This window comes from Agelaius tricolor, unplaced genomic scaffold (assembly GCF_023055355.1).
Source record: "Agelaius tricolor isolate 1412-34295 unplaced genomic scaffold, bAgeTri1.0.p SCAF_55, whole genome shotgun sequence".
NCBI classification, from domain to species: Eukaryota; Metazoa; Chordata; class Aves; order Passeriformes; family Icteridae; genus Agelaius; species Agelaius tricolor.
In genome coordinates, this window is record NW_027269315.1 from 1,480,646 (window position 1) to 1,615,631 (window position 134,986).

The 134,986-nt window shown below is 55.3% G+C and overlaps 9 protein-coding genes and 2 long non-coding RNA genes across 38 annotated transcripts in view; 8 read left to right on the top strand and 3 right to left on the bottom strand.

Annotated features, from left to right (window-relative positions):
• The first annotated feature begins 3,828 nt into the window (after positions 1 to 3,828).
• ANKRD33 (ankyrin repeat domain 33) lies at positions 3,829 to 10,183 on the top strand. Its single transcript, XM_071456093.1, has 4 exons — positions 3,829 to 4,143; positions 5,698 to 5,827; positions 6,757 to 6,897; positions 8,483 to 10,183. Exons 1-4 carry the CDS (start codon positions 3,829 to 3,831, stop codon positions 9,274 to 9,276), a joined length of 1,380 nt encoding a protein of 459 aa, XP_071312194.1. The 3' UTR covers positions 9,277 to 10,183.
• Positions 10,184 to 17,078: 6,895 nt separating this feature from the next.
• Positions 17,079 to 41,522, top strand: ACVRL1 (activin A receptor like type 1). 2 transcript variants are annotated; one of them, XM_071456088.1, is made up of 10 exons: positions 17,079 to 17,388; positions 26,025 to 26,095; positions 28,398 to 28,622; positions 30,055 to 30,254; positions 30,346 to 30,445; positions 32,889 to 33,035; positions 34,076 to 34,351; positions 35,824 to 36,021; positions 38,661 to 38,791; positions 41,182 to 41,522. In XM_071456088.1, the coding sequence occupies exons 2-10, from the start codon at positions 26,026 to 26,028 to the stop codon at positions 41,314 to 41,316; spliced, it is 1,482 nt and encodes a 493-aa protein (XP_071312189.1). In that variant the 5' UTR covers positions 17,079 to 17,388; position 26,025; the 3' UTR covers positions 41,317 to 41,522. The 2 variants fall into 2 exon arrangements, with proteins under 2 accessions (XP_071312189.1, XP_071312190.1); XM_071456089.1 differs by lacking the exon at positions 17,079 to 17,388 and adding an exon at positions 18,041 to 18,057.
• LOC139604850 (uncharacterized) lies at positions 41,166 to 42,803 on the bottom strand. Its single transcript, XR_011684114.1, has 2 exons — positions 42,398 to 42,803; positions 41,166 to 42,086 (listed from the first exon to the last, which is right to left on the bottom strand). It is a non-coding gene; the product is annotated as an uncharacterized lncRNA (long non-coding RNA).
• A 3,320-nt stretch (positions 42,804 to 46,123) lies between these two features.
• ACVR1B (activin A receptor type 1B) lies at positions 46,124 to 79,326 on the top strand. Of its 10 annotated transcripts, none has more exons than XR_011684094.1 (10): positions 46,124 to 46,311; positions 64,278 to 64,517; positions 65,426 to 65,674; positions 68,095 to 68,325; positions 69,377 to 69,544; positions 71,061 to 71,217; positions 72,860 to 72,984; positions 73,623 to 73,753; positions 74,292 to 78,442; positions 78,527 to 79,326. XR_011684094.1 is itself a non-coding variant. In XM_071456082.1 (9 exons), exons 1-9 carry the CDS (start codon positions 46,188 to 46,190, stop codon positions 74,415 to 74,417), a joined length of 1,551 nt encoding a protein of 516 aa, XP_071312183.1. In that variant the 5' UTR covers positions 46,124 to 46,187; the 3' UTR covers positions 74,418 to 79,326. The 10 variants fall into 10 exon arrangements, 1 of the variants encoding a protein (XP_071312183.1); XR_011684095.1 differs by having other exon boundaries at positions 74,292 to 78,400; positions 78,443 to 79,326; XR_011684096.1 differs by having other exon boundaries at positions 74,292 to 78,400.
• Positions 79,327 to 81,694: 2,368 nt separating this feature from the next.
• On the top strand, positions 81,695 to 87,078 carry TAMALIN (trafficking regulator and scaffold protein tamalin). 5 transcript variants are annotated; one of them, XM_071456142.1, is made up of 8 exons: positions 81,696 to 81,853; positions 84,624 to 84,673; positions 85,304 to 85,358; positions 85,660 to 85,741; positions 85,836 to 85,929; positions 86,000 to 86,066; positions 86,158 to 86,224; positions 86,308 to 87,078. In XM_071456142.1, exons 1-8 carry the CDS (start codon positions 81,716 to 81,718, stop codon positions 86,733 to 86,735), a joined length of 981 nt encoding a protein of 326 aa, XP_071312243.1. In that variant the 5' UTR covers positions 81,696 to 81,715; the 3' UTR covers positions 86,736 to 87,078. The 5 variants fall into 5 exon arrangements, with proteins under 5 accessions (XP_071312245.1, XP_071312243.1, XP_071312244.1 ...); XM_071456141.1 differs by having other exon boundaries at positions 81,697 to 81,853; positions 85,639 to 85,741; XM_071456144.1 differs by lacking the exon at positions 84,624 to 84,673 and having other exon boundaries at positions 81,695 to 81,853.
• A 2,877-nt stretch (positions 87,079 to 89,955) lies between these two features.
• On the top strand, positions 89,956 to 98,181 carry NR4A1 (nuclear receptor subfamily 4 group A member 1). Its single transcript, XM_071456055.1, is given in 8 exon segments — positions 89,956 to 90,398; positions 90,400 to 90,437; positions 93,227 to 94,032; positions 94,256 to 94,385; positions 94,488 to 94,639; positions 95,805 to 96,007; positions 96,551 to 96,729; positions 96,819 to 98,181. Coding segments are annotated over 8 exon segments (2,136 nt in total). The 5' UTR covers positions 89,956 to 90,027; the 3' UTR covers positions 97,076 to 98,181.
• Positions 98,182 to 100,800: 2,619 nt separating this feature from the next.
• On the top strand, positions 100,801 to 104,279 carry ATG101 (autophagy related 101). Of its 3 annotated transcripts, none has more exons than XM_071456156.1 (3): positions 100,801 to 100,950; positions 102,324 to 102,612; positions 103,449 to 104,279. In XM_071456156.1, the coding sequence occupies exons 1-3, from the start codon at positions 100,904 to 100,906 to the stop codon at positions 103,851 to 103,853; spliced, it is 741 nt and encodes a 246-aa protein (XP_071312257.1). In that variant the 5' UTR covers positions 100,801 to 100,903; the 3' UTR covers positions 103,854 to 104,279. The 3 variants fall into 3 exon arrangements, with proteins under 3 accessions (XP_071312257.1, XP_071312259.1, XP_071312260.1); XM_071456158.1 differs by having other exon boundaries at positions 100,848 to 100,950; positions 102,327 to 102,612; XM_071456159.1 differs by lacking the exon at positions 100,801 to 100,950 and adding an exon at positions 101,244 to 101,599.
• A 2,603-nt stretch (positions 104,280 to 106,882) lies between these two features.
• On the bottom strand, positions 106,883 to 125,098 carry FMNL3 (formin like 3). Of its 6 annotated transcripts, none has more exons than XM_071456038.1 (27): positions 124,817 to 125,098; positions 121,878 to 121,961; positions 121,712 to 121,792; positions 121,532 to 121,605; positions 119,986 to 120,069; positions 118,825 to 118,977; positions 118,109 to 118,217; positions 117,952 to 118,028; positions 117,756 to 117,849; positions 117,226 to 117,300; positions 117,035 to 117,145; positions 116,808 to 116,957; positions 116,595 to 116,696; positions 116,263 to 116,512; positions 116,029 to 116,097; positions 115,182 to 115,306; positions 114,105 to 114,307; positions 113,270 to 113,504; positions 113,122 to 113,190; positions 112,929 to 113,009; positions 112,718 to 112,847; positions 111,400 to 111,560; positions 109,937 to 110,038; positions 109,758 to 109,847; positions 109,552 to 109,663; positions 109,356 to 109,455; positions 106,883 to 107,433 (listed from the first exon to the last, which is right to left on the bottom strand). In XM_071456038.1, exons 1-26 carry the CDS (start codon positions 124,961 to 124,963, stop codon positions 109,364 to 109,366), a joined length of 3,060 nt encoding a protein of 1,019 aa, XP_071312139.1. In that variant the 5' UTR covers positions 124,964 to 125,098; the 3' UTR covers positions 106,883 to 107,433; positions 109,356 to 109,363. The 6 variants fall into 6 exon arrangements, with proteins under 6 accessions (XP_071312139.1, XP_071312140.1, XP_071312138.1 ...); XM_071456039.1 differs by having other exon boundaries at positions 116,808 to 116,954; positions 121,532 to 121,608; XM_071456037.1 differs by having other exon boundaries at positions 121,532 to 121,608; positions 124,817 to 125,060.
• On the top strand, positions 110,034 to 112,088 carry LOC139604846 (uncharacterized). Its single transcript, XR_011684111.1, has 2 exons — positions 110,034 to 110,533; positions 110,575 to 112,088. It is a non-coding gene; the product is annotated as an uncharacterized lncRNA (long non-coding RNA).
• Positions 125,099 to 125,268: 170 nt separating the features above from the next.
• Positions 125,269 to 128,826, top strand: TMBIM6 (transmembrane BAX inhibitor motif containing 6). The gene is made up of 10 exons (XM_071456148.1): positions 125,269 to 125,416; positions 126,758 to 126,859; positions 126,950 to 127,058; positions 127,154 to 127,274; positions 127,387 to 127,435; positions 127,549 to 127,646; positions 127,745 to 127,824; positions 127,916 to 128,016; positions 128,106 to 128,178; positions 128,273 to 128,826. Exons 1-10 carry the CDS (start codon positions 125,319 to 125,321, stop codon positions 128,294 to 128,296), a joined length of 855 nt encoding a protein of 284 aa, XP_071312249.1. The 5' UTR covers positions 125,269 to 125,318; the 3' UTR covers positions 128,297 to 128,826.
• A 98-nt stretch (positions 128,827 to 128,924) lies between these two features.
• Positions 128,925 to 134,986, bottom strand: part of NCKAP5L (NCK associated protein 5 like) — an 8,718-nt gene continuing 2,656 nt past the window's right edge. The window contains exons 2-13 of one of the 7 annotated variants that reach the window (XM_071456032.1): positions 134,146 to 134,187; positions 133,903 to 134,012; positions 133,639 to 133,707; positions 133,472 to 133,510; positions 133,269 to 133,388; positions 133,064 to 133,177; positions 130,918 to 132,647; positions 130,691 to 130,844; positions 130,546 to 130,624; positions 130,180 to 130,464; positions 129,931 to 130,070; positions 128,925 to 129,364 (exon numbers count right to left, since the gene is read on the bottom strand). In XM_071456032.1, the coding sequence (XP_071312133.1) occupies positions 129,128 to 129,364; positions 129,931 to 130,070; positions 130,180 to 130,464; positions 130,546 to 130,624; positions 130,691 to 130,844; positions 130,918 to 132,647; positions 133,064 to 133,177; positions 133,269 to 133,388; positions 133,472 to 133,510; positions 133,639 to 133,707; positions 133,903 to 134,012; positions 134,146 to 134,187 (3,119 nt within the window). In that variant the 3' untranslated portion in view covers positions 128,925 to 129,127. Of the gene's footprint in view, positions 129,365 to 129,930; positions 130,071 to 130,179; positions 130,465 to 130,545; positions 130,845 to 130,917; positions 132,648 to 133,063; positions 133,178 to 133,268; positions 133,389 to 133,471; positions 133,511 to 133,638; positions 133,708 to 133,902; positions 134,013 to 134,145; positions 134,188 to 134,683 lie in introns of all 7 variants that reach the window. The other 6 variants (XM_071456036.1, XM_071456033.1, XM_071456035.1 and 3 more) reach the window with 6 other exon arrangements.

Here is a 134,986-nt window from a genome sequence, read left to right on the forward strand (position 1 = left end):
AGGAGTTTTTCTGGGCTTCCAGCTGAGCCTGTGGGGCTGCTCAGGCTGTATAAAAATATAAAAATACAGCCCAGGGCTCTCAGCAGCTCCTCAGCTAAAGACACTAAATCCCGTCCTGATCCTGCTCAGGATGGATGCAGCCATTTAAAGCAACAATTTAATTTAAGATCTCTTGGGTAGCTGAGCCCCACGTCAACGTGCAGGTTGTCACAGCTTTGGTGCCAAAAAGCCACCTCAGGCACAGGGCACAAACCTGGTTTTTCCCTGCAGAGGGGACAGAGGGACATTCCAGGGATGCCCAGGGAGTTTTTCCTCCTGGTTGTGGCCAGGATGCTGCCCAGCTGAGGAGGGAGCCACGGGAAAGAGCTGAACACCCCCAGGGAGGATCCAGGTGAGAGGAATTTCCCTCCATGCTTGGGAACATCTGAGGGGAGGGGAATTTGGAATTTTCCTCCTTTCATGGCACCCATTAATTGATTAATTAATTAATTGATGGCTTCTGCTAAGAAGGGAGAGGGTTTGATGCCAGGATTCTGTGTCCTGGGGGAGCCAGGAGCTGCTGTATTCAGAGATTGAAAATTAAATTTAATGGAATTCAGAGATTAAAAATTAAATTAAATGCTTCATTAATGGCATTCTGATATTAAAAATGAAATTAAATTAAATTCCTCATTAATGGCATTCAGCGATTAAAAATTAAATTAAATTCCTCATTAATGGAATTCAGAGATTGCAAATTACAAACTGTAGTGGAGGAATAAATTCCTCATTCATGGAATTCAGAGATTAAAAATTAAATTAAATTCCTCATTAATGGAATTCAGAGATTGAAAATACAAACTGTAGCAGAAGAATAAATTCCTCATTAATGGAATTCAGAGATTAAAAATTAAATTAAATTAAATTCCTCATTAATGGCATTCAGAGATTAAAAATTAAATTAAATTAAATTCCTCATTAATGGGATTCAGAGATTGCAAATTACAAACTGTAGCGGAGGAATAACTTCCTCATTAATGGAATTCAGAGATTAAAAAATTAAATTAAATTCCTCATTAATGGAATACAGAGATTGCAAATTACAAACTGTAGTGGAGGAATAAATTCCTCATTAATGGAATTCAGAGATTAAAAATTAAATTAAATTAAATTCCTCATTAATGGAATTTCAGAGATTAAAAACGAAATTAAATTAAATTCCTCATTCATGGAATTCAGAGATTGAAAATACAAACTGTAGCAGAAGAATAAATTCCTCATTCATGGAATTCAGAGATAAGAAAAGCTGGCTCAGAAATGCCACGGAATAGGACAGGCATTGCTGGGAAGGAAATGGAGCTAAAATCAGGGTTCAAAGGGTACAAATCAGATCAGATATTTTGGACAAACAGAACCATAAAAGATGCATTTTAGTTGGAGCCACGAGGGGTAATTTTACATAATTAGCTTTAAGGCATCTACACCATGGTGTGGCCAAAGCTGACAGGCCAAGAAATGCTAATAATGTATTGTAATTAAGAAATAATTAGCTTCTAATTGTGATGGCATTAATTGTAACATCTGTATTGTCCCACCCTTCGCATGGCACTGAAAAGGGAATAAAATTTTTTTTAAATACCTCTCAGTGACCCCACCTCTGGCTCAGCAAGGGGTTTAATCCAACAGGGTGTCCCCCTGTTTTTCCCACTGTGCCATGGGGGGCTGCTCCTTTCTGGGGGTGTCACAGCACCCAGACACCCCCATGGAAGAGGGGACAGGGGGCCAGGGATGGACCCTGGGCTGTGCTGGAGGCAGCTGAGGATCCCCAGCAGGATCAGGGACCCCGGAGCCCACCCAGCTCCCACAATCCCCTTGTTGGGGTGTTTGAGGGTCCCCAGGACGAGGGGAGAGATGAGAAAACTCCAAGTTTTCAGAAGGCTGATTTATTATTATATTATATTACATTACATTATATTATATTGTATTAGATTGCATTGTATTACATTACGTTATATTACATTATGTTATATTATATTGCATTATATTAGTTATATTATCATATCATATTTATATTATATTCTATCATATTTATATTATATTACATTACATTATATTATATATTATATAATATATATAATTATATATAATTATATAATAGTATAATAATTATATTGTTATATAATATATAATAATATATATTACACTATAATACAATATTATAATATATAATATTATATAATTATATAATATATAATTATATAAAATATAATTATATGTAAAATATTATATGACATATAAAATATGTATATTATTATATATACTAAATATGTAAATACATATACATATCATATTATATCATATTACATTAAAATTATACACTAAAACTATAGTACAGAAAGAGAAAGGAGACATCAGAGGGCCAGATAAGAATCATAATAAAAACCTGTGACTGACCAGAGAGTCTGACACAGCTGGACTGTGATTGGCCACTAATAAAAACAATTCACATGCTGGCTAAACAATTCTCCAAATCACATTCCAGAGCAGCAAAACGTGGAGCAGCTGAAGCTTCCCAGCTCCTCAGGAGAAAAAATCCTGGCAAAGGGACTTTTCATAAAATATCCTGGTTATTGGGATAATTACCAGTATTGCTGGATGGGGCTTGCCTGAACTTGTCTGGCCCTTGCTGCTTGACCAAAAGGCGGCAGCTGTGGTGATTTCACTTCAGAGACACTTTTGGGTAGCTGGATGTGTGGGGTTTTCACCCCAGAGACACTTTTGGCCAGCTGGATGTTGCAGCTGGGCCCTAGAGACAATTCCAGGCATGCAGGAGCTCAGGTTTCCCTCTGCTGGAGAAGCTTTAAGGGGATGGTGAAGGAAAGGAGTCGGTTCTGCTGGAGGGTTTGGATCCAGAGCTTTATTCTGGCCTCTGAATGCAGCACCAGCTCCCACAGAACTCCCTGAGCCCGTGGTTGCTGCTCCTTTGAACCCGGGGAGAGGGGCAGGGAAGGGGCAGGGAGCCACCAAGCAGGCACAGGAGGGGAGGGACAAAGGGACAAAGGACACCTGGGTGGCCCAATGTCCTCCAGGGGTGGAAAGCATCTTTTGAATTTTGCCAATCACTCAATGCCCTCTGGAATTCCAGGATTGACAGAGAGTGCTGGGAGGGTCTATTTTGACTGTCTGTCAAAATAGACCCAAACCAAAATGGAGCCAAACCAAAATGGAGCCAAACCAAAGTAGAGTCAAACCAAAGTAGAGCCAAAGCAAAATGGATCCAAACCAAAATAGACTCAAACCAAAGTAGAGCCAAACCAAAATGGACCCAAACCAAAATAAACCCAAACCAGAGTAGAGCCAAACCAAAGTAGAGCCAAACCAAAGTAGAGCCAAACCAAAATGGAGCCAAACCAAAATGGAGCCAAACCAAAACAGACCCAACCAAAATAGACCCAACCAAAATAGACCCAAACCAAAATGGACCCAAACCAAAGTAGAGCCAAACCAAAGTAGAGCCAAACCAAAATGGAGCCAAACCAAAATGGACCCCAACCAAAATAGACCCAGACCAAAATGGACCCAAACCAAAATAAGCCCAGACCAAAATTAACCCAAACCAAAATAGACCCAAACCAAAAAAAACCCAAATCAAAATAGACCCAAACCAATGGAGGGGGAGGGAGGGGGAGGGAGAGGTGACTGACACACCTGGGGAAGAAATCTTCAGGGAGAAACCCGAGGTATCTGAGGCAAACCATGGCATCACAGCTGGTGCCACCCCCTCTGTGCCTGCACAGGGCAGTGACAGCCCCGAGTGCCCCCTCGGCCACCCGGGCAGGGCTGGGCCGGATGACAGATGCCTGCAGTGGAGCAGAACCTGCTGCAGCTCCCAGTGCCAGCCTGGATGCCTCTGACCCGGAGCTGCACTATGAGGAGGAGGAGGAAGAGGAAACGTCCTCAGGATCCTCAGAGCCCTCAGACAGCAGCAGCATCTTCTCTGATGACTCAGTGTACCCCTGCTACGAGGCGTCCCCCGAGGCTGGTGGGGATGGGTTCCTCAGCCTCTACCAGTGCTGTGCCAGGAATGATGCCAAGCTGGTGTGGGAGAGGCTGGAGCGTGGGGTGAGCCGGAGTGAGGCCACGGAGCTGGACATCAACGGGAGGGTGAGCACCTGGGCAGGGTGGGGTGGGATCCTGCAGGGCTGGACCAGGGTCCTCAGGGAAATCCTGAAGGCTGGGGGCTGCTAGAGCAGGTGGGGCAGGAGGGTGGGGTGGATCTCCTGAGATTGATCCAAACTGTGGAGCAGAATGTGGATTTTCAGGCAAATCCTGAAGGCTGGGGGTTGCTGAAGCAGGTGGGGCAGGAGGGTGGGATGGGTGGGATGGGTCTCCTGGGATTGATCCAATCCTTGGGGCAGAACGAGGATTTTCCAGGAGCAGGCAAATCCTGAAGGCTGAAGGTTGCTAAAGTAGGTGGGGCAGGAAGGTGGGATGGATCTCCTGGGATTGATCCATACCTTGGAGAAAATGAGGATTCTCCAGGAGCAGGCAAATCCTGAAGCCTGTGGGTTGCTAGAGCAGGTGGGGCAGGAAGGTGGGATGGATCTCTTGGATTGATCCAGTCCTTGGAGCTGAATGAGGATTTTTCCAGGAGCAGGCAAATCCTGAAGGCCAGGGGCTGCTAGAGCAGGTAGGATAGGAAGGTGGGGTGGATCTCTTGGATTGATCCAATCCTTGGAGCTGAATGAGGATTTTTCCAAGAGCAGACAAATCCTCAAGGCTGGGGGTTGCCAAAACAGGTGGGGCAGGAGGGTGGGAGAGGCCTGGGTGGGATGGATCTCCTGGATTGATCCAATCCTTGGAGCTGAATGAAGATTTTCAGGCAAATCCTGAAGGCTGGGGGTTGCTGAAGCAGGTGGGGCAGGAGGGTGGGATGAGTCTCTTGGGATTGATCCAAACCTTGGAGCTGAATGAGGATTTTCCAGGAGCAGGCAAATCCTGGAGGCTGGGGGCTGCTGAAGCAGGATGGAGAGGCCTGGGTGGGATGGATCTCCTGGGATTGATCCAATCCTTGGGGCAGAACGAGGATTTTCCAGGAACAGACAAATCCTGAAGGCCAGGGGCTGCTAGAGCAGGTAGGATAGGAAGGTGGGATGGATCTCTTGGATTGATCCAATCCTCGGAGCTGAATGAGGACTTTCTAGGAGAAGGCAAATCCTGAAGGCCGGGGGCTGCTAGAGCAGGTAGGGCAGGAGGGTGGGATGGATCTCTTGGATTGATCCAATCCTTGGAGCTGAATGAGGATTTTTCCAGAAGACAAATCCTGGAGGCCAGGGGCTGCTAGAGCAGGTAGGATAGGAAGGTGGGATGGATCTCTTGGATTGATCCAATCCTCGGAGCTGAATGAGGATTTTTCCAGGAGCAGGCAAATCCTGAAGGCTGGGGGCTGCTAGAACAGGTAGGATAGGAAGGTGGGATGGATCTCTTGGATTGATCCAGTCCTTGGAGCTGAATGAGGATTTTTCCAGGAGCAGGCAAATCCTGAAGGCTAAAGCAGGTGGGGCAGGAGGATCTCCTGGGATGGATCTCCTGGGATTGATCCAGACCTTGGAGCAGAACCTTGTCTTTCCTCCCATCCTGCTCCAGCCTGGTTTGGGTGGGGGACAGTTTGGAATGGCCGTGGGATGCCCGTGGTGCTGAGTGCTGCTCCCTCTCCAGAACGCGCTGATGGTCGCCTGCTGCAAGGGCTTTGTGGACATCGTGCCCCTGCTGCAGAAGTGTCCCTACATCAACATCAACCAGCAGGACAACGACGGCAACACGGCCCTCATGATGGCTGCCCAGGCAGGTCAGCACTGTGCCCAGCCTTGGCACAGGCAGCACCCTCAGGAAGGGATGGGATCCCCTGTGCTTCCCCCAAAAACCCCAAAAGGGGTTTTTTTCCTGTCGTGAAAGCCGTGCTCCCAAGGGATGTGTGACATCAGCTACATTTGGGGTTCAGCTCTGCTTTAAAAATGATGAGGAAATGGAGATTCCTGCAGTGGTGCTGGGGCGAGTGGCAGAGCTGGGCTGGAGCTGTCCCTTGTGCCCCCGGAGCCACAGGGATTTATTTACCTGGCTAAAGGCTCCGAGCCCAAACCTCCAGCCTGGCTCCCTCCCCTTGATTTATGAGGAGGGGAAGGAGAAGGGTCTCAAAGTGGGGATCACCCTTGATCCCCATTGTATCCTTGCTAGAATCCATCATTTTCTGGGGTTTTTCCCATTTTTGGAGTCTTTCCTGTGTTCTCCACTAAAGCAGCTGGTTCATCATTGGTGTTCCCTCCATGCCCAACCCAAAATAAACACAAAATGGACCCAAACCAAAACAGACCCAAACCAAAATGGACCCAAACAAAATTGGACCCAAACCAAAATGGAGCCAAGCCAAAATGGAGCCAAACCAAAATTAACCCAAACCAAAATGGACCCAAAACAAAACGGACCCAAACCAAATAGACCCAAACCAAAATAAGCCCAAACCAAAACCAAAATGTACCCAAACCAAAATGGACCCAAACCAAAGTAGAGCCAAACCAAAGTAGAGCCAAACCAAAATGGACCCCAACCAAAACACACCCAAACCAAAATAGACCCAAACAGACCCAAACCCTTTCAATCCTGACCCCTCCAATCCCCCACACCTGCACCCCCACGGAATGCAGCTGCTGAATTCTCTGTCCAGCCGTGGTCCCCGGGTAACTGTGGGAACTCTAACACAGCTCCTCTCTGGCTCTTAAGGACACATCACCATTGTCAACTACCTCCTGAATTACTACCCTGCCCTGGAGGTGGACCAGAGGGACCCACGAGGGCTGACGGCGCTGATGAAGGCGGCGGTGCAGGGGCGGGAGGACTGCGTCACCGCCCTGCTCCTGGCAGGTGAGCATCCCCAGAGACCCTGGGGGTGGCAATCACATCTCCTCTGGGACCCCTGGGGGTGGCAATCACATCTCCTCTGTGATGGGACCCTGGGTGTGGCAATCGCATCTCCTCTGGGATCACATCTCCTCCGGGACCCTGCGGGTACCAATCACATCTCTGGAACCCTGGGGGTGCTAATCACATCTCCTCATGGACCCTGTGTCTCGGTTTGGAAAGACAGGTGCCTGCTAAGGAAGGCAGGAGCCTCCCCAGAAATGGAGAATGTAAACCCTCCCCACCCCTCCAAATTACTATAAATTTGAAATTAAGGGGCTCTCAAGCAAAAAATATGGGAGCAGGAAATAACAGTTTGTCTTGGTTTAGAAAGACAGGTGCCTGTTAAGGCAGGAGCCTCCCCTGAAATGGAAAATGTAAACCCCCTCCCTCTGAATTGTTATAAATTTTATATTAAGGGGCTCTCAGGCAAAAATATGGGAGCAGGAAATAACAGTTCTTTAATAGGGAAGAAAAGAAAAGGATAAAATAAACAATGCAGTGAACTAGAACAAAACTGCCAGAGTCAGAACCCAACCTGACACCCTGTGGGTCAGGGTGTTGGTATCAGTCCCATTGGAATTGTGGCTGCAGCCCTCCTGCAGTGTCAGGGGTGGTTCTGCTGGAGCAGGGATCCTGTAGGAAAGGGTGGAATCTTCCTCTGAGGATCCAGTGGAAGAGGCAGCTGCTCCTCTGGGAATCCAGTGGAGAAGCTGTGCTGGTGTTCCAGAATCTCCAGATTCTATCTGGGTAGGAATGTTTGAAATCTCAGATTGTATCCAGGTAGGAATGTTTGAAATCTCAGATTATATTCAGGTAGGAATGTTTGAAATCTCAGATTGTATCCAGGTAGGAATGCTTGGCTCCTCCCTCTGGGCTCTCATCTCCCAATGGGATGCTGTAGTTCTTATCAGCCATGCAGGGACATTCCATAGCTGTTATCAGCAGATGTCCCCCCAGAGGGAGGAGTGATTGTGAGCACTCAGAGAGAGATAAGGAAAAACTGCCCACTGGACAAAAGACAACTGCCATACAGTTGGTAATAGAGTACATCTTGCCTTGCAAGCTGGAAAACCCTGGGTGTGCTAATCACATCTCCTCTGGGACCCTGGGGGTAGCAATCACATCTCTGGGACTCTTGGTGTGGCAATCACATCTCCTCTGGCACCCTTGGTGTGCTAATCACATCTCCTCTGGGACCCTGGGTGTGCCAATCACATCTCTGGCACCCTTGGTGTGCTAATCACATCTCTGGGACTCTTGGTGTGCCAATCACATCTCTGGGACTCTTGGTGTGCCAATCACATCTCTGGGACCCTGGGGGTGGCAATCACATCTCTGGGACTCTTGGTGTGGCAATCACATCTCTGGGACTCTGGGGGTGGCAATCACATCTCTGGGACTCTCGGTGTGCCAATCACATCTCTGGGACTCTGGGGGTGGCAATCATATCTCTGGGACTCTTGGTGTGCCAATCACATCTCTGGGACTCTTGGTGTGGCAATCATGCCTCCTCTGGGGTGCTGAGTGTGCTCTCTGCTGTCCCCAGGAGCTGACCTGCAGGCTGTGGATGCCGTCAAGGGGAAGACAGCCAGGGAATGGGCGACCTTCACCGGCCGCTTCGAGACCACGGTGCGCATCCGGAGCCTCCTGCGCCGCCCGCGCGCCGAGCAGTTCACGGCCCACTACCGGCCCGAGTGGCCAGCGCTGGCCGAGCTGGTGGCCAAAGCCCTGAGCCCCAAATCCAGGAGCAAGAGGCTCTCGGAGAAGATCAGATCCATCTTCACCTTCAACATCCCGCGGAACCCCGAGGAGGACGGCGTGCTGGACCACATGGTGAGGATGACCACGGCCCTGGGCAGCCCCTTCGTGGCCACCGCCTGCCAAACCGTGTGCCCCGACAGCCCGCCCGAGGTGGGCAAGCGCCGGCTCTCGGTGCAGGAGATCCTCGGGCAGCACGTGGTGGATCCAGATGAGGAATCAGAGCTGTCCTCAAGGCCCAGCACGGGGGGATCCTCCTGTAATGGTCAGGTTGTGTCCGAGCTCCGACTGCCGCCGCCGCCGCCACCCAGGCGGTTCCTGAGCTTCCTGCCGCGGTGGCTGCGCCGGGGGAACAGCGTCTTCCCCTGGGAGCCTGTGCCCAAAATCAAGGTCAGCAAAGCTTCTGGGTCGTCCACTGGGGAGAGGAAACCACGTGTGAAGGATAAGCACCTGCTGCAGCCACCACAATGGAGGTACAAGGTGCTGAAGGAGGAGAAGAAAGCGGCCGAGGAGGCCAAGAAAGGGGAGAAGGAGAAGGAGAAGGAGAAGAAGAAGAAGAGGAAGAAGAAAAAGAAAGGCTAAGGAGGGAGGTGGTGGGGTGGGGACAAGGTTCTTGTTGTCCCCTTTTTTGCTGATTTTTCTGGCACGGGGGGGTTTTGTTCCCGGTGATGGGAATGGAATATCCCCAAAGGTTCCCAGGCCCCTGCCTGGCCTCTCGTCCTCTCCACCCCAAGGGTGGCCACCCTAGCATGGGACATGTCGTGCTGGGCACTGATGTCCAGAGACCCTGAAGCTCCAGGAATGCCAGGGAGTGGGACTGTGGCGCAAGTCCTTCCTATTTTTCCTTTTTTTTTTTTTTTCCCTTTTATTTATTTTCTTTTCTTTTTTTTTTTTTTTGCCTCTCTGATTTTCCCAAGCTCTCGATGCATTGGAATGTGGCTGAGCAAATTAAAATGGAAGTGGTTGCCATGTTAACAGGATTGCTTCCATGAATAAAGCTCAGGGCTGCTGTGGGGCTGGCAGGAATTCTCCCCCTCTGCTGCCAGCGTCCCCTGGCTGCTCTGTCCCCTCCTCAGTGACATTCCCCACTCCTGTGTGTCCCTGGCTGGTGGACAGACACACCAAGGCTCAGCACAGGGAGCAGCTCCGTGCTGTGGAAGGAGAACCAGCTGCAGGCACAGGCTGGAAACACTTGGGATGTTCATGGGCTCCATCCCAGCTGCTCCCAAAGCTCCAATGCTGCCAAGCAGCAGCAGCAGCAGGGCGCTGGTTGTAGGAGCAATGGGGTTAGCACAGTCGGGATGGAGATGAGAGATCTCTGAAGCCAGGTGCTGGAACTTGGGGTTTATTGCAAAGGGACAAGAGCAGGGCCCTGCTGGGAGCTGCCAGGCACAGCTGGAGCAGGACTGAGAGAAGAGAGGGGGAGAGAGGATGAGAGGGTGAGAGCATAAAAGCATAAGAGAGTAAAAGGGGTAAGAGAGTAAAAGGCAAGGGCAAGAAGTTCCTGTTACAATACAATAAATCTTCTTCTGTGTTGAATATTCTGATTCTCACTAACCAATCCAGTACAATACACAAATCCCTACAGCATTTCCATACAGCCTATAAGAATCATTACATTACCACACTGTGTTACATTTTAAACCCTACAAACTCCTCTTTGGGCCCCTTCTGCCAAGCCAGCAGGGTCTGCTCTGACCCCTGGACCTGTCTGCAGGCAGAGGGTGTTGTTCCATCAAAAGGGGATCCCCTTCAGCCAGCCACACCATTGTTTTCCTGTTGTTCAGTAACTGAGGGATCTCAAAGCTTGCTTTCATTTCAATCTCGCTTATAGTTTCTATATTCTCCAAATCAATCATATTTACAAGGCTTTCCTGTTTCATCTCCCCCAACACTCCACCTGTCTGTGTGTCTGTCTGTCCATGATCCCTCCTGGCTCACCTAAACTTGCTTTCATTTCAATCTCGCTTATCATTTCCATATTCTCAAAACCTTTTGCCAGACAATCATATTTATAAGGCTTTCCTGCTTCATCTTCCCCAACACTGGTGTTCCCAGGTTTTTCAAGATATTTCAAGATCACCTCAAGCCCAGCTCCACCCCAGGGTGCAGGAACGTGAGGCTGAGCTGCTGGCTCCTACACCATGGGCAGAGCTTGACCCTGGCAGGGCAGCAGGCAGTGCCACAGTGCTCAGAGCAAAAGCCACCCATAAATAAATAATAATAAATAACAAATAAATAATCCTTGGCCAGGTGTGGAACCCCCTCCTGTCGCTGTAGGACACGAAAAAACACAAGCACACACCGCTGCTCTCAAGGTGAAGGAAAAGGGAAGTTTATTTTCTGACTCTAACATTTATAGTTTTCCAAGAGTGACAGTGGATTGGAGGGTGACAGTGCCACCTCTCCAATGGCACTGGTCAAACCAACAGCCCATCAACTCTTTCCTCCTCCATAAAGGAATGCAAAACAATGAGTTATTTACAGAAAGTGTGTGAGAAAGTTCATTACAAGAATGTCAACCTCAGAAGGTTTAGAAAATCTTAAAAAACCAAGGTGACATCCTCCCTGCACCACCCCTTTTTTTGGGGGAACAGGAGTCCACACTCCCCCTTTGAGGCTGCAGCTCTGTCAGAACCCAGGAAATTCCTCTGGCTGCCCTGGATGGCTCAGAGACCTTGGCACAGAGCCCAAGACCCCTGGGCCTTTGATTTAACCCATGGAAAAAACAATTAACAACCTTTCTGTGAAGAATTACAAGTCAAAAGAGTTTAAGTACATTAATAGTTAGTTTGTCATGGGGTGAAAAATAGATTTTTGAGGTTTTTAGAATGGGGGCTCAGGGTCCCAAGATGGAGGAATTTGGGTGTGCCTTGTCCTTTTTCCTTCTTCTTCCTCTCCTGGCCTCCATCTTCTGGGTGGTGTTGGCACTTTTAGATTGGTTTAGAGTAGAAGCTCACTGTCTAACATAGGTGATAGGTACTGGGAATTATTGTAAATAATGTACAGGTAGTTTTTAGTATAAAAACACAACACTGCCACTGAGGCCTCACGTCAAAATGCAGCGCTCTCCTGGGAGTCAGTGTGTGTCACAGAATCCCAGAATGAATCACAGAATCACAGAATCAATCACAGATTCAATCCCAGAATCCCAGAATCACAGAATGAATCACAGAATCAATCACAGAATCACAGAATGATGAGGTTGGAAGAGGTCTCCAAGATCATCGAGTCCAACCTATGCCCTAACACCTCACCCAGACTGTAGCACCAAGTGCCTGTCCAGTATATTTTTAAACACACGTGTCAGCACAGAAAGTCTAAAATCCTCAGCATCCAGAGCTCCAACATCTGCTCTTTGGGCCAGCCCAACCTCAGCCCCCACTTCTCCCTCCAGCTCCACCCCAAGCCCCATCCCTGCCTTTCTGCCTTCTGGATTTTGGCAGAAAAGTGAAATTACACACTTGTAATCAACTGCACAGCCGTGATCTCAGTGCTACCAATCAATTTTGGAATTCTTCTCCACGGCCTCAGGTCAAAATGCAGCGCTCTCCTGGCAGTCAGTGTGTCAGCACAGAAAGTCTAAAATCCTCAGCATCCAGAACTCCAACATCTGCCAGCTGTTTCCCTGGCACGGTGCCCTTCTCCAGCATTTCCAAAGAGGTGGCAGGACCTGATTTTCCTCCCCGCTGTCGTTGCACCCCCAGCCCCGATTTCATCCCGAACCCGCCCGGATCCTCCCGGAGCGCTGGGGGCACCGCGGCGGCGGAGCTTTGAGTCTGGCCAGCCCTATCAGCCGAGATCTCGGAAGTTCAAACAAACAAAAGCACAAAACCAGGATAAAACAGGCAGGACCTTCAGCGGTGACTTTGCCCGTGCTGGAGCCCGGGGGGAAATGGGCAGTTTCCATCTGATAGGAGGAAAACGATGCCTGCAGACTCCTTATCTCCGTGACCATCTTTGCTCCACCAGGCGGCTCGCAGCGATCCGGCCCGGCCGGATTTTGGCCCCTCCCGGGGTTATTCCTGGGTGGAATAACCTGGATGGAATTCCTGTTCTTGCAGCCCTTCCATGGGAGCAGACACAGGGCATCCTGCTTGCAGGCAGCTCTGCAGCAAGGTTGAACATGAGCCAGGAATGTTCCTTGGTGGCCAACAAGGCCAACAGCGTCCTGGCCTGGATCAGGAATGGTGTGGGCAGCATTCTGCCCCTGAAGAATTGTGGGGCCAGCAGGACCAAGGCAGTGATTCTTCCCCCGTACTTGGCACTGGTGAGGCCAAACCTTGGGTGCTGTGTCCAGTTCTTGCCCCTCAGTTTGGGAAGGTCGTTGAGATGCTTGAGCACATCCAGAGGAGGCAACGAGGCTGGTGAGGGGCTTGGGACACAAACCCTGTGAGGAATGTTTGAAGGAACTGGGGGTGTTTAGCCTGGAGAAGAGGAGGCTTAGGGGTGACCTTCTTGCTCCTGAAGGGAGGTTGGAGACAGGTGGGGTTGGGTTCTCCCACCAGGCAGCACTGACAGAAACAGAGGACACGGTCTCCAGCTATGTCAGGGAAGGGATAGGTTGGATATTAGGAGGAAATTTTTCACCAAAAGAATAATAAAGCACTGGAATGCTCTTCCCAGGGAGGTGGTGGAATCACCATCTCTGGATGTGGTTAAAAAAAGCCTGGACAGGCACTTGGTGCTACAGTCTGGGTGAGGTGTGAGGGCACAGGTTGGACTCAATGATTTTGGAGATCTCTTCCAACCTCATGAATCTGTGATTCTGTGATTGATTCTGTGATTGATTCTGTGATTCTGTGATTCTGTGATTGATTCTGTGATTGATTCTGTGATTCTGTGATTCTGGGATTCTGTGATTCATTCTGGGATTCTGTGATTCTGTGACACACTCTGACTCCCAGGAGAGCGCTGCATTTTGACGTGAGGCCTCAGTGGCAGTGTTGTCTTTTTATACTAAAAACTACCTGTACAATATTTACAATAATTCCCAGTACCTATCACCTATGTTAGACAGTGAGCTTCTACTCTAAACCAATCTAAAAGTGCCAACACCACCCAGAAGATGGAGGCCAGGAGGAAGGAGAAAGAAGGACAAGGCACACCCAAATTCCTCCATCTTGGGACCCCGAGCCCCCATTCTAAAAACCTCAAAAATCTATTTTTCACCCTGTGACAAACTAACTATTAATGTACTTAAACTCTTTTGACTTGTAATTCTTCACAGAAAGGTTGTTAATTGTTTTTTCCAAGGGTTAAATCAAAGGCCCAGGGGTCTTGGGCTCTGTGCCAAGGTCTCTGAGCCATCCAGGGCAGCCAGAGGAATTTCCTGGGTTCTGACAGAGCTGCAGCCTCAAAGGGGGAGTGTGGACTCCTGTTCCCCCCAAAAAGGGTGCGGTGCAGGGAGGGGGCTCCTTGGGGTGGCGCTGGAGGGAGAAGTGGGAGGCTGAGATTGGGGCGAGCAGCCCTGAAAGTGGCAAAACGGGAAGCGGAGCTTCCTCTGCCCGGGGTCCCGCGTGCTCCGGGCGAGCGGGAAGTGCCCGGCCCCGGCCGTGGGAACGGCCCCGGTGGCGGTGTCCCAGTGCCGGGGACAGCAGGGACAGCGGGGATGGGCCCTGGGGACACCCGGGGACAATGGGGACAGCGGGGACAGCGGGCATGAGCCCTGGGGGCAGCCGGGACGGCCCCTGGGGACAGCGGGGACGGGCCCTGGGGACAGCGGGGACAGCGGCCATGAGCCCTGAGGACACCCGGGGACAGCGGGGATGGGCCCTGAGGACAGCAGGGACAACGGGGATGGGCCCTGGGGACAGCGGGGACAGCGGGGACAGCGGGGATGGGCCCTGGGGACAGTGGGGACAGCGGCCGTGTGCCCTGGGGACACCCCGGGACAGCGGGGATGGGCCCCAGGGACAGCGGGGATGGGTTCTGGGGACAGCGGGGACAGCAGGGATGTGTCCCAGGGACAGCGGGGACGGGTCCCAGGGACAGCAGGGACAGCAGGGATGTGCCCCGGGGACAGCGGGGATGTGTCCCAGGGACAGTGGGGATGGGCCCTGGGGACAGCAGGGACAGCGGGGATGTGTCCCAGGGACAGCGGGGATGGGCCAGCACAAGGCTCTGAGTGGGACCCCGTGGCCACCGTGCCCTGCTCCGTGCCCTGCACACCCCCCGGCACGCCCTTGTGGGAAATGCTTCTCACTTCCAACATTTAAATCAATTTGTTCCAATATTTACCAAAAATGCAGCCGCAGACTGAATAGAGAAAATTTTACAGATCGGGAGCAGCAGAGGGTTTGCCCCATCATGTGCTCATCCACACAATGGAGGTTTCACCTTTTCACTCTTTAGTTCCCCCAAAGTTTTTTTCCTTTCCTGTCCAGTGGTGGAGTTTAAATCCTTAAATCCTGATTGGAGATCAGCTGTTGCCATAGTAATGAGCTGACCCTCCCAAATATCCCAATCCCAGGCCCCCCAATAGCAACACAAAGGATAAAACATAAATATATAAATATTCATCTAAATATATATTTTTAATATATTTAAATATATATATCTATATAATATATAAAAATCTATAAAACTTCTCTTAAAATATAAATATAAATATAAATATAAATATAAATATAAATATAAATATAAATATAAATATAAATATATATAATATTTGCCTTTTATTTATGAGAGTCAGCCATCCCATTACTCATCTATCACACCCTGATCCTGCATTACACCCCAGGGTAAAATCCTCTCCTGCCCTCCTGATGCCTTTTTGGGCTACCTAAAATCAGACAGCAGACAAAACTAAGGGAATAAAAAATTATTATATTCATAGAAGGCCCTAAAGGCACATTTTGGTACAAAAAAGACAATGGGTCATGGATTTTAATTCTTTTATAAGTTTGGTCCATTTTTGGGTATAGTCCCTGGTGGGGAGGCTTAGTGTGCCTGAAATGTACCTGAAGGCCTTCAAGAAATAAATAAACAAAGAACCAAATAAATAATACATAAATAAATATTAAATTAATAAATAGATAGATAGATAGATAGATAGATAGACAGATTAAAAAAAAAAACGAACAAAAAACTGCTTTTTATTCCCTTTATTTTGTCTGGTCTCAGTTTTTAGGTGTAGTCCCTGAGGGGGACTTAGTCTGCCTGAAATGTACCTGAAGGCCTTCAATAAATAAATAACCAAATTAATAATAAATAAATAATAAATAATAGATAGATGATAGATAGATCGATAGATAGATAGATAGATAGATAGATAGATAGATGAATAATAAATAAATAAAGATAGATAGACAGACAGATAGATAGATAGATAGATAGATAGATAGATAGATAGATAATACATAAATAAATAAATAAATAAATGCTTTTTATTCCCTTTATTTTGTCTGGCCTCAGTTTTTAGGTGTAGTCCCTGAGGGGGACTTAGTCTGCCTGAAATGTACCTGAAGGCCTCCAATAAATAAATAAACAAATAACCAAATAAATACATAATAAATAAATAAATAATAGATAGATAGATAGATAGATAGATAGATGAATAATACATAAATAAATAAATAATACATAAATAAATTTTAAAAATATAGATAGATAATAAATAAATAAATAAATAAATAACTGCTTTTTATTCCCTTTATTTTGTCTGGCCTCAGTTTTTAGGTGTAGTCCCTGAGGGGGACTTAGTCTACCTGAAATGTACTTGAAGGCCTTCAATAAATAAATTTTAAAAACCCCAAATAAATAAATAAATAAATAATAGATAGATAGATAGATAGATAGCTAATACATAAATAAATAAAAAATAATAAATAAATAGATAGATAGATAGATAATACATCAATAAGTAAATAATGAATAAATAAATAGATAGATAAATAATAAATAAATAAATAAATAAATAATTAGATAACTGCTTTTTATTATCTTAATTTTGTCCAGCCTCTGTTTTTAGGCCTCCCAAGAAAGGCCTCATTCAGCACTGCACCCTGGAATTTCTGGGAATAACCGGCCTGGAATAGCCAGGGAGGGGCGGCCGAGCAGGCCAAGGCCATTCCCACAGCACCTCTCTAGAACCTTCCATCCCCACCCGAGCAAGCTGTGCTCCTGCTGAGCACCCGGGGGATGATGCTGGGGGTGAAGTCCTGACGGCCACCTCCGTGCCGTGGGGTGGAATTTGCCGTAAAAAGTGGGAAATTGGGGTGGGAAAATGCTCGGGGAGGGAGTCAAGGGAGCCAGGATGGAGCTGGGGCCCGGTGAGCGGGAGGAAGGGAGGCTGCTGGTGGCTGTGTGCTCAGCAATAGGAAATGCTTTATTAGCTGGGAGTGGTGGAGACAAGCCAGGCAGGAAGAGGCAGTAATAAGAAACATTTTTTTGACTTCTCCCACATCCAGACCGCAGAGCAGCTGCCAAACGGCTGCGTTGGACAGAGGGGGTGGCCAAGCCGGGGCCCCTGCGGGCAGGGGAAGGGTGACAATCGTGACAATCCCTGCCCCAGCGGGACGGGCACGGCCGTGGGTGGCAGCATGGCTGGTGGGAAGGGAGCAGATCCATGAAGATCCTCGGAGCTGGGGCTCAGGAGCGAAGCTGAGGCGGATCCAGGAGCGGGATCGTGCCTGGGAGAGGCCCCCAGGGCTGGGCAGTGCCAGGGGATCCCACAGGACCTGGGTGCTGGAGGTGAGTGGGGGAGAGCCAGGTGCTCATGGGGTCGGGGATTCCCTCCTGGCTGACCCCCAAAATCAGGGTTTGGCCCCGTTTCCTTTGTGTTCTGTGGGGTTGTGGTGCTGACATCAGGGTTAGAGAGGATGGAACTGGGGCCAGGAGCACGAATCAGTGTGGTGGCAACAAGATCTGTCCCCAAGTCCTTGGGATGCTGACATCAGGGTTAGAGAGGATGGAATTGGATTCCTCATGGGGTTGGGGCTGCCCCAAGCTCAGGGCTTCACCCCCAAAATCAGGGTTTGGCCCCGTTTCCTTTGTGTTCTGTGGGGTTGTGGTGTTGATATCAGGGTTAGAGAGGATGGAATTGGGTTCCTCATGGGGTTGGGGCTGCCCCCAGCTCAGGGCTTCCCTCCTGGCTGATGCCCAAAATCAGGGTTTGGCCCCGTTTCCTTTGTGTTCTATGGGGTTGTGGTGCTGACATCAGGGTTAGAGAGGCTGGAATTGGGGCCAGGGGCTCACCTCAGTGTGGTGGCAGCAGGATCTGTGCCCGGGTCCTTGCTAAAGATATAATAAAAATAATGTATTGAAATAATTTACTGAAATAATAAAAAAACGCAGCAGAAAGGTTGGGATCAACAAGGGCTGGGCAGTGCCAGGGGGTCCCACAGGACCTGGGTGCTGGAGGTGAGTGGGGAAGAGGGGCTGGGGCTGCCCCAAGCTCAGGGCTTCACCCCCAAAATCAGGGTTTGGCCCCGTTTCCTTTGTGTTCTGTGGGGTTGTGGTGTTGATATCACGGTTAAAGAGGCTGGAATTAGGGCCAGGAGCACAAATCAGGGCTCACCTCAGTGTGGTGGCAGCATGTTCTATGCCCAGGTCCTTTCTAAAGAGCTGAAATAATAAAAATTTGCTGCTGGAAGGCTGAGATTGACGTGGGAAATGGGGAGTTTGGATGTATTTTGAAAAGAAGTGGGGAAAAGGAGGGAAATCAGGATTTGGCCCCGTTTCCTTTGTGTTCTATGGGGTTGTGGTGTTGATATCAGGGTTAGAGAGGCTGGAATTGGGGCCAGGAGCACAAATCAGGGCTCACCTCAGTGTGGTGGCAGCAGGATCTGTGCCCAGGTCCTTGCTAAAAGAGCTGAAATAATAAAAATTTGCTGCTGGAAGACTGGGATCGACGTGGGAAATGTGGAATTTGGGTGTATTTTGAAAAGATGTGGGGAAAAAGGAGGGAAATCAGGGTTTGGCCCCGTTTCCTTTGTGTTCTATGGGGTTGTGGTGTTGATATCAGGGTTAGAGAGGCTGGAACTGGGTTCCTCATGGTGTTGGGGCTGCCCCAAGCTCAGGGCTTCACTCCCAAAATCAGGGTTTGGCCCCGTTTCCTTTGTGTTCTATGGGGTTGTGGTGTTGATATCACAGTTAGAGAGGCTGGAATTGGGGCCAGGAACACAAATCAGGGCTCACCTCAGTGTGGTGGCAGCAGGATCTGTGCCCAGGTCCTTGCTAAAGAGCTGAAATAATAAAAAAACTGCAGCAGGAAGGCTGGGATTGACATGGGAAATGGGGAATTTGGGTGTATTTTGAAAAGAAGTGGGGAAAAAGGAGGGAAATCAGGATTTGGCCCCGTTTCCTTTGTGTTCTGTGGGATTGTGGTGCTGACATCAGGGTCAGAGAGGATGGAATTGGGGCCAGGAGCACAAATCAGGGCTCACCTCAGTGTGGTGGCAGCATGTTCTATGCCCAGGTCCTTGCTAAAAGAGCTGAAATAATAAAAATTTGCTGCTGGAAGACTGGGATCAACGTGGGAAATGTGGAATTTGGGTGTATTTTGAAAAGATGTGGGGAAAAGGAGGGAAATCAGGAATTGGCCCCGTTTCCTTTGTGTTCTGTGGGGTTGTGGTGTTGATATCAGGGTTAGAGAGGATGGAACTGGGTTCCTCATGGTGTTGGGGCTGCCCCAAGCTCAGGGCTTCACCCCCAAAATCAGGGTTTGGCCCCGTTTCCTTTGTGTTCTGTGGGGTTGTGGTGTTGATATCAGGGTTAGAGAGGATGGAATTAGGGCCAGGAGCACAAATCAGGGCTCACCTCAGTGTGGTGGCAGCAGGATCTGTGCCCAGGTCCTTGCTAAAGATATAATAAAAATAATGTATTGAAATAATTTACTGAAATAATAAAAAACCACAGCAGAAAGGTTGGGATTGACATGGAAACGGGGAATTTGGGTGTATTTTGAAAAAAAAATGGGTGAAAATGAGGGAAAGTTGACAGCTCTGCTATCAGGGCCTGCATGAATGTGCCACCTCAGGGCTCCCCTGCTGCACAGCCAAATCCCAGGCCTCTCATTAAAATTATTAATGTATAAAATCACTTTTCTGCCAAAAACCAGCAGGCAGAAAGGCGGGGATGGAGGGAGAAGTGGGAGGCTGAGATTGGGGTGGCCCAAAACGGGAAGAGAAAGGCAAGAAAGACCCAAATGGTCACTTAAAGAGGCCCCATCTCCTTAAACCAAGCTGGGGAGAGCCCCAACCTGGAGCTCCTTCCCACTGGAGCCCTCTGAGAACCTGAGCAGGTTTGGCTGCTCCCTGGAGTGGGTTCTGCTCTCCTGAGTGGATTTTGCTCTTTTGAGTGGGTTTTGCTGCTCTCTTGAGTGGGTTTTGCTGCTCTCTTTGTGTGGTACACATTCATGGAGTGGAAATTCTCCTTCCCCAGGGTTTGCTCCAGACCCTCAAGGTGGGAAATTCTCCTTCCCCAGGGTTTGTTGCAGATCCTCAAACTGGGAAATTCTCCTTCCCCAGGGTTTGCTGCAGACCCCGGAAATGGGAAATTCTCCTTCCCCAGGGTTTGTTCCAGGCCCTCAAACTGGAAATTCTCCTTCCCCAGGGATTGCTGCAGACCCTGGAAATGGGAAATTCTCCTTCCCCAAGGTTTGCTCCAGACCCTGAAACTGGGAAATTCTCCGTCCCCAGGGTTTGCTCCAGACCCTCAAGGTGGGAAATTCTCCTTCCCCATGGTTTGCTGCAGACCCTGGAAATGGGAAGTTCTCCTTCCCCAGGGTTTGTTCCAGATCCTCAAACTGGGAAATTCTCCTTCCCCTGGGTTTGTTCCAGATCCTCAAACTGGAAATCTCCTTCCCCTGGGTTTGCTGCAGACCCTCAAGGTGGGAAATTCGCCTTCCCCAGGGATTGCTCCAGACCCTGGAAATGGGAAATTCTCCTTCCCCAGGGTTTGCTGCAGACCCCGGAAATGGGAAATTCTCCTTCCCCAATGTTTGCTCCAGACCCTGAAACTGGGAAATTCTCCTTCCCCTGGGTTTGTTCCAGATCCTCAAACTGGGAAATTCTCCTTCCCCAGAGTTTGCTCCAGACACTAAAACTGGGAAATTCTCCTTGCCCTGGGTTTGTTCCAGACCCTGGAAATGGGAAATTCTCCTTCCCCAGGGTTTGCTCCAGACCCTGGAGCTGGGAAATTCTCATTCCCCAGGGTTTGCTCCAGACCCTCAAACTGGAAATTTCCTTTCCCCAGGGATTGCTCCAGACCCTGGAGCTGCAGCACAGCTCCCTTCCAGCACCCATGTCCCATCCCATAGGTTTCCCCTGGTTTTTTTTTTCCTTCTCCTGATGCTACAACTCCCAGAGAATATAAACCAGCACTCAGGCAAGCAGGGTGAGATGCTCTGGATGCCCATGAGCTGCAGTTCCTGATGAGAAAAGAGGAAGGAAGGGACAGGGATGGGAATGCCAGGACTGGTTTGTGCCTTTCCTGGGATGTTTTTCCTGTGGGATGCCAGGGACAGCTCTGGATTAAGGTTTGCTCTCAATAACAACAACAATCCATGGGATGTTTGGTGCACAGCAGAGTTTGGGTGAGGCCCTGCCTGCTTTGTGTTTGATGGCAAATATCCTGCAGCTGTCTCATGCTTCAGGATTTTGGGGAAGTGGCTCCAGGGAGGGAATTCACCACCTGGGAGGCTCAGCTTCCCTTTTAAATCACACATCCTGCAGCTCTCAGGACTGCAAGAAATGCGGTGCTGGTGAGGAATCAGCAGCCCAGCTCCAGAGGGGTTGAGTTTTAAAATAAAGCAGATTCTAGCCCAGCTCTGGGTGAGTTGGGAATTTAAAATAAAACTGATCCTAGCCCAGCTCTGGGTGAATTGGGATTTTAAAATAAAGCAGATCTTAGCCCAGCTCTGGGTGAGTTGGGAATTTAAAATAAAGCTGATCCTAGCCCAGCTCTGGGTGAATTGGGATTTTAAAATAAAGCTGATTCTAGCCCAGCTCTGGGAGAGTTGGGATTTTAAAATAAAGCAGATCCTAGCCCAGCTCTGGGTGAGTTGGGAATTTAAAATAAAGCTGAACCGAGCCTAGCTCCAGAGGAGTTGAGTTTTAAAATAAAGCAGATCTTAGCCCAGCTCTGGGAGAGTTGGGATTTTAAAATAAAGCTGATCCTAACCCAGCTCTGAGGAAGTTGGAATTTTAAAATAAAGCAGATCCTAGCCCAGCTCTGGGAGAGTTGGGATTTTAAAATAAAGCAGATCCTAACCGAGCCCCAGAGCGGTTGAGTTTTAAAATAATGCAGATCCTAGCCCAGCTCTGGGGCAGTTGGGAATTTAAAATAAAGCAGATCCTAGACCTAGGATCAGCTATCCTGAAATAAAGCTGATCCTAGCTCCAGAAGGGTTGAGTTTTAAAATAAAGCAGATCCTAACCCAGCTTTGGGAGAGTTGGGAATTTAAAATAAAGCAGATCCTAACCCAGCTCTGGGGAAGGTGGGATTTTAAAACAAAGCTGATCCTAGCCCAGCTCTAGAGGGGTTGAGTTTTAAAATAAAGCTGATCCTAGCCCAGTTCTTGGGGAGCTGAGATTTTAAAACAAAGCTGATCCTAGCCCAGCTCTGGGTGAGTTGGGATTTTAAACCAAAGCAGATCCTAGCCCAGTTCTTGGGGAGCTGAGATTTTAAAACAAAGCTGATCCTAGCCCAGCTGTGGGAGAGTTGGGATTTTAAACCAAAGCAGATCCTAGCCCAGTTCTTGGGGAGCTGAGATTTTAAACCAAAGCAGATCCTAGCCCAGCTCTGGGAGAGTTGGGATTTTAAACCAAAGCAGATCCTAGCCCAGCTGTGGGAGAGTTGGGATTTTAAACCAAAGCTGAACCTGGCCCAGACAGGCTCGGTTAGGATCAGCTGGCATCACTCCCCCACCAAGGACCTGCCCTCCATTCCCAGCACCCAGGATTTTCTCACTGATCTTCCCACTCTTTCCTCCCCTCGAGCCACAACCGAGTGAGTTATTTTGGGGAGGAAAAGGCCGATTTCAGCAGGGCTGGGGCCTGCCGGGGTCAGCCACGTCCGCGTGTGCCGGCCTTGCGTGACTGCGCTTCCCCATCAAGGGCAGGATCTAAACAATCTTGATTCCTGTCCCAGCAGCCCTGGGCTGGGCTCTTCAATTGCAGGAAACGGAGCCTTTTGCCATGTTTATGTCGGGAACACGAAGAATGAGCCGAGGAGGGGCCGGGGTTGTGAGGCTGGGGGGGATGGCCGTGTTTGCCTTGGCACAAATGGCTCTTTCACAAAGAGAAAAATAAAAAAAAAATATAAAAAGGAAGATTAAAAATAGCCAAACTTCCCTCCCCCAAAGGCTCAGCAAGGAATTTTTGGCTGTCCCAGCACCTCTGTTTGTGTCATTGATAAGCTGTGCACATAAAAGCAGCCCCAGGAGGGAGACCCGGCTCGTGGTGTGGGGGATTTGGGCTCCATCCCACAGGAAGGTTTTCCCAAATTTGGGATCCCCAGCAGTGCTGTGGCATCAGCAGGGCTGTGTTTTTATGGAGCAGGAACCCTGGGAGCAGCAGGGAGTTATTGTATTTGTGGGGTGCCTCGATGTTGGGAGGAATGAGGAATCTGACTCCATGTCCTCAGGAGGCTAATTTATTATTTTATGATACTATATTATATTTATGATACTATATTATATATCAGAAGGCTAATTAATTATGATATGATATGATATGATTATTTTATGATACTATATTATATTAATATATTTATTATTTTATTATACTATATTATATTAAAGAATTCTCAGGGGTCTCTGTATTTGTGGGGTGCCTCGATGTTGGGAGGAATGAGGAATCTGACTCCATGTCCTCAGGAGGCTAATTTATTATTTTATGATAATATATTTATGATACTATATTATGTATCAGAAGGCTAATTTATTAAGATATGATATAATATGATATGATATTATTATTTTATGATACTATATTATATTAAAGAATTCTCAGCGGTCTCTGTATTTGTGGGGTGCCTCGACGTTGGGAGGAATGAGGAATCTGAGTCCATGTTCTTAGGAGGCTAATTTATTATTTTATGATACTATATTATATAGTATTATATTAATACATTTATTACTTTATGATACTATATTATATTATAATGTTTATTATTTTATTATATTATATTATATTAATATATTTATTATTTTATGATACTATATTATATTATATTATTATGTTTATTATTTTATGATACTATATTATACTGGGGTCTCTGTCGTTTTGGCTGACCCCAAGATCTGTCAGAGAGTTTCTTTTCTCAGCCTGGCAACAGTAAAAGGAGTCAGTTTTTTTTTTTCTGGTTTTCAAGGTTATTTTCTGTTATTTGTGACATTTTTTCCTTGGCTTGCTGAGGTTCAGCAGGTCAGTCAGTGGCACACTGCCCACCTTCAGGGCAGTGTCATCTTTTATACTAAAAACTACGTGTACTTTATTTACAATTATTTTCCAATACTTATCACTTATGTTAGACAGTGTTTTCCTACTCTAAACTAATTTAAAAGTGCCACCATCACTTAGAAATTGGAGGCTAGGAAGAAGGAGAAAGAAGGATAAGGCACACCTAAATTCCTTTATCTTGGGACCTCAAGCCCCCATTCTAAAAACCTCAAAATTGTACTTTTCACCCTGTGACAAACTAACTATCATTTTATTTCAACTTTTGTGGCTTGTAATTCCTCATATAGGTTGGTCATTTTTTCCATGGGCCAAAATCAAAGGCACAGGGTCTTGGGCTCTGTGCCAGGGACTCTGAGCCATCCAGGGCAGCCAGAGGGATGTCCTGGATTCTGACAAAGAATATTAAACTAAACTATACTAAAAAATACAGAAAGGATACTTACAGAATGTTAAAAAGATAATAATGAAAACTCATGACTCTTTCCAGAGTCTGACACAGCTTGGCCCTGATTGGCCAAAGAGTCAAAACAACTCACAGCAGAATCCAATGAAACAATCTCCAAACACATTCCAAAGGATGTGAAGCACCCTTGGAAGCGTATTTGGCACGGAGGAATGATGAATCTGACTCCATGTTCTCAGAAGGCTGATTTATTATTTTATTATACTATATTATATTAAAGAATGCTTTACTAACTATACTAAAGAATAAAAGATACTTACAAAATGCTAAAAAGATAATAATGAAAACTTGTGACTCTTTCCAGAGTCTCGACACAGCTTGACACTGATTGGCCAATAAGTAAAAACAATTCACACCAGAAGCCAATGGAACAATCACCTGTGGGTAAACAATCTCCAAACACATTCCACATGAGCAAAACACAGGAGAAGCAAATGAGATAAGAATTGTTTTCCTTTTTCTCTGAGGCTCCTCAGCTTCCCAGGAGAAAAATCCTGGGTGAAGGGATTTTTTCAGAGAATGTGAATGCTACGGGAAAGGCCCTTTTTAAAATAGAATGGAAATAAAAATTCTTTGTGCTGCCTGGAGAATGGTTCCAGCCTGGGAAGTGTCACCTCAGCTGAGGGAAACAGGGAATCAGAGTGGGCATGGAGGGCTTGGGAAGGTCCTGGAGGGGCTGGGTGGTGTCTGATGTTCGTGTCCTGGACCCCTGTGGCAGGGAGGAATGATGGATCTGACTCCATGTTCTCAGAAGGCTAATTTATTACTTTATTATATTACTTATTATTTATGTATTGATTATTAAATTATTTATTTATTACTTTATTATATTAAAGAACATTAAACTATGCTATACTAAAGAATACAGAAAGGATACTTACAGAATGCTAAAAAGATAATAATGAAAACTCGTGACTCTCTCCAGAGTCCTGACATTGATTGACCAAAGAGTCAAAACAATTCACATCAGAATCCAATGGAACAATCACCTGGGGGTAAACAATCTCCAAACTCATTCCACATGAGCAAAACACAGGAGAAGCAAATGAGATAAGAATTGTTTTCCTTTGTCTCTGAGGCTCCTCAGCTTCCCAGGAGGAAAATCCTGGGCAAAGGGATTTTCCAGAGAATGTGAATTTAACAGGCGGTGCCGGTGTGGGGATCACTGGGAGAAAGGAAGGAGCTTTGGGCTGCATGGACATGGCAAGGACCTGGTTCCAGCACATTCCTGAGCTCTGTGGGGCCACAAGTGGCACCCACAGCATGCCAGGGAGGTCCCCCGAGCTTGGGAGGGATCTGTTCTCAGGAAGGGCCGTGCCCAGGATGTCCGGAGCCAAACACATCTTACCTCACTCTGTCCGTGCCTGAATTCTGCAATGCCCATCCCTTCCCAAAGCCCCCATGGTTGGGGATGGGCTCTGGGGGTGCAGGGCTGCTCTGAGCCCCCTCTCTCTCCCCAGGATGATGCCGTGTGGGGCTGGTGGCCGGGTGGTGCTGGCGCTGATGACCCTGTCCTTCAGCTTTGCAGCCGGTGAGTGCCAATGGGGTGACAACGAGTTAAAATAAACCCTCGGCTTTTGGGAGCACCTCTGCCCAAAATAAAAGCCAGGGAGGAAGCTGGGCTCCTCAGGGACTGTGGTGAGCCATCCCCCGGAGAGGATCCCAGCTTAATTAATTGTGGTTGATCAAGTGTGTTGCTGTCACCAGAGGGGAGGTGGGGAGATGTCGCTGTCGAGGAGGTCACGACACAAAGCAGAGACCACGAGCAGTCTCAGATGGCAACTCTTTATTATTGAACATGGCTGGCTTTTAGTACACTTTTCAATTGTTTATGCTTTTTCTACGTTAATTATTGGCTACAATCAGTCACCATAACACTATCGGTGAAAAGTTACAGTGACTTCAAATAACTTCCTAAAAATCCTTCGTCCAGCTGCAAAGTTCTCTTATCTTTCTTCAGTTCTTCACTTCTTTCAGTCTTCTTGGTCACAGCCTTAGAGAGAGCTCCTTATCAGCTTCTTGCTTCTCAGCTTCTTCTCACTCTTTTAGCTGACAGGCCTGCTGTTAGCCCCTTCCACAGGGAAAGGCTGGTACCACATACTAAAAATCTGGGTTTTCCCAGGGCTGGTGGTGATGATGATGATGATGATGGTGTTGGTGGGAAGCAGGAGGAGCTGCTCAGCATCCCGGGGGGCACCAGGTGCCCTGGGACTGGGTGCTCTTGCAGGGAGGTCCAGGTTAACGTGGCTGTGCCAGGGAGGAGCAGCAGAGCTCGCTGGGGGGATGAGTCTCCATCCACCAGGTCCCTGTCCAGCCCATGGGGCCACCTGGAAGAGCCTAAATGAGGGATGTGGGACTCCAGGCAGCTCTCCAAAATGCAGTTTGTTTTATCTAAGAGGTCACAGCAGTCCAGGGTCATGGGTGACAGAGCCTGTGCCTACAGCTGTCAGCTCCAGCTAGGCCTGGACACCCTTTGGGTTTGGTTACATTGCATTTTATACTTTTCTTTTGGTTCCAATGCATTTTATACTTTTCTTTTGGTTCCAATGCATTTTATACTGTTCTTTACTGAGCATCTTAATACAGTAGAACCAATCTATACCTTTACTTTTACATACAGCCTATCATAACTACTATAATTACCACATTCATGTTACTCTTCTCCAATCACTAAAAGTTAGTGCATTACCGTTTAAGCTAGGAGTTGTTTTTCAGTTTTCTTGCAGTGGAAAATTCTGAGACCTTTTTTCTACTTGCCACATTTGCTGCCTTGTTTGCCTGTGCTCTCTTTCTGCTTAGTAAAAACATCTTCTTGTTTGGGGTGGGTTTATCCTTTGCTCTAAGCCATAAAAACCCCTCTAATTAACCCACCCTTTGCCTCCTTAGTTATCCAGTGAGACTGGCTCAGCAATTCTTTTCTTCTATATCAAAACTTGCTTCCATCTCTATTCTTTCACCAGACTCAACATTTGAAAATCTTTCTGCTAAGCACACATATCTGTGAGACTTTCTTGTCAAACTTTCATCCTTCCCAACAGCCACCAAGCCCAAACCAGCCCCAGCAGCACCCCACAGCACAGGCAGCCTTTGGGCAGGGGGACAGGCAGTGCAGGATGGCCACCAGAGCCACCCCCTCGCTGTCCCCTCACTGTCCCCTCACCACCGGATGTCTGGCTGCCCTCACGCTGAACTCCCTGATTCCAGGAGGGATATTTTCTGTGCAAAAGGGCAGAGCTAAATTAGGAATTTGGGAGCGTGGCTGCCATCTGAGCCACCATGGCATGGGAAAGCAACTTCAGGGAAGTCAGGAGAAACTCCAGGAAAGACCCTGGGTTTGGCACCCAGATCCCAAAACACCCACTGGGAAGGCACAGGCTGCGTTTGGGGCTTTTGATCTCGCCCCGGGCTCCCATAGGTGCCCCATGTGCTCTGGGATTTTGTGGGCAGGATGTGACCCTGTTTGTTGTGAATCCCCTGGGATTTTGTGGGCAGGATGTGACCCTGTGTGTGGTAATCCAGTGCATCCCAGTTAATCCCAGCTGCTGGGCTGGATCTATCCCAGGCAGGCACAGCCCGTCCCATGGAGCCTCTTGGGGCACAGGAGACCCCCAGGTTCAGGGCTGGGATTTGGAGCCCAACTGGGAGCAGGAGATTTTCTGGGAGGTGCCAGCATGAGTTGAGCACCCACAGCAGCCTTCCCCTCCTTCTCTGACGGTCCCAAGCCACTCATTCTCCTAATTTGGAGCCTTTAGGAGAATGTCCCTGTCCCCAAAGCCACCAGAGCTCCCGGGTGGGCAGTGGGGTGACCCAGTGTCCCCTCCTGGTGCCCGCAGAGGAGCTGCTGTGTGCCTGTGACGTGCCCCACTGCAGCCAGCCCAACTGCACGGGCCAGGTGTGCTTCGTCAGCAAGAGGAAGGAGGAGGGCACCATCACCCAGCACCGGGGATGCTTCTCCCAGAACATTCTGGAACACTGCCACACGCCCGTCACGGAGCAGTACGGCATGAGGTGCTGCAACTTCCACATGTGCAACGCCCAGCTGGAGATCTTCCTGCAAGGTACAGGGGACAGGGGATGAGCTGCCCACGGGGCTGGGGATGTGGTTGGGTCCCCAGGATGAAGGAGGAATTGATGAATCTGACACCATGTTCTTAGAAGGTTAATTTATTATTGTATTAATATAATATAATATAATATAATATAATATAATATAATATAATATAATATAATATAATATAATATAATATATATGGTGTGGTATGATACCATATGATATGATATGATATAATAATATGTAATATCATGTAATGTAATGTAATATAATATATAGTGTAATAAATATGATATTATATATATCATATATATATAAAATAAAATATATAATAATAAAATAAATAATAAATAATAGTTAAAGAAATTATATTATATTATATTATATTATATTATATTATATTATATTATCCTCCCAGGTCACCCTCACCTTTCCACCCCTCGTTTTGTATTTGCAGGGAGGAATGATGAATCTGACTCCATGTTCTCAGAAGGCTAATTTATTACTTTATTATACTATATTATATTAAAGAATACTGTACTAACTAAAGAATACAGAAAGGATATTTACAGAATGCTAAAAATCTAGTAATGAAAACTCATGTTGAGATTTCTCAAACTCAAAACTCTCTCCAGAGTCTCAACACAGCTCGGCCCTGATTGGCCAAAGAGTCAAAACAATTCACATCAGAAACCCAATCAAACAATCACCTGTGGGTAAACAATGTCCAAACACATTCCACATGAGCAAAACACAGGAGAAGCAAATGAGATCAGAATTGTTTTCCTTTTCTCTGAGGCTCCCCAGCTTCCCAGGAGATAAATCCTGAGCAAAAAAAATTCTTTCAGAGAATGTGAATGCCACAGGAAAGGCCCTTTTTAAAATAGAATTAAAAGTTCTTTGTGCTGCCTGGAGAATGGTTCCAGCTCGGGAAGTGTCACCTCAGCTGAGGGAAACAGGGAATCAGAGTGGGCATGGAGGGCTTGGGAAGGTCCTGGAGGGGCTGGGTGGTGTCTGATGTTCGTGTCCTGGACCCCCGTGGCAGGGAGGAATGATGGATCTGACTCCATGTTCTCAGAAGGCTAATTTATCATTTTATAATACTATATTATATTAAAGAACATTAAACTATACTATACTAAAGAATAGAGAAAGGATACTTACAGAATGCTAAAAAGATAATAATGAAAACTTGTGACTCTCTCCAAAGTCCTGACACAGCTTGGCCCTGATTGGCCAAAGGGTCAAAACAATTCACACCAGAATCCAATGAAACAACCTCCAAACACATTCCACATGAGCAAAACACAGGAGAATCAAATGAGATCAGAGTTGTTTTCCTTTTCTCTGAGGCTCCTCAGCTTCCCAGGAGATAAATCCTGGGCGGAGGGATTTTTTTCAGAGAATGTGAATGCCACACCCTCGTTTCCCCCACCCAGGAGAAGATGCCCTGGTAACGACGCCTTCCCTACCCAACCTCCTCCTGATGATCTTCGTCCCGCTGCTCTCCCTCCTCATCCTCGCGGCGCTCACGGCGCTCTTCTGCTGGAAGGTGGCCCAGCAGCGCCACAAGCACAGCGACTTTGGTGACACAGACCTCATGCTGAAGGCATCCATGATGGGAGACAGCACCTTAGAGGTGGGTGAGCCCCGTGAGGGACCCCAAATGTCCCCAAGGTGTGTGTGGGGATGGCCACCAGGCTGACCCCGTGGTCACCGTGTTTGTGCAGGACCTGCTCAACGACGACTGCACCACGGGCAGCGGTTCTGGGCTGCCTTTCCTTGTCCAGAGGACGGTGGCTCGGCAGGTCACCCTCATGGAGTGTGTGGGTAAGGAGAGGAGGCTTATTAAAATTAAGGAGGATTTATTAAAAAATATGGATATTAAAAAATGTGGATTATTTAAAAATATTGATATTGATCTAGTGTCGATATTCAACTGTGATGGACAAAAACTCTCTAACAGTTTAGAGTTGGAAAGTGGATGTTTATTGTGGGATAACTCCCAAAAACACACTGCAATTTACAGGTGATCACAGAGTCCTTCTGTTTATACAAGTATGGAATACCCAAAATACAAACACATATTGATAACTTTGGTACATCCCATTCCCAACATGGATATTGATCTAGTACCAATATCCAAAAACTCTCTAAGAGTTTGGAGTTAGAAAGTGGATATTTATTGTGGCATAACTCCCACATATACACTGCAATTTACAGGTGATTACAGAGTCCTTTTTTCTGTGCAAGTATTGAATACCAAAAATACATATACATATTCATAACTTTGGTACATCCCATTCCAAACATGGATATTGATCTAGTACCAATATCCAACTGTGATGGACAAAATCTCTCTAACAGTCTAAAGTTAGAAAGTGTATGTTTATTTGGGGATAATTCCTTAAAACACACTGCAATTTACAGTTGATTACAGAGTCCTTTTATCTATTCAAGTATTGAATACCCAAAATACAAACACATGTTGATAACTTTGGTACATCCCATTCCCAATATGGATATTGAGCTATGGATTTTGATATCCATAGATATCAATTCAATACAAGTATTGAATACCCAAAATACAAATACAAATTCATAACTCTGGTACATCCCATTCCCCGCCCCATAATGTAATTAGTTCAAAAGCCATTAAGCATGTGCAGTTTGTTCCTTGAAATGGGGTCCCTTTCATGGGGAGGGGTCCCAAAATGAGGAAGTAAATGAAGTCTTCCTCATTCTGACCTTTCTACCCTTTCAATGCAAATCTGACAAATCAACCCTTGGTAGAACTCCCATTCCCCGTCTTCAATTGGTTTCAGAACAGAGGAGCCCTACAATTGTCTGATGTTCCTAAAAGCCATTTATCAGTTTCTATATTCTCCATTAGAAACCCAGCTAACCAAACATTGTGCTGACAAGCAATCAATTATTAATTAACTACTAACTCTTAACTTCATCAAGGCCTACCCATTTATTTCAATTAACTCAAAGTTTATCTCTAACTAAAAGCTTAGCTTCTGTAAAATCTCCAAATTCCTTAAAGTTTATGTCTCAGCTGCCCCAGCCACCCCCAGCTGATGCTGGAGTTTTGGCACCACAGCTCCAAAGCCAGGAGGGGCTTGGACCCAGCCGTGTCAGCCAAAACCCAGCAGCAACCCAGTCTTGGTTTGAAAATCAGGTGTGTGCTGAGGAAGGCAGGAGCCTCCCCTGAAATGGAAAATGGAAACCTCCTCCTTCTGAATTATTTTGATTTTGAAATTAAGGGGCTCTCAGGCAAAGATATTGGAGCAGGAATAACGGTTCTTTATTAGGGAAGAAAATAAAAATAAAATAAACAATGCAGTAATACAAAATAACACTGCCAGAGTGACAGCAGGCCCTGCCCCCCTGTGTGTCAGGGTGGTGGCACAGCCCCATCCCATGGGGGCTCAGCCCTCCTGCAGTGCCAGCTGTGGTTCTGCTGGAGCAGGGATCCTGCACAAGGGGGGAGTTTTCCTCTGCAGCTCCAGGGCTGCTGGAGATGGGCCTGGGCTCCCTCTGGCAATGCAGGGCAGCAGAAAGATGCTCCTCTGGGAATGCAAGGGGAAAAAGCTGTCCTGGTGTCCCAAAACCTCAGATTGTATCCAGGCAGGAATGTTTGAAACCTCAGATTGTATCCAGGTGGGAATGTTTGAAATCTCAGATTCTATCCAGGCAGGAATGTTTGGCTCCTCCCCCTGGGCAGAGCATCTCCCAGTGGGATGATGGAATTTTATCAGCCATGCGGGGACATTCAATGGCCCATGAACAGAAGATAATTATTAATTAATGGCCCATGAACAGAAGATAATTATTAATTAATGGCCCATTAACAGAAGATATCTCCTGGGGGGGAGGGTTGGCTGTGAAAGAGATAAAGAAAACTGCCCAAACAACAGAAGATAACTGACCAATTAATAGAGGATAACTGCCCAATTAACAGAGGATAACTGCCCAATTAACAGACGATAACTACCCAATTAACAGGAGTTAACAGCCCAATTAACAGACGTTAACTGCCCCACCTCTGACAGATGGCAATAGAATTCACACTTATCTTGCAATTTAGGACAAACCCCAAGTTCTTCCCCTTTCCTGCTGCCTGGGGAGGGAAGGAGGGAGCAGCTGGGTGGGTGAGGAGATGCTGGCCAAGGACCCCCGAGCTGCTCCAGGGCTCTCCCACACGGGATCCAGGTGCTCCCAGCGGGTCCTGGGGGCACTGGGTGAGGCGATGCCATGGCTGTGGCAGGTAAAGGGCGCTATGGCGAGGTGTGGCGGGGCGTGTGGCACGGCGAGAGCGTGGCCGTCAAGATCTTCTCCTCGCGGGACGAGCAGTCGTGGTTCCGCGAGACGGAGATCTACAACACCGTCCTGCTGCGGCACGACAACATCCTGGGTGAGCCAGGAGGGCTGGGAACAGCGGGCACCTGCGGGGTGGGTCCCTGATCCCAGGTGTTTCACAGGGTCCCTGATCCCGTGTGTTTCCCAGAGTCCCTGATCCCAAGTGTCTCCCAGGTTCCCTGATCCCAAATGATTTCCAGGGCCTGTGTCCCCAGGTGTTTCTCCCTGACCCTGATCCCAGATGTTTCCCCAGAGTCCCTGATCCCAGATGTTTCCCAGGTTCCCCAATCCCAGGTGTTTCCCAGGGTCCCAGGTATTTCCCAGGTGTTTCCCAGGTGTTTCCCAGGTTCCCCAATCCCAGATGTTTCCCAGGTCCCAGGTGTTTCCCAGGTGTTTCCCGTGGTCCTAGGTGGTTCCCAGGGTCTGTGTCTCCAGATGTTTCTCAGGTTCCCTGATCCCAGGTGTTTCCCAGCATCCCAGATGTTTCTCAGGGTCCCAGGTGTTTCTCAGGGTCCATGATTCCAGGTGTTTCCCAGGATCCCAGGTGTTTCCCTGGTTCCCTGATCCCAGGTGTTTTCCAGGGTCTGTGTCCCCAGGCATTTCTCAGGCTCTCTGATCCCAGGGTCCCCGGTGTTTCTCCCTGTCCCTGATCCCAGGTGTTTCCCAGGTGTTTTCCAGGTGTTTCCCAGGTGTTTCCCAGGGTCCCTGATCCCAGGTGTTTCCCAGGATCTGTGATCCCAACTGTGTCCCAGGGTCCCTGATTCCAGGTCTTTCCCAGAGTCTGTGTCCCCAGCTGTTTCCCAGTTGTTTCCCAGGTTCCCTGATCCCAGGTGTTTCCCATGATCCCAGGTGTTTCCCAGGTTCCCTGACCCCAGGTATTTCCCAGCTGCTCCCCAGCTGTTCCCTGACCCCAGCTGTTCCCCAGCTGTTCCCCAGGTTCCCTGACCCCAGGTATTTCCCAGCTGTTCCCCAGCTGTTCCCCAGCTGTTCCCTGACTCCAGCTGTTCCCCAGCTGTTTCCCAGGTTCCCTGACCCCAGCTGTTCCCCAGCTGTTCCCCAGCTGTTCCCTGACCCCAGCTGTTTCTCCCTGGCCAGGTTTCATCGCCTCTGACATGACCTCCAGGAACTCGAGCACGCAGCTCTGGCTCATCACGCACTACCACGAGAACGGCTCCCTCTACGACTTCCTGCAGAGGACAGCCCTGGACGTGGACACCTGCCTGGGCCTGGCCTCCTCCATCATCTGCGGCCTCGTCCACCTCCACGTGGAGATTTTTGGCACTCAGGGCAAACCTGCCATCGCCCACCGGGACCTGAAGAGCAGGAACATCCTGGTGAAAAGCAACCGGCAGTGCTGCATCGCAGACCTGGGTGAGATGGAGGGGTGGAGGGTGGTACCCCCAAAAATTAGGTACCCCAGGGATGAGGAATCCAGGAGTGTGGTACCCCAGGGATGAGGTACCCCAGGGATGAGGAATCCAGGGGTGTGGTACCCCAGGGATGAGGTACCCCAAGGATAGGGTACCCCAGGGATGAGTTTCTCCAAGGATGGGGTACCCCAGGGATGAGACACCCCAAGAATGAGGAAGCCAGGGGTGTGGTACCCCAGGGACAAGGAACCCAGGGATGTGGTGCCCCAGGGATGAGGTACCCTGAGCATGAGGCATCCAGGGATGAGGCACCCCAAGAATGAGGTACCCCGGGTCTGTGATACCCCAACGATGAAGAATCCAGGGATGAGGTACCCCAGGGATGAGGTACCCCAGGGATGGGGTACCCCAGTGGTGAGGTATCCAGGGATGAGGTACTCCAAGGATGTGGCATTTAGGGGTATGAAATCCCAGGGTGGTGATACCCAGGGCTGCAGCACCCAAGGATGCCCTGGGGATGTGGTACCACAGTGATGGGGCATCTCAGGCATGAGGAATCCAGGGGTGTGGTACCCCCAGTGATGAGATACTCCAGTGATGAGGTACCTCAAGTATGAGGTACCCTGGGGGTGTGGTACCCCGAGGATGTGGTGCCCCAGGGATGAGGAATCCAGGGATGAGGTACCCCAGGGATGAGGTATCCCAAGGATGAGTTTCCCTGGGCATGAGATACCCCCAGGATGAGGTACCCTGGGGGTGTGGTATCCCAGGGATAAGGTATCCTAGGGGTGTGATACCCCAGTGATGAGGTACCCCCAAGAATGAGGTACCCCAGGGATGTGGTACCCCAGGGATGAGGAATCCAGGGGTGTGGTACTCCAGGAATGTGGTACCCCAGAGATGAGGTACCCCAAATATGAGGTACCCCAGGGATGAGGAATCCAGGGACATGGTACCCCAGGGATGAGGTACCCTGAGCATGAGGTATCCAGGCATGAGGCACCCCAAGAATGAGGAATCCCCGGGGCTGTGGTACCCCAGGGATGAGGTGTCCCAATGATGTGGTGCCCTAGGGATGAGGCACCCCAGGGATGAGGTACCCCCAGGGATGAGGTACCCCCAGGGATGAGGTACCCCCAGGGATGAGATACTCCAGGGATTAAATACCCCAGAGATTAGGTACCCCAGGGATGTAGAACCCCAGGGACATGGTGCTCCAGGGCTGTGGAACCCCACAGATGTGATGCTCTGGGAATGTGGTACCCCGGGGATGGAACATTCCAGGGATGAGGTGCCCCGGGGTGATGGTGCCACAAGGATGTGGCATCCTGGGGTTTTGGGACCTCAGGGATGTTGAGCCCCATGGATGCAGCACCAGCACGGCACTGCTCGGGGCCGTTATCCCAGCATTTTATAGCTGGGATTAATGACCTTAAAAATCATCCTAAATGCCTCTGTGACCTGTGCCCCCAGGGCTGGCCGTCATGCACTCCCAGGGCAGCGATTACCTGGACATTGGCAACAACCCCCGCGTGGGCACCAAGCGCTACATGGCCCCGGAGGTGCTGAGCGAGCAGATCCGCACCGACTGCTTCGAGTCCTACAAGAAAACGGACATCTGGGCCTACGGGCTGGTGCTCTGGGAGATCACCCGGAGAACGGTGGTGAACGGTGAGCAGCTCCCGGCCCCGGCTCCTCCTCCGTTCCCTCCTTCTCTCCTCCTTTTTTTTTTTCTTTTTTTTTTTTCCCCTCTTTTCCTTCGCCCAGAAGATTAGCTGTAAATTATAAACACTGTAATCTAGTGTCAGCACCCGGCTCCCTGATTAAAGGGCCCATTAGGCTCAATCAGTGCTTTGTTTGTTCAGCGCTGATTAGAAAACAAGCGGCTTCAAGCGCTGCCTGGAAAGCGGCCACGGCCGGGACCTCCGGCCGCCGGGTTTGGCTCGGGAAATCGGGACTGGGACAAGGGCAAGGGTCCCCCCGAGCTGGGGATGAACGGAATTGGGGCAGCCTGGCCAGCGCTGCTCCTCACGGCAAAGTCCATTTAAATGTTAATTAAATGGTGGGCGCTGGCGGGTGGGGTGGGAGGGTCCCCCCAGGCGCAGTCTGGCCGGGATAATCTCATTTATGTCCCCAGGGCTCCCTCGGATGACACATTTACTCCGAATCACCCCAGCCTTGCGTAGGAATGACCTTCAACCGGCTGGGTTTAACCCTTCCAGCACCCCTCACTCTCCGGGGCATCGGGGATGGGGGGAACCCCAGGGGACCCTGAGGTTTTGGGGTGCAGGAGCTGCTGGGGGCTCGGGGCTTCGCAGAGCCATGAAATCCCTCTGGGACACGGACATATGCAAGAATTAAATCGGGATTAGCTGGGCCAGCTGGCAGGCTGGCCACCAGGTGCTGAGGGGAGGTGGCCACAGTGCCGAGGGCTGCTGTGGGTGATGATCCTGGTGGTGGGGCTGGTGCTGGAGCCGCCGGTGACACCAGAGCCACCACCCCCTGTGCCCAGGAGAGGCACAGCCCAGGGGCTGATGCTGCAGGGAGCAGCTCCAGGGACCCTGCAGCAGCCCATGATTGAAAGCTGGGAATCCTTGAGAAAAGTCTCATCAGCTCTTGGAGATCTGTTTCACACCCAAGATAGCTCAGCTACCTCAGGTGGCATAAAATCAGCAGGGTGGCTTCTGTGGTGGTGCTGGAAACAGAAAAAATTTCATAAAAGGCAAAATAACAAAGCTCTTTATAGAGAAAAACCGAGCTGGATGCAACAGGGAAAAAGCAAACTCCTCTGATGTAAGGGTCTCCCTGAGCCAGGTCTCATCAGCTCTTGGAGATCCACACACCCAAGATAGCTCAGCTACCTCAGATGGCATAAAAACAGCAGGATGGCTTCTGTGGTGGTGTTAGAAACAAAAAGGTTTTAATAAAAGGCAAAGTAATAAAACTTTTTATAGAGAAAACCTGAGCTGGGTGCAAGAGAGAAAAAAACCAAACTCCACTGATGTAAGGGTCTCCTTGAGTCAGGTCTCATCAGCTCTTGGAGATCTGTTTCACACCCAAGATAGCTCAGCTACCTCAGAAGGCATAAAATCAGCAGGATGGCTTCTGTGGCAGTGCTGGAAACAGAAAAGTTTTCATAAAAGGCAAAATAACAAATCTCTCTATACAGAAAAGTCGAGGGTTTTGCTCCTGGTAAAGCACCCCACAAAAGCAATCAGTTCTTTTGTTCTCTTCTTTTTCTAATGAATTGCTCAGGTGGAACTTTTTGGCTCCTGTCCCATTGGCTCTCCTTAAGTTTGAGGTGAATCCCTCAGGTCCTATGAGGTGTCTTCTTTGCTGATTGAGGAAAGAAACTTCTGGGCTTTTTTCCTTTTTAAGGAGACCAAGGACAGTTTGGTCACTCTGTCAACAGGGGGCACATTCCTACACCCAACATTTGTAAAAGTTGTACGTTTATTACAGTGAGGGTGAGGATGGGGGTGAGGATGAGGATGAGGGTGATGGTGAGGATGAGGATGAAGACGAGGGTGAGGATGGAGGTGAGGATGAGGATGGGAGTGAGGATGAGTGTGAGGATGAGGATGAGGATGAAGACGAGGGTGAGGATGGGGGTGAGGATGAGGATGAAGATGAGTGTGAGGATGAGGGTGAGGATGAGGATGAGGATGAGGGTGAGGATGAGGATGAAGATGAGGATGAGGGTGAGGATGGTGGTGAGGATGAGTGTGAGGATGAGGATGGGGGTGAGGATGAGGATGAGGGTCAGGATGAAGGATGCGGATGAGGATGAGGACGAGTGTGAGGATGAGTGTGAGGATGAGGATGATTGTGAGGATGAGGGGTGAGGATGACGATGAGGATGAGGATGACGGTGAGGATGAGGATGAGCAGAGGGTGAGGATGAGGATGGAGGATGAGGATGACGATGAGGATGAGGGTGAGGACGAGTGTGAGGATGAGGATGAGGATGAGGGGTGAGGATGAGGATGAGGGTCAGGATGGAGGATGAGGATGAGGATGACGGTGAGGGTGAGGATGAGGGGTGGGATGAAGATGAGGATGACGGTGAGGGTGAGGATGAGGGGTGAGGATGAGGATAATAATGACGGTGAGGATGGGGGTGAGGGTGAGGATGGAGGATGACGGTGAGGATGAGTGTGAGGATGGAGGATGACGGTGAGGATGAGTGTGAGGATGGAGGATGAGGATGAGTGTGAGGATGGAGGATGACGGTGAGGATGAGTGTGAGGATGGAGGATGACGGTGAGGATGAGGATGGCGTTAACCCTCGCTGTCCCCCTGTCCCACAGGCATTGTTGAGGAGTACCGGCCGCCCTTCTTCGACGCCGTGCCCAGCGACCCCAGCTTCGAGGACATGAAGAAGGTGGTGTGTGTGGACCAGCAGACCCCCGTGATCCCCAACCGCCTCTTCTCCGACTCGGTGAGCCCCACCCATTGCTACCTGGGGAAAAAATATGTATTTTATTATTGTCTATCCATAAATATTCAATTTATTATTATATGTGTTATGTCAGAAATTTTTGCTGTGTTAATTTTCTTAAGTAGTGTGTTAAATATAGTTTTAGGTTATAAGATGTTAAAATAGAAAGTGAAAAATGCCAATCGCTTGTTTTTAAAAATTTTAAAGTTTAGTAGTAATAAAATGGGCCAAAAATTCCAAATTGTCCAAATTATTATTACTCTAATTCTATGACTATTTTTATAGTAATGTTTTATTACTATAGTAATAGTATATTTTTATTACTATATTAATTATTGCTATTAGTATAAATTATATATATTAATTATATATAATTTATACCAATAGTATAAATAGTATAAATTTTATATATAATATAATAATTATACATTATATATTAATTATTACTATTAGTATATATAAATAGTATCTTTTTATTACTATATTAAATATTACTATTTATTAGTAATATTTTATTACTATATAAATAGTAATAGAATTAGAGTAATAATAATTTGGACAGTTTGGATTGAGGACAATATGAGACAATAAAAACAAAGAGTTACAGACAGTCCAGGTACCTTTTCTGGGCAAAATAAACCCGAAAAAGGCCCCATGTTAACAGAGGATTAACCCTTAAAAGCAACAGCCTGTTGCATATTCATACAGCTCATCCATGATGCATAAATTCCATTCAAACTCAGGATTCTGCCTGGGCAGGGTCAGCTTCTTCCTCTGAATCCTAGTGGCATCGTCCTGCCCAAACAAGGCAAGAAGAAGTTCATTTCTCCTGATAATGGAGGAATAAATTCTCTTTCTCTGTAAGATTTGGGTGTCCTGTGGCTGCTATCTCACTGCGAGTCCTTCCTTTAGAAAAAGAAATATCCTACACAGCATAGTTTCTATTTTAAAATTATCTTACAACCTAAAACTATATTTAACACACTATTTAAGAGAATTAATACAGCATCACTTTCTAACACAACACATATCATATTCAATTTAATATTTGCAAAAAGCCAATCATAAAATACACATTTTTCACAAAACTATGCTATGTAAGATACGTTTTTTTAAAGAAAGGACTCACACCGAGATAGCAGCCACAGGACACCTGAATCTTTCAGAGAAAGAGAATTTATTGCTCCATTATCAGGAGAAACAAAACTTCTTCCCACCTTGCTCAGCTCTGAAGACACCATCAGGATTCAGAGGAAGAAGCTGTCACTGCCCAGCCAGAATCCTGTGTTTGAATGGAATTTATGCATCATGGATGAGCTGTATGAATATGCAACAGGCTGATGCTTTTAAGGGTTAATCCTCTGTTAATGTGGGTCCTTTTTTGGGGTTATTTTGCCCAGAAAAGGTACCTGGACTGTCTGTAACTCTTTGTTTCTGTTGTCTCATATTGTCCTAATCCAAATTGTCCAAATTACTATTACTCTAATTATCTTACTATTTTTATAACCATTTCATTACTATGAAACTTTTAAAATTTTAAAAACAAGTGATTGGCATTTTTCACATTCCCGCCTCGATCAGTGCTGAAGACACCTCAGGATTCAGAGGAAGAAGCTGACACTGCCCAGCCAGAATCCTGTGTTTGAATGGAATTTATGCATCATGCATGAGGTGTATGAATATGCAACAGGCCATTGCTTTTAAGGGTGAATCTTCTGTTAATGTGGGTCCTTTTCGGGCTTATGCTTCCCAGAAAAGGTACCCAGACATCCATAACTCTTTAATATAATTAGAGTAATAATAATTTGGAGAATTTGGATTAGGACAATATGAGACAATAAAAACAAAGATATATATATATATATATATATATATAGATATATATATATATATATATATAAAATTATATTTATATTTTAAAATATATATTAAAATAAAATAGTTTAAATAATAGATATTTTAATATATATGTTTAAATAAAGGAAATACATTTATGTGTTTATATATACATATATATATAAAATATATAGTTAATATATATAGTTATATATATATTTATTACTTTATATTATATATATGTAATATATATAATATAATGTAATAAATATATATTATATATATAACTATATATATTAACTATATATATTTTATATATAGTTATATTTAAATATATTTAAATGTAACTATATATATATTTATTTATATTTATATATAAACTATATATATTTAAATATATAATTATATTTATAACTATATCTATTTACTTAACTATTTTTACAACCATTTTATTACTATTAAATTTTTTTAAATTTTACAACCAAATGATTGGCGTTTTTCACACTGCCCATCAAACCCTTACATTTATCCCTGTTTCTGTGCCTCCCCCTCAGGTTCTGTCGGCGCTGGCGAGGATCATGAAGGAGTGCTGGTACCAGAGCCCCTCGGCTCGTCTCACCGCCCTGCGCATTAAAAAGACCTTGAAGAAGCTCAGCAATTCCGCCGAGAAGCCAAAACTGGAGCAGTGAGCGCCGGGAACCGGACACCGGAGCCTCAGACGGGCGGCACCGGGGACGGGGTGGCTCCGCTCGCACAGGGGATTCGCTCGCAGCTCCTGCCTCTCCCGCTCCTCCTTTGAGATGGTTGAATTTGGAAACACGAAAAAAAAAATAGGAAAAAAAAAAAAAACACCAAAGGAGGAATCTTCCACCCGGTCTTAAAAATATCCCTGGATCCGTCATCCGACACCGGCGCGACGGGGATGGCAGCTGGTCCCTATCCCGAGGGGCACGGATGGCAGAACCACCCCCAGCCTGAGGGGCACCGATGGCAGAACCACCCCCAGCCCTGGGAGAACCCATCCCGAGGGGCACCAAGGGCAGAATCACCCCAAACCCTGGGGGCACCCACCCTGAGGGGCATCGAGGGCAGAACCACCCCCAGCTCTCAGGACACCAATGGCAGAACCACCCTCAGCCTGAGGGGCACGGATGGCAGAACCACCCCCGGCCCTGGGAGAACCCATCCCGAGGGGCACCGATGGCAGAACCACCCCCACCCTGAGGGGCACCGATGGCAAAACAACCCCTAGCTCGAGTAGCACGGATGGCAGAACCACCCCCAGCCCTGGGAGAACCCATCCCGAGGAGCACGAATGGCAGAACCACCCCAGCCTGAGGGGCACCCACCCTGAGGGGCATCGATGGCAAAACAACCCCAGCCCGAGTAGCACGGACGGCAGAACCACCCCCAGCTCTCAGGGCACGGATGGCAGAACCACCCCCGGCCCTCGGAGCACCTACCCCGAGGGGCACCAAGGGCAGAACCACCCCCAGCCCTGGGGGCACCCACCCTGAGGGGCACGGATGGCAGAACCACACCCAACCCTGAGAGAACCCACCCTGAGGGGCACCAAGGGCAGAACCACCCCCAGCCCTCAGGACACCAATGGCAGAACCACCCTCAACCTGAGGGACACCGATGGCAGAACCACCCTCAGCCTGAGGGGCACCCACCCTGAGGGGCATCGATGGCAAAACCGCCCCCAGCCCTGGGAGAACCCATCCCGAGGGGCACCGATGGCAAAACCGCCTCCAGCTCTCAGGGCACGGATGGCAGAACCACCCCCGGCCCTGGGAGAACCCACCCCGAGGGGCATCGAGGGCAGAACCACCCCCAGCTCTGGGGGCACTGTAGGCAGAACCACCCCCAGCCCTCAGAGCACCCATCCCGAGGGGCATGGATGGCAGAACCACCCCCAGCTCTGGGGGCACGGATGGCAGAACCACCCCCAGCCCTCAGGGCACCGAGGACAGAACCACTCCACTCCCAGCTCTCAGGGGCACCCACCCCGAGGGGCAGCGACGGCAGAACCACCCCCAGCCCCAGGGACACCAAGGGCAGAACCGCCCCCAGCCCCAGGGACACCAAGGGCAGAACCACCCCCAGCCCCAGGGGCACCCGAGGGGCAGCGATGGCAGAACCAACCCCAGCCTGAGGGACACCAAGGGCAGAACCGCCCCCAGCCCCAGGGGCACCCACCCAGCGCCGGCTCCATCCGGGCGGAGCTGCCCGGACCCGCCCGGCCGGCCCTGGCAGGAATTCCCCGGCAGAGCCGCGGTGCCCGCTAGAGGAGGGATGGGTTTCGCTGGCAAAGGTTGGCACAAGGGCAGCACCCCCCTGGATCTGCACCCTGGATTGTGGGGATCCCAAAAAATGAGGAGCTGCCGGCGTCCAGAGTGGTCTGAGCGTCAGGATGATCGTTCCAGCCCCGAGGGGACAGATCACAAAGGCATTTAGGATGATTTTTAAGGTCATCAATTCCAGCAGCCAGCACCCCCCTTGCCAAAGAAGTGCCCTCTTTGCTCTTTGCCAATATTTTGGTGTTTTTCTGAGGTGTTTTGGTTCGGCCAGCTTCATCCCCCGTTGCTCCTCACCATCCCAAAATCCACCCCATGCTTGGAGATGTTTGGACATGACCAGGATGGGACGTTCAGCAGAACCAGCTTTGCCACATAACTATTTAATGATTAAGATTTAATATATTTAATAAAGTGTAAAGCTATTTTATCACCTAAGAGCTGCCCAAACTCCCACGCTGGGCACTGGGGGCACCATGGCAGGATGGGCACTGGGCACTCCTGGCTCAATTTAGGGCTTCAGCTCCAAAGTGTTCCCAGCACATCACAGCTGCCACCTTGGTCTGTGCCCAGTTAGAGACTGGGAGGAACTGGGCAGCTGCTGCTGGGCATGGCATGAGGGTATGGAGGGGCTTGGGTGCCTTAATCTGGGCTTGGGGTGCTCGGCCTGGGGTTTGGGGTGCCCTGCTCTGGGTTTGGGGTGCTCAGCCTAGGGTTTGGGGTGCCCTATTCAGGGTTTGGGGTGCTCAGCCCATGGTTTGGGGTGCCCTACTCAGGGTTTGGGGTGCTCAGCCTGGGGCTTGGGGTGCCCTACTCAGGGTTTGGGGTGTCAGTCTGTGGTTTGGGGTGCCCTACTCAGGGTTTGGGGTGCCCTATTCAGGGTTTGGGGTGCTCAGTCTGTGGTTTGGGGTATTTACCCAGGGTTTGGGGTGCTCAGCCCATGGTTTGGGGTGCCCTACTCAGGGTTTGGGGTGTCAGTCTGTGGTTTGGGGTGCCCCAACCAGAGTTTGGGGTGCTCAGCCTGGAGCTTGAGGTGCTTACCCAGGGTTTGGGATGCTCAGATGATGGTTTGGGGTGCTTACCAGGGTTTGGGGTGCTCAGCCTGTGTTTTGGGGTATTTATCCAGGGTTTGGGGTGGCAGTCTGTCGTTTGGGGTGCTCAAATGGTGGTTTGGGGTGCCAGTCTGTGGTTTGGGGTGTTCTACCCAGAGTTTGGGGTGCTCAGATGGTGGTTTGGGGTGCCAGTCTGTGGTTTGGGGTGTTCTACCCAGGTTATGGGATGCTCAGATGGTGGTTTGGGGTGCTTACCCAGGGTTTGGGGTTCTCAGTCTGTGGTTTGGGGTGCCCTACCAGGGTTTGGGGTGTCAGTCTGTGGTTTGCAGTGCCCTACCAGGGTTTGGAGTGCTCAGCCTGTGGTTTGGGGCACCCTACCCAGAGTTTGGGGTGCTCAGCCTGTGGTTTGGGGTGCCAGTCTGTGGTTTGGGGTGTTCTACCCAGAGTTTGGGGTGCTCAGATGGTGGTTTGGGGTGCCAGTCTGTGGTTTGGGGTGTTCTACCCAGGTTATGGGATGCTCAGATGGTGGTTTGGGGTGCTTACCCAGGGTTTGGGGTTCTCAGTCTGTGGTTTGGGGTGCCCTACCAGGGTTTGGAGTGCTCAGCCTGTGGTTTGGGGCACCCTACCCAGAGTTTGGGGTGCTCAGCCTGTGGTTTGGGGTGCCAGTCTGTGGTTTGGGGTGTTCTACCCAGGGTTTGGGGTGCTCAGTCTGTGGTTTGGGGCACCCTACCCAGAGTTTGGGGTGCTCAGATGGTGGTTTGGGGTGCTCTACCAGGGTTTGGGGTGCTCAGAGGGTGGTTTAGGGTGTTCTACCAGGGTTTGGGGTGCTCAGAGGGTGGTTTGGGGTGCTCTACCAGGGTTTGGAATGCTCAGAGGGTGCTCTGGGGTGCCCTAACCAGAGTTTGGGATGCTGAGCCTGTGGTTTGGGGTGCTCTGCCCAGGTTTGGGGTGCCCTGCCCAGGGTGGCTCAGTGCCTGCCTGCCCCAACACGGCACACACGCTCACTCACACATCAAGCACATACAAATCATGCTTGCACACACAGCCTGCACACCTGCACATGCATCCTGCACACCTGCACACACAAATCATGCTTGCACACACACCCTGCACACCTGCACACACCTGCACACACATCTGCACACATACATCACACACATCTGCACACACACCCTGCACACCTGCACACACAGATCATGCTTGCACACACAACCTGCATTCCTGCACACACACCTACACACATATCCTGCACACCTACACACACACTGTGCACACACATCATGTTTGAACAAATACATCACACATTTGCACACACATCAGACATGGATGCACACATGAACAATGCCTGAGCACACACATTATACACTGTGCACACACATCAGACATGGCTGAACAATGCCTGAACACACACATCACACAGCACACACACATCATGTTTGAACATACAAATCACACGTGTGCACACACACCAGACACAAACAACACCTGAACACATACATCATACACTATGCACACACGGCATGTTTGAATACACACTGTGCACACAAAATCATGTTTGGACACACCAATCACACATGTGCACACACATCATACACAAAAATCACACTCACATATCATACACATATCTCACACACTTATCACACCTGTATCTCACCCATATCACACCTGTATCTCACCCATATCCCACACTTCCCTAATGCATATCTTACACACTTATCACACCCATATCTCACACTTATTTCACACATACCTCACACATCACACACATAAATCTCACGCACTTATCACACCCATCTCACCCATATCACACAGTTATCTCACACATATCTTACACACTTATCACACCCATATCATACTCATATCACACATATCTTACACTTATCCCATACGTATCTCACACATATTTACACACTTACCACACCCGTATCTCTCCCATATCACACACTCATCTCACGCATACCTTACACGCTTATTACACCCATATCATACATATCTCACACTTATCACACACGTATCTCACCCTTATCTCCCCCTTATCTCCCCTCCCCAGCCTGGGGTCCCCTCCCGCTGTCCCCCCCTCCCCTCCCGAGTGCGCACGCGCGGGTTCGCCCCGCCCCCTCCGCTTTAGCCCCGCCCCGGCCCCGCCCCCGCTCCCCCTCCCTCCGGCGCTGCGGCCGCTCCGCTCCGAGGCCGCGGCGCGTCCCCGCCATGGCCGCCCGGGCCCCCCGCTTCCCTCCGGCCCCTCCCGCCGCCCGCCGCTCCCCGCCGATCCCCGCCGCCCTCCTGCCCGTCCTGCTCCTGCTCGTGGCCGGCCCGCTCGGCGGGGCCCGCGGTGAGTGAGCGGCCGCGCCGGACCCGGCCCGCACCGGGCACAACATGGCGGCGCCCCCGCCCCCGCCGTGAGGGGAACGGGGAGGACCGGGGAGGGGTCGTGAGGGGGAGCGAGGAACGATGGAGGGAAGCGAGAGGGAGGCGATGTGGGGAGCTGAGGGCAGCGGGGAGGAAGGGCCGGGGCCTGCCCGAGCCTGGGGGCGGCTGTGGGGCGGGCAGGTGTGGGGTGAGGCCCTGGAGAGGTTTTAGGGTGAGGGAAAGGGGGCGAGAGATGGCTGGGGGTGTGAGGAGGCCCTGAGGAGTTTGGGGGCGGGGAGACACAGGGGTGGGTGTTCCAGGGTGGTGGATCATGGGGTGGGGGAGGCGAGAGGCTTGGAGGTGCCTGGAGGTGCCCCCAAGGCTGCGAGGAGGCTCCTGAGCGGTTTGGGGCGTGGATAGGTGTGGGTGGTTCAGGGTGACAAGAAAGATTTGGGGGTGGGATCTATGGAGGTTAGGGGGTCTGGAAGAAACGGGGATTCTTTAGGCATCAAGGACGTGTGTTGGATGTTTGGGGCTCGCAGGTGGGGTGCGGATAGGGGTGGGTGTTTCAGGGTGAAAGGAAGGATTTGGGGTGGGATCTATGGGGTTAGGGGTTCTGGAAGCAGGGGGGACTCCGAAGGCATCAAGGATGTGTGCTGGATGTTTGGGGGGCATGGATAGGGGTGGGTGTTTCAGGGTTAAGGGAAGGATTTGGGGTGGGATCTATGGGGTTAAGGGTTCTTAAATCAGGGGGGACTCTGAAGGCATCAGGGATGTGTGCTGGATGTTTGGGGGGCATGGATAGGTGTGGGTGTTTCAGGGTAAAGGGAAGGATTTGGGGTGGGATCCGTGGGGTTAGGGGTTCTGGAAGCAGGGGGGACTCTGAAGGCATCAGGGGCGTGTGTTGGGTGTTTGGGGGGTGTGGATAGGTGTGGGTGTTTCAGGGTGAAAATCCATGGGGTTAGGGGTTCTTAAATCGGGGGGACTCTGAAGGCATCAAGGACGTGTGTTGGGTGTTTGGGGGGCATGGATAGGTGTGGGTGTTTCAGGGTGAAGGATTTGGGGTGAGATCTATGGGGTTAAGGGTTCTGGAAGCAGGGGGGACTCTGAAGGCATCAAGGACGTGTGTTGGGTGTTTGGGGGCTCACAGGGGTGTGTGGGTGTTTCAGGGTGAAGGATTTGGGGTGGGATCTATGGGGTTAGGGGTTCTGGAAGCAGAGTGGACTCTGAAGGCATCAAGGACGTGTGTTGGGTGTTTGGGGGGTGTGGATTGGTGTGGGTGTTTCAGGGTGAAGGATTTGGGGTGGGATCTATGGGGTTAAGGGTTCTGGAAGCAGGGGGGACTCTGAAGGCATCAAGGACGTGTGTTGGGTGTTTGGGGGCTCACAGGGGTGTGTGGTTTGTGTGAACCAGAGCTGGTTTGGGGCTTTGTGGGGTGGGGATGTGTTGGGGAGAGGCAGTTGGGGCTGGGGGTGGCTCCCAGTGCTGGGGGTCCTGCAGTGCCAGGGGATGCTCTGAAGAGGCCTGGGCTCCCCTTGGGAGGAGATTTGGGAGCCTTCAGCCTCAGGTTTTGGGAGCTAACGATGGAGATTGGGATTTATGGGTTTCACAGAGGATAGGCTTGGGGGTCTCAGAGGTGTTTTCTGGGCTTGTCACAGAGATGTGGATCAGCCCGAGGTGGGAAGTGCCACCGTGTTGTCGTGGAATTTCTGGAGTTTGTGGCCTCTTCCCCACTGTCCTGTGGCCCATGCTGGGGTGAACTTGGCAGCCCCCCATGCCCCAGAGGTGTGGCTGTACCATCCAGCCCTCTGCAATCTGCACTTTGGGCTTCTAAGGAAACCTTTCCATACCTGAGCTTCTGGAGCAGCTGTAAATATTTGTTTGGAAGGAGGTGAGGGAAGATGAACTCTTTGTCTCTTGTTTGTTCCATGTTGATCCTTTTCCTTTCCCTGGTCCTGCTGCTCATGGGGGAAGAGTGAGAGGTCTCAGCTCTGGGCTTGGGAGGAGCAGGAGGCTCCTTTGGGTTTTTAAGGAAACCTTTCCATACCCTGTTTGGGTTTTTAAGGAACCTTTCCATACCCTGTTTGGTCTATAAGGAAACCTTTCCATACCCTGAGCTTCTGGAGCAGCTGTAAATATTTGTTTGGAAGGAGGTGAGGGAAGATGAACTCTTTGTGTTTCGGTTGTTTGCTCTGTGTTGATCCTTTTCCTTTCCCTGGTCCTGCTGCTCATGGAGGAAGAGTGAGAGGTCTCAGCTCTGGGTTTGGGAGGAGCAGGAGGCTCCTTTGGGCTTTTAAGGGAACCTTTCCATACCCTGTTTGGGCTTTTAAGGGAACCTTTCCATACCCTGTTTGGGCTTTTAAGGGAACCTTTCCATACCCTGTTTGGGTTTTTAAGGAAACCTTTCCATACCTTGAGCTTCTGGAGCAGCTGTAAATATTTGTTTAGAAGGAGATGAGGGAGGAAGAGCTCTTTGTGTTTCGGTTGTTTGCTCTGTGTTGATCCTTTTCCTTTCCCTGGTCCTGCTGCTCATGGGGGAAGAGTGAGAGGTCTCAGCTCTGGGCTTGGGAGGAGCAGGAGGCTCCTTTGGGCTTTCATTTATGGAAAGGAAACCTTTCCATACCCTGTTTGGGCTATAAGGAAACCTTTCCATACCCTGAGCTTCTGGAGCAGCTGTAAATATTTGTTTGGAAGGAGGTGAGGGAAGATGAACTCTTTGTGTTTCGGTTGTTTGCTCTGTGTTGATCCTTTTCCTTTCCCTGGTCCTTCTGCTCATGGGGGAAGAGTGAGAGCTCTCAGCTCTGGGGTCGGGAGGAGCAGGAGGCTCCTTTGGGCTTTTAAGGGAACCTTTCCATACCCTGTTTGGGTTTTTAAGGAAACCTTTCCATACCCTGTTTGGGCTTTTAAGGAACCTTTCCATACCCTGTGTGGGCTTTTAAGGAAACCTTTCCATACCCTGTGTGGGCTTTTAAGGAAACCTTTCCATACCCTGAGCTTCTGGAGCAGCTGTAAATATTTGTTTGGAAGGAGGTGAGGGAAGATGAACTCTTTGTCTCTTGTTTGTTCCATGTTGATCCTTTTCCTTTCCCTGGTCCTGCTGCTCGTGGGGGAAGAGTGAGAGCTCTCAGCTCTGGGCTTGGGAGGAGCAGGAGGCTCCTTTGGGCTTTCATTTATGGAAAGGAAACCTTTCCATACCCTGTTTGGGCTATAAGGAAACCTTTCCATACCCTGAGCTTCTGGAGCAGCTGTAAATATTTGTTTGGAAGGAGGTGAGGGAAGATGAACTCTTTGTCTCTTGTTTGTTCCGTGTTGATCCTTTTCCTTTCCCTGGTCCTGCTGCTCATGGGGGAAGAGTGAGAGCTCTCAGCTCTGGGCTTGGGAGGAGCAGGAGGCTCCTTTTGGGCTTTTAAGGGAACCTTTCCATGCCCTGTGTGGGCTTTTAAGGGAACCTTTCCATACCCTGTTTGGGCTATAAGGAAACCTTTCCATACCTGAGCTTCTGGAGCAGCTGTAAATATTTGTTTGGAAGGAGGTGAGGGAAGATGAACTCTTTGTGTCTCTTGTTTGCTCTGTGTTGATCCTTTTCCTTTCCCTGGTCCTGCTGCTCATGGGGGAAGAGTGAGAGCTCTCAGCTCTGGGGTCGGGAGGAGCAGGAGGCTCCTTTGGGCTTTCATTTATGGAAAGGAAACCTTTCCATACCCTGTTTGGGCTATAAGGAAACCTTTCCATACCCTGAGCTTCTGGAGCAGCTGTAAATATTTGTTTGGAAGGAGGTGAGGGAGGAAGAGCTCTTTGTGTCTCTTGTTTGTTCCATGTTGATCCTTTTCCTTTCCCTGGTCCTGCTGCTCATGGGGGAAGAGTGAGAGGTCTCAGCTCTGGGCTTGGGAGGAGCAGGAGGCTCCTTTGGGTTTTTAAGGAAACCTTTCCATACCCTGTTTGGGCTATAAGGAAACCTTTCCATACCCTGAGCTTCTGGAGCAGCTGTAAATATTTGTTTGGAAGGAGGTGAGGGAAGATGAACTCTTTGTGTTTCGGTTGTTTGCTCTGTGTTGATCCTTTTCCTTTCCCTGGTCCTGCTGCTCATGGAGGAAGAGTGAGAGGTCTCAGCTCTGGGTTTGGGAGGAGCAGGAGGCTCCTTTGGGCTTTTAAGGGAACCTTTCCATACCCTGTTTGGGCTATAAGGAAACCTTTCCATACCCTGAGCTTCTGGAGCAGCTGTAAATATTTGTTTGGAAGGAGGTGAGGGAGGAAGAACTCTTTGTGTCTCTTGTTTGCTCTGTGTTGATCCTTTTCCTTTCCCTGGTCCTGCTGCTCATGGGGGAAGAGTGAGAGGTCTCAGCTCTGGGCCTGGGAGGAGCAGGAGGATTCTGCTGCAGGTTTGGGACAAACAGAGGATATCAACTCCAGTTTTAGGAAGGAAATTGATTTGGGATGAACTGGAGGAAAGATTTTCCCAGAGGAAAACCTCTTGAGTGAACATCTCTGGGGACAGAGCATGGGCTGGTGGCCACTCGTGTTCAGGGCTTCCCAGAGCAGCCCAGCTCTGTGGCCGTGGAGGTGATCACTGTTGTGGAACTCAGGGACCTGTTCTGACACGTTCCACTCTGGAATATTTTTCTCCTCCCCAACCTCTCACCGTTTGTGCTCTGCATTCCCACCTGACGGTCGAGGGTAATAACTCTGTGTGTGTGTGTGTGTGTGTGCAGATCTGGGCTTGTTAGAGCACACAAAATGGCTTCAAAGCTCACCTGGGCAGCAGGTGAGGCTTTACCTGGGAGTTTCTGGAATTTGGGGATAGAAAGGAGCTGTTGGGAGGAGAGCAGCTGTGTTTTGGTGGAACCCCAGCCTTACAAGGGTGTTTCAGCTCCTCTGTGCTAAGCGGCAGAGCAGGATCAGATCAGACTCGTGGCACGGCTGTTTTCAGGCTTTCACTTAGCTAAAACCCGGTGTTTATTAAAAAAAAAATCCTAATTAATAAACAGGAAAAGCCCAATTGACTGTCCAAATCCCCTGGAAACTCGGCGACTCGCGGTGCCTTTGATTTTGGCCTCTACGAGTGCTGATTGTTTCCGCTTTGATTCCGTGCAAGGTGTGAGCTCAGCCTGGGCTGGAGGGAGCTGCACTCATGGAATGAGGCACAGGGATCACCCTGGGAATTGTTCCCTGCTCCAGCAGCCACCGTGCGCCTTGGAATGCAGGGGCTGCCCTCGCTATTGTGCTTCATAGCAGAGATTTAACAGCTACTTATTTCGGGAAAGGCTGGGGAAAAAAAAAATCTGAATTTCTGCAGGGCTGGAGAGGCAGGAATCTCTGTTCCTGTGCACACAGCAGTCCCTTGGTGCCTTCTCAAAAAAAAAAAACCAAAAAAAAGGGAAATAATCAAGGAAAATCAACTTAAAAAAAAAAAAAGGGAAATCATCTTAAGAAAAGAAAGGAAAATAATCTTAAAAAAAAGGAAAATAATCTTAAAAAAAGGAAAATAATCTTTAAAAAAGAAAGGAAAAATAATCAAGGAAAATAATCTTAAAAAAAAGGGAAATAATCTTAAAAAAAGAAAGGAAAATAATCAAGGAAAATAATCTTAAAAAATAAAAGGGAAATAATCCAGGAAAATAATCTTAAAAAAAAAAAGGAAAATAATCTTAAAAAAAGAAAGGGAAATAATCAAGGAAAATAATCTTGAAAAAAAAAGGAAAATAATCTTAAGAAAAAAGGGAAATAATCAAGGAAAATAATCTTAAGAAAAAAGGGAAATAATCAAGGAAAATAATCTTAAAAAAAAAGGAAAATAATCTTAAAAAAAGGGAAATAATCAAGGAAAATAATCTTAAAAAAAGGAAAATAATCTTAAGAAAAAAGGGAAATAATCAAGGAAAATAATCTTAAAAAAAGGGAAATAATCAAGGAAAATAATCTTAAAAAAAGAAAAAGGGAAATAATTAAGGAAAATAATCTTTAGAAAAAAGGGAAAAAAAGGGAAATAATCAAGGAAAATAATCTTAAAAAAAGAAAGGGAAATAATCAAGGAAAATAATCTTTAAAAAAAGGAAAATAATCTTAAAAAAAAAGGGAAATAATCAAAGGAAATAATCTTTAAAAAAACAAGGGAAATAATCAATCTTTAAAAAAAAAAGAAAATAATCTTAAAAAAAAAGGGAAATTATCAAGGAAAATAATCTTTAAAAAAAAAGAAAATAATCTTTAAAAAACAAGGAAAATAATCAATCTTTAAAAAAAAAAAGGAAAATAATCAAGGCTCCTTTGCAGAGGGGTGTTGCAGGTCGGTTTTGCTTGAAATAAATCAAAAACCCACCCTGGGGGAATAATTTTGGGGCAGCAGATTTTATTATTAACACCACCTGCTTCAAATATTTACCCAGTTAAATCAGGCAAGCTCTGCTTGAGATCCCCAAGTTCTATCCTACAACTTTCCAAGAAAGCCTTTCCCTGACTGGAAATTACAACCAGTGTCCAACAAACATTCTTGAACTCGTCCAGCTCCTTGGCCAGACAGCTTGGGTTGGTTTTTGCTTTTGTGATTTGTTGATTTTTTGGGGTTTTTTTGTGCTTTTCCCTGCCAGCAGCGGATGCTCCGGAAGCGGCCGTTGCGAAAGGAGCCCGGTCCAACGTCAGCTCTGTCAGCAGCAAGCAAAGTTCACTGGGTGGTGACAGGGGGAATGTGTCCTGCCCTGGGCACAGCAGGCAGCAATTGCTTCTCTGGTTTATAGGGATGAAATTCTGCCTGAAAACTCCTTATTTAAGCTCCTGGTTCTCAGCTACCTTGTGCTTCTCACTGTTTATTTCTTTTTATTTCAGTAGAAAAAACAGAGCCTTCCCTGTATTTTAAATCCTCTTGATAAAGTCTCACTGCTTTTTGTGGCCTTCTTGGGAGCGTGGCTTGCTGGGTGTGGGAATGTTGACCACATATTAAACAATTTCCACTCTGGAAAAGCCTGAGAAAAGCCAGGATGGGTCTGAAGTGTTGTTGCTAAACGTGGGCATCAGGTGTGCAGGGTGTGTGTGGTCTCTTGGCTCCTAAATTGGTTTCCTGACCAGTTAAAACACAAAATAGCTGAGCCCAGAGAGGGAATGGGGAGCTCTGTGTGTCCTGTGCTGGGTGTAAGAGCAACAGCAGAAACATCGAGGCTTCTTCTAATTAACCCTTTAATGATGAGGCTCCTGTCACTTCCTAAGTGTTGTTGCTAAACGTGGGCATCAGGTGTGCAGGGTGTGTGTGGTCTCTTGGCTCTAAACTGCTTTCCTGACAAGCTAAAACCCAAAATAGCTGAGCCCAGAGAGGGAATGGGGAGCTCTGTGTCCCCAGAGCAACAGCAGAAACATCAAGGCTTCTTCTAATTAACCCCTTAATGATGAGGCTCCTGTCACTTCCTAAGTGTTGTTGATAAAGGGGGGCATCAGGTGTGTAGGGTGTTCTTCCCCAGCACCAGTCTGTGTGGTCTCTTGGCTCCTAAACTGCTTTCCTGACCAGTTAAAACACAAAATAGCTGAGCCCAGAGAGGGAATGGGGAGCTCTGTGTGTCCTGTGCTGGGTGTAAGAGCAGCAGCAGAAACATCAAGGCTTCTTCTAATTAACCCCTTAATGATGAGGCTCCTGTCAATTCCTAAGTGTTGATAAACGTGGGCATCAGGTGTGCAGGGTGTGTGTGGTCTCTTGGCTCCTAAATTGGTTTCCTGACCAGTTAAAACACAAAATAGCTGAGCCCAGAGAGGGAATGGGGAGCTCTGTGTCCGTGTGCTGGGTGTAAGAGCAACAGCAGAAACATCAATTAACTTCATCAACTTCTAATTAACCCCTTAATGATGAGGCTCCTGTCAATTCCTAAGTGTGGTTGATAAACGTGGGCATCAGGTGTGCAGGGTGTGTGTGGTCTCTTGGCTCTAAACTGCTTTCCTGACCAGTTAAAACATAAAATAGCTGAGCCCAGAGAGGGAATGGGGAGCTCTGTGTCCCCAGAGCAACAGCAGAAACATCGAGGCTTCTTCTAATTAACCCCTTAATGATGAGGCTCCTGTCACTTCCTAAGTGTTGTTGATAAAGGGGGGCATCAGGTGTGTAGGGTGTTCTTCCCCAGCACCAGTCTGTGTGGTCTCTTGGCTCCTAAACTGCTTTCCTGACCAGTTAAAACACAAAATAGCTGAGCCCAGAGAGGGAATGGGGAGCTCTGTGTCCTGTGCTGGGTGTAAGAGCAGCAGCAGAAACATCAAGGCTTCTTCTAATTAACCCCTTAATGATGAGGCTCCTGTCAATTCCTAAGTGTTGATAAACGTGGGCATCAGGTGTGCAGGGTGTGTGTGGTCTCTTGGCTCCTAAATTGGTTTCCTGACCAGTTAAAACACAAAATAGCTGAGCCCAGAGAGGGAATGGGGAGCTCTGTGTCCCCAAAGCAGCAGCAGAAACATCAAGGCTTCTTCTAATTAACCCCTTAATGATGAGGCTCCTGTCAATTCCTTATTTACAGTTCATTCAGAAGCTCTTTTGTGCTCCTGGAGTAGATGCAGGGAAAGTTCTGCACTTTAAAGCCACATTCTTCCTGCCTCCTTTATTATTTTTTTTTTAATTCTTTTTTCCATTTCGTGGGTTTTTCTTGTCAGCCCTGCTGCCTTCACGTCAGGTCCAGCCTGTGCCAGGGGACTGCAGCCAGCTCAAAGAAGTTGAAACTCTTCCTTCCAACTTGAAATATCCCAGGATAATGCTTAGTTTCTGGATGCCTTGCTTTAAAGTGCTTTGTTTTTTTCACAGTGCTTTGCAGCTGATTTTAACTCTGTTTTGTGCAGCAGCAGTGGGTCAGTAAATACCATAAGCAGCAAAGAGAAAAGTTTTGGTTCCAAACAGGAGGAGAAATTGGAAGGGAAATGAGAAGTGGGGAAGGTGCTTGAGGTGGTGGTGCTGTACCTGTGGAAGGGCTCCTTTCTCCAGCTCCTCAGTGAGGAATGGGCAGGGACAGCATCCAGAGCTGGCCTAACACTGGATTTGGAGGCACTGAGTGAAGCTGAGCTGGCTCTGGGTTTGGAGGGGACACCTGGGGAGCCACTTTGGACTGGAGTTTATCCCAGCAAGGGGTGGAGGATCCCACTGGGGACACCAAGCAGGTGAATATGGGTGTGAAGGGCCAGCAGGGTGATCAGAGGGATGATGGAGCACCTTGAGGTGAGGAAAGGATGGGAGGATTGGGATTGTCCAGCATGGAGAACAGAAGCTTTGGGCTGACCTGATTGTGGCCTTTGTAGTATTTGAAGGGAGTCTGCAAAGAAAAAAGGGGGGAGAATCTTTGCAAGGAGCTCCAGGACAAGAGGGAATGGTTTCCCAGTGCCAGAGGGCAGGGCCAGGTGAGATTTTGGCAAGAAATTCCTCCCTGGGAGGGTGGGAAGGCCCTGGCACAGAGGAGCTGGGGCTGCCCCTTCTGTGGAAGTGTCCAAGGCCAGGTTGGAGGGGGCTTGGAGCCACCTGAGAGAGTGGAAAATGTCCCTGCTGATGGCAGTGGGGTGGAACAAAATGAGCTTTAAGGTCCCTTCCAACCCAAGGCATTCCAGGATTCCATGAGAATATAATGGAATAATAATATTCCATGAGAATATCATGGAATAATAATATTCCATGAGAATATAATGGAATAATAACATTCCATGAGAATATAATGGAATAACAATATTCCATGAGAATATAATGGAATAATAACATTCCATGAGAATATAATGGAATGATAATATAATGGAATAATAACATTCCATGAAAATATAATGGAATGATAACATTCCATGAGAATATAATGGAATAATAATATTCCATGAGAATATAATGGAATTATAATATAATGGATTCATAATATTCCATGAGAATATAATGGAATAATAACATTCCATGAGAATATAATGGAATAATAATGTTCCATGAGAATATAATGGAATAATAATATTCCATGAGAATATAATGGAATAATAACATTCCATGAGAATATAATGGATTCATAATATTCCATGAGAATATAATGGAATGATAATATAATGGATTCATAATATTCCATGAGAATATAATGGAATGATAATATAATAGAATGATAATATTCCATGAGAATATAATGGAATGAGAATATAATGGAATAATAACATTCCATGAGAATATAATGGAATAATAACATTCCATGAGAATATAATGGAATGATAATATAATGGAATAATAATATTCCATGAGAGTATAATGGAATGATAATATAATGGAATAATAATATTCCATGAGAATATAATGGAATGATAATATAATGGAATAATAACATTCCATGAGAATATAATGGAATAATAACATTCCATGAGAATAACATTCCATGATAATATAATGGAATAACAATATTCCATGATAATATAATGGAATTATAATATAATGGAATAATAACATTCCATGAGAATATAATGGAATAATAATATTCCATGAGAATATAATGGAATGAGAATATAATGGAATAATAATATTCCATGAGAATATAATGGAATAATAACATTCCATGAGAATATAATGGGAAGCAAATCTTGGTTCTTTCAGTCCTTCATCCCAGGGCTCAGTGTCCCTCATCATTGCCTCTGGAGGGGTTCTGGCTGTTTCCTTGGAGCTCTGCTCCTTTATCCAGCTGGACAAGGAGCACACAGGCACTGCTGGGCACACCTGGGCTCCCTCAGCACAAATTCCTGACCCTGTGGCATCCAGGTTGCTCTTTTTTATTTTGGCCCAGCACACAGGCAGACACTGCCAGGTATTTCTTTCTTCCAAGCATGTTTACACACGTCCCTCTTCATTAAAGCATCCAAAGAAGCTCCCAAACCAATTGTTGCCCATTTCTGTTGCTGAAATTATTCTGCTGCAGCATGAAACTGCTGCTCCCAGAGTGGGGCTCATTAAGTTTGGTGCTGCACAAAGACAAAATCAACTGTTCCCTCAAAGTCAGGGGAATCATTCTTTCAGCCTCGATTCAAATTGTTGAAAAAGAACAGCAGCTACAATCCCTGCAAAAAAAAAAAAAAACAAAAAAAAATCTGTTTGTCTGGTAAATACGTGGGTGGTTATTGGCAATTTTATCAATGATCATCTTCAGGTTAATGATCCTCATCCATATTGATCAGGGAGAGTTCAGCCCTGAGCAAATGGCATCTTCCTTAGGCACAGCTTTGGGAGATGCTGGAAAATGTATTCCTAAAGGTGGTTAACACCATGGCAGGAGATTCTGCTGGGAAACTTTCCCCTGTCTTGCTGCAGAGACATCTTGACACATGCAACTCTGGGTGAGAATAAATCCCTGCAAAATGAGCTGGGAGAGTTGCTGGGAAAGGAGGAGAAATGTTCTGTGCCTGTCAGAGCTCAGTGTTTGAGCCTCCCTGGAGCACAGAGCTCGAATCTACAGCTCCCCACCTGTTTGTTTGGATCCATTTTGGGAATGCAGGTTCTTTCATGGAGGGGGGGTTAGGAGGGAGAGAGCCAGCCCTTGGTTTTTTCCTCTTTTCTGTGGTTGATGCAGGGGGATATGGACACCTCTGTGCCCCAGGATCCTTTCAGAGCTGTAACCCAGGAACCTCATGGGGAGCAGAAGGAGTCAAACCCTGGGCTGGGATAGTCAGGGATTGAGGAGAGGTCACTCAACACTGCCAATAAATAATATTTTTTTGTTTATTGTCAGTACTGAGTGACTTCTCAGGTTTTGGTGAACAGCAGTGAGGCCCAGCCTCAGATTGAACCACAGCAAGGTTTGCTCCATCCCTCCAGTGAGAACAAAGCTTTTCAAGCTTGTTTGGCTCCATTTTGGGAATACAGGTTGTTTTCATGGGGGGTTTGGAGGGAGAGAGCCATCCCAGTGTTTTTTTTCCCTTTTCTGTGGTTGATGCAGGGGGATTTGGACACCTCTGTGCCCCAGGATCCTTTCAGAGCTGGGGCTGTAACCTGGGAGCCTCATGGGGAGCAGAAGGAATCAAACCCTGGGCTGGGATAGTCAGGGATTGAGGAGAGGTCACTCAACACTGGCAATAAATAATATTTTTTTGTTTATTGTCAGTGCTGAGTGACTTCTCAGGTTTTGATGAACAGCAGTGAGGCCCAGCCTTGGATATCAAATCCCAGCAAGGTTTGCTCCATCCCCCCAGTGAGAACAAAGCTTTTCAAGCTTGTTTGGATCCATTTTGGGAATACAGGTTGTTTTCATGGAGGGGTTAGGAGGGAGAGAGCCAGCCCTTGGTTTTTTCCTTTTTTCTGTGGTTGATGCAGGGGGATTTGGACACCTCTGTGCCCCAGGATCCTTTCAGAGCTGTAACCCAGGAACCTCATGGGGAGCAGAAGGAGTCAAACCCTGGGCTGGGCTGGTCAAGGATTGAGGAGAGGTCACTCAACACTGCCAATAAATAATATATTTTTGTTTATTGTCCGTACTGAGTGACTTCTCAGGTTTTGATGAACAGCAGTGAGGCCCAGCCTTGGATATCAAATCCCAGCAAGGTTTGCTCCATCCCTCCAGTGAGAACAAAGCTTTTCAACTTGTTTGGATGCATTTTGGGAATACAGGTTGTTTTCATGGGGGGGTTAGGAGGGAGAGAGCCAGCCCTTGGTTTTTTCCTTTTTTCTGTGGTTGATGCAGGGGGATTTGGACACCTCTGTGCCCCAGGACCCTTTCAGAGCTGTAACCCAGGAACCTCATGGGGAGCAGAAGGAGTCAAACCCTGGGCTGGGCTGGTCAAGGATTGAGGAGAGGTCACTCAACACTGCCAATAAATAAATAATTTTGTTATTATCAGTGCTGAGTGGTCTCTCAGGTTTTGATGATCAGCAGTGAGGCCCAGCCTCGCATCAAATCCCAGCAAGGTTTGCTCCAACCTGCTCCATCCCTCCAGTGAGAACAAAGCTTTTCATGTTTGTTTGGCTCCATTTTGGGAATACAGGTTCTTTTCATGGGTTAGGGTTAGGGTTGGGAGGGAGAGAGCCATCCCAGTGTTTTTTTCCTTTTTTCTGTGGTTGATGCAGGGGGATATGGACACCTCTATGCCCCAGGATCCTTTCAGAGCTGTAACCTGGGAGCCTCATGGGGAGCAGAAGGAGTCAAACCCTGGGCTGGGCTGGTCGAGGATTGAGGAGAGGTCACTCAACACTGCCAATAAATAATATTTTTTTGTTTATTGTCAGTACTGAGTGACTTCTCAGGTTTTGATGAACAGCAGTGAGGCCCAGCCTTGCATCAAATCCCAGCAAGGTTTGCTCCAACCTGCTCCATCCCTCCAGTGAGAACAAAGCTTTTCCTGCACAGGCTCTGCAGCTGAACCTTGGGCTTGTTCAGGCCGTGTCTCTGAAGGGCTGGGCTGGGCTCTGGGTGCTGGGTTTGGAGCAGGCCCAGCCCCAGCTCCAGCTCCAGCTCCTTGCCCGCAGCCGCATCGGGGGGAATGCAGCGCCCTGGCTCTGGGAACTGCTCCTTGTTTCCCTTCACCCCATCCATTTCCTTCAGCCCAGGCAGGTTTTTTATTAAGTAGATTATATGTTTGGCTCAAGAGGAGCTTTTCTTCCCCAAGGAAAAAAAGAATTCTGTTGGCATGAAAAGTCCTTTTATCCATTCCTGTCTCCTGCTTTGCCCTGGCTGCTCTCAGAGCACCTTGGAGATACCAGTGGGGGACTCTGCTTCCCTTCTGTCCCCCACCCAAGGGCAAGCAGCAGTTTGCTTTTCCCTGGCTTCTGAGAAGTTTCTGATAGAAGAATTTGCCTTTCTGTTGAAGCAAACTGGAGTTACTGGAGCCACATGAGTTGCTCTGGAATTCTCCTCTTTGCCAGGAGCTTCCCAGTGAGCCCTGCTGCAGACAGGCCTTTCCTCCCTGGCACACACAGAAAAATTGCAGAGTTCCTGCCTGCAGCTTGAAGTTTGTGGCCAACAATACCTGGAAAACCCCTCAAGGGTCTCTGCTGAGAGGTGGAGAGAAGGACAGTGTGTGCTGAAGGCTCCATTCTCTTTGTTCGAGCTGCTCTCTAACCGTGGGGATTTTTGAGGTGCAAACATAAGAATTCAAGTTAAAAAAGAGCATTTGCCGTGGGGCATCCCCCTCCTTTAGCAGGAAATTTTGGCTTTCTGCAGAGAACAGATAAGGATCTCACTCTGTCTCCAAGCTGGGGCTCTGGTATCATACCTTGCAGGTAAACTGATTTTTTTGTTGTTGTTGTTTTTTAATCCTACAAATGAGACTGAGCAGACATGACCTGCTCCTCTGCTTTCCCTCTCAGTTTCAGGCCAGATAATTCACTCAGAAGTTTACAAAACCAGTTTTAGTAGTGCATTGAAGTGTTTTGTTTGCTTTGTAGCTTCTGGAAGCAAAACTGCCATAGCCTAAATCTTGGAATTGAGACCTCAAAAATGAGTCTAACAGGAACAAAGTTCAGTTTTGTTGTATCTAAATCAAACTGAAAAGAACCTACACAGTGAAATGTGTGTGGGTTAAATGTTTTTAATTTGTACCTCGAGCTTTTGATAAGTAATAAGGGAGATGCTTTAAAAGACCATTTCCTTTTAAGTAGACATGAAGGCAGGAATGTGCCCTGGGTGCTCTTTGCCATCTCAGATTTTCATAAAATCTCCTTTATCACCAACCTTTGTTCCCCCAAGTGTGTGTATTTTTCAGAATTGTCTTTTCTGCACTCTGCTGACCATGGGAAAACACTGATCTTGGAGCTGTTTGAAGTGCATGTTACTGGAGGGGTTTTTTCCTTCCATTTCAACATTTCCTCTCAAAATCTTCAGAATGTATGGATATTCTCCACCCTTCTCAACACAGATCAGCCTGCCCTGTCCCTTTTCTGTCCTGTGTCCCTTTGCTGTGACCTGTGCTGAGCACCTGGTAGGAAGCTCCATTTGCTCATGGTTCTTTTCAAAGGTCTCTCACTCCACAGCTCCTCAGCTTTTGATCACAGAGTTACAGAACCATGAAATACCTGAACTGGAAAGGGCCCACCAGGACCATCCAGTCCAATTCCTGCTCTTGTGGAGACATCCCAAAAATCCAAATCCTGAGCTCCTGGCAGCTTCAGGAGCCTGGGCAGTGCCCAGCACCCTCTGGGGACAGAACCTTTCCCTGTACCCATCCTAAACCTCTCCTGAGCCAGCTCCAGCCCTTCCCTTTGCTCTCAGCACTGGCTTTTCACTGCAGCTTTGAATCTGTTGGTTCCAAACTAACCAGCACCCACCTTGAGCCTGTCTGAAACAGCTCACAGCAGCAGCTGGAAAAGGAGGAGCAGAGTCCAGAGAGAATTAAGTGAATAGTAATGCAATTAAGGCTGATTGATTTACCCAGCTCTCTGGGATAAGGGCTAATGGGTGTCTTCCTCCTAAAGGAACCCTGAGGAAATCAGGACCAGCTTGTTTTTCATTAAGCTTAGGGTAACATGGCCCCACACACAAGCATTGAGGGTGATTTTGTGTGTGACTTTACACTGAGAGGATTTAGATCAGCTTGGGCAGGGTTAACTGTGGCACTTGGATCTTTTCAAACCCTTCTTCACACCCTCCCTACCTGAAAGCCCATTTCTGCAGCAGGTAAGGACTTGTTTTGGATTCCCTCTGGGAAGGCTGGGAGAGCTGATGAAAGCTGCTGAAAACCCAGCTTGCTGCTAAACAAGCCCCACCCTTCTTCTTGACATTGTTGGATTCCTCTTTGTTCCCAAGGATGGCAAGGCCTGAGGATTTGCTTACAGTTTTTCAGGCAGCTTGAGAAAAGTACAATGACAGCTGGGAGGTGGAAAAATGTGGGAATCTGCCTCAGAGTTTCTCCTTCTCTTTATCCAAATAATCTTTGTGGAGAGCAGGCAAAAAGCCAGGAATTTATTTGACCCAAGGTAGTGTCTCAGATCAGGAAAGCAGTTATTAAATAAGTGGCTGATCTAGCTGGGCGTGCACGCTTGGCTCGTGCACTCAGCTGGGATTGGGTTTGCTTTGGCCTCTGCCAGCTGCTCATCCCTGGCCAGCAGGGAGCCTGCACACTCAGCCCAGGTGCAGTCAGGTCAGTCAGTTGGAGGAATTGTTGATTTTTGGGTTGGGTCTGACCCAAGGTGGGGCTGGGAGAGGATCTCAGTCGGATCTCGCCCAGATCTCGCCCAGATCTCACCCAGTTTGCAGGAATGATTTGGGTCAGGGCTGGTGGTCCCTGGCCAGCCCAGATTGGCAGCTCCAGGGAGCCTGGACACTCAGCCCAGGTGCAATCAGGTTTGAGGAATTGTTGGGTTTGGGTTGGGTCTGACCCAAGGTGGGGCTGGGAGAGGATCTCGGTCAGATCTCGCTCGGATGTCACCCAGATCTCGCCCAGTTTGCAGGCATAACTTGCTTGGGTCATGGCTGGTGGTCCCTGGCCAGCCCAGATTAAGCAGCTCCAGGGAGCCTGGACACTCAGCCCAGGTGCAATCAGGTTTGAGGAATTGTTGGGTTTGGGTTGAGTCTGACCCAAGGTGGGGCTGGGAGAGGATCTCACCCAGATCTCGCCCAGTTTGCAGGCGTGACTTGCTTGGGTCATGGCTGGTGGTCCCTGGCCAGCCCAGATTAAGCAGCTCCAGGGAGCCTGGACACTCAGCCCAGGTGCAATCAGGTCAGTCAGTTGGAGGAATTGTTGATTTTTGTGTTGAGTCCCACCCGAGGTGGGGCTGGGAGAGGATCTCAGTCGGATTTCGCTCAGATCTCACCCAGTTTGCAGGCATGACTTGCTTGGGTCAGGGCTGGTGGTCCCTGGCCAGCCCACATTAAGCAGCTCCAGGGAGCCTGGACACTCAGCTCAGGTGCAATCAGGTCAGTCAGTTGGAGGAATTGTTGGGTTTGGGTTGGGTCTGACCCAAGGTGGGGCTGGGAGAGGATCTTGGTCAGATCTCACCCAGATCTCGCCCAGTTTGCAGGAATGATTTGGGTCAGGGCTGGTGGTCCCTGGCCAGCCCAGATTGGCAGCTCCAGGGAGCCTGGACACTCAGCCCAGGTGCAATCAGGTTTGAGGAATTGTTGATTTTTGTGTTGAGTCTGACCCAAGGTGGGGCTGGGAGAGGATCTCAGTCAGATCTCGCTCAGATCTCACCCTGTTTGCAGGCATGACTTGGGTCAGGGCTGGTGGTCCCTGGCCTACCCAGATTAGGCAGCTCCAGGGAGCCTGGACACTCAGCTCAGGTGCAATCAGGTTTGAGGAATTGTTGGGTTTGGGTTGAGTCTGACCCGAGATTGGGCTGGGAGAGGATCTCAGTCGGATCTCGCCCAGTTTGCAGGCATGACTTGCTTGGGTCATGGCTGGTGGTCCCTGGCCAGCCCAGATTAAGCAGCTCCAGGGAGCCTGGACACTCAGCCCAGGTGCAATCAGGTCAGTCAGTTGGAGGAATTGTTGATTTTTGGGTTGGGTCTGACCCAGGGTGGGGCTGGGAGAGGATCTTGGTCAGATCTCGCTCAGATCTCACCCAGTTTGCAGGCATGACTTGGGTCAGGGCTGGTGGTCCCTGGCCTGCCCAGATTAGGCAGCTTTAAGGAGCCTGGACACTCAGCCCAGGTGCAATCAGGTCAGACAGTTGCAGGAATTGTTGGGTTTGGATTGAGTCAGTTGCAGGAATTGTTGGGTTTGGGTTGAGTCTGACCTGAGGTTGGGCTGGGAGAGGATCTCAGTCGGATCTCGCCCGGTTTGCAGGCATGACTTGGGTCATGGCTGGTGGTGATTGCAACAGGGGCAGGCAAAGGGCTGCCTGGACAGGCACCTCCTGGAAAGGCTCCTCTGCCTCCACAGTCTGTTTCATGCTGAAATTGGATTCTTGCAGGTCTGGAATACTGGGTATGACTTGTGCTGTTTGCAGAGCCGGTTCTTCCAGAGCCTGAGAGCGGCTCTTGAAATGGAGAATTTAAAGAAGGTTTCCTCTCCTTCCAGCTTTTGCTCTCTGTGGGTTTTAAGGGGTTGATCTTGTTTTGATTTCAGCTTTGACATGTCTGTGCTCTGACTGCAAACAAGCCAACTCCACGTGTGAGACAGACGGGGCCTGCATGGTCTCGGTCTTCAACCTGGATGGTGTCAAACACCACGTTCGGACCTGCATTCCTGAGGCAAAATTGATTCCTGCTGGGAAACCCTTCTATTGTCTGAGTTCAGAGGATCTGCGTAATACTCACTGCTGCTACTCCGATTTTTGCAACAAAATTGATTTAATGGTTCCCAGTGGTAAGTAGAGAGTGAGATAAATCATGTGTTTGAAGTGGGAGGAGAGGAGCTGTCTGTTTGGGATTGGGAATTTGGAGTTCTCAGCCCTGTTTTCACTTCTTCCCTTCAGTTGCTGCAGGAGCTTGAGCTCTGGGTTTATTTCCTTCATCTGTAAAGTGGAAATAACAAACTATTTCAAATTCAAATGGGGTTTGTGTGTTTTCCCTTTGTCACTGAGCTGGCCCTGCCTTTATCAGCTGGTGTTGCTTCCCTTCCAAGACTCCAAATCTTTTCAGTGCTGAGCACAAGTAGAGGAGCATTGCAGCAGCTTCAGAGCAAAGTGTGTGGGGAGGAAGGTGCCTGTGTTCAGAGCACATGCAGGGGAAGCAGCCCTGCCTCTGAGTGAGGGTGTGGGAAACTTCTGCTTCTCATTCCTGGGACAGAGAGGGCATGTGGTGCTTCCTCACACCTCCTACTTTCTGTTTTGGGCTGGTTTTTAGTGGGTGCTGGGAAGACTGCAGAGCCATTTTCCTTGGGAGCAGTGGGGAGGTCTCACCTGTGCTCAGAACAACAAAGAATTGTCTTCAGGTACAAGTTCACTGATTGTTGCAGGGCGAAAGGGAAAGAGGGAGCAGGGAGCCCTGGCCAACAGGTTGAGTTCAAATGGGAGGTGAACTGCAGAGTGTTCTGGAAAATCAGCCCAGAACACACTCCTGTCTAAGAGAGTGAATGAACAGCCCATAATCCCTGATCCCACAAAACTTCTTTTTTTGGGGTTTCAACTGCATTTTGCCTGCTTGATGATCAGCCCCAGGCTAAATGTCCCCAGGCTAAAATTGTCCAGGCTCTGAGAGAGCAGCAAACCACTCCAAAGTCCTCAAAGCACTGATCATTTTCTCCAAATATCTGTTTGTTTTCCTCCTGCCAAGGACACCTGAAGGACAACGAGCCCCCGTCGAGCTGGGGGCCGGTGGAGCTGGTGGCTGTGATTGCCGGGCCCGTGTTCCTCGTGTTTGTTGTCATGATCATCGTGGTCTTCGTGTTCCACCACCACCAACGGGTCTATCACAACCGCCAGAGGCTGGACATGGAAGATCCTTCTTGTGAAATGTGCCTTTCCAAGGACAAGACCTTGCAAGATCTGGTCTATGATCTCTCCACCTCCGGCTCTGGCTCAGGTATTGCGAGATGCTGGGATGTGATCGCTGGGAATTTGCACTTGGCTCCTTGGGCTGGTGGTTGCCACAGCTTGGCTGCCTCAGAGCCTGTTCAGGGGGTTTGTCATGAGGAACTTGAAGGGATGTTTAAATTCAGTCTCATGTCTGTTCAGGTAGGAGCAAATTTAACTTTTGCTCCTACCTGAACAGACATGAGACTGTTAAATTCCTCCTTAATTTAAGGAGGAATTCCTTAAATTAAGGAGGAATTTAACTAGGAATTAAATTAAGGAATTTAACTAGGAATTCCTCCTAGTTAAATTCCTCCTTAACTGCAAGAGCAAAGCTGCATTTGTTCCCAGTTTAGCCTTGGAACAGGATGTGGGTTGGAAACAGCCATTAACTGCTAACCTGTGTGTTGTTGGATGTCACCTGCATCAAAGCTGCAGGAAAATGGAGAAGATCCCAGCAGATCAACATTTTATGGTGCAGATAGTGCATTTGCACAGCTCATTTCATCCCAAAGAGCCCTTGGGTCTTCCCAGGTGGATGATGTGCAGTGTTTGCTTCTGTAGCACTTGAAAGGAGTCCCCAGAATAGATGGAAAGTCACAGTTTAGTGGTGGCTTTGAACTAGGAATGTAGTTGGGTTAAAGAATATAAGGAATTCTGCAGCAGATGGAAACTGCAGGAAAATCCACAGAGGCAGAGAATGTCACAACCTGAATTTGACCAGGGAATAAAACCTTCAGCAGCACATCTGCTGCTAAATATAAAATATTTGGGATCTTTTCTATGTATACTGTGGGCAGGTGAGCTCAGTGCTTTCTGTAAGCAATGGCAGTGATGTTGGAACTCCTTTCTTAAGATAAATTTGGGGGGGATTTCTGCTTTTTAGCAGCAACTGACTTGAAGTTCCATTCTTTGCATATTGAGGCTGCAGTTCTTTCATCTGTGGTGGAACAGAACTTCCCCAACTGCTCCTTGCTGGATCTCTGCTTCACAGCAAAATTCAGATGCTGCCCAAGCCGTGGCACATCCCACACAGGAGCTGCCACCATTCCCTGGTTTGGGTCTTGCTCAGGCTCCCAAGTTGTTATCAAATGTAGATCCTGCTGGGTTTGAGGACATTTTTCAGCCTCTGGGATTTCAGGAGCTTTTTTGCCACCACAGTGTAGGAATGTGCCCCCTGTTGACAGAGTGACCAAACTGTCCTTGGTCTCCTTAAAAAGGAAAAAAGCCCAGAAGTTTCTTTCCTCAATCAGCAAAGAAGACACCTCATAGGACCTGAGGGATTCACCTCAAACTTAAGGAGAGCCAATGGGACAGGAGCCAAAAAGTCCCACCTGAGCAATTCATTAGAAAAAGAAGAGAACAAAGGAACTGATTGCTTTTGTGGGGTGCTTTACCAGGAGCAAAAACCTCGAGTTTTCTGTATAGAGAGCTTTGTTATTTTGCCTTTTATTAAAACTTTTCTGTTTCCAACACCACCACAGAAGCCATCCTGCTGATTTTATGCCTTCTGAGGTAGCTGAGCTATCTTGGGTGTGAAATACATCTCCAAGAGTTTATAAGACCTGAATCAAGGAGACCCTTACATCAATGGTGTTTGGTTTTTCCCCCGTTGCACGTGGCTCAGTTTTTCTCCATAAAGAGCTTTGTTATTTTGCCTTTTATTAAAACTTTTTGTTTCCAGCACCACCACAGAAGCCATCCTGCTGATTTTATGCCATCTGAGGTAGCTGAGCTATCTTGGATGTGAAACAGATCTCCAAGAGCTCAAGGAGACCCTTACATCAGTGGAGTTTGGCTTTTTTCCCTCTTGCACCCAGCTCGGGTTTTCTCTATAAAGATTTTTGTTATTTTGCCTTGTATTAAAACTTTTCTGTTTCCAGCACCGCCACAGAAGCCATCCTGCTGATTTTATGCCTTCTGAGGTAGCTGAGCTATCTTGGGTGTGTGGATCTCCAAGAGCTGATGAGACCTGACTCAAGGAGACCCTTACATCAGTGGAGTTTGGTTTTTTCCCCCGTTGCACGTGACTCAGTTTTTCTCTATAAAGAGATTTGTTATTTTGCCTTTTATTAAAATTTTTCTGTTTCCAGCACCACCACAGAAGCCACCCTGCTGATTTTATGCCATCTGAGGTAGCTGAGCTACCTTGGGTGTGAAATAGATCTCCAAGAGCTCAAGGAGACCCTTACATCAGTGGAGTTTGGTTTTTTCGCTCTTGCACCCAGCTCGGGTTTTCTCTGTAAAGAGTTTTGTTATTTTGCCTTTTATTTAAATCTTCTGTTTCCAGCACCACCACAGAAGCCATCCTGCTGATTTTATGCCATCTGAGGTAGCTGAGCTACCTTGGGTGTGAAACAGATCTCCAAGAGCTTCTGAGACCTGCCTTAGATCACCCCAGGGACTGACCCTTGCCTTCCTTGTCCCCAGGCTTGCCTCTGTTCGTCCAGCGCACGGTGGCTCGCACCATTGTCCTCCAGGAGATCATTGGCAAAGGCCGCTTTGGGGAGGTGTGGCGGGGCAGGTGGCGTGGTGGGGACGTGGCTGTGAAGATTTTCTCGTCACGTGAGGAGCGCTCCTGGTTCAGGGAGGCAGAGATTTACCAAACTGTGATGCTGAGGCACGAGAACATCCTGGGATTCATTGCTGCAGATAACAAAGGTAAGAGGTGCCTAGAGCAGAGGCTTCACCACTGTGCTGCCAGTGTCTCACCACCCTTTCCAAGGAGTTTTCTCTAATTTCCAATCTAAACCTTCCCTGGTGTGACTTTAGGCCATTTCCTCTGGTCCTGTTGCTTGTTAGCCCACCTGGCTCCATCCTCCTGTCAAGTTGATCAGAGTGAGAGGGTGGCTCCTGAGCCTCCTTTCCTTCAGGATGAGCCCTCCAGCTCCATCAGATGCTTCTTAGAAGTCATCCCCACCCTTCCCCATCTCCATTGCCCATCTCTGGTCACATTCCAGCACCTCCATCTCCTGTCAAGAAGTTGAACAGCATGAGAAGGTCCCCCCTGAGCCTCCTTTTCTTCAGGTTGAGAAGAAGAGCTCCCTCATTGCTCTTCACAAGTTATCCATTCCCTTCCCCAGCTCCATTGCCCATCTCTGGTCACATTCCAGCACCTCCATCTCCTGTCAAGAAGTTGATCAGAGTGAGAGCTCCCACCCTGAGCCTCCTTTTCTTCAGGTTGAGCCCTCCAACTCCCTCAGCTGCTCTTCAGAATTATCCACTCCCTTCCCCAGCTCCATTGCCCATCCCTGGTCACATTCCAGCACCTCCATCCTCCTGTCAGAAGTTGAACAGCATGAGAAGGTTCCCCCTGAGCCTCCTTTTCTTCTGTTGAGCCCTCCAGCTCCCTCAGCTACTCTTCAGAATTATCCACTCCCTTCCCCAACTCCATTGCCCATCCCTGGTCACCTTCCAGCTCATCTTTCCTGTCATGGGGGACTAAAGCTGATTCAGTCATTTTCTCTGGGCCTCTACACTGCCCAAAACTACTCCAGGCTTCGAGCAGTTTCCTCACCAGTGCCTGGCACAGGAGGAAAATCCCTGCTCTGCTCCTGCTGGCCACGCTGTGGCTGATTTGAACCATTTCTTCCTTGCCCCTGTCGAGCTGCAGCCTTACCCAGCAGCTCTGCTCTGTCCCAAAAACCTGTGGGATGCTCAGTGGCCATCCCTGCTCTGGATCTGCCTGAGTTCCATCTCTTCCCTGTTGCAGATAACGGGACATGGACTCAGCTGTGGCTGGTCTCTGACTACCACGAGCACGGCTCCCTCTTTGATTACCTGAACCGCTACACGGTGACCATCGAGGGCATGATCAAGCTGGCCCTGTCTGCTGCCAGTGGGCTGGCCCACCTGCACATGGAGATCGTGGGCACTCAGGGTAAAAACTCAATGGGGAAATCGGGAATTCTTGAGGGGAGGATAAAGCTGGATTGCTGAAGGGAGCTTGTGATGGTGTTCACAGGGGTTTTTGGATGAGGGAAGAGATGAGGATCTGACTCCGTGTTTCAGAAGGCTTGATTTATTATTTTATGATATATATTACATTAAAACTGTACTAAAAGAATAGAAGAAAGGGTTTCATCAGGAGGCTGGCTAAGAATAGAATAGCAAAGAATGATAACAAAGGTTTGTGGCTCAGGCTCTCTGTCCAAGCCAGCTGGGCTGTGATTGGCCATTAATTACAAACATCCAACATGGGCCAATCCCAGATGCACCTGTTGCATTCCATAGCAGCAGATAATCAATGTTTATATTTTTTTCCTGAGGCCTCTCAGCTTCTCAGGAGGAAAAATCCTCAGGAAAGGATTTTTCATAAAAGATGTCTGTGACAGGAGCTGATGTGCTGTGCAGCAAACCCTGCCTGAGTCAGCCCGGCTTCATCTGGTGGTTATGGAGCAGAAATAGAGCGATTGCTTTGGCTGGCTGTGAAGTGGGTTAACCCAGGAGTTATATCACCATTTCACATCCCATCCTAAAATTGGCACTGCCTGGGTGGGATGTGAGCACAGGCAGAAGCAGAATCACAAACTCCTGACGTCTGCACCTATGCTGGGATGTGGAGTTTACATCCCTCTTGAGGCCTCTGCGTGCCACTGCATCAGTGGCGCCTCCAAAACACAGAATTACAGAATCAATCACAGAATTACAGAATCAATCACAGAATTACAGAATCAATCACAGAATCACAGAATAATGAGGTTGGAAGAGATCTCTAAGATCATCGAGTCCAACCTATGCCCTAACACCTCACCCAGACTGTAGCACCAAGTGCCATGTCCTGTCTTTTTTTAAACACATCCAGGGATGGTGATTGTACCACCTCCCTGGGAAGAGCATTCCAGTACAATTGGAGCTTTTCCCTGCTCTGTTCCTTATGAATCTAAACAGGAAAAAGTGTTGCAACAGCGGGTTTAATGCCCTGAAATCCGGTTCTGCCTCTGTGCCAGTTCAACAAATGGATTTCCCCAGCTTGACCCTTGTGACCGTGTTCAGAGGGGTCTGAGGGTGAGGGAAGAGATGAGGATCTGACTCCATGTTTCAGAAGGCTGATTTATTATTTTATGATATGTATTATATTAAAATTATACTAAAGGAATAGAAGAAAGGATTTCATCAGAAGGCCAGCTAAGAATAGAAAAAAAAAGAATGAATAACAAAGGCTTGTGGCTCTGACAGAGAGTCTGAGCCAGCTGGGCTGTGATTGGCCATTAATTAGAAACAACCACATGAGACCAATCAGATGCACCTGTTGCATTCCACAGCAGCAGATAATTATTATTTACATTTCATTTCTGAGGCCTCTCAGCTTCTCAGGAGCAAAATTCCTAAGAAAAGGATTTTCCATAAAAGATGTCTATGACAGACCCTTGGTGCTTTTTCTTTTGCTCTGCTAGGAAAACCTGGGATTGCTCACAGAGACCTGAAATCCAAGAATATTTTGGTGAAGAAAAATGGCACCTGTGCCATCGCTGACCTCGGCCTGGCCGTCCGGCACGACTCCGTCACCGACACCATCGACATCGCCCCGAACCAAAGGGTTGGAACCAAACGGTAGGGAAATGCATTGGGGTGGCTGGAACTGCCTGAACTGCAGGTTGAGCACTGGGGGAAGGAATTCTCTGCATTTAGCATTTCCCAAATGCAGCATCAGTTTTGGGCCCAAATTGGTGCCAAAGGGATGTTCCAGGTGAAGGCATTTGGTTGGCTGGAACTGCCTGAACTCTGGGTTGAGCACTGGGGGAAGGAATTCTCTGGATTTAGCATTTCCTGGTGTCTTGCAGCATCAGTTTTGTGCCCAAATTGATGCCAAAGGGATGTTCCAGGTGAAGGCATTTGGGTAGCTGGAAATGCTTGAGCTGCAGGTTGAGCACTGGGGGAATTCTGAATTTAGCATTTCCCAGTGTCTTGCAGCATCAGTTTTATGCCCGTGTTGATGCCAAAGGGATGTTGCAGGTGAAGGCATTTGGGTGGCTGGAAATGCCTGAACTCTGGGTTGAGCACTGGGGGAAGGAATTCTCTGGATTTAGCATTTCCTGGTGTCTTGCAGCATCAGTTTTGTGCCCAAATTGATGCCAAAGGGATGTTCCAGGTGAAGGCATTTGGGTGGCTGGAAATGCTTGAGCTGCAGGTTGAGCACTGGGGGAATTCTCTGAATTTAGCATTTCCCAGTGTCTTGCAGCATCAGTTTTGTGCCCAAATTCATGCCAGAGGGATGTTGCAGGTGAAGGCATTTGGGTGGCTGGAAATGCCTGAGCTGCAGGTTGAGCACTGGGGGAAGGAATTCTCTGAATTTAGCATTTCCCGGTGTCTTGCAGCATGAAATGCCTGAACTCTGGATAGAGCACTGGGGGAATTCTGAATTTAGCCTTTCCTGGTGTCTTGCAGCTGAAGTCATTTGGGTGGCTGGAAATGCCTCAACTCTGGTTTGAGCACTGGGGGAAGGAATTCTCTGGATTTAGCATTTCCTGGTGTCTTGCAGCATCAGTTTTGTGCCCAAATTGATGCCAAAGGGATGTTCCAGGTGAAGGCATTTGGGTAGCTGGAAATGCTTGAGCTGCAGGTTGAGCATTGGGGGAATTCTGAATTTAGCATTTCCCGGTGTCTTGCAGCATGAAATGCCTGAACTCTGGTTTGAGCACTGGGGGAAGGAATTCTCTGGATTTAGCATTTCCTGGTGTCTTGCAGCATCAGTTTTGTGCCCAAATTGATGCCAAAGGGATGTTCCAGGTGAAGGCATTTGGGTAGCTGGAAATGCTTGAGCTGCAGGTTGAGCACTGGGGGAAGGAATTCTCTGAATTTAGCATTTCCTGGTGTCTTGCAGCATCACTTTTGTGCCTGAGTTGATGCCAGAGGGATGTTGCAGGTGTCACCACACTGGGAGGTGTGGGCCAGCCATGTAAACCTGGCACAGGAGCTCATTGAATGCATGACAACAAACTTGACCTCACTAAAGCCTTTGGGACTTTCTTCTGGTGGGAGCCTGATGTAGTTTTGGGACATTTCTGCCTCTTTTCCCAGCTTGCTGTTGTTCTTGAGTTATTTTTTTCACTCTCTTAGATCACAGGGCCCAGTTCTGTTCTGATGCTAAGCAGAGCTTTTTCTGCTGGGAAGTGCTGTGTGGGAAAACTGATCATTTACTGTCTTCCAGAAAATTCCCTCTCAGAATGGAAATGTTTTTCATTTCTCTGTGCAGATACATGGCCCCAGAAGTCTTGGATGAAACCATCAACATGAAACATTTTGATTCATTTAAATGTGCTGATATCTACGCCTTGGGCTTGGTCTACTGGGAGATTGCCCGAAGGTGCAATGCAGGAGGTAAATGTCCTGTCCTTTGTGTGCCTGGGCCAGTGGCCATGCTTGCTCCTGGCTCTCCTCCAAACCTGGGGCTTCCATGGATCAGGAGGAGGGAGGTTTGATCAGGTTTGGGAGGTTTGAGGGAGAGCAGGGCTGTGGGAGGACATGTCCCCGTGTGTGTTGTCACCAAGGGAGGTAACAGAAGTGACTCATGACTGCTGCTAAGCCCAGCCAGTGTTTTGGATCAAGGGTGGTGGTGCTCCAGGGGTGGCTGATGTTCCTTTGGATGGGTTTTCAGGAAATGGTGGTGCTGGTTGGTGGGGGACTCCCCCAGATCAGTGTAAATGTCTTGGCACGTGCAGCTGCAGCATCATCCCACGTGTGGCAGTGGAGATTCAGTGACCCTGGCGCCTTGCTGGGAGGTGTTGATCCCAGCCTGCTGACTCTGTTCCAGTTTAGGCAGCTGCATTTTATTTCCCTGAATTTTTCTTGTTAGCTCCAATTCCAAATTCTTCATTTCTGTTCTAAATAACTGCAAAGTGTTGACGCATCTCAGCAGTGAGTCATGGGCCCAAACCTCCATCTGTCTGTCTTTAGCAAGCACAGTGGCCATGGTCCCTGTTCCCAGGAATTTGATTTTTCCCTGTTCTGCCTTTCAGGTATCCATGAGGAGTATCAGCTTCCCTACTATGACCTTGTACCCTCTGATCCTTCCATTGAGGAGATGAGGAAGGTTGTGTGTGACCAGAAATTACGGCCAAACATCCCAAACTGGTGGCAGAGCTATGAGGTGAGGTCTGCTTTCATCTCCATGGAAAGGCTGAGAGAACTGGGATTGTCCAGCCTGGAGAACAGAAGCTTTGGGCTGACCTGATTGTGGCCTTGCAGTATTTGGAGGAAGTCTGCAAGAAAAAGGAGGGGAGAATCTTTCCAAGGAGTTCCAGTGCCAGAGAGCAGGGTTAGGTGGGATATTGGGAAGAAATTCTTCCCTGGGAGGATGGTGAGGCCCTGGCACAGGATGCCCAGAGAAGCTGGGGCTGCCTCTTCCCTGCAAGAGTCCAAGGTTGGATGAGGCTGGGAGCAGCCTGGGATAGTGGCAGCTGTCCATGCCCATGGCAGGGCATGGAATGAGATGGACTTGAGGGTCTCTTCCAACTCAAACCATTCCATGACTCCCCCAGGATAAGGTAACAAGTTTTGTGAGACGTGCTCTGATTCTGGGGGATGTGGAGGCCGTGTCAGTGCCCAGGCAGAGCAGCAGCCTGGCAGGCCCAGGTGGGCTCAGGGGAAGAGCAGAGCACTGACATTTGCTGTTGTTTCTTGGCCAGGCACTACGGGTGATGGGCAAGATGATGCGAGAGTGCTGGTACGCCAACGGAGCGGCTCGGCTCACTGCCCTCCGCATCAAGAAAACCCTCTCCCAGCTCAGTGTCCAGGAAGATGTGAAAATTTAGGCTCTGAGCCTCAACAGGAGCAAATTGCACAGGAGCTGCTGTGCTAGAGTAGACATGTGATGGAGGCCTACCTCGTGTTTCAGCCCAACCTACTGCTACAACCAGACAGCGGGACCTGCAGGCTGCTAGGCAGGGGGACGGAGCCTACGGAACCGCTCTCTTCCCTGCTTGGGTATGAAACAATATCCAAAACCTTTTGTGATCACCTCCTGAGAGCGTGGAGACTTGAGAGGGACTTCACCTGAGGGATCTCAGCCATGATCCTAACTCTTTGTTCCTTTAAAGGAAATCCCTGTAAAGTTCAGTGTGCGTTGAGCACCCGTTGGTGGGGTCGGAGCCGGCCCCGGCTGCTCGGGGAAGGGGAAGGGAAGGGAAGGTTTTTCTTGCCGTACTCACGAGGATTTTTCCAGGGACTGGCACGTTCATGCAGAAAAAGCAAAACAAATGGTGCTCTCTTCCAAGAGGCTGAGCCAGAACAGTTGATCAGCTTCACAACAGCCGTTCTCTCCCTCCTTTTCTTAAGCTTGAAAAAGTCCAGCTCGGCGCCCTGACGGCCGTCGGGGCCGCCCCGGCGTGTGCATGCGCGAGGCGCGCGTGTCCCTGTGCCTCCGTGCCTGGTCATCTCCTCCGTAGCCGTGCGCTGTCTCTGCCTGTGGGTGCCTCATCTCTGTCCGTGCTTCCTGTGCATGTGCAACTCTCGAGTGTCCCCTTTGTGAGCTGTTTGCTGGTGCTCTCCGTGCTGAGTCGTGAGCCTCGTGGAGCTTGGACAGGCTGCTGCAGAGCGGATCCCCGGCTCCCCGATGGGCGCCGCCACCACGGCCCATCCGGTTGCCTCACTGCCACCCCTTCCCTTTTTTTTAAGATGAAACAAATAAGGAACTGAGAATCACTCCTGGAATCCAGGGTTTTTTTGTCTTGAGCCCCTGGGGTTGTGTGAGGTGGAGCAGGCGCTGTGGGGGAGTGCAGGACTCAGTTCCCAACTTCACCATCCAGGCAGATTCTGTGGCCAGCAGGAGCAGGGGGATCATTGTGCCCCTGTACTTGGCACTGGTGAGGCTGCACCTTTCCCTTTTTTTAAGATGAAACAAATAAGGAACTGAGAATCACTCCTGGAATCCAGGGTTTTTTTGTCTTGAGCCCCTGGGGTTGTGTGAGGTGGAGCAGGCGCTGTGGGGGAGTGCAGGACTCAGTTCCCAACTCCAACATCCAGGCAGATTTCTGGGGGCCTGGTGATGCAGCAGGACAGAGTGGCTGCACAGTGTCCTGGCTGAACATGAGGCAGCAGCGTGCCCAGGTGGCCAAGCCCAATAGCTCCTGGCCTGGATCAGGAATGGTGTGGCCAGCAGGAGCAGGGGGATCATTCTTCTCTGTACTTGGCACTGGTGAGGCTGCACCTTTCCCTTTTTTTAAGATGAAACAAATAAGGAACTGAGAATCACTCCTGGAATCCAGGTTTTTTTTTGTCTGGAGCCCCTGGGGTTTGTAATTCTGGGTAGAGGGGATTAAGTTGTGTCAGAGGTGGAGCAGGTGCCTTGGGGGAATGCAGGACTCAGTTCCCAACTCCAGCATCCAGGCAGATTTCTTGGGGCCTGGTGATGCAGCAGGACAGGCTGGGGACAGAGAGACCTGGCTGAACATGAGGCAGCAGCGTGCCCAGGTGGCCAAGCCCAATGGCTCCTGGCCTGGATCAGGAATGGTGTGGCCAGCAGGAGCAGGGGGATCATTCTTCTCTGTACTTGACCCTGGTGAGGCTGCACCTCGAGTTCTGTGTCCAGCCCTGGCCCCTCAGTTTGGGAAGGAGGCAAAGAGGCAAAGAGGGGCTGGGAACACAAACCCTGTGAGGAGCCCTGAGGGAGCTGGGGGTGTTCAGATGGAGAAAAGGAGGCTCAGGGGTTGATTTTATCCCTCTCTACAACTCCCTGAAAGGTGGCTGTGCTCAGGTAGGGGTTGGGCTCTGCCCCCAGGCAACACTGACAGAAGAGAGCACAGCCTTAAGCTGCCCATGGGGAAGTTTAGGTTGGACATCAGAAAGAAATTCTTCACTGAAAGAGTGAGTGGGTGCTGGAATCATCTGCCCAGGGGGGTGCAGGAGTCACTGAACATCTTTAAAAACTCACTGGGCATGGCACTCATGGTTCAGCTGATGAGGAGGTGTTGGGTTAGGTCATAGGTTGCCCTTGATGATCTCAAAGGTCTTTTCCAGCCTGGCTCATTCTGTGATCTCAGTTCTGGGGGTCCTCCCAGAGGGGCTGGGCAGGATCTGACAGCAGGTTGGGAATCAACATCCATCTTTTTAATCTAGGTGTATAAATATCTCCTAATGTGGAAGTGGCTGTGTCTCAGTGTGGGGTGGGGGGATCTGCATGGGTTTTCTTTTGATTCAAGGCCGAATCCAGGTGAGGGAGAGGTGGGGTGACTACAGAGACTCTGGAAGTGAGGGCTGTGGCTGCCCTGATGGCTTTGGCAGTCAGGAAGATCTGTGCTGTGGAGGTCAGGTCAGTGTCTGCAGTAGAGAACTCTGAAGCCATAACTTTTAACTGGAGTGGTTTTGATTATTATTTTTTTAATTATTATTGTTGTTATTATTATTATTATTATTATTGCTGTTGTTGTTGTTTTCTGGGAGGGTCTGGATTTTAACTTTTTTGAATATTGGTAATTCTTTCTAAGAGCAGAAAAACAATCTCTAATTATTACCTCTTGACCTGTTGGTTTGTAAAGAAATCACTGCAAAAAAAAAAAAAAAAAAAAAGGAAAAAAAAACCAAAATGCACAGCTCGATTTACACTGGAACTGTTTCTACTCTGACCTTGCTCCTGCTCTCAAAGGTGAGGTTTCATCTCTGCTCTGGCTGCCAGGGTTGTCTTTATTTCAGTCCCTCTGTTCTTGCTGTCTGTGTCCCTGTCCGTGTGTCCCTCTCCCCGATTCCCCGTGTGTCCATGACCTTGTACAAAGTGAGGAGCGTGGGTTGTGTGGGTTTGGAAGCATTTTAGGAGCTGTTTTGCACCCCCAAAGGAGATTTTGGTAGCGTGGATCTGCCCTGGGAGCAGGGCTGGGGGTCCCCTGTCCCCTCCCAGCTTGTCCTGAGTCACATCTCAGCCAGAGCTTCCCATGCACATCCCTTAAACCTGCATTGAGCAGCCAAGGGGGCATTGCAAGCCCTAAATGTCAGTTTAACCCAGCTAAACCTGGACTAAGAAGCTGAGGGGGGCACGAAATGTCAGTTTACCCCGGTTAAACCTGGACTTAAAAGCCAAGGGGGGCGCTTGCAAGCCCTAAATGTTGGTTTAACCCAGTTAAACCTGGACTTAAAAGCCAAGGGGGATGCTTGCAAGCCCTCAGTGCAGGTTTAGCCCAGTTAAGCCTGGACTTAGAAGCTGAGAGGAGCACCTAAATGTCAGTTTAACCCAGTTAAACCTGGACTAAGAAGCTGAGGGGGGCACTAAATGTCAGTTTAACCCAGTTAAACCTGGACTAAGAAACTGAGGGGGGCACTAAATGTCAGTTTAACCCAGTTAAACCCGCACTTGGAAGCCCTCAATGCAGATTTAGCCCAGTTAAACCTGGACTTGGAAGCCCTCAGTGCAGGTTTAGCCCAGTTAAACCTGGACTTAGAAGCCAAGGGGGTCACTTGCAAGCCCTCAGTGCAGGTTTAGCCCAGTTAGACCTGGACTTGGAAGCCCTAAATGTCAGTTTAACCCAGTTAAATCTGGATTTGGAAGCCCTCAATGTAGGTTTAGCTCAGTTAAACCTGGATTTGGAAGCCCTAAATGTCAGTTTACCCCAGTTAAACCTGGACTTAGAAGTCGAGGGGGGCACTTGCAAGCCCTCAGTGCAGGTTTAGCCCAGTTAAACCTGGACTTGGAAGCCCTCAGTGCAGGTTTAGCTCAGTTAAACCCGCACTTGGAAGCCCTAAATGTCAGTTTAGCCCAGTTAAACCTGGACTTAGAAGCCAAGGGGGATCTTGCAAGCCCTCAATGCAGGTTTAGCCCAGTTAAACCTGGACTTGCAATCCCTCAATGCAGGTTTAGCTCCGTTAAACCCGCACTTGGAAGCCCTCAATGTCAGTTTACCCCAGTTATATCTGGATTTGCAAGCCCTCAATGCAGGTTTAGCCCAGTTAAACCCGCACTTGCAAGCCCTAAATGTCAGTTTACCCCAGTTAAACCTGGACTTAGAGCCGAGGGGGCCCTGAGGACTCCCAGGCCGCTGGAACAGCCCGAGGGTGGCAGCTGGGGCGGGCAGGAGGGGCCAGGCCCAGCTCAGGCTCCCCCTGGCGCTCCCATCCCGCTGCCCACAGCTCTGCACTCGCACTGCACTCGCCCCCTCCAACTGTAGCCACACTGCACCTGCCTCAGCTCCGAACCAAGCCGGGCTCAGGAACAGATCAGGCGAGGAGGGCAAGGCCCCTTCCCGCAGGATTTTAGGGGAAATCTTCAGCAGAGATGGGGAAAAGCCAGCGGGAAGGAGCTAACGCTGACCATGTAGCATTTCCACAGCACTTTGTTCATGCATCGTCGGTGCCCGGGGGCGCCAGTGCTCGCCGAGCTGTCGGAGCACAGGGAGGGGGAATCGCTGCCAAGCCTCCAAAACGTTGCAGCAGCTCTGGGGGGAAAAAAAAAGGAGCAAAAAGTGCATTCCAGGCAGTTCCATGCAGGATTAGGACGGGGGGTCCATCAGCGGTACGTGGCTGCAGGACAGAACTCTTGGTACTTCTCTGCCCCTTTTTTGATTTGTTTGGTTTTGTACATTTTTCTTAGCAAAAGGACTGTATGAAAATAGCCACTTAGCCACTTTACCTCTTCAGTATGCAAATGTACATACGGTGTAAGATAGGAAATCTTTTGTTTAATATAAAAAACCAGGCTGTCGATTTCTGCTGTACATTATTAAAAGTTTGTTTTATTCATGTGAGGTGTTGCAATCTCCGTTCACTGGGAAGGGGTGGGAATTGCAGGGCACAGCTCAGTCCCTCACAACTGAAATAATCTTTTTAGAAATCCTGGGCAAAACATTTTTAATGTTGAATATTCCCATTTTTAGTGGATATGAAGCTTCCAACAGCCACCAAGCACTCGGGAAGTGCCACCAGCATAGTGGAGGTGACACAAAGAGGTGGCAGGGGGGGTTTTCCACCCAGCTGAACTTGGAGCTCCCACTCAGGGACAGACACAGAGCAGGAAGGGTCACAGAGAATAAATAAATTTGGAGATTCATGCCTGGAGATCCCCTCAGAGCATCCCTGGGGCTGTGCTGGGTACAGTGGGCACCTCCCTGCAGCATCCCCGAGTCTCCACAGCTCCAAGGAAAGAGAAATCCCACAGCAAACCACAAAATCCTGTTTGCTCCGAGGGTAAATGGTGCTGCATCAACTGTCCCTACTAATTCCTTAATTAGAGCCTCCTGCAGATGAGTTGTGAGCGGATCAAGGGGAAAATCTGGGGTCCCCCCGGGCTCAGACAAGGTGGGGAGGGGGAGGCACCATCTGGGCTCGTCCTTCCTCGTGCCCAGCTTTGTCTGAAGCTCCTGCTGTGGTCCCCAGGAAAATCCAGCCCCATCCTGCAAACGTGGGCAGCACTGAGATCAGAATATTGGGAATTTTAAAGCAAAATGAGTCTGCTCCTCCAGAGATGGAATGGGAAAACAGTCTGGGGTGGCTGCAGCTCAAGGGCCAAGCCATGACCACATTTTGGGCACAAAATGGGGTTTTCCTCATCATTCCCGGTGGTTTGGGGACTCGGGGTCGGTGATGGGCTCAGTCCCATCCTTTCCCCAGCACTTCCAACCCAGAGCAGTTCTGCTCCTGCAGCAAATTTGTCTCTTGGTAACCCCAGGCCGGGCTGTGGGCGGGAGGTTTGGGTGGAACGCCAGCGGGGATTGTTACGATCTTCATTTTTTTTGGCAAATTTTAAACAAACATTTGGGCAGAGCTCTCGACTCCAGCTGGAAAATTCCCCTCTGCCTCTCGCCGGGGCTCAGCCGGAGCCGCGCGTTGTGTCCGCAGCAGCCACCGCGGCCGCCTCCGGGAATTGTTCTTCCCTCCGTGTCCCAGCGCAGCTCAGACCCTGCAGGAGCGGCTTAAACCCCGCTGGGAGCCGGCCCGGGGGCTGCGGCCGCCCCTGCCCCAGCTCCTGCCTCCCATTAAATCCCAAATGCGGATTTGGTGGCAGCTGGCGGGGAGCGGCAGAGCCCGGCATTGCTTCTGCTCCCGGAAACCTCCCCGGTTTCTCCCCAAATCATCCCTGCGGTGATCCCTGCATCCCTGCTTGGTTCCCCACGGTGCTTCCCGTGATAATTCCCAGCAGCATCGCACCCTGCACCCTCAGGGCAGCGCCCCAAGGAGCACCTGCACCTCCACGCTGAGCCCTGCGGTGTCCCTGAGGATGTGCCCAGGACCCTCCCTCCAGACCCCCACGCTGGACAACCGAGGGATCCCCGTGCAGAGCTTCATGAAGGGCCCTCCCTCTGGACCCCCGCGGGATCCCCAAACAGGGACCCGAATTGTGCTGTCCTGATGGACCCCACCCAAGGGGCCCCTGTGTGGGACCTCCATGGGGTTCCTGAGCAGGACCCTCACACTGGACCCCCCCCACTGGACCTCCATGGGGTTCCCAAGCTGGATCCCCCCGCTTAAACCCCCACTGGACCTCAATGGGGTCCCTGAGCAGGATCCCCCCCACTGGACCTCAATGGGGTCCCTGAGCAGGATCCCCCCCACTGGACCTCAATGGGGTCCCCGAGTGGGACCCTCACATCGGACCCCCCCCACTGGACCCCCCCCATGACCCCCATGGGATCCCCAAGCAGGACCTCCCCCCCCCATTGGACCCTCCACTATTCCCCCATGGGGTCCCCGAGCAGGACCCCCCCACTGTTCCTCTGTGGGGTCCCTGATCAGGACCCTCACACCGGACCCCCATGGGGGTCACTGAGAAGGACCCCCCTCACACCGGACCCCCCCCTGGACCTCCATGGGGGTCCCCAAACAGGACCCCTCTCACTGGACCCTCCACTGTTCCTCTATGGGGTCCCTGATCAGGACCCTCATACTGGACCCCCCTCACTGGACCCCGTTGGGGTCCCCTCACAGGACCCTCACCCCAGACCCCCCTGAACTCCACGTGGTCCCGATCCGTGCCCGGGGAGCTGCCGGTCCCAACCGGACCCTGGGCGTGGTTTATCTCCAAAGCCGCGCTTTAACGCCCAAGTGGGTGGGTCCGGCCCCAAAAGGGGCGCGTCCCGCCGTGTCCCCGCCCCCAGGGTCCATATAGCGGCTCCCGGGACGGCCCGGCCCGGCCATGACCCTGCGGCGGCGGCGGCGGCGGCTCCGGCCGAAGGACGATGCGGCACCGGCGGCGGCCCCGGAGAGCCCCGGGCCCGCCGAGTTGTACCGAGCGCTGGCGGCGGCCGGCGGGACCCTGCCCCGTGTGCGCAAGGTAAGGGCTGCGGGGGGAGCCGCCCCGGTGCCTCCGGTTGTGCACCGGGACCGCGGGCGGTAACGGGGAGAGCGGGGCTGCGCCGTGTCCCCGTCCCGCCCGGCCGCCGGTGGCTGCGCCCCGCGGATCCGCTCCGGTGTCTCCTCCTGGGCTCTCATCGTGCCCCGGGGGCCCGCCCGAGCTTCCCTCGTGTCCCCATCCCGCTCCGGTTCCCTCGTGTCCCCATCCCGCTCCGGTTCCCTCGTGTCCCCATCCCGCTCCGGTTCCCTCGTGTCCCCATCCCGCTCCGGTTCCCTCCTGTCCCCATCCCGCTCCGCTTCCCTCGCGTCCCCATCCCGCCCGAGCTTCCCTCGCGTCCCCATCCCGCTCCGAGCTTCCCTCGTGTCCCCATCCCGCCCGAGCTTCCTTCGTGTCCCCATCCCGCCCGAGCTTCCCTCGTGTCCCCATCCCGCCCGAGCTTCCCTCGTGTCCCCATCCCGCTCCGAGCTTCCTTCGCGTCCCCATCCCGCCCGAGCTTCCCTCGCGTCCCCATCCCGCCCGAGCTTCCCTCGCGTCCCCATCCCGCCCGAGCTTCCCTCGTGTCCCCATCCCGCTCCGGTGTCCCGATGGCCGCCCCCAGCCTCTTGTGCTGCCCCAGCATCTCCTCCCCCCTGTCCCATCCTCCTGCAGCATCTTCCCGGTGTCCCCGTCCCCGCTCGCTCCGTGTTGTCCCCCCAAGCGTCACATCCTGTCCCGGATCCTGCTCACGTCCTGCCCCGGGCTTATCCCTGTACCCCCACCCTGGTTCCCCCCCCAAGCCCCCACATCAAGGTCCCTCCTCACCTTCCCTCAGGAATTTTCCCTGTGCCCCTTCCCAGTGTCCCCAAGCCCCACATCCTGTCCTGGTCCCACTCCGTGTCCTGCCCTGCAGCTTTTAGGGTGCAGGGCCAGACCCTGACCCCACTGTTTGTGGCTCTGTCACTGGGACGGGAGTGACCCCACTGGGACAGGAGTGACCCCACTGGGACAGGAGTGACCCCACTGGGACGGGAGTGACCCCACGGCCCCCCTGGACGCTGTCCCGTGAGAAGGGCAAGGGATTGGCCACAGGGTACCCCAGGACCGGGGTCTGATTTAGGGAGGGTAAGGGACAGGTCCCAGAGTACCCCAGATGGGATTTAGGGGTGGGTAAGGGACAGGTCACAGTTTCCTGGGTCTGATTTGGGGACAGTATGGGACAGAGTACCCTGGGTCTGATTTAGGGAGTTTAAGGGGCAGGTCACAGAGTGCCCCAGGTCTCATTTAGGGACAGGTCTCAGGGTACCCTGAGTCTGATTTAGGGACAGTAAGGGACAGGTCCCAGAATACCCCAGGTCTGATTTAGGGAGGGTAAGGGGCAGATCACAGGCTCTGGTGTAGGGACAGTAGGGGACAGGTCACAGAGGGCTCTGGGTCTGATTTAGGGACAGTAAAGAACAGAGTACCCTGGGTCTGATTTAGGTGAGGGACAGGTCACAGAGTACCCCAGGGCTGATTTAGGAAGGGTAAGGGACAGGTTACAGAGCTCCCCAGGCCTGGTTTAGGGACAGTAAGGGACAGAGTACCCCAGGCCTGGTTTAGGGACAGTAAGGGACAGGTCCCAGAGTACCCTGGGTCTGATTTAGGGACATTAAGGGACAGGTCCCAGAGTACCCTGGGTCTGATTTAGGGACAGCAGGGGACAGGTCCCAGAGCTCCCCAGGTCTGGTTTAAGGACAGTAAGGGACAGGTCCCAGAGCTCCCCAGGTCTGGTTTAGGGACAGTAAGGGACAGGTCCCAGAGCTCCCCAGGTCTGGTTTAGGGACAGTAAGGGACAGGTCCCAGAGCTCCCCAGGTCTGGTTTGGAGAGCACAGGGCCCCTGGAAAGGCTCCTCTGTGGTGACGCTGGGCCCGACCCCGCCCTGAGGCTCCCCCCGGCCCCGTGGCGCTTCCTGAGCGTTGGGGGAAGCGAGAGCGGGGCCGACATCCGGAGCAGAAGTGGCTGCGCTGCCACAGCCCAGACGCGCATGGTGGCCTGGCCAGCAAGGCCACCACCACCAGACACGTCCCTGAGGGGTCCAGGGTGTCCCTTCCCGTCCCTGTGGTGACGTGGGGCCCAGCGTGACAGGCGACAACTTTTCCATTCCTGCTGGTTTTGTGCCTGTGGGTGCAGTTGGGGAGGGCGGTCGTTATCTGGTGACACCAGCAGGGCTGGTGACACCCGTGTGGCAGGGCTGGTGACACCCATGTGGCAGGCAGAGCACAGAGGGAACCGCTGCCACCAAGCTGTGCCATTTGCCACCCTCAAGGGACAGCTTTTGGTGACACTGCCTGCGCTGCACTGGGGCTGCCAGAGCCCAGCAGCCCCAGAGGGGCATTTGGGGACAGCCCTGTCCCCTCCTGAGGGTCCTGCCAGTTCCTCCACCCGCCCACGCCTCTGCTCCTGCCACAACAGCCACATTGTCTGGGCTGGGGGGGGTGGATTTTGCACAAAAACCCCGATTTTGTGGCCACAACAGGGCCCCTCTGTGCCGGGGCCCCTGGGAGCGCGGCGTGGGGTGGGCGCGGTGGGGCTGACGTCAAAGCGTGGGGCGAGCCCGGGGCACTCTGAGGGTGCCTTTGAGCCCTGATCAAAGCCCTGTTATGCCCAGGGGGCACCCGGGTGCTGGTGCTGGCTTGGCACGGTGCTGTCCTGGTGGTGGCTGTCCCTGCAGGAGGTGGGGGATGTCCCCTCGGGCGTCCCCTCGGGCTGATGGCTCTTCCTTTGTCACAGGACACAGGGTTCAAGTGGGCATCCCCGAGCCAGTCCCCGGAGGAGCACAGGTAGGGACAGGGGGCACGGGAGTGGGGCTGGGGTCCCTGTCCCATGGAGCTTGGCCTTGGGGACATTGTTCCACTCTGGATACCCCAGGAGGGCTGGAAATGAGGGGGATTTTATGGGGGAGGTGAGAGCAGCCATGGGGTCACAGCTCAGACACCCCCAGTCCCTGTGGGGTCCTGGGACCCACAGGATTCTGGCCAAGGCAAACTGGGGGGCAGAGTGGGGTGAATCCCATCTCAGGCCGAGGTGTCCTGTCCTTGGGGACCCCAAAGCAGCATTTTGAGGTTTGCACAGGCAGTTTTGTGCCCTGTGTCCCCCAGGAGGGTGGTGGTGATGCTGGAGTGGGGCTGGGGTCCCTGTCCCATGGAGCTTGGCCTTGGGGACATTGTTCCACTCTGGATACCCTGGGAAGGAAATGAGGGGGATTTTATAGGGGAGGTGAGAGCAGCCATGGGGGCACAGCTCAGACACCCCCAGACCCTGTGGATGTCCTGCCTGGCACCCAAAGGCAAACTGGGGGGCAGAGTGGGGTGAATCCCATCTCAGGCATTTTGGGGACCCCAAAGCAGCATTGTGAGGTTTGCACAGGCGGTTTTGGCCGTGCCTGGTGCCCTGACCCCTGTGTCCCCCAGGAGGGTGGTGATGCTGGAGAAGAAGGCAGAGGAGTCCTTTGGCTTCGAGATCCAGGTGGGTGCTGAGCTGAGCTGAGCCTGGCCCTGCTCCCCACCCTTCCTCCCCGCACCTTGCTTTGCATGAGGGTATTTTTAAGTTGTCTCTGAGCTGGGGTTATTTTTAGAGGTGACAGAGTCACCAAACCTCCCCAGGCTGTGCTGCTGGGGGGGCACCTTGGGGTGCAGCCATCAGGCCAAGCCCCCCCAGCAGCACTCAAACACTGCATGGCTGCTCCTGGGGGGGATCCCTGGGGGTCGGGGTGCCCCCATGGCCCTCACCAGACCCCTCATTGCAGACCTATGGGCTGCACCACCAGGACAGGAACAGCGTGGAGATGTTCACCTTCGTGTGCCGTGTGCACGACGGGAGCCCGGCCGAGGCCGCGGGGCTCAAGGCTGGTGAGCGCATCCTGGGGGGAGCCAGGAGCCCTTGGGGGGGCCCCCAGAAGAGGGGAGCAGCCCCCCTTGAACCCCTGCTCACCCTGTGCTCCAGGGGACACCATCACGGGCGTGAACGGGCTCAACGTGGAGGGCATCCGGCACCGGGAGATCGTGGAGATCATCAAGAGCTCAGGAAACGTTCTCCGGTGAGCTGGGGGGCTCAGGGGGGGCTCGGGGGGCTGCAGCCCCCCACTGCTGACAGCTGCTGCCCCACAGGCTCGACACTCTCTATGGCACATCCATCAGGAGGGCTGAGCTGGAGGCCCGGCTGCAGTACCTGAAGGTGAGCAGGGGCTGCCAGGGGGGCTGGGGACCCCTCAGCAGGGTCCTGGGGACCCCTCAGCAGGGTCCTGACCCCCTCACCCTCCCCACAGCAAACCCTCTATGAGAAATGGGGGGAGTTTCGCTCGCTGATGGTGCAGGAGCAGCGGCTGGTGCGGGGTGAGTGGGGGTCAGGGGGTTGGTGGGAGGGGGTTTTGGGGCACCCCCCCAGCCCCCCCTGACACCCCCGTGTCCCCCATCAGGTGTGGTGGCCAAGGACCCCAGCATCTACGACACGCTGGAGTCCATCCGCTGGTGCCTGCAGGGGGAGGGACTGCCGGGGGGCTCCTCCCGCGCCAGCGGCAGCGATGATTCCCTGTACCAGACCTGCGTCTTCGCCTCCTCCAGCTCCCTGGATGGCGACAGGGACGGCGACAAGGACAAGGATGAGGACAGCGGGGGTCCCGCGCCCCCTCCACCACGTCCCCGACCCGCTCTGGGTCGCAGCTCCAGCCTCAAGTGTGCGGGGGGCCCGGGGGCTGCGGGGAGGCTTTGGGCCCGGGCCGGGGACCCCGGGGACGGAGCCGCCGCCGCCCCCCGCAAGAACCGGCACAGCAGCTTCCGCCAGCGGCTGCTCAAGTTCATCCCGGGGCTCAACCGGGCGCTGGAGGAGGAGGAGAGTCACCTCTAAGCCCGGGCCCTTCAGGACTATTTATTTATTTATTGCAAGGGGCTTCATTCCCTCTGCCACCCCCCCATCGCTGGGGGGCTGCAGGAAGGAGCTTTGGGGTTCTGGTTTGGGGTTCTGGTTTGGCTCCCCCACCCCTGGGCTGTGGGGATCGTGACGCTGAGGGACGGACACAGCACCGAGGGACAGACGTGAGGACCCTCCTGGAGCAGCTCACGGAGCTCTGGGGAGGGGGGAGCACCGGGGGAGCCCCGAATTCCCCAGGCTGGGGGGGCCCTGGGGGTCCCGCCCTGCTCTGCCCCCCTCCCCGGGCTGTTGTACCTCGCCAATACAGAGAGGATTTGCAGCGATGTGTGGCCGTGAATGAGGGGGGACAGAGCCCCCTGGGGGGCTGGGGGCTGCAGCTCCCCCCCAGCCCCACGCTGTCCCCTTGGGGTGACCAACTGATGTCACCTTGGCCGTGATTGAGCTGCCGGGGACCCCCCCGTGTCCCCCCGCCCGCTGCAGCCCCGGTGCCTTCGGCCACGTCCCGGCGCTGCGGGGCCCCGGCCAGGCCCTTCCTGCCCCGTTTCCTCCGGCAGCCGGCGGGAAGCGAGTCCCACCCCGAGCCCTTCCTCCTGCAAGGGACACGGTGCCCGCACAGGATGGGCACTGGGGTGCCCCCCAAACCTGCCTCGGTGCCCCCCAGAGCCGCTGAAGGAGTTGGGGGACACAAAGCACCCCCAGAGCTGGGGGGGCTGCTACAACACCGGTGTGTGCACAGGTGGAGCACCGAGAGCCCCCAGCCCTCTGCTGTGCCTCAGTTTCCCTTCTGCTGTGCCTCAGTTTCCCCTCTGGCCGGGCTGTTTGGGGACCCCAACTCTCCCTGTGCCCCCCAGGGGAGCCTGTGGAGAACTGGGGGTGACAACTGTGTGTGCCACATCTCTGTGGAGATCTGGGGGTGACAACTGTGTGTGCCACGTGCCATGGAGCGGGGTTGGGGGGATCGGCCGCCCCCCCCCCCAACACTCTCCTGCCTTGTCCCCGTTCCAGCACAGCTCCGTGCTGGACATTTATGGCCTGGCTCCCGCAGCCCCGGCGGCTCACGGAGTCCCTCCCGCGTGCTGCCAGGCATCCCGGAGCATCCCGTTCCTGTCACAGCCACCACGGGACCCCCCCCCCCCGTCCCCCTTGTGGCAGCTGCCACCCCACGCTGAGCTTTTTATAGCCCCGACCTGGGGCTGCGTGTGCCCGGAAAGGGGCAGGTGGCCGTGGGACAGCCGGGGTCACGCGTGGCAGCGGCTGAGCGGGGCAGGGCAGGGCCGGGGCACCGGGCACGCCCCGGAGCAGGCTGTCATTACCGATAAATATAGGCCCGGGGCACGGAGCCAGCCGTGGGCAGCGGCCGGGCACGGGCACCCTGCACGCCCCTGCCCACCCTGGTGCCACCATCGTGTCCCCGCCTGGGGCTCGGGGTGCATCCCTGGGGATCCCTGGATCTCCCCGCACCCCCGTGGCCTTGTCGGGGTGGTTGGGCTCGGGTTTCCTCCCCCGGAGCCGCCGCAGTTCCCGCGGCCTCTCCCGGGGTACAGCTAATCCCGGCTGCGGGGGCTGCCGGTGTCACCCTCCGGGAACGCCGCCACCGAGCGAGGGATGGGGGGGCTGCAACCCGCGGCCCCCGGTGGCGTTTGGGACCCCCGACAGCTCCGGGACCCTCCTGTCTGACCTGTCCCGAGGGCTCGGGGCCGTATCCCCGGGCTGGCACCGGCTGTGACCTCGTCGGGTCCCGCCGGGCCCAGGGGATCCCTCTGGGGGCGTCCCCGGTGCTGTCGCGGGATCCCCAAGACGTCAGTGACCGGTGTGACGTCAGCGGGCAGGTGTGACGTCACGGAACCCCGTCGGGGGCGGGCGACAGCGAGAAGCGGGGCCGGAGCGAGGGAACGGGCGAGCGCCCGGCCCCGGGCCGCCACCTCCGGTACTCCCGGGCCGCCTCCTCCGGTACCCCCGTGCTCCCTCCGGACCCCTCTGCCGGGCTGCCCCCGCCCCCGGGGCTGCTCACGGGGCCGGGGGTTTCGTGAGGCCAGGCAGGGTCCCGGTACCGGAGGTCCTGGCAGCACTCCCGGTACCGGCTGCGGCTCTCGGGGCACCGGCCGCAGCCCCCGGTGGGACCGTGCCGCTGCAGGGGCGCTAACGGGGCAGCGCTAACGGCGCTGCCAGCCCCGGGGGCGCTGCCAAACCGGGCATAGCCAGCCGGGTCCCCCCAGAACCCCCCGTTTGTCCCGGGAGTGGAACCGGCGGGTACGGCAAGGAACGGTACCGAGCCGGTACCGAGGTGGATCGGGAGATAGCAAGGGAGTACCGGGGTGATACCGGACGGTACCGGCTGGGGAGCTGCGGGCGCTACCGGGGGGTATCACGGGAGGTGCTGGAGTGGTACCGAAGGGTACCGGGATGGTACCGGCGGGTATTGAGGGAGTACCGGGATGGTATTGAGGGGGTACCGGCGAGGCACCGAAGGGTATTGCGGAGTTCTGGGTCCCTTCCGTTCACCCTCCGGCCTCCCGCGGGCCCGGGCCGGCTCCGCACGGGCTGAGCTCATCTTTCCAGCCCGCGGGCGCTGTTCCCGGCGCCGGCGCCCGCCAGCAGCCGCCGCTCTTTCCATCGGCCCGGCCAGGGGCTTCCCGCGGGGACCGGGCGGGGGCGGGACCCCGCGTCATCCCCCCCGCACCCGGCACCGAGCGGGAGGAGCCCGGGGGTACCGGTGCCGCTGAGCACCGGAGATACCCAGATGGGCACCGGGCAGAGCGGTACCGGGGGTACGGGAGGCACCGGGGGCACACCGGGAATGGGGGCACACTGGAGATACCGGCACCGAGAGGGCTCCGGGGATAATGGTACCGGAGATACCGGCACCTAGAGGGCACCGGGAATGGGGGCACCGGGGTACCGGCAACGAGGGGACACCGGGGATTCCGACACAGAGAGAGAGATGGGCACTGGGCATAGCGGTACCGAGGGTACGGGAGGCACCGGGGGCACACCGGGAATGGGGGCTATGAAGATACCGGCACCGAGGGGGCTGCGGGGATGCCAACACTGAGGGGACACCGGGGATAACGGTACAGGAGACACCGGCACCGAGAATGGGGGCACCGGGGTACCGGCAACGAGGGGACACCGGGGACACCGACACCGAGAGGTTACCGGGGGTGGGGACTGAAGTGATGCCAGCACCGAGGGGGCATCGGGGGTGGGCGCACCGGAGTACCGGCAACGAGGAGACACCGGAAATCCAGGCAGCAAGAGAGCGACAGGGATGGAGGCACCGGCGGACACCAGCCCCGGTGTAACGGCAGCGAGGAGACACCGAAGGGCCACCGGCTCTGGGGACACCGGGGATACCCCGGACACCGGGGCCTCCCTGCCCCCTCCGGCGGCCCCCGGAGCCCCGGGGGGGATGAGTGGGGAAGCGAGGGGCGCCCGAGCTATTTTTAGCCGGGGCCGCGGGGTATTTTTAGCCGGGGCCGCGGGTGCGTCAATGGAACCCCTCGTGCGTCACGGCCGCGCCCCCGCCGGGGCCGCCCCCCCCGTGCGTCACCGGCCCCGCGCCGCCCCGCGCGTCACCGAGCGCTTAAGAGAAAGTAGTGGCGGGGCCGGAGCCCGGCGGAGCCCGCGGAGCGGCCGTGGCAGGAGCAGGAACCGGAGCGCCGCCGCGCCGGCACCCGGGTACGGGCGGCACCGGGATGCGGGGGGCACCGGGGGCACCGGGGGCACGGGGGTCGTGCTGGCAGCGGGAGGTGCACGGCGTCCCGGTGGTGTCCCGGTGGCACCGGGGGAACAGGAGCCGTTGTGTGTGCGGGGCGGCACCGGAGGGGTTCAGGTCGGGCGTGTCAGGTGGCACGGAGGGGATCCCGGGTCGGGCATCCCGGTGGCACCGGGGGCTCAGGGCGGTGTCGTCCTGCAAGGTGGATGGATGTGGGCGGGTGTCCCGCTAGCACCACGGGCAACCGGGTCGCGCGTCCCGGTGGAGCCGGGGCTGACGTGTCCGAAGGACGCTGTGGAAGGAACTCCCGGTGCCACCGGTGAGAGTCGGGGGTCCCGGGGGAAGGCACCGGGCGGTGCGCGCTGTGCGGGGCTGCCCCTTGTCGGTATCCGGTGGCACCGGGAGGAACCGAGTCGCGTGTCCCGCGTGGCGCTGGGAGGCGCACGGGATCGGGCGTCCCGGTGACACCGGCAGGAACTCGGTCAGGAGTGCCGGTAGCACCGGGGGTCGCGCACCCGGCGGGAATTGGCAGAGCGACCCCCGGCCCCGGGAGTCCCGGGAAGAGCCCGACACGCCCCTGTCCTCTGTGAGGAGCTGCGCAGCACCGGGAGCTGCTTCTTGGGCCGTGGGGGACCGGGCTGGTTCCCCCATCACGGCACCCGAACCGGGACGCAGGAAATCCCCGTCTCTGGGGATCGCAGGGGGCAGAGCCACCCCACACCGGGCATCACCCCGAGAACCCCGAGCAGAGCGGTCACGGAACCGGAGAGGGCAGCAGCGGGGCAGGCAGGAGCACGCGGGCAGCACCGGGAACGCTGCGAGCTGGGATGTGCGGGCAGCACCGGGAGCTGGCAGCGCAGACGGGGATGTGCGGGCAGCACCGGGAGCTGGCAGCGCAGACGGGGATGTGCGGGCAGCACCGGGAGCTGGCAGCGCAGACGGGGAGGTGCGGGCAGCACCGGGAGCTGGCAGCGCAGACGGGGATGTGCGGGCAGCACCGGGAGCTGGCAGCGCAGACGGGGAGGTGCGGGCAGCACCGGGAGCTGGCAGCGCAGACGGGGATGTGCGGGCAGCCAGCCCCGTGCGGGCAAAGCCCCCGCTGCCCACGCGGGCCCGGCAGCCGCCGCTGCGGCATTACCGGGCAGCAGGTGCCGGCAGGGACGTGGGCAGCGGGAGCCACCCCCGGTGCCACCGGCTGCTCTCGCCCGCCCGCGGCTCGGGGCCCGGTGCCAGCGGCTGCCACCCGCCCGTGCAGGCGGCAGCCTCGGGGCTGGGCACGGACGGGCAGCTGCCCTCCCAGCGCAGGAATCTGCAAACAGAGCCCGGCCCTGGGCAGAGCAGAGGCTGCTGCGGGAATCTGTGCCCGCTCCCCGGGGGGACAGGGCAGAGGGGACCCCAGATGCTGTCAGCGAGTGGGTGGGAGCAAAAATGTTCAAACCGGGAGCACGGGAAGGGTCGAGGCGTTGCATCTGCCAGGGTTTCCATACAGGCATGGAGAACTCCCCCTGGCACTGACAGCGTCCCCTGGGGCGAGTGCCCAGCACGGCCTCAGGTCCCCTGGGCTTCATTTGGGGTCGGGAGGCAGCTGGGGGGTCTCTGTTCCCTCTGCACCCGGCTGGACACGCACAAACCCCACCGGCACCTCCAGCAGGGGGCTGGGGGCTGGTGCCATCCCCTGGGTGCCAGAGCTGCAGCCACGCTGGGTATTTTTAACCGCGGCTCCTGGCGGGGTGTCGGCTTTCCTGGTGCCCGAGAGAGCTGCCCAGATTTGGCTGGGGGAATCCGGGGGCTCTGGCAGCAGGGCCGTGCCAGGACGTGGCCGGGGGCCAGCGCAGCGTGACCTTTAAAGGTCTGAGAGATGAATTACATTATCGTCTTGCCATCGGGGTCACTTCTGCCTTGGCTTTCAGCTGGACACAGGACTCTGCTTGTCTTATGTCTCACCAGAGCCATGCACAGCCCCCGGGGGGCTCCAGGGACACAGGGGTGGGCTCCTCTTCCCCTCACCTGCGCTGATGTTCCCAAAAAGCCCTAAAAGGGATTATGGGGGAAGTGGAATCCTCAAAACGCCACTCAGCCCCAACTCTGGCTTCCCTTGGCCAACCCGAGGGCTTGGGAATCTGCTGGCCACATTCCTCCCTCATTCCCTTTCGGGGGCTTTTGCTAAGCCAGCGTTTTGGGCAATGTCCTTTGCACCCATTGGCTGTGCTGTGACCTTTCCTGGGGACACTGGTGGCCGCCACCACGCTGCCAGTGGCCATGGAGGCGCAGCTGCAGCACGAGGAGAACCCGGGGGAAGCTCTCACAGCTCCCACCCTGTCTCCATCCTCTGCACGGATGCCAGAGGGGCTGTACCGAGCTGAGGGGGGGGGGGGGGGTGACACCTGGGTTTCTGCTGGGGAGCCCCAGCTGTGCCCAGGGTGACATCTGGATTTCTGCTGGGTGTGATACCTGGATTTCTGTGAGGGGTGACAGCTGGATTTCTGCTGGGGGAGCCCCATCTGGGGGGGTGTGACACCTGGGTTTCTGCTGGGTTGACACCTGGGTTCCTGCTGGGGTGACACCTGGATTCCTGCTGGAGTGACACCTGGGTTTCTGTGAGGGGTGACACCTGGATTTCTGCTGGGGGAGCCTGAGCTGTGCCTGGGGGTGACACCGGGATTTCTGCTGGGGGGCCCGAGCTGGGGGGCTGTGACACCTGGGTTCCTGCTGGGGTGCCCCCTGTGTTTCTGACGCCCCTCTCTCCCCTCAGAGATGCCCTGCATCCAGGCCCAGTGCAGCACCACGGGCGCCGGCCCCTGCGAGCGCTGCCCGGCCGAGCTGCTCAGCCCCGAGGGCGGCCGATTCCCCATGGAAGTGGCCGGAGCCGATCTGGCGGCCGCCCCAGCCCTGCCCAGCTTCAGCACCTTCATGGAGGGCTACGCCGGCGAGTTCGACGCCTTCCTCTACCAGCTGCCATCCAGCGGCCAGCCCAGCGCCGCCACCGCCTTCAAGCTGGAGGATTTCCAGGTGTACGGCTGCTACCCCAGCGCCTTCGGGGGGCAGCCGGACGAGACCCTGTCCTCCAGCGGCTCGGACTGCTACGGGAGCCCCTGCTCCATCCCCTCGCCCGCCACGCCCGGCTTCCAGCCCCCGCAGGCCGCAGGATGGGAGGGCTCCTTCGGGCCGTACTCGCCGCTGCCGAACTATGAGGCTGGGCAGCCCTGGGCTGAGGCAGCCAAGGGTGGGGGGTCCCAGCCTCCTTTCTTCGCCTTCGGCCCCCCGGCCCCCAGCCCTGCCGGCTCCCCGGCCACCCTCAAGGGGCAGCTGGGCCCCTCGCCCCGCGTGGATCCGCGGCTGCTGGACACGGACGCCTTTCCCCCGAGCCAGGGGGCTCCCAGGGGCTTCTCGGGGCTGCCCCTGGCTCCCAGCTCGCCGCTGCTGGAGGGGCCGGCGCTGGCGCCCAGCAAGGTGCGCAGCCCCGGGGCAGGTGAGGGGCGCTGCGCCGTCTGCGGGGACAACGCGTCGTGCCAGCACTACGGCGTGCGCACCTGCGAGGGCTGCAAGGGATTCTTCAAGGTAAGGGGACGGCCTCGGGATGTCGGCACCGTGCTCTGCGGCAGCGGGAGGATGCTGAGGGGTGTCCCGGGGAGGGGCAGGGCAGGGGGCACGGCCGCCGAGCCCTCCCCGCGGCCACGGAGCCGGATGCTGGGCCGGAGAGGGAGGCAGGGGAGGACAGAAGGGCTTTTGTTCGGAGCTCGGCGCCCCGGGCTGAGCTGGGCCGCTCCTTCCCCACCCGCAGCGCACAGTGCAGAAGAATGCCAAGTACATCTGCCTGGCCAACAAGGACTGCCCTGTGGACAAGCGGCGCAGGAACCGCTGCCAGTTCTGCCGCTTCCAGAAGTGCCTGGCCGTCGGCATGGTCAAAGAAGGTACCAGGACCCCTCCCCTCCCCAGCAGGAGCGGGGAGTCCCCTCTCTGCAGCCTCTGTGGCTGCACTGGGGACAGGAACTCACCGCAAGTCCCAACCACAGTGGTCCGGACCGACAGCCTGAAGGGGAGGCGGGGCCGGCTCCCCTCCAAGCCCAAGCAGCCGCCGGATGCGTCCCCGGTCAGCCTCATCACCTCGCTGGTGCGGGCTCACATTGACTCCATCCCCAGCGCCACCAAGCTCGACTACTCCAAGGTAGGGCTGGTGCCACTCCATGCCCTGCCCAGGGCTGTGCCAGGGCTGGGGTTGGATCCTGACCCATCCCCAGCTCCTCACCCATCCCCATCCCAGTCCTGACCCATCCCCATCCCAATCCTGACCCATCCCCAGCTCCTCACCCATCCCCATCCCAATCCTGACCCATCCCCAGCTCCTCACCCATCCCCATCCCAATCCTGACCCATCCCCAGCTCCTCACCCATCCCCATCCCAGATCCTGACCCATCCCCATCCCAGTTCCTGATCCAAACTCATCCCTGTTGCTAACCCAACAGTTCCTGACCTGTCCCCATCCCAGATCCTGATCCATTCCCACCCAGTTCCTCACCCATCTTCATCCCAGGTCCTGATCCCATTCCCACCTCAATTCCTGATCCACCCCTGTCCCAGGTCCTGATCCATTCCAGTTCCTGACCCATCCCCATCCCAGTCCTGACCCATCCCATCCTATCCCATCTCATCCCAATTCTTCACCTGTGGCCATCCAGTTCTTCACCCATCCCCATCCCAATCCTGACCTTTCCCCATCCCACTCCTGACCCATCCCATCCCAATCCTGACCCATTCCCATCCCAGTTCTTCACCCATCCCAATCCTCACCCATCCCCATCCCCATCCCAGTCCTGACCCATCCCACCCCAGTTCTTCACCCATCCCCATCCCAGTCCTGACCCATCTCCATCTCAATCCTGATCCATCCCAATCCCAGTCCTGACCCATTCCCATCCCCATTCTTCACCCGTGCCCATCCCAGTTCTTCACCCATCCCCATCCTGGCCCATCCCCATCCCAATCCTTCCCCATCCCAGTCCTGACCTTTCCCCATCCCACTCCTGACCCATCCCAATCCTGACCCATCCTCATCCCAGTTCTTCACCCATCCTCAATCCCAATCCTGGCCCATCCCAATCCTGACCCATCCCAGTTCTTCACCCATGCCCATCCCAGTCCTGACCCATCCCAGTCCTGACCTTTCCCCATCCCATTTCTGACCCATCCCAGTCCTGACCCATCCCCATCCCAGTTCTTCACCCATCCCCAATCCCAATCCTGGCCCATCCCAGTCCTGACCCATCCCAGTTCTTCACCCATGCCCATCCCAGTCCTGACCCATCCCAGTCCTGACCTGTGCCCCCGGCAGTTCCAGGAGTCAGCGCCGTGCCCGTTTGAGAAGGAGGACTCCGTGGACGTGCAGCAGTTCTATGACCTCCTCACGGGCTCCATGGACGTCATCCGCAAGTGGGCCGAGAAGATCCAGGGCTTCAGCGAGCTGCCCAAGGAGGACCAGGACCTCCTGCTGGAGTCAGCCTTCCTGGAGCTCTTCATCCTTCGCCTGGCGTACCGGTGAGCCCCGGGGGGAGTGGGGTGAGAATGACGGGGGTGACACCTGGATTTCTGCTGGGGTGACACCTGGATTTCTGCTGGGGGAACTGAGCTGTGACCAGGGTGACACCTGGATTTCTGCTGAGGAGCCTGAGCTGTGACCAGGGTGACACCTGGATTTCTGCTGGGGGAACCTGAGCTGTGACCAGGGTGACACCTGGATTTCTGCTGGGGGAGGTGACACCTGGATCCTGACCCATCCCCAGTTCCAGGTGTCACCCCCAGCAGAAATCCAGGTGTCACCTCTGGGCAGGTGTCACCTGGATTTCTGCTGAGGGTGACACCTGGATTTCTGCTGGGGGAGCCTGAGCTGTGACAAGGGTGTCACGTGGATTTCTGCTGGGGAAACTGAGCTGTGACAAGGGTGACACCTGGATTTCTGCTGGGGTGACACCTGGATTTCTGCTGGGGAACCTGAGCTGTGACCAGGGTGATACCTGGATTTCTGCTGGGGAACCCTGAGCTGTGCCTGGGCCTTCTGCTGACCTGGATTTCTCCTGGCAGCTCCAAGCCAGAGGAAGGAAAACTCATCTTCTGCAACGGCGTGGTGCTGCACCGGCAGCAGTGCGTGCGAGGCTTCGGGGAGTGGATCGACGCCATCCTCGAGTTCTCCCAGAGCCTGCATCGCATGAGCGTCGATGTCCCCTCCTTCTCCTGCCTCGCCGCCCTCGTCATCATCACAGGTGAGATCCCCCCAGCTCCAGGCCTGGCGCTGTCCCCATCGCCACCTGGTGTCTGTCCCCGCGGTCTCACAGCCTTTGTGTCACCGCAGACCGGCACGGGCTGAAGGAGCCGAAGCGGGTGGAGGAGCTGCAGAACCGCATCGTGGGCTGCCTCAAGGACCACGTGGCAGCAGCAGGGGCTGAGCCCGGCCGCTCCAGCTGCCTCTCCAAGCTGCTGGGGAAGCTGCCCGAGCTGCGCAGCCTCTGCACCCAGGGCCTCCAGCGCATCTTCTACCTCAAGCTGGAGGATCTGGTGCCGCCACCACCCATCGTAGACAAGATCTTCATGGACACTCTGCCTTTCTGAGTCCCGGGCAAGGGGCTGCCATGAGCCCCTGACCCGCCTGGGGACATCTGGGACCCGCCCTGGGCAACCCTGGTTCAGTCCAAGGATGCCTGGGAACCCCCTGGGAACCCCTGGGTCACCCCTGGGATGCCTGGAATATCTCCTGGGTACCCCTAGATCAGCCCTGGGATGTTTGGGACCCCCCCTGGGTGACCCCCAGAATGCCCAAAAACCACCTGGACATCCCTGGATCACTCCCAGGACGCCTGGAACCTGCCCTGGTCACTCCTGGATCAATTCTGGGATGCCCAGGACATCCCTGTGGACCCCTGGATGACCTCTGGGACACCCAGGCCATTCCCAAGACTCCATGCACACCCCTGGATCACCCCCAGAACACCTGGAACCCCCTCCTGGGTCATCCACAGGATGCCTGGGACCCCCTGGGCACCCCTAGATCGCTCCTGGGATGCCTGGGACCACCCATGCACCACTCCAGGGATGCCTGGGACCACTCCCAGGATATCTGGAACATCCCCTGGGTACCCCTAGATCACTCCAGGGATGCCTGGGATCACTCCCAGGATATCTGGAACATCCCCTGGGTACCCCTAGATCACTCCAGGGATGCCTGGGATCACTCCCAGGATATCTGGAACATCCCCTGGGCACCCCTAGATCACTCCAGGGATGCCTGGGACCACTCCCAGGATATCTGGAACATCCCCTGGGCACCCCTAGATCACTCCTGGGATGCCTGGGACCACCCCTGCACCACTCCAGGGATGCCTGGGATCACTCCCAGGATATCTGGGTCCCCCCTCAGATGCCTGAGTCTTCTTGGGAGCACCTTTGGGGGTGCCCCACGTGCCTTCACGGCCCAGGGCGTGGCCTCCCAGCAGCCCTGGTGCCGTCTTCCCCGGGGGCATCGCCAGCGCGGTGCCCTTTTCCCCTGTAAAAACGCCCCTGATGTAAATAGCGCCGGCCGGGTCCTGTACAGAGCGGGGGCCGTGGGCGAGGGGTGGCTCCGGCCCCCTCAACCTCGGCCCCTTCCCCTTTATATATATTTTTCTGGGTTTCCCTCTTTTTGGCCATTTTCTGTATATAAACTTGTACGTACAGTGAGAGCCACTGGGCGGGACCTTGGTGCCTTGTGTGTTAATATTTTTCCTTTTTAGTTAAATTCGGGGATTGGGAAGGGGGGACAGGGGCTGGGGACAGCTGGGACGCTGGAGAGGGGGAAAAACCGGGATGTTGGAGTTGGGGGCAGCCAGAACACAGCGGAAGGGCAGAGCCTGAGGGAACAAACAGGACACGGGAGCTGCGACAGCCGGACTAGGGACAGTCAGAGCTGGGGACAGGAGATGGTGACAGCCGGAGCTCGGGACAGTGGAGATGTCAGAGCTGGGAGCAGCTGGGACACTTGGGCTGGATAAAAACAAGACGCTGGAGCCGGGGAAAAAACAGAGCACTGGAGCTGGGACAGCCGGGATGCCAGAGCTGGGGACAGCCGGGACAGTGGATCTGGGGACAGCCGGGACAGTGGATCTGGGGACAGCTGCGGCACTGGAGCCGGCGGCAGCCGGGGCCAAACCGGGGACAGCCGGGATGCCAAACCCAGTGACAGCCGGGCCGGTGGATCTGGGGACAGCCGGGGACAGGCGGGATCCCAAAACCGGGGACAGCCGGGGCTCCGGAGCCGGGACATCCGGGACGCCAAACCGGGGACAATCGGGGCTCTGGAGCCGGGGACAGCCGGGATGTCAAACCCGGGGACAGCCGGAGCTCCGGAGCCGGGCCAGTGGATCTGGGGACAGCCGGGGCTCCAGAGCCGGGGACAGCCGGGCCGGTGGATCTGGGGATCTGGGGACAGCCGGGGACAGCCGGGATGCCAAAACCGGGGACAGCCGGGGCTCCGAAGCCGGGGACAATCGGGGCTCCAGCGCCGGGGACAGCCGGAACGCCAAACCGGGGACAATCGGGGCTCCAGAGCCGGGGACAGCCGGGACGTCAAACCGGGAACAGCCGGGGCTCTGGAGCCGGTGACAGCCGGGACGCCAAACCGGGGACAGCCGGGGCTCCGGAGCCTCACGTTGCCCACGGCGCTGCCCTTGAACCGTCACTCACCCCCGGCTGCCGCGGCCCCGCACCTGTCGCCCGCCTGATTTATCCTCCCCAAAATAACCGGGAAGCGTGACCGTGATCCCCGCTCGTGTTCCTGGGGACGTGGCCGCTGGCAGGGCCAGCCCTGGCGGGGGGGGTGGTGGCGTTTGGGGTCCCGAGCCCAGGAGTTGGGGACAGAGCCGGGGGGGTCCAAGGCAGGGGTGACACGCGTGGCTGATGTGTCCCCCGGTTTGTCGCCTTCCTCCTGCTGGGGACAGCCTGGCCCCGGAGCAAACGCTAACGGGGACACCCGGAACAAGGGCCACATTGAGGCGCGGGGCCGAGGGCGCCCGCAGTGACACAAAACAAGGGTCCCTCTGTCCCCCCCGCCGCCGCCCCCGCCGTGGGGACAGCGCTGACGCACGGCGGGGCCGCGAACGGGAACCGGGGCGGGGAACAGCGGGCACGGTGGGCACCGGGTTGGCACCGGTGCGGTTGTTCTGTCCCCTCCCCACAGCTCAGGGCTGCTCTCTGCCACCTTGTCCCCGTCGCTGTCCCCATTCCCTCGGCACGGGCTGCTGCGGGAGGGACGGGGACGGTACCGGCAGGGCCGAGTAAAAGCAGCTCCGTGGAACCGGCGGACGGGTCCGGGGCTGCTCGGCACAGACGCGGTCGTGTCGGTCGGTGTGTGCCCGGCTCCCCGCACGGTGACACGCCACGGCCACATTCCTGCTGCGACTGACACCGAGCCATGTGTCCTCATGGCAGCGTGGCCGATCACTGCCCCAAATGCCCATGTCCCCGTTCCCTGTGTCCCCATGTCCATCCATCCCCTGTTCCTGTGTCCCCCAAGTTCCCCCAAGTCCCCACGTCCCTGCTCCCACTGCACCCCATATCCACATGTCCCCATGTCCAGCCCTATCCAGCCATCTCACTGTCCCTTTGTCCCCCTAGTCTTCATGTCCCCTTATCCAGTATCCCCCTGTGTCACGCTGTTCCTTGTGTCCATCTGTCCCTGTGTCCCCACTTCTTTATTTCCCCTGCTGTCCCATATCCTTGTGTCCCTTCATACCCAGGTGTCCCCCGTGCCCCTGTGGTCCCCATGGGCCCCGTCTGTGCCCGTCTGTCCCGTGTCCCCACGAGTGTCCCCCCCTTTGTTGCCTTGTCCCTGCAGGGGTCAGACTGTCCTTTTGTCCCCCTAGTCTTCATGTCCCCTTATCCAGTATCCCCCTGTGTCCCCATATCCCCGTGTCATGCTGTCCCTTGTGTCCATCTGTCCCTTTGCCCCCCCCCTCTTTATTTCCTCATGGTCCTGCTATCCCACATCCTTGTGTCCCTTCATATCCAGGTGTCCCCCGTGCCCCTATGCCCCTGTGTCCGGTGTCCCCACACGTGTCCCCCCCGTTGTCGCCTTGTCCCCGCAGGGGTCAGCAGGGGACACCGGCCCCGCTGCAGTAGCGGCGCCGCGGAGCCTCCAGCACAGAGGGCGCAGTGGAGCCCCTGAGCCGCTCCGGGCTGCGGCATTGCAGCTCTATGGCCCCTTGGGAACGAACCAAGCAGCGAAGAGGGGAATCCACAGATTCCGAACGGCGATTCCGCCCCCGGTGACACCCCGCGAGCGGGAACGGCACCGAAGGGGAAAAATATTAAAGGAATCAAGTTCAGAGTGATGAAACACGGTGGTCATGGTAGGAAGAGCGGCTACGGTGGCCGGTGGTGTGTTCTGACCCCCCCCGAGCAGATGGGATGATCCACTTCCCTCCTCCGTGCCGTCAGATGGTCGGGCCCGGGCGGTGAGTGGGGACCGGGGCCGGGCCGGGGGTGAGGGGATCCAGGGACCGAGGGGGGACCGGGGCCGGGCCGGGGCTGAGGGGGCCCAGGGACTGAGGGGGATCCGGGGCCTCGAGCCTGGAGGGAGCCTGAGGCGCTCCGTGGGAGACTGAGGTGGGCTCGGACCGGGACGTCTGGGCCTGTGTGGTGTTTTGGGGGACCCAACCGGGATCCCCCGGGCCCCTCTGAGGTGGGGGTGGGCCCGTACCGGGACACCCGGGTCCCTCAGGGGTGTTGGATCCATGAGGGGACCTGAGCAGGACATTTGGGTCGCTGAGGGGACCTGACCAGGACATTCGGGTCCCTCTGGGGTATTGGGTCCCTGAGGGGACCTGACCAGGACATTCGGGTCCCTCAGGGGTCTTGGATCTCTGATGGGACCTGAGCAGAACATTTGGGTCCCTCTGGGATATTGGGTCTCTGAGGGAACCTGAGCAGGACATTTGGGTCCCTCTGGGGTATTGGATCCCTAAGGGGACCCGATCAGGACATTGGGGTCCCTCAGGAGTATTGTGTCCATGAGGAGACCTGACCAGGATATTTGGGTCCCATCCTGGGACATCTGGATCCCTTTGGGACACCCAGTCCTGGACCCCCTTGAGCTTCTGTGAGGTGTGTGGGGGGCCCATGTCTGTGGGATGTGAGGGATTTCAACCAACCCCATCTCTGTGGGGATTATGGGAGGGGGCTGTACCGAGGGTGCCTGGATCCTTGTGGCACGTGGGGAACTCAAATCAGGACATCTGGGGCTATGGGGGGGTCTATACCAAGGGTGCCTGGCTCATTTTGGCATGTGGCGAACTCAAATCAGGACACCTGGGGCTATGGGGGACTATGAGGGGTCTATACCGAGGGTGCCTGGGTTGTTTTGGCATGTGGGGGACCCAAATCAGGACATCTGGGTCTCTGTAGGGCTATGGGGGGGGGTCTGTACAAAGGGTGCCTGGATCTTTTTGGCATGTGGGGGACCCAAATCAGAACATCTGGGTCTCTGTAGGGCTATAGGGGGGTCTGTACAAAGGGTGCCTGGATCTTTTTGGCATGTGGGGGACCCAAATCAGAACATCTGGGTCTCTGTAGGGCTATAGGGGGGTCTGTACAAAGGGTATCTGGATCTTTTTGGCACGTGGGGGACTCAAATCAGAACATCTGGGGCTATGAGGGATCTGCACCCAGAGCGCCTGGGTCCTTTTGGCATGGGGGGGGACTCAAATCAGCACACCTGGGTGGGTCCCTGTGGGCTACCAGGACACCAGCATACAGGGGGGTGGCAGAGGGGCTGTCACCCAAACCAGGCTGCATCCAACCCCTTCCTGCCACCCTGGTGTCCCCTCAGCAGCCGCTGCTGTGGCCCCTCCAGCGCCGGCCCTGCCATGAACTGCCGCGCCGAGGTGCTGGAGGTGTCGGTGGAGGGCAGGCAGGTGGAGGAGGCCATGCTGGCCGTGCTCCACACCGTCCTGCTGCACCGCAGCACCGGCAAGTTCCACTACAAGAAGGAGGGCACCTACTCCATTGGCACCGTGGGCACCCAGGACGTGGACTGCGACTTCATCGACTTCGCCTACGTGCGCGTCTCCTCCGAGGAGCTCGACCGGGCGCTCCGCAAGGCTGTGGGGGAGTTTAAGGTGAGAGGGAAAACGGGGAGCATGAAAGGTTTTAAGGGGAAGCCACACATCTGCAAGGGTCCCCCAGGATGGAGCAGGGGGCTCGTGTGGGTGGATTAAAAGGAGCAGCTGAGTGTAGGGGAATACGGTATGGGTAAATTAAGGTGGTGTAGAATGTAATCTTATCCCCCAATGATTGTAGCTGGACCAATTGCTAAAAGATTAGGAGCAGGCCTGATCTTAACAAGCCACACCTGCGGCCAATAAGAACAAGTGGTATAAAAGAGTGGATTGGTGGGATCTGGAGTCAGATGACTACTGCAAGGACCAAGAAGAGTCAGTGCATAGAGGAACTGCTTACAGCAAACATCGAGGAGGCACAAAACTCTGAGGGTATAGAATCCTTGCACTATAATGATGTTGGAACTCTTGATATATAAGACAACAGCTGAGGGCTGGAGGAGACTGAGAGGAGACTCGTCAGCTTCATCCCCAGGGCAGCTCTGGTCTTTGCTCCCTGGGACAGTGACAGGACTGAGGGAATGGATAGGGCTGTGGCAGGGAAGGGGTAGGATGGATATTGGGAACAGCTCCTTCCCCCACAGGGTGATTGGGTGCTGGAACAGCTCCCCAGGATTTGGTCATGGCCCCAAGGCTGCCAGAGCTCGAGGAGTGTTTGGACACCGCTCTCAGGCACAGGGTGTGATTGTTGGGCTGTGCTGTGCAGGGCTGGGGTGGGTCTGGATCATCCTTGGGGGTCTCTTCCAGCTCAGGATATTCTGTAGAACCCAGTGGGATGTGCCTGGGGAGGGGTTGGTCAGTCCCTGCTCCCCCGTGAGCCCCGTGCTGTCCCGCAGGATGCGCTGCGCAGCTCCGGCTCCGACGGCATGGGGCAGATCTCCCTGGAGTTCTACCAGAAGAAGAAATCACGGTGGCCCTTCTCAGATGAGTGCATTCCCTGGGAGCTCTGGACCATCAAGGTGAACGTGGTGAACCTGGCCAACGAGCAGGAGCGGCAGATCTGCCGCGAGAAGGTGGGGGAGAAGCTCTGCGAGAAGATCATCAACATCGTGGAGGTGATGAACCGCCACGAGTACCTGCCCAAGATGCCCACCCAGTCTGAGGTGGACAATGTCTTTGACACCAGCCTGAAGGACGTGCAGCCCTACCTGTACAAGATCTCCTACCAGATCACGGACTCCCTGGGCACCTCGGTCACCACCACCATGCGCCGGCTCATCAAGGACACGCTGGCGCTGTAGGGCTGGTGTCACCCAGGCAGGGTCACTGTGACACTTTTGGGGCAGTGACTCTGCTTGGATTCCCCTCCTTCACCTCCAGAAAGCTTCTGGGAGGAGCTTGGCTTGGCCTAGCCTGTAATTTGGGGGTTGCTGCTCCTTGGTTTATGCCGTGGGGTTTTGGCCATCCTGGAGAACTGGCTCAGTGGCTCCAGCCTGGCTGATGAGCGGGGTGAGTCCTCAGGGCACGTGTGGCACCAGCCCTGAGGGGTGCTGGGGCCTGGCAGAGGGTGCTGGGGATCAGGGTGACACCCCACCCCACCCCTCTGCAGCACACTTGGTGCCACACAGCCAGTGCTGGCCGTGTCCCTTACCACCACCTGTCCCCAGTGTCACTCCTGTCCCTGGGGGGCCAGAGCTGCCCCAAAAATAAAAGAATTTCTGCTTTCACATGGAGCCTGGTCACATCCTGGCTGTGGGAGCCATGGGAGGGGGGAATGGATGCTGAGGCTGAGCTGGTGGTCCCCATCACATCCAAAACCAAGGGGCTGAGCTGGGGGACCCCCATTGCACCCCTGTGCTGTGGGGCTGAGCTGGGGGACCCTCATTGCACCCCTGTGCTGTGGGGCTGAGCTGGGGGTCCCCAGTGTAATGGAGCTGAACTGGGGGACCCCAGTGCTGTGGGGCTGAGCTGGGGGGTCCCCATGGCACACTCACACCATGGAGCAGAGCTGGGGTTCCCCAGTGTAAAGGAGCTGAACTGGGGGTCCCCATGGCACACTCACACCATGGGGCTGAGCTGGGGGACCCCAGTGTAATGGGGCTGAGCTGGGGGATCCCAGTGTAAAGGAGCTGAGCTGGGGGTCCCCATGGCACAGTCACACCATGGGACTGAGCTGGGGGACCCCAGTGTAAAGGAGCTGAGCTGGGGGTCCCCATGGCACGCTCACACCGTGGAGCTGAGCTGGGGGTCCCCTGAGCCGTGGTGTCCCCATTGCTCCCCAGTGCTATGGAGCTGAGCTGGGGGTCTCCTGAGCCATGGGGTCCCCATTGCTCCCCAGTGCTGTGGGGCCAAGTGCCTGCAGTGGGGACAGGCAGAATGGGGAGCCCCAACTGCCCCCAGGGCACCTCGGGAGGGGACTGGGGTGACTCCCCCTTCCCTACAGGACTCTGCACCCCTCCAGGGGGGCTCCAGGGCGGAGCAAAGGGGGGGCACCCAGCGCCAGCGAGCGTGAGGGGGGCCGTGGAGGGAGGATCAGACAGTTCTTGACATCACTTAAACCCTCCCGTCTGTCACCGCCACACTCGGCTCCCGGGAGGAAGACCAGGAGGAGGAGGAGGAGGAGGAGGAGGGGGACATGAACGCTACCCGTGAGGACACGGGGGCGAGCGAGGCCGCCCAGATCGCCGTGGTCCTGGTGCTCTGCCTCGCCGTCACCTTTGCCATCCTCTTCCTCGGCTGCAACCTGCTCCTGCAGGCCGAGAGCCTGGCAGCGCCCGCGGCGCAGGGGGAGCGGCGCCCGTCCGAGCCTGACGGTGCCACCGAGGGCACGTAGGGACCGGCTGGAGCCTCACGGATGGACAGATGGACTGATGGACGGCCGGGCACGGCTGGGTGCGGATGGACAGATGGACTCATGGACGGCCGGGCAGGGCTGGGTGCGGATGGACAGATGGACAGATGGACAGCTGGGTGTGGATGAACAGCTGTGTCCTTGCCTGTAGCACCTCCGAAGGTGTGGGACGGTGCTGGAGGCTTGTGTGGGTGGATGTCACTGAGCTCATGTAGGGAACGGGCAGTGAGCCCAGTGGATGGACAGATGGACACAGATCAACATGGATGGACATGGCTGGGCAGCAGCAGCCTTGGCTGCAGCACCTCCAGTGACCCTTGGGAACAGGATGTGCACTGGGATCCTGCCCTGGGCACTGGGGACTTGGGTGCCTGGACGTCACTGAGGGCAGGTGGGACCTGCCTAAGCCTGGCAGACAGACGGACGGATGGATGGATGGACAGACAGATGGACACAGATCAACATCAATGGCCGGGCAGAAGTGTCCTTGGCTGCAGCATCTCCAGTGACCCTCGGGAACAGAGCAGGATGTGCACTGGGATCCTGCCCTGAGCGGCAGATGGATGGATGGATGGACAGACGGACACAGATCAACATGGATGGACATGGCTGGGCAGAAGTGTCCTTGGCTGCAGCATCTCCAGTGACCCTCGGGAACAGAACAGGATGTGCACTGGGATCCTGCCCTGGGCACTGGGGACTTGGGTGCTTGGATGTCACTGAGGGCAGGTGGGACCTGCCTAAACCTGGCGGACGGACGGACAGACGGATGGATGGATGGATGGATGGACACGGCCGGACAGCAGCATCTTTGCCCACAGCATCTCCGAGGGTCCCCCATGATGGAGCAGGGGGTTTGTGTGGGTGGATTAAAAGGTCCCAGGTCAGCAGCGGTGCTGGGGGGGCTGAGGCCGGGCCAGATCCCACCCTGGGTGTGGCAGTGCTGGTAATCCCCCCAAGAGGATTAGGGAAAACTTTTATTCCCTGTTTCAGGGCTAATCCCTGGGCTGGTGGGGCTCAGCGAGGGAGGCCAGGCCCTTGTGCTGCTGCTGAGGGTCTGGGGTCACATCCTGCCCCTCCCAGCACCCCCATGGCCACCCCCACAAGCCCTTTTTGCCATCCTGCCCCTCCAATCCCTTGGGACCTCATCCTGCTCCCCCTGCAGCCCCTCCCAGCCTCCAGTCTGTTCCCAGTCCCCCATAGCCACCAAAAATGGGGTGAACTGGGACCACCCCACACCGGAATGGGGCTGGGGATGCAGGGGGGCTCCCAATTCCTCCCCAAAGCAGGTCCCCCCTTCTCCATAATCCCACAGCTTTAATAACAGCACTGCAAAGCTCTGCCAAATGTCTGGTCCCTGCACATCTTTGTGCCCCCTCCCTGCCCCCCCAGAAACAGAACCACAGCCTGGGGAGGCTCCCCAAACTCCTGGGCTGCCTCTGTGTCCCCACCACGTTCCCCCAAATCAGGCACTGGCCATGTAAAAGACTCCATATATTTCACATGTACAAAAAGTCACTGTGGGGGGGAAAGGGCAGGGGGGTCTTGGGGTGGGGGGCACCATCCTGCCCCTCTCCCAGTGCCCCCCCAGCCTGGCTTTGGTCCCTTTTTTTTGGCACTTAGTGTTCACCTCAGTGGTCAAAGTGTCGAGCGCGGGGTGGAGGGGTCCCTCTGGTCCTCTAGTGGGGCTGGGGGCTCTGAGCCCCCCCAGGGACAAGGGGACCCTGACAGGGAGGGGAGCACCCCATGGGTCAGCTCCTGATGCTGGGGCCCCACCACAGATGGATTTGGCCTCTGCCCTGGGTGGGCAGGGGGTGCAGGGTCTCCCCAGGCACAGGGATGTCACCCGTGGGAATGGTGGCACGGGGACACTTTGGCCCTGCTCCACGTGGTGTCAGGGCAGGACGGAGCCTCACGGGGCACTTGGGGGGCAGAGGGGGGTGAGGAGGGGCTGAGGCAGCCCCAGTCCTCCCCTGCCCCCCGGTCGGGCTCCTTTGCCTTGCTGGGCTACAGGCGGATCCACCTTCGGGCTGTGGGATGGAAGGGACAGTCAGGGACAGAGCCAGGGACACCTGGCCTGGCCTGAGGGGGTGCCCAGGTGACCCCCCCAGAGTACAGGCACCACAGGCTGAGTCCTCCAGGCACTGGCCTAGGAGCCAGTAACACACTGGGATCCCCATTCTGGGCTCCAGCAGGGCACTGGGACCATACCCTGGCATCCAGTCTTGCACTGGGATCCTGCCCAGAACCCAGGAGTGCACTGGGACCTTCTCCTGGGACCCAGTAGGGCACTGGGATACCAGCCTGGCATCCAGTAGTGCACTGGGATACCAGTGTGGGATCCAGTACTGTGCTGGGATCCCATCTTGAGACCCAGTAGGGCACTGGGATACCAGCCTGGCATCCAGTCTTGCACTGGGACCCTGCTTTGGGATCCAGTTTTGCCCTGGGATCCTGCCCAGAACCCAGCAGTGCACTGGGACCTTGTCCTGGGACCCAGGAGTGCACTGGGATACCAGTGTGGGATCCAGTACTGTGCTGGGATCCCACCTTGAGACCCAGGAGTGCACTGGGATCCTGCCCTGGGATCCAGTGACCCCACTCTGGGATCCAATATTGCAGTAGGATCTGTGCTGGAATCCAGCCTTGCTCCAAAATCCAGTACTGGGATCCTGCCAGGGCCCAGCCTTACATGAGGATCCAGTACTGGGATCTCATGCTGGAATCCAGCCTTGCACCAGGATCCTGGACTGGAATCCTGTGCCAGGACTCCATGCTGGGCAGCAACATTTCACTGGGATCCAGTGCCAGGAGCTGGCCTTCCACCCAGATCCAGCCTTATGCTGGGATCCTGTGCTGGGATCCAGCCTTGAACTTGGATCCAGTGCTGAGACTCTGCCTTGAAGTGGGATCCTGTGCTGGGATCCAGCTTTGTGTTGGGATCCTGTGTGAGGATCTTGTGCTGGGATCCAGCCTTGCACTGGGATCCTGTGCTGGGATCCAGCCTTGCAGTGGGATCCTGTGCTGGGATCCAGCTTTGTGTTGGGATCCTTTGTGGGGATCCTGTGCTGGGATCCAGCCTTGCACCAAGATTCCTGTGCTGGGATCTAGCCTTGATCTGGGATCCTGTGCTGGGATCCAACCTTGCGCTGGGATCCTGTGCTGGGATCCAGCCTTGCACTGGGATCCTGTGCTGGGATCCTGCCTTGCACTGGGATCTTATGTTGGGATCCTGTGTTGAGATCCAGCTCTGTGCTGGGATCCTGTGCTGGGATCCAGCCTTGCACCAAGATTCCTGTGCTGGGATCTAGCCTTGATCTGGAATCCTGAGCTGTGATCCAGCTTTGTATTGAGATCCTGTGCTGGGATCCAGCCTTGCACCAGGATCCTGTGCTGCGATCCAGCTCTGAGTTGGGATCCTGTGCTGGGATCCAGCCTTGCACTGGAATCCTCTGCTGGGATTCTGATCTGGGATCCAGCTCTGTGCTGGGATCCTGCCTTGCACTGGGATCCTATGCTGGGATCCTGTGCTGGGATCTAGCCTTGCACTGGGATTCTGAGCTGGGATCCAGCTCTGTGCTGGGATCCTGTGCTGGGACCCAGCTCTGAGTTGGGATCCTGTGCTGGGAATCTGTGCTGGGATCCAGCCTTGTACCAGGATCCTGTGCTGGGACCCTGTGCTGGCATCCTGCCTTGCACTGGGATCCAGTGCTGGGATCCAGCCTTGCACTGGGATCCTGTGCTGGGATCCAGCTCTGTGTTGGGATCCAGCGCTGGGATCCAGCCTTGCATTAAGATCCTGCCCCAATCCAAAGGCCTGGGGCACACCAGACACCCTGGGGTGACAACATGCAGGGAGGGGGGGGCGTGCAGAAGGGGGGCATGCGGGGGTCAGGGGGAACCCAGGGGGATCCAGGTGGGATCCAGGGGGATCCAGGCATGCAGGTGGTACCTGGGCTCTTAACAGCTGGACTCGTCGTGGTGGGACGGGTCGCAGAAGAAGCGGGAGCCCCGCTTGGCCGTGCGGGCAGTGAAGGGGACGCTCTTCAGCGCTGCGGGGGGACGGGCAGGGGACGGGGGGACAGGGACACGTCAGCCCCCGTGGCTGGCAGGGCCAGGGCAGGGGGCCAGGGCCGAGGGGGCCGTACCAGTGATGATGTCCTCGATGGTGCCATCCTTGCCCTCGTACATGGGCCGGTGGTCCTTGGCCTGGCGCCGCCGCAGCTCCGCGATCAGCTCCTGCTGCTGCCACTTGTTCCGCTGCGAGGGAGGCACAGGGGGTCCAGGTGAGGGACAAAGGGGTCCCCTCCGTGCCCCCTACTCCCCAAACCACCCTTTGGCTGCCTCCACCAACCTTCTCCTGCTTTTTAGCCTCCTGTGCCAGCAGCTTCTCCCGCATCACTTCCTCCTGCTTCTTGCGCGTCTCGTTTTCCTGCTCCGCGTCCTGCCGGGGCACACAGGTGGGGAGGGGTCAGATTTCCCCCACCATGGAGCCACTCACCTTCAGGGTACCCCCTCCTGGCCCCACCTCACCTTGTAGGAGTGGATGAAGCGGACAAAAACCGGGAAGAAGACAGACGGGGGGGTGGTCTTGGGGCTCTCGCCGAAATACCGCACCACGGTGTTGTAGGCGTCCTGGCACAGGAGCAGGGTTAGGCACAGGCAGTGCCCAGCACAGGGGGAGGGCAAGGCATGGTGGGCACCACGTGTGGGCAGAGCAGGGGAGGAGAGCACGAGGAGCGTGCAGAGCAAGGTGTGAGTGAAAAGGAATGCACAGAGAGAATGCAAAGGAAGGCAGGAGAGCACAAGGGGTGTGCACAGCCAGGAGCAGAACCAGATGTGCATGAGAAGTTTGCAAGACAAGGTGTGGATGACCAGGTATGCACAAGGACCGTGCAAGACAAGGTGTGGATGATGAAGAATGACATGGAGCATGCAAAGGTAAGCAGGAGTGCAAGAGGAGCATGCAGAGCAAGGTGTGGACCACCAGGTGTGCCCATGGACCATGCAAGACAAGGTGTGGATGACAAGGTGTGCATAAGAACCATGCAAGACAAGGTGTGGATGATGAAGAAGGACATGGAACATGCAGAGGAAAGCAGGGGTGCAAAGAGGAGCATGCAGAGCAAGGTGTGGATGACCAGGTGTGCCCATGGACCATGCAAGACAAGGTGTGGATGACCAGATGTGCACAAGAAGTGTGCAGAGCCAGGAGCAGAATCAGATGTGCATGAGAAGTTTGCAGAGCAAGGTTTCGATGACCAGGTGTGCACAAGGAGCATGCAAGACAAGGTGTGGATGACAAGGTGTGCATAAGAACCATGCAAGACAAGGTGTGGATGATGAAGAAGGACATGGAACATGCAGAGGAAAGCAGGGGTGCAAAGAGGAGCATGCAGAGCAAGGTGTGGATGACCAGATGTGCACAAGAAATGTGCAGAGCCAGGAGCAGAATCAGATGTGCATGAGAAGTTTGCAGAGCAAGGTTTCTATGACCAGGTGTGTACAAGGAGCATGCAAGACAAGGTGTGGATGATGAAGAATGACACAGAACATATGGAGGAAAGCAGGAGTGCAAGAGGAGCATGCAGAGCAAGGTGTGCATGACCAGGTGTGCACAAGGAGCATGCAAGACAAGCTTTGGATGACTAGATGTGCAGAAGAACTGTGCAAGACAAGGTGTGGATGACAAAGAAGGACATGGAACATGCAGAGGAAAGCAGGGGTGCAAAGAGGAGCATGCAGAGCAAGATGTGGCTGACCAGGTGTGCACAAGGAGTTTGCAGAGCAAGGTATGGCAGACAAGCAGTGCACAAGGTGTGGATGAGCAGCTGTGCACGAGGAGTTTGCAGAGCCAGGAGCAGAACCAGATGTGGACAAGGAGCATGCAACACAAGGTGTGGATGAGCAGATGTGCACGAGGAGTTTGCAGAGCGAGGTGTGGCCCAGCAGCTGTGCCCGTGGCTGGTGCCAGGCCGGGTGTGAGCCGCCCTCACCTCGGCCGTGCGCGCGTCACGCTGCAGCCGCTCCAGCTGCCCCTCGCTGCCGCCCAGGAAGCTGCGCAGCACTGCGCTCTCGTGCTGCCCGCACTCCCGCCGCAGCAGCTCCATGCCCCGGCCCAGCTCCTTCACATCCAGCAGCACGTTCTCCAGGGACACTGCAGGGACACAGGATGGGTCAGTGTAGGGGGATACAGTATGGGTAAATGAAGGTGGTATAGAATGTAATCTTATCCCATAAAGAGTTGCAGCTGAACCAATTACTAAAGATTAGGAGCAGGCCTGATGTTAACAGGCCACAGCTGTAGCCAATAAGAAGAGTGTTATAAAAGAGTGGATTGGTGGGAACTGGAGTCAGTTGGCTACTGTGAGGATAAGGAAGAGTCAGTGCTTAGAGGAGCTGCCTACAAGAGAAACATCAAGGAGGTACGAAACTCTAGTAATATGGAACCCTTGCACTATAATGACAACAAGTGGTGATCCCGACGTGATTTGGGTGAAATGACCCCATGGATTCGGGAGAAAGGACTGAAATGCTAAACTATATAACCCCGTGGATTCGGGATGACCCCGTAGATTCGGGACTAAACTATATGACCCCATGGATTCGGGGAAACAGGATTCGACTATATGACCCCGTGGATTCGGGGAAAAGGACTTGAATAATAAACTATTGGTAAAATATATCAATTGCAGCTATTAGTGTTTGTTAAATATGAGTATAAAAGATTTTGAAGATAAGTACTTTGTAAATTGAGAAAAACTGCAAAACTGAACCAACACTCAGGAATATATATATTCCTACTGTAATATGTTGTCTGAACATCTGTATAACTATTGGTTCTGAATGAAATATATGAATAGGTCATAATGTTAATTTATTTGAATATGTACTTCTAGAAATGCTGCAACTCTGTAATTAAAAGAAAACAGGGGAATTGTAGGGGGATACAGTATGGGTAAATGAAGGTGGTATAGAATGTAATCTTATCCCCTAAAGAGTTGCAGCTGAACCAATTACTAAAGGTTAGGAGAAGGCCTGATGTTAACAGGCCACAGCTGTAGCCAATAAGAAGAGTGTTATAAAAGAGTGGATTGGTGGGCACTGGAGTCAGTTGGCTACTGTGAGGATAAGGAAGAGTCGGTGTTTAGAGAAGCTGTCTACAAGAGAAACATCAAGGAGGTACGAAACTCTAGTATTATGGAACCCTTGCAATGTAATGACAATGGAACTCTTGCACTATAATGACAACAGGTCAGTGGCTGTGTGGGGCCAGGACAGCGAGGTGGGACCATGGGTTAGGTTGAGGAGCACCTGCTGCAGCTTTCTCCACAAAGTGCAGCTCCTGCCAGAAGGTCGCCAGCTCTGGGTACTTCTCCCGCACCGTCAGCGCGATGAAGTGCAGCAATGTCATCTTCCTGTCGGTTGACTTGGTGTCCAGGAGCTGCAGGAGGATTTGGGGAGGGGGTCAGGGCTGTGGGATGGGACCCTCAGGGTCCCAAGGAGCCGGGGAGGGGCTGCCCACCAGGTCCAGGCTCTGCAGTTTGAAGCCGTAGACTGCGCCGCGTTTGCTGCTGTTCATGTAATTGCCCAGAGCCAAGATGATCTGCAGGGGCAAAGCAGCAGGGTTGGAGGGTCAGGAGGGAGCGAGACCCTCACAGGATCCCCCTCACCCAGCTACAGTGAGGCTGGATGAAGGACTGTCCTCACATCCCCACCTCCAACATGTGCTTCAGCTTCTGCGACGACTTAACCGAGGCCGAGGCCGCGATGATGGCGTTGAGCTGCTGCAGGGGGACAGCACAGGGGGGCTCAGCTGGGGTTCAGGCTGCAGCAGCTCCTGTACCCCCCTCCCCAGCTCCGTACCGGTGTCAGCATCTGGATATTCTCGGCGAAGTTGCCGAGGAAGGCCATGATGGCCATGCGCTGGGGCAGCCTCTCCACCTTGCTGAACTGCAGCATGAAGCGATCCTCATCCGCCAGCTCCTCCAGCGGCTTCCGCTCGCGCTCGTACTGCCTCAGCGCCTTGGCCTCCGCCTCCGTGGGCAGGAACCGCATCAGGCACTCCACAAAATCCACCGGCAGCGTCGCCAGGTCGAACCTGCCCCCGCACCGCAGTGTTGGGGAGCAGATCCCCATGGTGCCCAGTTTGGGAAGCCTGGATCCCATCCTTTGGCCACCCAGAACCACAGCCAGAGCCCCTGCACTCTGCCTGGACCTCTGTACCCCACCTGGACCTCCTGAACGCCAGTCAGACCACATGCCCCCCAGCCAAGTCCTCTGCACCCCAACAAGCCCTTGCCTGCCTCTCCTGTTGATCCCCCTCCCTCTGGCCAGACCCCCTGCACCCCAACAAGCCCCTCTGTATTCCAGACAGTCTCTCTGCACCCTGCCTGGACCTTCTGAACTCCAGTCAGACCATGTGCCCCCCCAGCCACGTCCTCTGCACCCCAACAAGCCCCTCTGCATTCTAGATAGTTTCTCTGCACCCTGCCTGGCCCCCCTGAACCCCAAACAACTCCTGCTGCACCTCTGCCAGGACTCCCTGTACTCTGCCTATGTCCTCTGAACCCCAAGCAGCCCCCTTGCCCCCAGCCAAACCATCTGCACCCCAACCGACCCCCTTGAACCCTGTTTACCCTCCTGCACCCCATTCCTGGCCCTCCCTGCCCCGTTTCTGCCCCCGCAGTGCAGCCCATACGTGTGGATGGCCCGGCAGATCTCGTCGGCGCTGCGGCCGGCCTTGCGCAGGGTGATGGCCAAGTTCTTGGCACGGTTGGCCTCCAGCAGGGTCACCTTGGTGGCCACTTTCTGCGCCGCCTTGCTCTTGGCACACACCAGGTCCAGCGCCGGGCCCTGCGCCTTGGTCTTGAACAGCTCCTCGAAGCGCTCCAGGTCCAGGTCCTGGGGGGATCAGGGGGGTCAGAACTGGGGCTGGGGGTGCCCACGTGGAGAGGAGGACTCCATAATATCAGAAGGCTAATTAATTACTTTATTATACTATATTGTTCTATACTATATTACTACTATACTATATTCTGTACTATATTCTATACTGTATTACTATTATTATACTATATTCTATTATTTTATACTACATTACATATTATAATATACTATATTATACTATATTCTATTCTATGTTACAGGATATTATTCTATACTATATTATATAATATATATTAGCATATTATATACTATATTACTATATATATACTACATATATATTAGTATATTATATCCTATATTACTATACTATATTACATTATTTATATTATAATATACTTTATTATAGTATATTCTATACTATATTACTGTACTATATTACATATTGTAATATACTGTATTATAGTGTATTCTGTAGTGTATATTATACTATAATATAGTATATTCTACACTATATTACAGTATATTATTCTATACTATATTACTACATCTAAACTGAATCTGCCAAGCACTCAACTCCACTGCACAGAATCTCGTGACTGTCAGCTGACAGTCCTGACACCCACACCTGGATTCAACTGGTCAGTTAATCAAATTGACCAGAATAATTGATCAAATAACCTGAATCCAATTATCAATTCCCTTCAGGTAAAAAATCTTCCACAATGCACCCTACTCGTGAACAACAAGAGGAGCAGCAATTGAGATAAGAACTGGTTTTTTCCTTTCTCTGAGCTTCAGAGAATGTGAATCCCAGAAATATCCTAGGGAAGTTGTGCCTTGCTTTTTCTCTGTGGAGAGAAATGTGGCTCCAGAGGGGTCCTGGGCTCACCTCCAGCACCCTCTCATCATCCAGCTCGCTGAACACCGTCCCGCTGATCTGGCTGGGCTTCAGCGCTGTCCAGTTGAACACAGGCAGCCGGAACTTGGTCTTGATGGGTTTCTTGATCCGGATGGCTGCCAGCGGGGTGGGAGCCAGCTCAGCACCCCCAGGGCATGGGGACATGTCCTGTGCCCACCCTGAGCCACCTGAGCCTGGTGTCATCAACCCCCGGGTCACCCAATCCCCGTGCTGGGGTCCCCTGAGCGCGTGTTCCTTGGGGATTGCGACTCCAGCACCCTGGTCCCCACATCCTCCCTGTCCCTTGTCCCTGTCCCCACAGTTCCCATGTCCTCCCTGTCCACACAGTCCCTACACCATCCCTGTCCCCATGGTCCCCACATCCTCCTGTCCCCACTGTCCCTGCACTGTTCCTCTCCCCACACCCTCCCTGTCCCTTGTCCTTACAGTGCCCATGTCCTCCCTGTCCCCACTGTCCCTGCACTGTCCCACTCCCCACACCTCCCTGTCCCTGTCTCCATGGTCCCCACATCCTCCTGTCCCCACTGTCCCTGCACTGTCCCACTCCCCACACCCTCCCTGTCCCCTGTCCCTGTCCCCACTGTCCCTGCACTGCCCCACAACCCACACCCTCCCTGTCCCATGTCCCGTGTCCCAGCACTGTCCCAGTCCCTACATCCTCCCTGTCCTCTGTCCATGCACTGTCCCACTCCCCACACCCTCCTTGTCCCCTGCCCCCTGTCCCCACTGTCCCTGCACTGTCCCAGTCCCCATATCCAGTGCCCACACCCTCCCTGTCCCCTGTCCCCACCCCGTGGTCCCCCTCATCCCCACGTACCTGAGAGCCCCACGGTGAGGGCAATGGAGGGTGAAGCCCCGGGCAGCGGCGGGGCCGGGGGACATTTCCCTGTGGAGCCATCAGAGGTAGGGGGTGAGACCCCAATTCTGGGGACCACCCACCCTCGGGTGTGACCCAGCACCAGGGACATCCCTGCCTGGGACCCGTCCCACCCCTCTGGCAGCTCTGAGCTGCCCCATTTTGGGTGCCCCAGGAGCTTCCCCTCCTCCTCACCTGGGAGCGGGGGCGCGGGGGGCGGCAGCGGGGGAGGCGGAGGGGGCGGCGGGGGGGGCGCGGCTTCCACGGGGGGCAGGACCGGGGGTCTCAGGGTCTCCTCCGAGGGCTCGGGCAGCGGAGGGGGCGGCTCGGCCCCGCTGGGAAGCGGGGGCGGCTCGGAGCCGTAGTGCCGCCGGAAAGCCTCGTCCTTCTCCTTGATCATCCTGCGCAGCGTGTGCACCTGGTGGCTCGTGTGCTCGTAGGTCTCCTGGGGACAGCGAGGGTCACACCGGGGGGATCGGGACCCTTCCCCATTCCCGACAGCCCCTATAGCCCCCCCCCCAGCACACCTTGACCACCTCCAGCTCCTTCTCTCGCTGCAGCAGCTGCTTCTCCAGCTCTGCCACCCGCATCATGTTCTCGTTCTCCAGGTCCAGCAGCTTCTCCGTTAGCTGGGGAAAGGGACACGGCTGTGACAGCAGCTCGGGGACACCCCTGGTGTCACCTCTGACCTCCCTGGGACCCAGCAAGGAACATCCCCACATCCCCCTGTGCTCACATACGTGGGACAGGTGCTCCTCCAGCTCCTCCACCTTCTCCAGGGCCACATTCTTGGTCTCAGCATCCTCCAGCAGCCCCCCCACATCGAAGACGTTGTCCAGGTACGCCTGGATCTGCACCTGCAGCTTCTCACTCTCCGTGTGCCTCGACTTCTGTGGGCACAAAGGCACCATCAAGGATGGGGGGGCCCCCCAACACAATTCCCCTGACCCTCGACCCCCTCCCATACCTGCAGGAACTCCTCCAGCCCCAGTTTGGTGAACTCGTACTGGAGATGGACGCGGAAGTTCATGTCCTCCACCGAGTGCACCACAATGTTGATGAACTGCATGCAGGCCACCTGCAGGCAGGGCTGGCGTCACCAGGAGTCCTCCTGGCCCCCCAGAGAGCCTCCCCCTCACCCAGGACAGGGTGTCCCACCATGAAGTCGATGCTGCTGTCCTCGTTGCGGAAGTATTCCATCAGCCGCTCGAAGCGGTGTTTCTCCTTGCACACCTGGGCAGGCAGAAATGGGGTTCACCCGGCGTGGCCCCCCAGCCACTGACCCTCCTCTCATCTCCTGGACTCCACTTCCCCAATCCCAGTCTGGTCCTGCTGCTCCCAGACCCTCCATTCCTCATCTTCCCTGATCCCTCCAACCCCTGCACTCCATTCCCCCCATGCCAACCTGGTCCTGTCTCCCTCCATTCCCCCCATGCCAACCTGGTCCTGTCTCCCTCCATTCCTCTCATCCCAGATTGCTCCTGGGGACCCCAGTTCCTCTATTCCAGGGGTCCTCTCCCCAGTCCCAGCCTGATTCTGGTGCCCCCATTCCCCCATCCCATCCTGGTCCTGTCTCCCTCCATTCCCCCCATCCCACCCTACTCCTGTCTCCCCCAGTTCCCCCATCCCATCCTGGTCCTGTCTCCCCCCATTCCCCCATCCCAGCCCCGTTCCCACTCCCCTTGTACCTCCTTGAAGTTGTCAAAGGCCGCCAGGATGATCTCATGGCCGCCCCTCACCAGGCACACAGCAGCCAACAGCTCCAGCACCAGCGCCTTCATCCTGGCCACAGCGTCACCATCGCCATCAGTGTCACCATCACCATCAGTGCCACCCCCTGCCAGCTCCAGGACCCCTGTCCCACCCTGCCAGCCCCTCCCTCACCTCGGGTTCTTGTTGTTGAGGCTCAGGGCGATCTCGTTGACGGCGTGGGGGTGAGACATGACCAGGTTGAAGCCGTACTGTGGGGATGGAGAGCAAAACCAGCGTCAGCCACAGTGGCAGCGGTGACAACGGTGTCCCCACCATGTGGTGACAGTACCTGGTAGTTCATGATGGCCCGAAGACACATGATGCAGAGGTGAACATCGTCCTTCTGGCTCACCAGGCGTGAATTCTTCAGTGCCCTGCGGCTGGGCAGCGTGCCATAGCTGCAGGACAGGGCACACAGTGAGCGGGGCTGGCACCAACGGGGGGGACAGCGTGGGGACAGCCAGCAGGGATTCAGAGGGACAAAGGCAGCCAGAGGGTGACAGGGACAGAGCGTGCAGAGGCGGAGCAGAGGCGGGCACGGGGCTGGCCCCGGAGAGCCGGTACTTACCTGGCGGGCGGCGAGGTGGGCACGGAGGGGACAGAGAGAGAGCACAGCCAGAGAGGGGCACCCCGGCCCTGGAAGCAGAAACGGGGTGCATTACCCCGGGGCACGGGGGGACAGCCAGAGCAGGGTGAGCGGAGCCGCGGGGGCAGAGGACAGGCGGGATGGCGAGACAGCGATGGCAGTGCCAGGCCTGCGCGGGCACGAGAGGCAGAACAGGCTGTGACACATGTGGCACACCAAGGGCGAGGCACAGCACTGCGTTTGTGCCATGCAGGTGGCATGGGACAGGGCGGTGAGTGGCACCATGGCAGGACAGCGCTCGGCATGGCACACAGCATGGCACACTGGCACAGCACTCAGCAAGCAGCCAGAGCCCTGCAGCAGGACGTACCCCCATGGCAGGACGTCCCCCCAGAGTGGGACATCCCCCGGGCACGTACCGTAGGGCGGTCTGGCGGGCAGAGCGTGCCAGGCTGCTGGTGAAGGGGGCGGGCAGGGCGCTGGGGTGCTGCAGATCCTCGATGGATCTGCTCCAGGAGCGCAGCTTCTCCAGGGCACCGTCCTCAGCGCCTTCCAGGCCCTCAAAATCCAACCTGGAGGGGGAACACGCGCACGGCGGGGGGGGCACTGCTTTGGGAGGGGGCACAAGGCACTGGTGGGTGGCACAGGGCTCTGGCAGGGGGGACACAGATCTGGCAGGGGGCACAGTGCCCTGGAAGGGGGCACAGTGCCCTGGAAGGGGCCACAGGGATCTGGCACAGGGCCCAGAGCTCTGAAGGGGGGCACAGGGCTCTGACAGCGGGCACACAGATCTGGCAGGGGGCACAGGGCTCTGGCAGGGGGCACAGGGCTATAGCAGTGAGTTCATGGCTCTGGTAGAGGGCACAGGGTTCTGACAGCAGGCACAAGGCTCTGGTGGATGGCACAGGGCTCTGGCAGGGGGCACAGGGCGCTGGCAGCTCTGGTGGGGGGCACACAGCTCTGGAGGGTGGCACACAGCTCTGGTAGGGGGCACACAGCTCTGGCAGCGGGCACAGGGCTCTGGCAGGTGGCACAGGGCTCTGGCGGGGGGCACACAGCTCTGGCAGGGGGCACAAGGCTTGGGCAGGGGGCACAGGGCTCTGGCGGGGGGCACACAGCTCTGGCAGGGGGCACACAGCTCTGAAGGGTGGCACACAGCTCTGGTAGGGGGCACACAGCTCTGGCAGTGGGCACAGGGCTCTGGCAGGTGGCACAGGGCTCTGGTAGGGGGCACACAGCTCTGGCAGCGGGCACAGTGCTTTGGCAGGTGGCACAGGGCTCTGGCAGCTCTGGCAGCGGGCACACGGCTCCAGCACAGATGCAAGCACTGAAGCAGGTGCCAAGTGGGCACTCGCAGGGTGGGCAGAGGCACGAGGGTGGCTCAGGAATTCCCAGAGCAGCCAGGGAGGGTCTGAAATTCCCGCATCCCTCAGAAACGCGCTGGTCCCGCCCTGCCTCAGGGCTGATAAGGGACCCAGCCGGTATCAGGGAGCTGCCACGGCCACCGGCAACTTCCACACTCCCCGAGGATTCCCTGGAGCCCCCTCCCCTCACCCAGAGACCCCCCCGACCCCACTCACATGACGGCGCACTGGGCGAAGGACAGGTAATTCACCAGCACATCCAGCCCCTTGTTCTCATCATTGAGGAACTCCCGCACCCACCTGCGGCACCAGGAACCCATCAGAGCCCCAGGGGAAACGGGGACCCCCCCAGCACAGCCCCCTCCAACACGGGGACCCCCCCAGAACAGACTCCTCCAACACCGGGACCCCCCCAGCACAGCCCCCTCCAACACCGGGACCCCCGTCCTGGCACGGGGCCGGTGCGGGCACTGCCCTGGTGGGTGCAGCCCCTCCGTTATCAGCGGTGCCAGCGCCAGCGCGGGGTTATCTGAGGAGGGCAGGGCAGGGAGGGATCGGGGCGGGCGGGAAACGGAGCTTGGGGATGGGGCTGCACCCCCATTCCCACCCGTCGTGGGGAAAGGAGGGGATTCGGGGTGCCCCGACCCTTGGGGTGCAATTGTGGGGTGCCAAGAAGGGGGTGGGGGTACAGGGGGTGGGGGGTTCATCCCGACCCTTGGGAGGGTTTTGGGGTGCAATTGTGAGGTGCTGTGCCCACGGGCAAGGAGGGGGGAGTGGATTCACCCCGACCCCTGGGAGGGTGTTGGGGTGCACTTGAGATGTGCTGTGCCAAGGAGGGGGTGGGGGGTTCCTCCCGACCCTTGGGAGGGTCTTGGGGTGCATTGTGAGGTGCTGTGGGGGTACAGGGGGTCCCCGACCCTTGGGAGGGTTTTGGGGTGCAGTTGTGGGGTGCCAAGAAGGGGGTGGGGGTACAGGGGGTGGGGGATTCATCCCGATCCTTGGTAGGATTTTGGGGTGCACTTGTGAGGTGCTGTGCGGGTGGGGGTACAGGGGGTCCCCGACCCCTGGGAGGATCTTGGGGTGCAATCGTGAGGTGCAAGGAGGGGATGGGGGTACACGGGGTGAGGGGTTCACCCCGGAGAACCGGGGGTCCCCAGCCCACCCCACCGCCGTGCGTCAGGGAGCCCCGGGGGCCGCGGCCGCCCCTTTCCTGCCGCCGCCAGCCCCCTCGCCCCAGCCCGTTTCCTGTCTCCGGCTGCTGCTATTTTGGGTTCCGTGGGCAGGGACGAGCGGGGCCGGCGGCGGGGAACAGCCCGCACGTGCACGAGCCGCCCCGGGCACGGCTGTGCCACCGGGAACCCCCCGCCGATGTCCCCGACATCCCCCGGGAACGGCTCCGTCCCGCCCGCGCCCTGCGCGGCTCCGGGGCATCATCCCGGGGTGGGTCGGGGATGGAAGCGACCGAGCCCCTCCGGTCTGTCGGGAGGAGCCGGACGGGATCTGGCCACGCTGCCTCGCTCAGGGCGTCATCGGCGGCCCATCCGCCCCGGCATCCGCCCCCGGGAGCTGCCCGCGGGCCGGGGCAGGAACCGGCCCAGTTCCTGCAGCGCCTCCGGCTTCCCCTGCAGCTGCGTGGGGCTGGTGACAGCACCCCCGATCCCCGCCGGGACCCCGCGAGCCATCCGGAACTCTGCACCCCCAGCTTGGACCCCACAAACCATCCCCAGGACCCCCCAGCCCCTCCCCAGGACCCCCCGCTCACCCAATGTGGTTGGTCCTCAGGCTGATCTCCAGCTCCCGCAGCACCTTGGTGGACTCCTGCACCCTCCTCCTGAACTTCTGGGGGCAAAGCAAGGCTGAGCCGTGCCCCCCCAGATTGCCCAAACCCCCCAAGGCACCCCCAAAGCCCCCCAAGGCTCCCCCAAAGCCCCCAGCCCCTCACCTTCCGTGTGACACCCGGCTCCAGGAAGCTGCGCAGCTTCTGGATGTAGGCATGGGGTGGGCTCTTCACCTGGAACCGCTCCTGGGAGGGGACAGGAGGGTGTTGGTGACATTGGGACGGCGGCATTGTCCCCTCCCCAGACCCTCCACGGGCCACCCAGCCCCACCTGGTCACAGATGAGGTCCCACTTCTTCTCGTTGTCGTATTGGCGCAGCAGCCGAGCTTTGTCCGGGGGCAGGTTCATGGAGCTCTGGGGACACAGGGGGGATGTCACCCTGAGGGGCACGGGGACAGTGCCCCCCAAGGGCCACCGAGACCCATGGCACAGCTTGGGTGGCCCCAACAAGCACCCACAGCACAGCCAGGATCCCCTCTAAGGGCACCCTGAGCCATGACATTGCCAGAGCGCCTGGCACCAGGGTGGGTGCCACCCTGAGGGACATGGGGACAGTGCCCCCCAAGGGACACCGAGGCCCATGGCACAGCCTGGGTGGCCCCAAAAAGCACCCACAGTGCCCCCCAAGGGGCACCAGGACCCATGGCACAGTTTGGGTGGCCCCAAAAAGCACCCACAGCACAGCCACGGTCCCCTCTAAGGGCACCCTGAGCTGTGACATGGCCAGAGCGCCTGGCACCAGGGTGCACCAGCGGGCACAGATGTGGCACGGGCACAGCAGTGCCACTGGGGCCACGTGCCAAGCACCAGCGGCACCAAATCTCTCCATCCCTGACGCATCCTTCCTGTCTGCAGCTGCTTCCGTGCCACAACCGCAGCCTCCGCTCCCGACCGTGGCACGGGGCCAGGCACCAGTGCCAGCTGCCCAAGACACCAAACATGGGGCCAGGCACCAGTGCCAGCTGCCCAGGACACCAAACACGGGGCCAGGCACCAGTGCCACCTCCCCAGGACACCAAACACAGGGCCAGGCACCAGTGCCAGCTGCCCAGGACACCAAACACGGGGCCAGGCACCAGTGCCAGCTGCCCAGGACACCAAACACGGGGCCAGGCACCGGTGCCACCTCCCCAGGACACCAAACACGGGGCCTGGCACCGGTGCCACCTCCCCAGGACACCGGACACAAGGCCTGGCACCAGTGCCACCTCCCCAGGACACCGGACACAAGGCCTGGCACCAGTGCCATCTCCCCAGGACACCACACACAAGGCCTGGCACTGGTGCCAGCTCCCCAGGACACCGGGCACAAAGCCTGGCACTGGTGGCTGCTCACTGGGACACTGGGCACAAGGCCAGGCTCTGGTGCTGGTCCAGGGTCATTGGGAAGACCCCAGTGGGATGTGGCACAGGACAAATGGGGTGCCACAGTGGGCACCAGGGATGCCAGAGAGCCTCTGACTGCCCTGATGGGCAATGCCAGCCCAGGGAGAGATGCCAGCCCATGTGGGCGATGTCACCCTGGTGGGAGATGGCATTGCTCTGGGTGATGTCACCCTGGTGGGAGATGCCACCCGAGTGACACAGCCCGGGGCAGCCCCGTTATCAGGAGCTGCTCCACCCCTCCATGTCAGCCCTGCCCTGCTCGTCCCGATCCCACCGGAAACCGGGACAGAGCCCGGCGGGAGGCCACGCACCCCTGGACACGGTTCCCATGGGACTGACCCCCTGGACAGACTGACCACCAGGACAGACTGACCACCAGCAGGGACTGACCACCAGGACAGACTGACCATCAGGACAGACTGACCACCAGCACCAAAACTGCCCCCCGAGGGGCACCGTGCCCTCCCCACGGGGCTGTGGTTGTCCCCCCTTGCCCAGCAGTAAAACCCCGGGCCTGGCTGGGAACGGGGGCGGAAAGGACGCCCAGAGACCCCGCCTGGGGGCGAGGGGCACCCGCGGGGGGCTTTGAAGCGCAGCCGCCCGCCCGTCCCGGCGTTCCCGCCGCTCCGTTTCCTGCCTTTGTGGTGGGAACGCGGCCGCTCCCGGCCGGGCACTTCCCCTCCGCCGTCCGCCCCACCGGGAGCCCCCCATGGCTATCCCGGGCTTGAATCCCACCGGGAAACGGCGGTACCGGGGCTTGGGGGGGCTCCGGGGCGGATCCTCGCCCCCGGGGGCCGCCGGGCTTCCATCACATGATGGAATATTTTCCGCCCCCGGGACGGCACCGGGAGCTGCCGACGGCCGCGGGGACATTTTGGGGGAGGCAGGTGCCACCACCCTGCAAAGTGACCCCCCCCGGTACCGGTGTCGCCCGGCAGGACGTGTCCCCCCCGCCACAGGCCCCGCGTGGGATGCGGGACGGGCGGGAGCCGCTCGTTACCGGCGGGACGCGCCCACGCCGGTGCCCCCGGTGCCCCTCGGTGCCCCGATTTCGCCTTCCAGAGCCCCGTGGGACCGCACTCGGCATTTCCTGCCCGGCTGCGGCTTCCGCTGGCGGCGGCTCCCACCGGGATGGCGGGGGCCGGGGGGCACCGGTGTCACCCAGCCACGGTGTCCCCCCCACCCAAAACAAAGCCGGCGCCGCGGAGGGGCCACCGGGACGGCTCCGGGGCCACCCAAGCGCCGGTGGGACCCTTCGGTCCCGGTGGCACCGGGGACACCGGCGAGCCACGTCCCGGGGCCGCGGTGGCACCAGAGTGGCCACCGCCCCGGCAGTGACAGCGGACCGGGAACCGCGCAGGGCACCCGCGCCCACCGGGAACCACTTCATGCACCGGGAAACCGGGAACCCCCGCACCCAGCGGGGAATCCCAGCCCCGCGCGCTGCCCCGACCGGACTTTCCCGGTTTACAAAGTCCCCGGGCCTCAGGGGCCCCCGCGGTGGCACCGGGAGTGGCGTCACCCCCGGGGCTGTCCCGGGTGGGGATCCCCCCGCGGTCCCGCGGTCGCTGCCCATCCCCGCGGGCACCGGCGCTCCCCGCCCGTCCCTGGCGGCTCCCGGCGGCGGTGCCGTCCCGGCGGTGCCCGGTGCCCGCCAACTGCTCCGGGAGAGCGCATCGGGAGGAGTCCCGGGAAGGGATGAACCGGGAGGGGGCTCAGCGGGAACACGGACGGAGCGAACGGGCGAAGCGCACCGGGGGGCACACCGGGGACGGAGGGTGAGCACCGGGAACTGGGGAGCGCGGCGGGGGTCGGCCTCTCACCAGCACCAGGGCGAAGCGCTCCTCCAGCTCGCAGGGCTCCGGCATCGGCATCTTTCCCGGGGCGAAGAGACCGGCTCCCCCCGGGGCCGCCGCTGTTCCCGGGCCCCGGGGCAGCGCCTCCCCGTCCGCGCTCTCCACGTTCCCCATCCCCGGCCCAGGCACCGGGGGGCGGTGGGGGAGGTTCAGCCCGTTGTGTCCGGCGCTGCCGCCGCCTCCCGGTCCCGCCCCGCCCGCCCCGCCGGGTCCCGCCCCAGCGCTGCCCGTGCGCGGCGCCTCCACCAGGGGGCGCCATCCAGGGCGGCGGCGCCACCGGAGGGCGCCCGAAGGCCGGCAGCGAGCGCCGCGCTCCCATTGGCCGGGCCGGGCCCACGCTGACCAATCAGCGCCGCGCTCGCGCGCGGGGGCGGGCTCTGCCCCTCCAACGGCGGCGCTCGGGCGCGGCCCGGACCGTGACGGCGGCTCGAGACCAGCCCCGCCCCGAGCGGTGACGACAGCCAATAGAATGAGTCGGGAGGCGGGACTCCGCGGGGTTTCAGCCAATGAGCGGCGGGGGCGTGGCGCAGAGCTCGCGGCCTGGCACGGACGGCGGACGCGGCGCAGGTGCGGGCGAGGGGCGCGGGCGGGGCGGCCCCGGGGCGGCCCCGGGGGATCCCCGGTGGTCCCGGAGCGCCTGCAGAGCCCGGGTGACCCCCACAGCACCCCCAGAGCCCATCCCGAGCGGCCCGGGGGGTCCCGCCCCCACCAGGCCCCGTTTGCGGGGGGGGGGGGGCGCTCACGGGTTGGGCCCCGGGGGCTCGGCCCGGTTGTAACGGGAGGAGCGAGGGGGGAGCGGGGCGGCGGAGCGGGGGAAGAAACGGGCAGCGCCGGCCGGGGCGGGGGGGTAAAGGTCGCTTGGAGCCGGCCAGGGGCGGCAGCAGCGAAAGCGGCGCTGGGGGCGGGGAGCGCGGCTCGGGGCCTGCCCGGTGGAACCGGCGGTCACCGGGGCCGGAGGGTGTCACCCCCGGTTGGGGCGGCTGTCACAGCCCTGTCCCAGCCGTGTCACGCACACCCTGCCCGGGACTGTCCCCGCGGCTCCTCGCCCTTTGACCTGGGGCTTCCCCAGCCCGGCGGTGGCAGCGCTCCGGTGCCAGCCGGTGTCACCGTGCCCGTGCCCTGCTGTGGCACCGTGGGGCTCCTCTCCTGGAGCCTCCTCTCCGCCTGGGTGGCTCCTTGAAGCGTCCGCCCCGCTCCCCCTCGGGCCATGCTCTGTCCCCTCCATCCCTTGGGGACACCTGGCTCCTGCCACTGGCTGGGCAGGTGCCACAGGGGACGGAGCCGGCCGAGCCGGCTGGACCAGGAGCAGGAGGAGGAGGAGGAGGGCGAGGAAGAGGAGGAGGAGGCCCTGCTGGGAGCCTCCCGCTGCCAGAGCCACCTCTGGGGACGTCATTACGGGCACTAATAGTCACCTGGCACAAAGACGTTTCCAGCTGCCAGCAGCGCTCCCACGACGCCTTCGGGAGCTCCCCTGGCCCCAGAGCAGCTCTGCTGCAGATCCCTCAGGGCTGCCCTGGCCTTGCAACAGCCCTGCAACACCCCAGGGCTCCCTGGCCCTGCAATAGCCGGCTGGGCTTGCACCAGCTGGACAAGGAAGGCTCCAGAGCAGCTCCTGGGCTCTCACTCAGCTCCTGGGGGAGGTTTGGGAGCTTTGGGTGGGCTCCAGATCCTGAGGAAGGTTTGGGAGCTTTGGGTGGGCTCTCAGCTCCTAGCAGAGGTTTGGGAGCTTTGGGTGGGCTCTCAGCTCCTGGGGGAGTTTTGGGAGCTTTGGGTGGGCTCCAGATCCTGGGGGAGATTTGGGAGCTTTGGGGCAGCTCTCAGCTCCTGGGGGAGTTTTGGGAGCTTTGGGGGCCTCCAGGTCCTTGCTGACCCGTCTTTCTTTCTTTCTTTCTTTCTTTCCCCTGGCAGTTTGCAGCCCCGTGGAGCGGCCCTGGGCCCATCCCAGCCTGGCACCATGAACGTCTTTGACCGCAGCATCAACTTCGATGCCCTCTTCAAGTTCTCCCACATGTGAGCGACACAAGGGCAGGGCAGGGGGTTCAGGGGGGCTGTGCCAGCCCTCCCTGCCCACCTCACCACCCTCCTCCTCCTCACCCACAGCTCAGTCTCCACCCAGGAGCACCTGAAGAGGGTCTATGGCAGCTTTGCCATCTGCATGTTTGTGGCAGCTGCGGGCGCCTACATCAATGTGGTCACCCACCTTTTCCAGGTGAGGGACCTTTGAAGGGCTGCAGGTGGCACCCCCAGCCCTGCAGCACCCAGGTGAGGCAGTGCCCAGCCCTCACCTGTCTCTCCCTCTCCCAGTTTGGGTTCCTGACTGGCCTGGGGGCTCTGGGGCTGATGATTTGGCTCATAGCCACCCCTCACAACCGTGAGACCGAGCAGAAGAGGCTGGGGATGCTGGTTGGCTTTGCCTTCCTCACAGGTAGGTGGGCACTGGGGACTCCCCCCACATCCCAAGGCATCCCAAATCCTGCAGAGGGGCCGGATGAAGCCCCCCACAATGGCTCTGGTGCCACCCAATTCTGTCCTTCCAGGCATCAATCTGGGACCCCTCCTGCAAATGTGCATCTCCGTCAACCCCAGGTAGAAGACCCCCCCCTCAAATACCCCATTCCCCACTTCCAGCTGCCACACAGATCCTGTTTACCCCCCTGATGCCCCCCAAAACCCTCTGACCCCCTTCTCTTTGCCCCCAGCATCATCCCCACCGCCTTCCTGGGCACTGCCACCATCTTTGCCTGCTTCTCCCTGAGCGCCCTGTACGCCCGGCGCCGCAGCTACCTCTACCTAGGAGGTGAGAGGGGCTTTGGGGAGGGCTCTGGGAGGGCTGGGGACCCCCACTTTGGTGGGGGGGGTTTCCCCAAACCTGGCCCTGACTCCCTCACCCTCCAGGTTTCCTGCTCTCCGGCCTCACCCTGCTGCTTCTCTCCTCTCTGATCAACGCCTTTGTGAGATCCACCTGGCTCTTCACGGTGAGTCTGCCCTGCTGAGGATGGGCAGGCAGACAGGTGACACCAGCAGGCAGGGGACAGTCCCCAACTGATGCCAATCTACCCCTCACAGGCCCACCTGTACGTGGCCCTGATGATCATGTGTGGCTTCGTGCTCTTCGACACGCAGCTCATCATCGAGAAGGCGGAGAGCGGGGACAAGGATTACATCTGGTGGGTGCTGGGGACACAGGGGGGTGACACAGGGGGCAGGGTGGCCCTCCCTGAGCATCCATCCATGCCTCCAACCCTCTCTTTCCCAGGCACTGTGTTGATCTCTTCCTGGATTTTGTCAACATCTTCCGGGAGCTCCTGATAATCCTGGGCATGAATGAGGTGGGTGAGGGGCCCTGGGCAGGGCAGGGGGACAGAGGGACAGAAGGACAGAGGGACAGAGCTCATGGTGACCTTGGCCACTCTCCTCTTGCAGAACAAGAAGAAGGAGAAGAAGTGAAGAGGCTCTGGGCCGAGGCAGAGCCACCCCTGTGTCCCCATGTCCCCTCCCGTCCCTCTCTGTCATTAAAGGGGCTGTGCTTTGCTGCCGAGGAAGCAGCCAGAAGCTTTTGCACCCTCGTGGGTTTTTCTCTTGTTCAGCTTTTTTTTTTTTTTTTTTTTTTTTGATTAAAAACCAGCCAATTTGTGGATCCTGCTGGAGTTTGGCTCCCCTTGGTTTTCCCCCAGCCTTGTGACCCTTGGAGTGGTCACCATTGTGTCCTCTTCCCTCCGAGGTTTGTCCCCAGCCCCACCTGGGGTGTCACCTTTCCCCAAGAGGCCGTGAGGCCCCAAAACCAGCCCTTGGGGGGTCGTTGGTGGGACCCCCCCTCAGCCAAACTCATTGGTGGAGCCTCCCCTTCAGCACCAGTGCCAAGAAATGAACGTGTGCTGGGAGGGGGCCGTGGGGACGGGGCATTCCCAGCGCTCCCAGTCCCGCCATCTCCGCTCTTTGTACACCGGGATGATTCAATAAATCGCTCAGACTCCAAACTTTTGTCCCCCTCTTTCCGTCTGTCCGTCCGTCCTCCCATCCCTGGAGCACGGGGGACACAACAACAACAACAACAGCACCAGCACCACCACGTGTATAAATAACCCGGGCAGGGGAGGGGGTGGCTTTATTGAGTTAAAAACCCATCGGCAGGGGCTGTACAGGGCCATAGCACCATCGGAGAGAGCCGGGAGAGGGAGCGACAGACACCGGACACTCCCAGCCCGGGCAGCACCCTCAGAGCAGGAGCGGGGAGCGGCGGGGACGGGCTGGAAGACGCGGGAGCGGGGCCGGGGCGGCTCAGCCCTGGCTGCCGCAGGAGGAGAGGCTGTCGTAGAGCGAATCGCTGAGGGACTCGGAGTGCTCCAGCCCGGCGGGGCCGTGCCCTCCATCCCGGGACCGCGCCTCCGTGCTGCCCTCGTCCCCCACGTCCGAGGCGCTGGGGGTCCGGCTGCTGCTGGCGCTCAGGGCGGGGGGCAGAGGTGGGGGAACCTCCGGGGATGCCCCTCGATGCCCCCCCGGGCTGCACACGGGGGCCTGGGGAGGGACAGCGTGGACAGGGGGGGTTGCTTGTGGCAGACACCACATCTGTCACTCTCCTGTGGTGGGGAACCTCTGCACCCACCCAGGGACACTTAAAATCCTCCCCACCGCGGGCAACACGATCACAGAACTCTGGGGAGTGAACTCTGCACCCACCCAGGGCCACTTTAAACCCCCCCCACCGCGGGCAACAGGATTACAGAATTCCGGGGAGTGTTCCCCCCACGTCCTCTCCCCGTGGCTTCATCCCCACAGCAAAGACAGGAGGATCTCATGACAGACAGACAGACAGACACCACACCTGTCACTCCCCTGTGGTGGGGAACCTCTGTGCCCCCCCACCCAGGGCCACTTTAAATCCCCCCCACCCCAGGCCACAGAACTCTGAGAAATGCTCCCCCCACATCCTCTTCATCCCCACAGGGTGGGCAGGAGGGTCTGGGGTCCCTCTGCCAAGGGTTTGGGGTCCTGCTCCAGAGTTTCAGTGTCCTTACTCTGGAGTTTTGGGGACCCCACCCCAAGGTTCTGGGCTACTCCAGGGTCCCACAAGCTGCCCTTACCTGCACAGGCCGATGCAGCCCCTCCAGCCCCCCGGGTGGGCACACGAAGGGGTCGGCAGCACCGCAGGCTTTGGCGTTGGGGAAGGTCCAGTTCTTGCTCTGCTGGACACGCCGCGGCTTCCTGGCCTCATCCCCGGTGTCTGCGGGAACAACGGGGGCAGCGCTGACCTGGGGGGGTCCCCACACTCCCATCTCCCCCCGTGAGCCCCCGAGGGTGGGCACACCCTGGCACAGGCGGGATTCACCCACCTTGGGGTGCGGCACGGTGCCCGTGGGAGCTGGGGGGCGCCGGGAGGCGGCAGCCCGGGCCGCTCCGGTGTTTTCCCGGTACCAGCAGCTCCTCGGCGCTCGGCACCTCCCGCTCCAGCGTCCGGGCCTTGCGCGGCACTTTGGTGACGGCGGCCGGCACCGCCCCGGGCAGCGGCTCCGGGCGGCCCCGCGGTTTGGGGGTGCTCTTGGCGGGGACCCCCCCATAATCGGGCGGTGGGAAGGTGCCGATCCCGCTGTCCAGTGTCCGCGTCAGAGACCCGCAGGCTGCGGCACACGGGGACGGATGAGTCGAGGAGCCCATTCTGGTGCTCCCTCTCCACCCTAAGCTCCCCATCACCCCCTCACCGGCGAAATGCTGCCCGGTGCCCGACTCGGACAGGCTCTCGTCGGACGGCAGCTCATCCCGGAGCGCCACGTCGGGCACCTGCGGGGATGCAGAGGCTGAAGGGCTGCGGGGTCCCCCCGGAGCCGAGGCCTGCGGGGTCCTCACCTTGTCCGAGGGCTCCCGCAGGTGTCCCACGATGCCGTTGCGGGGTGGGCGGCACAGCCGCGGTTCTTTGGCGTCGGGGGGGACCCTCCGGAGGTCACAAAGCTCCCGCTTGTGCTCCAGGCGGGTCTCGTAGGGGACGTCCTTGCCGTCCACCCTGTGGGGAGGCAGCGATCAGGGGGACACCCCACCCTCACCCTCACCCCGAGGGCACCCAGCTGGGAGCTCACCTGTCCAGCAGCTGCTGCATGAAGGTCTCGGCCGTCACCTCCTGGTACATCACAGGGAGGGGGCCGGGGCCTCTCGGGGGCCCACGGGGACGCCCCTTCTCCAGCGCCAGTCCCTGCAGGAACGCGTGCTCCTCCCGCAGCGCCTTGCGCAGATCCTCCGCCTTCTCCATCAGCTTCGAGATGTTGAGACTCTCGGCTTCCAGCTTGCGGGCGGCCAGCTTGACCTCTCGGCGAAGGGGTGCGGGGGTCCCAGCCCACTCACGCCCGCGCCCACCGTCCCCTCTCCGGCTCAGCGCGGGCAGTTTGCTCCGCCGCAGCCCGAACCAACTCGCCAGCCCCGCTGCTTTGCCCTTGGCCTCGGCGCCCGGCGCCCGCTCCTGCCCCTGCAGCCGCAGCACGTTCTCCTCGATGCCCTTCATCACCTTCTCCTCGATGGCCGAGTGCCCCGCGCCGCTCGCCGCCGGCCCCGTGGGTTCCGCGGGGTCTGCGGGGGTTTTGTGGGGACCCCCGCCCGCCTTGGCGCCCACGGGCTGCTCCTCGCCCCGCGGTGCCCCCGCGGCTTTGCCCGCCTTGGTGGGCAGCTTGGTGGGGCTGCCGTGGGGGCTGCGGGAGGTTTTGGCGGGGGGCGTGGGGGGGGTCCGGGACGGGGTCCGGCCGGTTCCAGGGCGGCTTTTGCCCCCCGCTTTACCGGGGTCCCCCATGGAACCGGAGGAGTAGCAGCGAGCCAGGGGCTCGGCGCCGTGCGCTGGCTCGGGGTGCTTCAAGCTGCCCCCCAAACCCCCCCGGGGTGTGGGGCGTAGCTCGGCCCCATGGCCCCGTTCGGGCCGCCCCGGGCCGGGCGGTTCTCGGCCCTCGGCGCCCCGCAGCTTGCCCAGCGCTGCCAGGCGCTCCTTGAAGGGCAGGTAGCCCGGCTCGGGGGGCTTCTTGCCGGGCCGGCGGCAGGGGGCCGAGCCCCCCGTGCCACGGCGGGAGCTGGGGGGGGACGCCGCCGCCCGCTCCCCGCCCGCCGCCGGTGCCGGGGGCCCGGGGGGCTGCTCCACCGCCTCGAAGGTGTGGGGGAAGGCGGGGGGCTCGGTGGAACCGGGCTCTGGGGCGGCGTCGGGGGACGGGCGGCGGCTGAGCACCGGGGACGCCTCGGGGTGGGCGCCGCGACACGGGATCTTGGAGGGGTGGGCGAGCTGGGGGCTGAGGCGCAGCCCCGCGGGAGGGGGGGGCGGCAGCTTGAGCACCTTGCTGGGGGAGGGCAGGGGGTTGGGGACGGGTGAGATGGGGGTGAAGCCGCCCTCGGGGCTCTCCTCGCCCGCAGCGTAGAGTCCCAGGAACGCGGGGTGCTCCCCGCGCCGCTGCCGGGGGGGGCCCCCGGGGGCTTCCCCATTGCGCCGGCAGCAGCCCCCGCCCTCACCCCGCAGCAGCCGCTCGGCCAAGGCGCTGAGCAGAGCCCCCCGAGGCGGCCCCGCTTCCTCGGGGGAGGAGCAGGGGCTGCCCTCGCTGCCCCGCCAGGCCCCCGCAGCCCCCGGGCCCCGCAGAGGGCAGGGGGGCCACGCCAGGGCCGTGCAGGGCTCGGGGGAGCCGGGGGAGGCTGGGGGGGGGCCCAACAGAGGGTCTGTCTCCTCCAGCTTGCGCAGCACCTCCAGGATTTGGGCTTTCTTTTTGAAGAATGGGGACAGGGCATCCAGGGGAGGGGCACCGGGGCTGAGGCCAGGGCTGCCCGATGGCACCGGTGGCAGCACCTGTGGGGACAGGGCACCGTCACCCTGTGAGCACCTGGCACCGAGCCCTCCTGGTAGCAGAGGGGGACACTCTGGAAACACAGAGGAGGACACAAGAGGCTTTGGGATGGGGACATCTGAGGCAATGGGTTCTGGAGCCAGAGACATCACAGATGGAGGTGGACACCATGGACCTGGAGAGGTGACACCACAGGGACCACAGCGACAGGGACCCTGTTTAAAGTGCCATAGGCACTTGGATGGGGACACAGATCCAGGTGGGGGGACAGGACAGGACACCGTGGGCCTGGGAAGCCACATGTCACAGGCCTGGTGACACCACACACACACACTGGGAAAAGACAATGGAGAAGGGGGTGACACTGCCCAGAGAGGGGACACTGGGACAGGAGGGGCTTGGGAACACTGACACCCACCTCGGGCAGGGACAGACAGAGGCCAGGGAGCAGCTGGGGGGGCTCTTGCTCGGCAGAGCTGGGCTGGGGGGTCACTGGGACATCCGGGGGCACTGGCACCGGGTGCAGCGGCAGCTGGAGAGCAGAGAGGTGCTGGGTTAAGCTCTGGGGGGGCTCTGCCCCATGCCCACCCCCCCCCCAGCCCCCAATGCAGCCCCAGGCACACCTGAGGGAGGGAGCCAGTGGAGAGCTGCAGCTTCTGCTGGAAGAGATCGCTCAGCACCTGGTTCTGCCGCTCCAGCTCGAACACACGTTTCTTCAGCTTGATGCATTCCTCACGCAGGTCCTGCCCGGGGTGTTGGGGGTCAGCCAGGACCCCCGGGACCCCTCAGCATCCTCCCAACCCCCTGACACCCTCCTGACACCCACCTTTTGGTTGAGCAGTGCCTGCACCACGTGGTTGGCAACCTGGGGAGGAGAAGGGAGGTCTGGGTGGGGGCACAGGGCACAGGGAGGGTCCTGCCCAGCACACAGGTGGGCACAGGTGGGCACAGGTGGGCACAGGTGCCCTGAGTGTGTGCCCTGCTCTCCAGTACCTCGTCCAGGCAGCGCTCGTACGTCTCCCTCTGGTTCTCATTGGCCTGGGCCAGGGCTGAGTTCTCTGCCTAGAACAGAGCAAGGACAGCTCAGGGCACAGCTCAGGGCACAGCTCAGGGCACAGCCCCTCTGTCTCCTGGTGCCACACACAGCAGGATGGGGCTGCCCCAGAGGGCCATGAAAAACTGGCCCTGTGGCACTGGCCTGGCTCTTGGCACAGCTGCCCAGTGGTGCCACGTCCTGGTGCTGCCATCCCCACCTACCTCCAGCTCCCGCAGGCGCTGCAGCAGCTCATGGCTGGTGCCCGTCTCCCCCAGCGCCGCGGGGCTCCCGGCTCCCGGCGCCTCGGCCACGCTCTCCGACATCGCTGCTGCTGCGGGGGACACGAATCACCACGGGCCCTCTGCTGGCCCCTGGCTGGTGGCTCCCGGCCTGAGGCACCGCCAGACCCTGCAGAGCCCGGCCTGAGGCGCCCCCAGGCCCGGCACAGCCCGGCCCTCTCTTACCTGGCTTCGGATGTCCCCAGCCCCGGACCTGTGCGGTGTCACCTGCCAGGGAAAACCGGGCTGAGGAAGAGGATGGAGCCTGCAGGGCCGAGTCCTGACCCCTCCCCTCCTGCTGCCCCCCTCCTTCCCGGTGCTACGGGGGAATGATCGGCCCCGGGATCGGCACAGCACGCCCGGGACCGGCACCGGGAACAGCCCTGGGGCACCGGGATGTGCAGCACCACCGGGAGCGGCACCGGCATCAGCCCCGGGGCACCGCTGAGCCCCAAGAACCGGGACCGGGTCACGAGGATGTGCAGCAGCACCGGGACCGGAATCGGCACAAGAAGCCCCGGGGCACCGGGATGTGCAGCACCCCCGGGCTACCGGGATACGCAGCGGCCCCGGGACTGACCCCGGCCCCGGAGCACCGGGATGCGCGGCCCCGGTGCGCACAGGACCCCCGGGCGTCCAAACGGGCCCCCCCCAGTGCCGCACACCCCCCGCTCCACCCCGGGCTTCCCCCGTCCCTCCGCTGAGCGCCGGTCCCGCTCCGTACTCACGCCCGGGGCTCCCGGTAGCGCCGGTAGTCGCGGCTCAGAGCGGCCCTGGGGCCGGTCCCGGCGACGGCGGCGTTTCCATCCCGGCCCGGCCCGGCCGCGCTATTGTTGGGAGGCGGCGGCGGCGGCTCCGCCTTCCCGGCCGCGGCCGGGGAGGAGCCGGGATGGAGCCACCGCCTCCCCCGGTGCGCGGCTCCGCCAGCGCCAGCCCCGGGCAACCGGCGCTGAGGCCCCCGGGAGCGGCGGCACCGGGAACCATCCCGGGAGGGGAAGCACCGGGAACCCCCCCGTGACACCGGGCA

Bases quoted from the DNA above. Each gene is read 5' to 3' on its own strand.
- ACVR1B (XM_071456082.1), top strand. From the start codon at position 46,188: ATGGCCGCCCGGGCCCCCCGCTTCCCTCCGGCCCCTCCCGCCGCCCGC. The intron at 64,518-65,425 runs GTAAGTAGAGAG...CCTCCTGCCAAG, and splicing joins TGATTTAATGGTTCCCAGTG to GACACCTGAAGGACAACGAG. The intron at 69,545-71,060 runs GTAAAAACTCAA...TTGCTCTGCTAG, and splicing joins GGAGATCGTGGGCACTCAGG to GAAAACCTGGGATTGCTCAC.
- ATG101 (XM_071456156.1), top strand. From the start codon at position 100,904: ATGATCCACTTCCCTCCTCCGTGCCGTCAGATGGTCGGGCCCGGGCG. The intron at 100,951-102,323 runs GTGAGTGGGGAC...GTGTCCCCTCAG, and splicing joins CAGATGGTCGGGCCCGGGCG to CAGCCGCTGCTGTGGCCCCT. The intron at 102,613-103,448 runs GTGAGAGGGAAA...GCTGTCCCGCAG, and splicing joins AGGCTGTGGGGGAGTTTAAG to GATGCGCTGCGCAGCTCCGG.
- ACVRL1 (XM_071456088.1), top strand. From the start codon at position 26,026: ATGATGCCGTGTGGGGCTGGTGGCCGGGTGGTGCTGGCGCTGATGACC. The intron at 26,096-28,397 runs GTGAGTGCCAAT...TGGTGCCCGCAG, and splicing joins GTCCTTCAGCTTTGCAGCCG to AGGAGCTGCTGTGTGCCTGT. The intron at 38,792-41,181 runs GTGAGCCCCACC...CCTCCCCCTCAG, and splicing joins ACCGCCTCTTCTCCGACTCG to GTTCTGTCGGCGCTGGCGAG.
- TMBIM6 (XM_071456148.1), top strand. From the start codon at position 125,319: ATGAGTCGGGAGGCGGGACTCCGCGGGGTTTCAGCCAATGAGCGGCGG. The intron at 125,417-126,757 runs GTGCGGGCGAGG...TTCCCCTGGCAG, and splicing joins GGACGGCGGACGCGGCGCAG to TTTGCAGCCCCGTGGAGCGG. The intron at 127,647-127,744 runs GTGAGAGGGGCT...CTCACCCTCCAG, and splicing joins CAGCTACCTCTACCTAGGAG to GTTTCCTGCTCTCCGGCCTC.
- FMNL3 (XM_071456037.1), bottom strand. From the start codon at position 124,963: ATGGGGAACGTGGAGAGCGCGGACGGGGAGGCGCTGCCCCGGGGCCCG. The intron at 121,962-124,816 runs GTGAGAGGCCGA...CTGTGTCCCCAG, and splicing joins AGCGCTTCGCCCTGGTGCTG to AGCTCCATGAACCTGCCCCC. The intron at 116,697-116,807 runs GTATGTGAGCAC...CCCTTTCCCCAG, and splicing joins TGGAGGAGCACCTGTCCCAC to CTAACGGAGAAGCTGCTGGA.
- TAMALIN (XM_071456141.1), top strand. From the start codon at position 81,716: ATGACCCTGCGGCGGCGGCGGCGGCGGCTCCGGCCGAAGGACGATGCG. The intron at 85,359-85,638 runs GTGGGTGCTGAG...CCCTCATTGCAG, and splicing joins CCTTTGGCTTCGAGATCCAG to ACCTATGGGCTGCACCACCA. The intron at 86,067-86,157 runs GTGAGCAGGGGC...CCCTCCCCACAG, and splicing joins CCCGGCTGCAGTACCTGAAG to CAAACCCTCTATGAGAAATG.
- ANKRD33 (XM_071456093.1), top strand. From the start codon at position 3,829: ATGACAGATGCCTGCAGTGGAGCAGAACCTGCTGCAGCTCCCAGTGCC. The intron at 4,144-5,697 runs GTGAGCACCTGG...CTCCCTCTCCAG, and splicing joins AGCTGGACATCAACGGGAGG to AACGCGCTGATGGTCGCCTG. The intron at 6,898-8,482 runs GTGAGCATCCCC...TGCTGTCCCCAG, and splicing joins CACCGCCCTGCTCCTGGCAG to GAGCTGACCTGCAGGCTGTG.